General features: G+C 41.4%; 3 protein-coding genes across 3 annotated transcripts; all 3 read right to left on the bottom strand.

Annotated features, from left to right (window-relative positions):
• Window positions 1–73,490: 73,490 nt before the first annotated feature.
• LOC104139668 (17-beta-hydroxysteroid dehydrogenase type 3-like) lies at window positions 73,491–106,025 on the bottom strand. The gene is made up of 11 exons (XM_068925971.1): window positions 105,747–106,025; window positions 103,680–103,726; window positions 91,597–91,672; window positions 81,866–81,973; window positions 81,088–81,155; window positions 79,807–79,842; window positions 77,599–77,633; window positions 76,491–76,572; window positions 74,738–74,803; window positions 74,302–74,451; window positions 73,491–73,601 (listed from the first exon to the last, which is right to left on the bottom strand). The coding sequence occupies exons 1-11, from the start codon at window positions 105,898–105,900 to the stop codon at window positions 73,491–73,493; spliced, it is 933 nt and encodes a 310-aa protein (XP_068782072.1). The 5' UTR covers window positions 105,901–106,025.
• A 5,469-nt stretch (window positions 106,026–111,494) lies between these two features.
• On the bottom strand, window positions 111,495–134,003 carry LOC104139666 (nucleotide sugar transporter SLC35D2). The gene is given in 13 exon segments (XM_068925878.1): window positions 111,495–111,597; window positions 112,277–112,359; window positions 114,192–114,270; window positions 114,574–114,575; window positions 116,589–116,747; window positions 118,137–118,239; window positions 119,246–119,314; window positions 121,242–121,313; window positions 123,336–123,403; window positions 124,920–124,993; window positions 126,759–126,767; window positions 127,733–127,815; window positions 133,912–134,003. Coding segments are annotated over 13 exon segments (996 nt in total).
• Window positions 134,004–135,188: 1,185 nt separating this feature from the next.
• LOC104139665 (zinc finger protein 367) lies at window positions 135,189–143,456 on the bottom strand. The gene is made up of 5 exons (XM_068925949.1): window positions 142,657–143,456; window positions 141,300–141,450; window positions 138,709–138,828; window positions 138,129–138,267; window positions 135,189–137,697 (listed from the first exon to the last, which is right to left on the bottom strand). Exons 1-5 carry the CDS (start codon window positions 143,011–143,013, stop codon window positions 137,463–137,465), a joined length of 1,002 nt encoding a protein of 333 aa, XP_068782050.1. The 5' UTR covers window positions 143,014–143,456; the 3' UTR covers window positions 135,189–137,462.
• Between the last annotated feature and the right edge of the window lie 723 nt (window positions 143,457–144,179).

Raw genomic sequence — 144,179 nt, 5'->3', positions numbered from 1 at the left:
CTCACCATACTCTGAGCCAAACACAAGTGAACCCCAGGAAGATTTTTATGGGCAATGGAAGTTCTGGTGGTCTTCACTTTAAAGAATTAACTTTGCAACTTCATTGTGTATTTTTAGCTCTACATGTGTGCACCACACATGCAAAATGCTGCCAATCCTAATAGCCTTGCTTTTCAGGATCCTTATAGTCCTAACTGTAATTTGAGGTTCCTAAAATATTCTTTATATTCCTAGACTTCTCCTTCATTAGAAAAAATGTTTTTGGGTTTTCTAAATCATTTCATCTTTATATCTGTAAATCATAGAATAAGTATTTTTTTAATCCACAAACACACCCTTCCTCCCTCCAAAAATCAAGAGGAAAATCAAGAGCTTTGTATTCTATAGCACTGTCCTGTCTTTACCTCATTTGGTTCTCAGTTCTTTAAGCAGTCATTTACAGATCCAGCTGACAATTATTTATCATCCCCCTTGTTTTTTTTACCTTCCTCACTCCCTGCCCTATCCTTTTTCTTTCTGAGGCTGTTCTTTCTTGTATTTCAATTACATGATTTCTCTGTGTAATGCTGGCATTCACAGCTTTAGAAGACAGAAGAATTGCATCATACTATGCACAAAAATCTTACATTCTTTTCCTAATACACTATGGGATGTTTTCTCATCTGTTTTTGTAAGCGTTATTTAAAATTTAGGTATGCCTCACTTAAGGTTTATCATATACCACAGAGCTTTTTCTTCTACCAGTAAAGGAAAGCCCATAAATATTTAATGGCTATCATTCTGTATTTTCCTTACTTCAAAGGCACTCCTGTGATCTTACTGGAATTTCCCTTCTTGAAGATATATTCATCAAAACTGTCATTACATATAATCATCACTGGAAAAAGCAAAAGGTTGACTAGATACAATATACGTTTACAGTTACCATAAGGAAATGGCTGAAAGATCACTCTTATGGATATAAGCCTCTGGTATGTTTCCCTTCCAATCGCTATCTATATAACAAAAGGAATTTTGCAGTTTACTACTTTCACAGCCTGAGTCTTGTAGGACACTTCTATTCATCAGGCAGAAAATGGATTGATTTGTAATGAAGCCAACAAATATCTATCTCATGCATGCTCCTTATTTCATGTGCTATGCTTCTTTTTGCTCCTGCTCTCTAGTTCATAGAGACCAAATATGGTGTCCTTGAGTAAAACAGGAGACTAAGGGACTGCTGGGTTCTCCAGGATTTGCAACTTCCAGATGTTTTTACACAACTGTTTGAAATTGAGCTGTTGGTGAATGGCTTTCATTTTGTTTTTCTACAGCACTTTCTTGCTCCTGTGCCCCCCTTCCTTTGTGTGGTATTTGAGATGGTTTAAGGTAAAGGTATATATTGTCTATCCATTTTTATTGTGGCTCTGGATCCAATCAGTACTGCTAGCGGTTGAGTGAACATCTCTGTCTAGTAGCTTTTTACAAGCTTCTTTATGCTGTCTAAGTAGTTGTCTATTTCTTTGGCAAAATTGTTTGACACTGCTGGATTGAATGAAATAGAAATTGTCAAATTAATTTCTGAACTCTACTAATGAAAAGGAGTAACGTGAAAAAATAAATCATTACTTTGAAAAGACCCCCTATGTTGTGTCTCATAAAAGGGCCTTCAGATGTTCTTTAGTTTGATGAAATGTATTTATTTTTATTATTCTTCCTAATATCTAATAATGAAACCTTCTATTTATATCCGGTGCTTCATCTTCAAAGTGCCTTGAAACCATTTGTTATCTGAACATCTGCAGAATTGGATGTCCTTCCACCATTCAAAGTCTCTCCCACTACTGCACGAGGTAATCTGATGTCTTAAATGATTCCAGCACAACTTTACCAGATGCTAGACTCCTGAGGAGGATGATTTTACTTCAGCTTTAACCTCATCTCCTATTGGCTCAAAGGTTTACAGCGTATTTTTAAGCATTCTTGGCTGTAGATTCAAATGTGCTATAGCAAAATAATCTATTACTGTATGACACAAAAATGGAATTTTATTCTTTTGTAACTGGGGTTTTCTGAATGCATGTTACTTAGTACCCTTAATCTCAGAATCATGTAAAAATCAAGTGCAACAAAAAAAAATGTATATAAAGATACACCATCCCAGTTGGGCTTATTTACCACATTCTCCCTTTACTGTGATGTATTTGCATTTTTTCCCAGTGCTTTCATTGTGCCGTCACAATGTAATTGCAAGAATTTAATGCCTTTTCTATAGCGTGAGCTGGTCCTGTTCGTGTTCATCTATAGCAGTCAAACTATGCCAGTATGGATGTTGAGGAAGAGTTTCAAGCAAGTTAAGTGAGCACAACTGATTTACTCAATTGTAAAATGTAACCCTCTCATACACACACAGTTAGTATCTAAGGCTGCAGTGGAAGTCTTCAGTAGCTAACAGGGGTACAACCTGCCAGGCAGCTTTTTATGATTGCCCTATGTCAGAGACATAGCTCTGGAGGTAGAATGATAACAGAGTGCTCCCTACTTCCCTTCCAGCACAGTTGGCCATATGAACCTAGCAGTCACTTAGGGTGATTTACTGTGGTTTGCAATGCTGAGCAACTAAAGGGAGAATGTTATCCGGCAACAAAGCTCAAGAAGCCCACAGACTCCTCCATAGCTTATCCTTGTACAGCAGTGGAGCTCAGGGGTAACTTTCTGAATCGGTGAGATCACACCACTAAACAAAGGATTACTGAACTGGGAATCAAGTGACCAGTTTTGCTTTGGGCCTAAACATTCTTTGAGATCTCATATTAGTCTTACATGGGGTATGAGTCTATGTTGACTGACACAGAAACAAACTATTTACATAGAGTTTTAAAAGAAGAATATGAAAATTCAGCCAACTCAAATTTGGAGCTGAACTGTCACCTCCACCTCATGAATGACTGGGCCTATTTGCTCTGTTTGGAACTATTTAATTTTTCTTTTTTCACTTGGACCCTTGGACCTTTTGGGGATTGAGATTGGGAAAAGGCAGATGAGTGTGTTTTATGGGAAAATTTACAGGAAAGAGTTCACGTGCAACATGTTATCAATCATGTTTTGTAAATAAGATTACAGCATTTACACTGCATCACATCAAAAGCCAAATGTTATGTGCCATCTCCACCATCATAAACTTTAAAGAAGCTTTTTTAAAGTGTAATGATCCATCTCTGAAACTGGATGCCTGCTGTCAGCACTGAAAGCAGCAGTGCTCTGATCTTAAAGGGCTGGTAGTGGAGGGTGCAAATGCCAAGCTGTCAGTGGTGTGGCTACTTAGGGAAGAACTAGAGATTCACTGTCACTTGCTCCAGTTATATTGAGGAAGTTTGGCATCTCTCCAGCTGTGCCTGTGATGAAATCATTATGAGTGTCTCACTTCAGCACCTGGAGAGTCGTCTGTGTTTAACCACTGCCTCTCACTATCTTAGCGCTCTGGTTAATCTCCTCAGTGGATATTTTATTTATAGAATTTGAGCTGCTTTTACAGGATTTGACAGTGAGTGTGACTTTTGAATGTTTCTGTAAGGAGTCAGCCAAACTAAGTTTTTCACAGTTATTTCTGGGCAGATGGATCTGAACAGAAAGATGAGGTCTGAATTTTTGCTTGTGATTCAGACAGATCTGAGGGTGACCTATTTCTGGCTTTTGTTTTTACTTTCTGTCACCATGATCCATTGTGTACGTCTGGCCAGTAGCTTTTATGCAAGAAAAAACCGATGACTTTGAGGAACCCGGAGTGATTGAGCATGATTTAGTTTTTGCTCATTAGTCACCCATGAACTCTCCTGTCAAGGCTTCTGGGTAATGTAGTCCACCAGGCCTCTCCTTAGTGTAACCAGTACCAGATGGTTAATGTTAGTGTTATGAGAGATTTTGCTACAAAGAGCCTTAGGCACAAGGTCCTAATACAATGCAACTGTGCTCCAAATAGCGGGCTTTGTGTGTTGGGCTGTCTGCATCAGCTGTTTCTCAAGAGAAGCCTGTAAGACTCTCCGCAGCGGGACTTGTGGGGATGGGGAGGTGGAATGGGGACATGCACTGGAAAAGAAGTTTTGCCTCTGGATACTGGGATCTGGGACACGTGAACAATGGGAACAAAACTGGTTGGGAATTGGGATTTCTGTTCTAAAGGAAATTCCAATGGTTTGAAACAAAGCTTATTCCAAAACAGAACAAAACCCTAAAAAACTCCCATCAAACAAATGTCTGACAGGGCTTGATTACTATTGAAAAAAGTTTGTTTCAATATTAGTGTTTTATTTCCTTAGAATTTTCAATATTAGATTAACTTAGTCCATGTGATAGATAACACCTATAATAAATAACTATTTAACATAGTTAAATAACATAGTTATTATATAGTTATTTAACATAGATTGCAGTGTTATATAAACTTGGTATTTGTTATGATCTGAGCATCTAAAACTTAATCAAAATGATGAAATCTAAGTTACATATTCCAGCCACTTCCTGACTATAATCTTATAGAAGCCAACCCATTCGCATGAAATTCTGATGCTGATAAACTACATATTTTTAATGAGTCTAAGTGGGGACAGCAGCTGTCATGTTACAGTTGCGACCTACTGGATGTGGTGCCTTTACTACCATCTGTGGGAGGTAAAGTTTTGTCCTGATAGCCCCATCCAGCACTGGTGTACTATAAGCCCAGTTATTCAAGTTTATGGACCAGCAGTTATCATATTACCACTTTTTGTATGAACTTCTGTACAGTTTGGGAAGCCAAACTGCTGAAGTCTAGGCTGTTTCCATGGCACTGCTGCCGAAGCAGAAATTTCATGAGTGAGCCTATTTGTCTCATTGCTCAGCAGAGTGCAGTATCCTTTTCTGATCTGCTTGTTCCTAGGTACAACCAGTATCAGACTTGCTATAGGTAGCACTGACACATAAGAGAGGCTGGGAGTTATTATTGTAAAAACAAGTGTCACAAGCAAAGCTAATTTATCATAGCTTTTCATTTTTGAAATATCCCCAAAGTAACATTCTAGTTGTCCCTGATACGTTTAAAAATTTTGTTGTACAGCCCAAGATGAGAATTTCTTATAAGGCGCAGTTCTTTACTGATTTGCTCAGGTGAACTTTGCTGCATCACTTTGGAAACCAGCAGCTAGATTCATCAAATAAGAAAATGAAAACTATTGTTTTGTGCAGAGAAGTATTCAACATTTGAACCAAGATATTTATTCAGCCTTTTTAATTGGGGTTAGGCCATCATGCTCTGGCCCCATGACCTCAAGTAAATTGACTTGACATCCATAAATCCATGGGCCCTGATGGGATGCATCCACGAGTGCTGAGGGAGCTGGCGGATGTTATTGCTAGGCCACTCTCCATCATCTTTGAAAGGTCCTGGAGATCAGGAGAGGTGCCTGAGGACTGGAAGAAAGCCAATGTCACGCCAGTCTTCAAAAAGGGCAAGAAGGAGGAGCCAGGAAACTACAGGCCAGTCAGCCTCACCTCCATCCCTGGAAAGGTGATGGAACAGCTCCTCCTGGAGGTCCTCACTAAGCATGTGGAGGACAAGAAGGTGATCAGGAGTAGTCAGCATGGATTCACCAAAGGGAAATCATGCTTGACCAATCTGATAGCCTTCTATGATGGGATGACTGGCTGGGTAGATGAGGGGAGAGCAGTGAATGTTGTCTCCCTGGACTTCAGCAAGGCTTTTGACACTGTCTCCCATCACATCCTCACAGGTAAACTCAGGAAGTGTGGGTTGGATGAGTGGACAGTGAGGTGGATTGAGAACTGGCTGGATGGCCGAGCTCAGAGGGTTGTGGTCAGTGGTGCAGAGTCAAGTTGGAGGCCTGTAGCTAGCAGTGTCCCCCAGGGGTCTGTCCTGGGTCCAGTCTTGTTCAGCGTATTCATCAATGACCTGGAGGAAGGGACAGAGTGCACCCTCAGCAAGTTTGCTGATGATACTAAACTGGGGGGAGTGGCTGACACACCAGAGGGCTGTGCTGCCATTCAGAGGGACCTGGACAGGCTGGAGAGATGGGCGGAGAGGAACCTCATGAAGTTCAACAAAGGCAAGTGCAGGGTCCTGCACCTGGGGAGGAATAACCCCAGGCACCAGTACAGGCTGGGGGTTGACCTGCTGGAAAGCAGCTCTGCAGAGAGAGTCCTGGGAGTGCTGGTGGACAAGTTAAGCATGAGCCAGCAGTGTGCCCTTGTGGCCAAGAAGGCCAATGGGATCCTGGGGCTGCATTAGGCAGAGTGTTGCCAGCAGGTCGAGGGAGGTGATCCTGCCCCTCTACTCAGCCCTGGTGAGGCCTCACCTGGAGTCCTGTGTCCAGTGCTGGGCTCCCCAGTACAAGAGAGACATGGCACTACTGGAGAGAGTCCAGAGGAGGGCTACAAAGACGATTAGGGGCCTGGAGCATCTCTCCTATGAAGAAAGGCTGCGAGAGCTGGGCCTGTTCAGCCTGGAGAAGAGAAGATTGAGAGGGGATCTCATCAATGTGTACAAGTATCTGAAGGGGGAGTGTCAAGAGGATGAGGCCAGACTCTTCTCCGTGGTGCCCAGCAACAGGACAAGAGGCAATGGGCAGAAACTGAACCACAGGAAGTTCCACCTAAACCTGAGAAAAAACTTCTTCACTGTGAGGGTGACAGAGCATTGGAACAGGTTGCCCAGAGAGGTAGTGGAGTCTCTCTCCCTGGAGATATTCAAAACCCGTCTGGATGTGATCCTGGGCAATATGCTCTAGAGGTCCCTGCTTGAGCAGGGAGGTTGGACTAGATGATCTCCAGAGGTCCCTTCCAACCTAAACGATTCTGTGATTCTGTGACTGTTTTGCATCTTGGATGAGCAAGATCAAGAGATCAGCATATCCTTATTAATCTTTGGTTTGAACTATATAGAAAGGGCATAGACCTGGATAAACCACCTGAAACATCTCGAAGTGCTGTTTCTATGTCTCTAAACAAGATGATAACCCGGGACAACAAGCACTTCACCAACCAGGTGTAAATATTCTGTTCCGTCAGTAAAAAGAAGACAACCTGGATCTGGAACTGGAGCTCATGTCTTCACTGGTGATTGCATAGTTAATGCTAGCTTTAAAAGGAACATGTGCTATAAATGGCTTTGCTTTCCCACTAGAAGTCATGAGCTATCACTGAAATCTGTACATCTCAAAAATTTATCCAGCGTGTCTTTCTTGGTAGAATTAAATAATCTGCATTTGGATGTATCCACCACCATGAACTTAGCCCCTTATGTGCAGATTTCAGACTAAGACATCTAATTAAATCAGCAGTAACCATGGCTACCTCTTGCCATCAAGAGGGGTAAATGTCCATTATTCCACAAGTAAACTCAGTCCACTCTGTTGGACTGATAGCTGTGTACAATTGTGCCTCTGTGAAGAAGTAACAACAAGCAGCATTGGCGGGGGGAGCTTTGACCAGAGGTGAGCAACTTCTCTCCTGCCAAAAATCACTCAGTTGCCAAAGTCCTCCACAGGATGTCTTATCACATGTCCAGCTCAGTGTCTGTCTAGCACCCATCAGAAACAGTCAGGCATCACCACCACTCAGGTCAGTCAGTACACCTCCGGGAACTTGTATCCCTTTCATCACTAAACTATTCTAGCAACCAACAAAGACCAACAAAATGAGGTAAATTGGCTGGCTACATCCAGACCAGAGCACGCCTGACATGGTGGTGATGGGGAAAGAGAGCCTTTCGAACAACTCAGCAACTCCAGCTGCTGGTAGATAAGCAAGGTATTTTATAGTTTGAGAATTTATCTAGATTTGTCACTTTCATGTTAATCAGGAAGCAATGGCTGAGGTAAAATATAGTTTCAGTTGCATATATTGATGTATTTTTTGTTTTACCCTTCTCTTGCTTCTCATTGACACTATGGGAATGATTCAGTTGCTTAAACATAGATGTCTAGTGACATTTTAGGTGGTATGGGATATCACACCTTACCTCTAGCTGCTGTCCCAGATGGCTGCAGGGCTCTCACAAGTCCTTTACAAGGGTTTCAGGTTTCTGAAGGTGTCTCGAATCACAGTAGGCTCCTGTGTCAAAGCAACTGAATCTAGCCCTTTATCTCCCTTGTTGGACTATGTCTCCCATGAAGTATCTTAGCTATACCACTACTATGGCACAGCGAATAGCTCTGGTAAAGTGGATTTTTACCACTCTTAAGCATTTATTAAGAATCACAGAATCACAGAATGGTTGAGGTTGGAAGGGACCTCTGGAGATCATCTAGTCCAACCCCTCTGATCAAGCAGGGTCATCTAGAGCACGTTGCCCAGGATTGTGTCCAGATGGCTTTTGAATATCTCCAAGGAGACTCCACAACCTCTCTGGGCAACCTGTTCCAGGGCTCAGTCACCCTCACAGCAAAGAAGTTTTCCCTCATGTTCAGATGGGACTGCCTGTGTTTCAGTTTGTGCCCATTGCCTCTTGCCCTGTCACTGGGCACCACGGAGAAGAGTCTGGCCCCATCCTCTTGACACCCTCCCTTCAGATACTTGTACACATTGATCAGATCCCCTCTCAGTCTTCTCTCCTCCAGGCTGAACAGCCCCAGCTCTCCCAGCCTTTCTTCATAGGAGAGATGCTCCAGTCCCTTCATCATTCCTCTCTTGAACTATTGTCCTGTGTCATGTCTTCTGTTTGTCATGCCTGATTTAGTGTTTAAATTCCTTGGGACAGGGGAAATATTATCTGTACTTGTAAAATGTCCTGTAAATTTATGATTCTGTATAATTTACGATTGTAAGTGCAAGACATATTTCAATTTGACGTTCCTACTTATATTTTCAAAGCCATAAATAAAGTATTTATGCGCAAGATCTTGAACACTATTTTTAACATGTTATACTTGAATGTTTATTTCAAGGATGGATAAATATTAAAATAATGTGAGCAGAACACAGTCCTCACTTTCTCCTTCTTCAGGCAATATTGAGAGATCAATGCCCTCTTTACTGTCAGAAAAGGGATATTTTGCTCTGCTTATGAGGATCCAGCATACTGTGTGTCACTGGGGAAGAGTGAGCAATGATGACTCCAGCTAAAAATGGCTTCAGAAAGGACAAACAATGACTCTCTTTCAAAAGCGCTTGTGAACTAAGCTGATATACAGAAATGTTATTTTGATATAGCACAGAGTGAATATGAATGTTCATCTCTTAAGAAAATATTTGAGTGCAGCTGTTGCTCTCTTGTCCCATATGGTTATGCTTTTAAGCATGGCTTGAACTTGAAGCATTTTCCATTTATGAAAAAAAATCTTTAGCAAAATTCTTTTTCCAATAATAATATTCACATGTGTGACTTTGCTTCTGATATTTTTCTAATTAGTTAATATCTTGATGCATAGTTCCCTTGTCCCCTTGCTCTGTTTTATGTGCATTTTATACCCACAGCTCTGAAATCTTAACCGGTTCAAGAGTGTGGAAAGGTTAGGCTGCCTTGGTTTTGCTCCAAAGGATCTTAACTTACACCATTATGACAGTGTGTAAAGTCTCACAGACCAGGTGTGCTGCCTCTTCATTGCAGGCTCAAACCAATCCTCCTGTTTTAATGTACTCACTGACAGTTTCCTGTTATATTTGTCTCTGTGAGACTGTTCTAAACACAACCCTCAGCATGGGCAGATGCTTTATTAATGTATCACGTACATCGTTTAAAAAAAAAAGAAACATCCCTTTAAACATGGGAACGTGTTCGTGCAATGTACTCCGGGCCACCTGGCAATGTAGTTGAGATTATACGTTAGGAGTTGGGCTCATATCTATACTGACAGTGAAGCATAGCTGTAGATAGGTCATTTTCTTTTAAAGGTAATGTTCTGCATGGGATATTAAACAGATGCCCTTTCCAGTAGCCAGTCAAATGGAAGCAAAAATTGCACTGAGCCTCCCAAAGATAGATTGGTAGAATTTAAATCCCACTGGCAAGGCAATAGCATGAAATGTTTGCTGCTTATCAAATGGCTTTCAGGAATGTCCTGTTTGAGCAGTGTATTATTTTAGTGAAATTCATATAAATAAAACCAGTTTATTTCCCCATATGTAGTCTATTACTGGCTAAGCAAAAAATCATGCAAACTGTTGCTGTATCTACTTCTGTAGTATATCTATATAAAGGGGATGAGAATGGAGCCCTTTATGTTACTGGGAAATGCTGAAATGGCTCTGATATATGATTGATAAACAAGAATAATATCTGAATTTGCTAATTTCTGCTGTGCAAACAAGGTATCTATTTTGACACTAGATACCAGACTATATTTTCCCCTGTGGATGCTGTATAAATAGTCTGTGACAGTTTAATATACCCAATTTAATACATCAGTAACTCTCCACTATCAGCTGCTCCTAACCTTTTTATTCCATGTACAGCATTAGGCTCTGATGGCACTCAATGCTCATCATAACATTTCTCCATTACAGACTTACAGTATAAAATGGCTTGTGGTGGTCAGGCAGCTCCTGGACCTTATTACATTCCCGCATCATTTTTTTTTCTTCTCTTTTTGCAAGGGTTCCCTGCATTGGTTAACATTGTACTCTGAAACAGATGTATTTTGATGCTCCACTTTTTCACAACTGGTTAATACCTATAGCTTCTGCCACTTACATGATAGCACTAGGAGGTCAGCAGACAGGGCCCTACAGTGGTAAGTGCCCAGTTTGACAGCAACCTTTAGAAGATGTGAAGAAAGATATTTAATTTTTGCAGAAAGGACACTAAGCATGATGATTAGAGTCAGTAGTTAAGGAACACTATAGTATTATTACTAGTATTGCTGAGGACTAGAGATAAAAGAAGTTTAGAGAAGGAATGACAGTTTTTGCCAGCTTCAAGTATTAAATGATAATGGATCAGGCCTCAAAAAATCATGAGACTGCCTTAAATCCATGATTAAAGAAAATATAATAATGAAGGTTGTGTTCTTTGTATTTATCTTCTGTTGTTTGAGGCTTATCGCTGCACTGGATTAGATTTTCAAACTTTAGTCAGAGTGTCTAGACACTAGTCACAAAAAACCTTGATTCAGCAGTTTAGGTGCTTGAGGCTTGAAGAAAGAGGATCCAAATGTCCTGAGGATCTGGATAAAATTGTGTATCAGCAACTCTAAAAAGATAAAATCAGACTTCCAAAGTACCTGAAAATGCATCAGTGCCCAACTGATTAGATAAAAATTATGCAGCCTCTGCATAACTGTAAAAGAAAATTGAGGTCTCTGTTCTTCCTAATATTTATGCTTGATTCAAAGCCTGCTGAAATGGTAAAACAATGGAATGACTTCCGTCAGCCTTGGAGCAGGATTTGAATAAAGGCTTAGGTAAAGGCTTAAGAAAGGAAGACAGGAAAACTAGAGCTGCAGTTAGGGAAGCAGGAGAACATGAGGAACTACAGCTCTTTCAGGGAGATTTCTGTGTATGTTTTTCCTTCCTATTCACCGTGCAATTGCTGCACAGATGATGTTCAGCTATAGAAATGAGTTCTGGTTCCAAATTTTGGACCATTTAGAACTAGCACTTCCATTGTTAGTTATTTGGAGGGAGGGTAAATATTCAAAGGATTTAGGATTACCTTGCCTTTGAATTCCCAGTACAAAATAAGGGCATGTAAAATGCATCAATAGCTGAAGAACTGTATCCTGTGAGACTGAAAATGAATATGACCAAGATTTAAAATGTGGCACTGAAGAGTCAGAAACAGTATACGACTGTAAAAATAAAATCATCTGGAACGTGAAGATCCAGTATCTGTTTCTATGATATGATAAAATCCCAGTGATAGAGTTTAATTTTAGAAAATCCACTCATTGATTAACAGAGGACTTTAATGCATACTTTAAACTCCCAAGTAGCTCCTTTAACAGGTGTTAAAGTTTCTGCATATGCATAAGAATTTTGCTGAGTTTATACCCTACAACCTTGCTGCCCACTACTGACACACTGAATAGGGCACTATTTATGTGTGTAAATGCTGCTCACTGTGCAGATGTCAAGTTTCTGCCTCTTGCCTCTATATAATTTTTTGTTTGAATGACTGATAACAATTACCTATAGAGGTCAAGCAACATCCAGAGTGTTCAGCTTGTTGCAGATGGGGCTACTCAAGGACATGGTGGTTTGGTCTGACTAGGCAGTTTTCTTCTCACAGCATGCCTTGGGGAAGCAAAACTTATAACAACAATGCTCAGCTCCTCTCTGGTTTTGAGAATTCTAAATTTCTGAAATTCACAGGAAACATGCAATAAAATCCTAAGGACATTTATCACCATTTCCAGAGGAAGGACCACATAATTGTGGTCTTACTGACTCTATAAAGTTCCTTCAGCTTTCTAGATTCAGTGGTCTGAATTTATTTTTCAGTAGAGCTTCCCGTTAATCCTAATTTTGATCAATGTTGGGGAATAGTCATTGCATTCACCCTTCAAATCCATGTAATAGCAGGTAACAATTAGATTACTTATTTAAAATCCTGGCTGTCGTTTTTCCTCTCTCTCCTTCTCTTTTTTTCTGCTCTCTTCTTTGCTCCCTAATTGTGCAAATACAATAGCTGTACATAAATGTATGTTTAGGTGCCTAGTAAAAGACCAATTCACATCATCAGGAGTGATAAGTGCATTTGTAAACAAGTATTATTTAATCTTCTAATACATGTTGATGCACAAACTTTTCTTAATTCAAAATTTCTGCATCTGGGCCTTTATAATCTGTGTAAGAATTAGAACTGTGAAACTAACAGAGAGATTTTTTTTTCTCTGTTTGATTCCAACTGAATTTAATTATAAATGTCTGTGAACCTTTGATGTTTGCTGTCTGCAAATACTGACTGTTCAAACTTAAATAGAGCAACATCTTACCCCTCATGAGAGGGAGGGAAAGAATTTTAACTGAGCACTTGAATGCTTATGGAATAAAAAGTTTTTTATGTACTTGGCTGTAATATGTGCAACTCAGAATTCACTCTCACCATCATCATCAGAACTGCATTTTAGATTTAAATATGAAGGCTTGGATTAGCCTCCGTGTGAAAATGCTGTACAAACCAGCTGCAATCCCAAGCAATGGCGTAATGGGGAGAAGAGCACCACCACTTTTTTGTGCCTCCCCAGAGAATCTGTATCACTTGTTTCTTTTCTGGAAGGAACCCACATGAGCCCTGATTATTCAGGCATTAGGACTTCCCATAGAAGGCAATAATTAACTGAGCTTTACATGGGAAAATGTACAACAGTCCATGTCATCTTGCTAACACTCTAAGCTGATTCATATTGGCATTGAACAGAAAGAGCAATGGTACCTCCAGAGGAGAGAGCACTCTCTGGGTAAAGAGGTGCCCAGGTTTTCCACTGGAGTGTCCCACTGTCACCTGCTGATGGTTGTATGTCCTTTTCCTATAATGTGACCAATTCTGTTCCCATCAAGGAATCAGGCACATATGCCCCTCCATTTTCTTCTACATGTACACATCTAACCCTAACCAGCATCCACCTGTGTTTATTTCATCTGAGCTACTACCCATAAACTTGTTTCCAACTGACATGCACTGGTGTATTCAAGGGACCCTTGGAAAAAAGGACAAGAAGGGGATTACTGGGCAGGTTGTGCTGGCACGCTGTGTCTGATCTGCAGCCTGTAGTTCAGCCCCTTGCAGAATAGAAGCTGTCCTGAGCTCTGCAAGTTATCATGAGGTAAGGAAGGCATCCCTAAAGGATTACTTCATCGCCTATAAGGAGATAGCAAACATACCACCAGCACTATTTCAAAATCTTAGAAGGGGGCTGAGTGGTTAAGAGACGCTATATACCATAAGATACACCATTCTAGTTCCCTACAAGATCACCAGGCAAGAAATCATGAGCTGGATGATAATTTTGTCTGTTTTGTGCTTATGATTATTACAAATTCATGCTCTGTAGGAACGTGCTTCTCTAGTCATCGTTGTAATTACACCACTAAATAGTAAACTGCATGTGTACTCAAGCAATGGTATGCAAAGTGCAATTAAGGTCCTGCCTTAATTCAATCTTTGCTGTTAATACTGGAGAGAGAATTAATTCTCTTTTCACTTTAGTAGTTATTTTGAGTCTAACTTTTGATCAATAACAGAAAACAAATTTTTATTCTAAACCATTATGACTAAAATTGCTGAGACAGTAATCACAAAAAACAAATACAACTGGCCTACTCTGAGAAGCTACCAATGAATGTATTTTTATTATTATGCATCCTTTCTTCCATAAAGTCTTTTTAGCTCTCTAAGGTGCTGCAGCTCAAGATCAAAGCTGCTGTTCAGATGCTTCTATTTGCATTTGTCCCTTTTGCTTGTAAATTAGTGCAGACTGTTCCAATTCAAAGACAATTCTCTCACAAAGTTCTTTGCTCTTCTGTACTCAAATTTGACATTAGACTCTGAGGGTTTGACCAAGAATGGAGTCCCAGCTGCATGAATCTCTTTTCTAGGTAAGACTGCAATAATTTTTTTCAGAAATCCTCTTAGCTCAAGCTCAAATGTATTAGTAATGCATTTATTGGTATTTCCATGGAACAGCATGGAAATTTCCATATTTGAGCTAACTACTAATTCATAGGAATTTCCATATTTGTGCCAGCTACTATTCCATATACCAGGCAGATATCCTATCTCTGTCTGCAGTGTTTCTGAGGAAAAGATACTGCAGAGTCTACTTAAGCAACACCTTCCCCATCGCAGGTGTTTCTTGCTAGTCTCAGGCATTTAGTGACCGTCTTTCAATGAATGACTGTTGAGACAACTCAGTGGAGCTTTTATGAGGAAAATCCTGCTACTTCAGTGCACTGAGTACATCTGAGCTTGCTTCAAAGTCAACAGAAGTAAAGGGTATTCAATGCCTCAGTACTAAGCATAAAGAGGTTTGTGAATGAAGATGAATTCTGCCCTAAATTGGAATCATTTTGCTCTCCGTAAATGTCAGTATTACAGCACTAGACTTGGATGTCCATAGGCAGTGAGCGTTCTGTATAAAGGCATTATACAAACACTTGCAGAACCAAGAAAAATAGGCAAAGCCATCAGTGAGCTCCCTCTGTTGTGACCCCAGCTCTCTGTGTTTCTTAGTGATTCCTTGTCAGCCTTCCAGGTACGATGACAACCATAAAAAATTAGGTCTCTTAAGTGAAAGGAAAGATCACAGGCCTGGATCCTTTCTTGATCTTGTCCAACAATAGCCATTGTCTGATTTACCATCACAGAGCAATAAGTAACTCAGATCAGAAAGCTAGCCGTATTTATTGTCCTTTCACACAAATGCAGACTAAGAAAGAGCTATTTATGGACCACTGCTAAATCCTAGGGCTAAAGCAATACAAAGATAATGTAATGTAACATTAGAAAGAAACTGTCAGAAATTCCATTCTCAGGAAAGGCTATTATTGTATGCATAGTTCAAAGTCCAGGAACACTAATGTATTTCAGCAGCTAATAAAATTACTCTTTGAGATTTTTTTAAATTTGCAATCCACTGTGCTTATACATTCCAGGGATAAAAAGGAAAAATACTTCAATGCTTTGAAGAAATGCTGCCTAAGATGGAGTCATTCCATCTGAAAACAAATCAACTGTAATATTATAAATACCTAGCTGTGGTACACTAGACCTTGAAGCGTTTTACAAAGGAGTCATTGTACAGGTGGGAAAATTGTAACACAGTCTGGGGAAGTGGCTTGTGAAGATTATCCAGAGCGGAGCTGGTTTCAGAAGTGAACAGTGAGGAAGGTTGCCCAGCAACACATGCACTTCCTAGGTTAGTTTAGGTAAGCAAGTCTCCTTTCTTGCACAAGTAGAGAAAGGAAAGATGAACATGGAGCAACACCTGAGCCTCTAACCAGGCTTTCTAACACTGACTGTGCTGGGCCAATGAAAAATGTAAGACTAAAACCTAAGTCTCCTGAGCCTGTCAGATCCATCAGGGTATAATCCCCACTCCTATTCTCAGTCAGTAAATCCACTAATAATGTAGTAGAAAAGAGCATACTTTTTTATTTTGCAAGGAAAATGTGATTGAACTTTTGAGATACATTATGACCTTTTAGTGTGAAACTTTTGCTAAAATGGTAAAAGAATTTTGGCAGGCTAGGAAGAAAGCAGGAAGAGGCATATTAAAACTGAGGAAAGCAGAACACCAAAGTACTCTTCCCACACTAAAGGCCTTCTGAAAATATTAATGAATTTGTGCCACAGGAACTGCCCAAAGTACACAGATGGCAGTTTGTGTGATGCTGTTTGGTTCAGAGGGAGGTGGAAAGACCCTCTTGCTTCTCTGTTTCTTATTCCTTCTTGTGCGTCTCATTTGAGGTTTCTAGCTACTGTGGCTCAGGGACTTCGATAGCTCCTGTCCTACCTGTGAGGACTGTAGGAGTGACGGGTAGTCTGCAATTTCATTTCAACTGCTGTCTTCTCAGGAAGTTGGCCTCCTTTCTATACTTAACCTCTAGTTTGCCCCTGCAGAATATGGTTCTCTTTCACTCCTACATTTGTCCATGTTGGTGCATTATAGTATAAAATGTCAGAGATAGGTACTCACCTTACAGAAACTCTGCTTCACTCTCACACTTTATTGTTCCTGCAGCTGTTACTGCCTCTCCCTTCTGCTGTACTGAATAACAAATAACATGCACTAGGGAGTGGAAAGGGCCTTTTTACAGTTATGTATTTTGGTCACACTGTAATGAGATGACCAGGAGAAATGTCTGACTACTGACCACCCCAGGTGCTAGGCAGGAGGGTGACTGCTGTTGTTGCTCTTGGTGTTGCTACAGCTGTTGTTCCCCAACAGGGATACGCTGCCAATATTTTAACTCCATCAGTTGCACAAGTCTCGCTTCCTCTGCAAAATGTGTATACACATAAATATATAGATCTCATAGTTCCCCTTTCCTCTTGCCCCTCCTCAAATCCAGTGATCTTGCTATCAGTCTAACACCCAGACCAGAAGTTCCCCACTTCCCCCATTTCCTCTCCTCATTACCCAATCGAAGCTCGTTTTGTTGGTCCCCGACTTAGCAATAGCATTTGTGTGTGTGTGGGGGGGGGTGGTTCTGGCTAACTTGGGGTTGACTTTCCCCTTGGAGAGGCTTCCGTGTTCATTTAAGGAATAAAGAAAGTGGTCTTACTGGCTGCTTGCTTGGGGAGCTGGGAGCTAGACTTCCTTCCGTGCCCATTCTCTAGATTCCAGCGCTGATTCATCTGGGAAAAGGCGATCAAAATAGCTAAGACTAAAGTGAATGCTGAGCAGTTCAGGTTGCAGTTTTTATGTCTAGCTAACATGTGAAATATGACTGCGTGCAATGAAAACTGACTAAGAAAACATTCAGGTTCGAAAATTAGCATGGAGAGGTAGTGTGAAAGTAGCATAACCAAAGAATCAATCAAGGTGAAAGTATCATTTGCTGCATGCACACACGTAGCTTAGAGAGGAAAAGACATCACCAAAGTTTTCTTCACACACCAAATTGTGTCTTTTTATTTAATTACTTTGTCATTTACAATTTTTTGTAGAAAATTTTAATATGGGCTCTCTACATAAACCATTGTCAAAGTGAGAATAACTGCACTTTGGTGATTATTAAAAGATTGGTTGCAGCAGTGCATGCTTCTTTCTCTTTTTTTAACACAGCTTTGCCTAATAATATGCTTTTGTTTTTAATTTTTTGGTATGAATAGCAGCAAATATATTTGCCCCTGGCCAGCCTGGTGCAAGTTGTAATTTGCTAAGAAATTGAATGTAAAATAATTTTCAAATTAATAATAATCTCCCTCCCTTCAGCTCGCCTCTGCATGATCACTGGAATTTTGCTTTGACTGCAAACCAAAGTTTGATGAAAAAGTCTTCGCTTTTCATGTTTGCATCCTGCAAATGTTATGTCTTAAATCCCTCTTTTTTCCACAGACTTTGTGTGCTAGCAATTTGACTTAATGAGTAGCTACAATAAATGTACAGTATGGAAATATTGTTATAAGTCTGCTAGAACATTTCCATGCTTAAACAAAGTGTTGCATTGAAAGAGATGTAAAATATATAATTACACTGAGGCCTTGAACAAAATCCTGCTTCTTAGTTCATTCTTACCCTTTTTTGGACAATGTGAGTAGGCCTTGATTATGCTTTCTTTTTAAACAGCATTGCTGAACTCCTAAGCATCTGGGCTTTACTTTCCCTCTCATCATCTATGGATGCATCCAAACTATTAAAATGAATAGATTTTCTTGTGTGTTGTTTATTTTATTTGAAGCTCTGCCAGATTCCTTATGTAATGATGTCATTAAAAAAATCTTACATATGCCCATTGGTAATTTTGGGGGGAAATTTAATTTAGTGGAGGCAACAAACAAGCAGAGCCTAGATTTAAACACAGTGAGATTTCCTCTCCAGTGTATTTACATATATTAGACAAGTTAAATCTGCCTTCCCCTCTGCTTCAGTGCCGGCCTGCTCCCAGTTTGTTTTTCCTTGCCTGAAGGAGCAGAAGTCATTGCTGCTAATGTAGGTTCCACAGATGAGGACTGTGATTTTTTTTTTTTTTTGCTTCCCTTGCCACCCAAGACTTTCAAAGGCTAAGGAAGTAGGTTAGCACTAACTCATAACCTAAGCAGCTCTGGTCTGTCCTGTCCCCCTACTCCAGACTTCAGACAATGGCATGTCTTTTCAGGGGGTACCATGCGACCTTTTGCAGGGCTCTCCCTCCCACATCAACTGATGAGATGCTCTGTACTTATTTTGCATTTTCCATTGACCTGCCAGTGGTAGCAAAGAAGTGTCATCTAAGCACAGTCTGTCAGAGACAGACTCCCTCTGTGACCCACATCGCTCATCCTGTGCCCCAGCCTTCTTTCTTGCTGAGACACAAAGTGAACATTAAAAATCCCTAACTACAGTGCATCATGGGAGATGAAATCTGGCTGGGGAGCCTGGCCCCATGAGGGCCTGAGAAAACCAAACATCAGCTTCCATGCACTCAACAGAATTTCCAAACAGAAATACTGCCAGGTGACCCAGATGTTTTGGTTTGTCAGGCAGAGACTTTTATTATTTTTAATGGAAATTCAGCATTTTCAACAGGAAGCGGACATTTGTTGGTTGAAACTTTGTTTTTCCTCCAAGAGAGTTTTCAGCAGAAGTCCCCTAAGTTCTCACCTCCCTGCTCTCCCACACAGTTAGCTTTAGCACTGTTCTTGGGATTTGAACTATACCTCCACCTTTGTCCCTGAGCTTAGCAGCTCAGATGCTTTTATCTTAATGTGCTTCAGGAAAATGTCACCTTTCAATATTATTGTGCCCCATGTTGTAGAGAGGCCTGGGCAGACTGCAAAAGGCAGGATGGGACATTTTGAAGCAGCACCTGAAAACACTTAGCTAAACTGTGCTTGAACTAGACACTCCTGTTCATCCTCCAAAAATTATGATAACAGCCTTTCCCATGAAATGTCTTTCCTGTTCTGCTAGAACTACAAAGATGAGAAAGGGCTGAAAATCTAGCAAAAAAGGTTGGCAGGCCACAGTTTGATTCTGGTTGAGCTCACCATGAGGAATGGTATGCAGAATCATGTTAGGTCCTATTTCATTGAAGCCTTTTCTGAGAGGATATACGTTACTCTGAGGTTTCTTGCACTGCTTTACTTTACTCAGTTAGCATCGCTGACTCTCTCACTTGACCACCTTCTGGGAAAATTTTGAAAAACTTATTCAAAACTCTATATTTTAAGCAGTTTGTAGCACCAGCACAATAATAGCACTGTCATGCTGTTTTACAAGGGCATAATTTGGTTCCCTTGCTGGCATAAACCAGGAGAGTTTTAGTCTGGTAGTTTCTCTACTTGGTGACTGGCTTACTGCCTTGTAAAACAGCATGACAGGACTATTACTACTGAAGGAAGGGACAGGCATCAGGAGATCTGATTGGTTGACACCTCTTTTTCATTTGGCATAATATTTTTCTTCTTGGAAGTAGTGTATAAAACGTTTACAACTGTAACACCTCATAATTTACTTTTTCCCCACAATGTAAAATCAATTTTAATATAGTTTGCTTAATTTATAACCAACCTACTGATACTATTATTCATTGTTTATACAGCATGGTAAACAAGGGGAATGCAGCAGCCATGCAGATGGGGGAAGGATGAGGTGGCCATGCTGCCCGGCTGCAGCACGGGAGTGCTTTCATTGCACTGAGCTCCAACTAACGGGGGGGCTGCAGCCCCTTGGGTTCTTCCTGTAAGTCCACACCGGCTGGAAACACATGGGACATTTCATAACACTTATAGTGTTTTTCTAAGCACTCGCATGGCTCCTTCGGAAAAATGTATTCGCCCATACTTATGAGACTTCTCTGTGGTAGGGAAGTACTATCCTTGTTTTACTGTGCTCCAGTCAGTATGGGACAGTGTGACTGTCTGCACCAGTATGGACCCTGCAGCCCTGCCTATTGTGACTTGCCTTGTTCCACATCATAAAGTTCAGGATCAAACCTGTATTGTTCCCATCCCAGCCTAGCATGCAGGATCCCCTCTGAATGATCCTCAGTATGCTAGAGGAAATCCAGGATACTGCAAAAGGTACTGAGCATTAAGTGATTTGGTCGGTTATGGCCTAGGCAAACAGAGGAGTGCTGTTACCACTCTAGCTGGAATATTTTCACAGCATCAATGTATTCTTTGAGACTTCTGAAGGAGAGAAAGGAACTTCAAACGGCCTTCAAACTATTTTAAATCATTACAAGAGAGAAAATTGAGACTGTGCTGTGGAAAAGAAGCTCTTAAAAGAACATTTCCTGCTACAAGAGCAATTCAGCAATTCTCCCTTCTACTGAGGGCTAAACTAACTCAAATTGCCTTGCATTTGCTAGGAGCTGAGAATGTGTATGCACACTTACCAATGCTCAATTGATGCACAGCAACTTCTCATGTGTCTAAACTGATTCTACAGTAATATCCTCTTGCAATATATTTATTGGATAACATTACCTGATCATGGACTTGTTGTCTCCCTCTTGTGGCTTGCTGTAGTTAGATGTCCATCATTGTTGACATCTACTGTCTCAGAGATGAATGAGTAACTGAAATATAAAAATATATTTTGGGTCAACCCAAGAAAGAGAAAAAAGAAAAAAAGGTTTCCCTTGCCAAAAGAAAAGCTAAGTATACTTATTTTTCATTCATCTAAAATGTTTCATTTGGCCCAAAACAATGTCTCACTTTATTTTGAGGACCATTTCTCTTACTGCCTCTAAAACTAGGTATATTTTGTGATAAAATGCCATTTGAAAAAAAAAAACCAAACAAACAATCTTTTCAGAATCTCAGAACCAGTCTTTTGATGTGTATGAAATTTCTCATTCCTTTCTTCTGCTTTGGCACAGTTTAACACATTCAGTTTGCAGCAGTGAATTGTGAATCCAAAGCTGCATTATTTTTTTGGAAAAAGTCATCTCCCCATAAATAATGCCACCTAGGCTTAGTTCCTGGCTAACCTGGTCCTGGTTAGCTTTGGTTCTTAAACCATATAGGGACATGGTTTCTCATGCTAGATCTTCCTAGATTTGATCTCTGCAGAGGATATAAAGGATGGAACTGTTACAATTCTAACTTATGTGACTGCTGAAAATAGCGAGCAATGGACAAACACTTTGTTCAAATTACCACTTGTCAATTTTTCAATTTTTTTTTAAATTGTGTTTGCTTCAGGCCAAATTCTGAGACCATCTATCCAGCATGAGATATTGGTACTGCTACTACTGCTTCGACGGTGGGAGTCTTTTTCAAGATTTTTCCTGCAGACTTGGCTGGTGTGGAGAGAGCCCCTACAGACATAGAGGTTGTTTATTAAGGTTCACCTCCTTCTTTCCTGCATCCTCTGAAGCAGGAGACCTTCTGGGGATGTGTCAATAGTGCAGCAATGCCACAGCACACTCCAGCTATGCCTAGCTAACATGGGACCCTGATGACCACAGTCAGCTGTAGCAAAATAGAAAAGTCCTCAGGCTGCTCCAAACTTCACTAGGGCTTGACCAGGTAATTGAGCCAATTAGCACTTTTTTCATTCTCGACCTGGTCTTGTGCATTTAATAAACATTACTAAACATCATACAGCCAGCTGAACAGCATTTGCCCTCTCAACTATGCAATTGCACATCTCCTTGAAAACTTCTTCTAAATCTGTACTTGTTAGTCACATTTGCTCTCTGAACTGCTACCAAATGGTTGCTTTCAAGTTGTCTTACTTCAGAATGGCATTGAGCTGCCTAAGTGTTGCCTTGAAGCCAAGTTCAGTCCCATATGTAAAAACTTGTAATTCAAGTGGGACTGATCTTGTCAATTTGCTTTTCTGCATTTATAGTTCCAGTTTAAATTGCTCAGAGGTGCTGTTTTGCCAAGTGGCTACCATCACTGAGGCCAGACTCTCCACCACAGGTATCTGCTGGGCCCCAGCTCACACTCCCTGTCTGATTTCGCTGTGGCGGGTTACGGTCCAGCTGACAGCTCTGTCCCTCAGATGGCGGCTGCTAGTCTTACACTAAGGAACTGTGCAAACCACCACAGTTCACAGTCCAGCATGTCCCTGTGAACTCAATCAGCTTATTGCAGCTTATTGCACTAATAGCTGGACTGTGAACAACGACGGCTGAGAAGCAGGTGAGATCTTCCAGTCTGCCACCTTTGCTACAAGGTTGGTAACCTGTAGCTAGGAGTAGTAACCAGAGCTAATTCTGATATAAACTTGAGTCACATCTCTTTAGGGAACAGTGTGCTAATATATTTCAAGCAAACTGAGACAAATGTATCAGTAAAAGCCATATGTGTGCATTCAGTCTTGAAAATATCCTGGTAGCTATACAACACTAATTTAAATTCTTTTCAGACTCCATCAGTAAGTTTCCCTGGAGTGGTTGCACGTTGTGTAGGTAAACCTGGTTGGCTAAATGTTTCTTTGTTGCAAGTCTGCCGAAGACATATTAAGTACGATTAATACTGTGGATATTTTACAAAAGCCCCAGGACGGCCAAGAATGGCCTTAACATGGTCTAATTCCCCACTTTGCAATACTACATGGGGAGTTTGTGCACTGTTTTGCATGCGGGTCCACCTAGGTGGCTCTTTGTGGCAGTGACGGGCACGAGCCCGATGGTGCTGGCAGGCTCCAACAGCAGTGGTACCCAGCCCACCAGCCGCGCAGCTGCCATGCCACCGCGTGGACAAGGGGGAAGGCCAAGGGGGAACAAGTGGGAGGATTCTGGGATATGTTGTCAATGTCAATATTTTTACAAGAAAATTGAACTTTTTTATTTAAATTGTGTAATCTGTTTCTCCAAGGGGAAACATGGAAAAAATAACATAAGCTCACAGATCAAAATCTAACAAGTTTATTCAAATCTCAGATCACTTTTTGTTTTTTTTTTTTAATTGAAGAAAACATTCTGTACTAAAAGGAGAGCCTAGTTCCTGCTTGGTAACATTCCCAACACGCTGCCTGCTTTTTGGCTGTCTCTCAGACAGACTCTTCAGAGTGCTGCTGACAGGATTTAAAGCTCACCAGTGATGCTGGGCTAAGTTTAAAGCCCAAAGCCAGTAGCCGTGGGGGCTGTCTGTGTTTGCATGCATAGCTAATGAGACATTGATTATCATCTTCAGTGCAACAAATCCCAGTGGATCGCAATTTAATGAATACCTCCTTGGTCCTACAAAGAAAATGTTTCATAGTGCAGTCCAAATGAGCTTGCAGAAAATTGGCTTCTGCCTGCAAAGTGGGAATGTTTCTACTCCGGACATCAACACTTTAAACAGCTTCTTGCCTTTGTATAAATACTTGAAGGTGGGCCCTTCAATTTATCAACCCCCCCACCAAAAAAAACCCCACATTAGTTTATTCACTGCCAGTCTTTTATTTTTTTAGCTTAAAAATCTTCAATTAAAACCACAACTGATCATTTTATTGGCCCAGTGTTCCTGCTCTGAGAGATTGCACACCTGGATGTTTTTACAGGAGTTTAGTTTTGGTTTAATTACTATGGGTTTTTGTCCCCCTCTCTTAACAAGAATCAGAATAACTTACATTCCTGTACCATGCTTTTCCTCCCAAAGGATCCTAAAACCATTTACAAACTATAAAAGCTGCTTTTTCTGTAAACAGAAATCACTTTACCCATCAGAGAAGTGCAGCCACCTGGAGGGCAGAGAGCATGGAATGCAGCAGCTGTTTAAAAGCACACCGCATTGTTACATTTTAAGCTAGAAAGTGATAAGCACTGTATCCAGCTGAATGTATGGCTGGAATTTAAGAAGGTAGAATGTAATTTTTCAAACTGTAATTTGACCAAGACAACATCCCCAATTCTTGCCCCAAGTGCAAAGAGGCATTTAATTTTAGCATGCAATCAGGACACTAGCTTTATGACTTATCAGAAAAAAAACAGGACCTCTGACAGGAAATTATCCTAAAGCTATGTAGAAAGGAAGTAAAGAACCAAGTGGATAATCAGCTCCCAAGCAAAACTGTGTAATATTATTTTCAGGAAGGTCTAAGTGCTGTGCAGATCTCAGGCTGCTCTGTTTTTCAAAGCTTAGAAAATTACAGCCTGGGGGAAATGGCTGCAACAATTCTCTTGATAGCACTCACAAAAATCATCTTTCTCATCATGTTCAGAATATTAGAATAATAATACAAAAATAATTACTAGTGATGATACAAGTAAAACCAAGTTCATATGAACACACTGGAGGCTGTTTTTGTTTTCAAAGAGATTGCTTTTTGATGACTCAGAACAAATGCTAAGCTCTGTTATGGCAAGTTGTGTACTTGGCAAAATTGCAGTAAAAGAAAAATATAGCAAAATCAACACTAGTTTAAAGTTAAGATATGTGTATGCATCTTATCCAATTAGGAATGATGTGCCAAGGAAGAAACTTGTATGCCTTTTTAAACACTGCAGCACAAGTAAAGATTTGAAACTAAACCCCCCCTGAAATGGAGTTTCACATGAGATGCTAACAGCTACTGAGGCTGCAGTTGTTACATGCTCATCATAGCAACAATAATTACTGCTTATTTAGCACTCCTCATCCAAGGGTCACCCAACTATCCTGAGGGGCTGCAAGAGAGACAGAGAGGGCTGTTACACTGACTAAAATGATAAAAAGGTATCATTCAACTTTTAATTAATAAATTCAGATTTTTTTAAGTCAGAAGAGACCATTAAAGCACCTATGCTGTCTCCAGGATATCACCATTCAGGGAATTCCTGAGAGTCGTTCCATTGCTGAGCTTGGTGCTTGGACATGATCTAAAAAGAGGCCCTTCTTCCTTTGATGATGGGAGGCAAAAAAGCGTGCACCACTTTCCTTACTAACATTTTTCTACATGTTCCTAAAACGAAATGATATTAAAGCACTGCCATCCGGTGAACAAGATAACTAAAGGAAGGCATGAGCAGAGAGAGCTGAAAAAGAACTGAGTAGCCTAAGGTGGAATACCAGCAAAAGGGAGCAACCAGGGCCCAAAATGGCAAAACTGTACACATGCTATTCCCATGGCGTTTGTCCCCAGAGGTATCCAGACTCTGCATATGACTCCAGTGCTGATCTGCAGTCCCGTAAACATTTGACGTGCTTTGTCAGAGCCTCATATTGTGGGTGCAGAGACTCTAGGGTAGCTTTGGTACGGAGGCTACATGGTGGTAAAGTTCTGCATAACCTGCTCTCGCTGCCTTGGCAGGAGGCTACGCCATGCACCACTGGGATCCACAATGTCACCTGCCTTTCTCTTGTCTGCACTGTCTCCACTGCATCTTGTTGTAGTTTAACTTGCCATTAGCTTTTTAATTATTCAGGTTTCTCTTCTGTTTTTGGCTCTTACTTTCATTCGCTTGGGTAATAAAGAGGTGATGGTAGCTATAGTGCAAAGAGACCCATTGCCCTAAATCAGATTTGTGTCCTCCTCTAGAGTCTTCTACACCATTAATGAAAAATGCCAATGTTAATGCACTTTGACCTGGGTATTCATTACTGTTCTATAGTGTTCTTGGCAGGGTAAGAAGAAAGTAATACAGTAAAAAAATCAGAAGTTCACTAAAGGAGAAATGTTCACTGAAAAATAGAATAAATTCTTCCTGTCCTAAATTCTAAATATATCGTAGTTTGCAGAAATGAAAAGAATTTTAAAAATAGTAAATTCGCTGTGTAGTTGATTTATTTCATTTCTTTTCATCTGGCCAATGAAAACAATCCAGTTTCATTTATAGCGAATTCCATGCTGAGATTGGAGCAGTACCATTGCAATAGAATACTTATATACAAACATCAAGTAAAAAAGGTTTCTGTGCTTTGATTCTTCTTGTTCTTAATCTAGAGTTTGCAGCTCACTTAACATCTTCTCTATGAATTTACATTTTTATTCAAAATGAGATTAGAAAGCTTTTCCAACCAGGAGGACTTCTTCAAAAAAAGGTCTACGACATGGTCAAGTTAGAGTTAAAGCAGGTTTGTAAAACCCAAACTGCAGCAGTTGGTACATCTAATTTATTTTCTTTTATTAGCATTAATTGAAGATAACCCTTTTAATTTAATTTCCTTCCCACATGCTGTTTCCATGTTAGAAGGTCATTCACAAAGTATAAGTCATAGCTGGGTTCACTCTATGGAAAGACAGAGCATGTAAGTCTTGCAAGGAGATCAATCGATATTTCATCCCTCAGCAATAAGAGTCCCTAACAGGATGAAGATAACATCAGAGTCATTGAGGAAAAGAGTAACTATACCTGAAAAATACATCATGATCCAATCTGTAAAGTATGTGTGCAGGAAACCTTAGAAGGCCTCAATGTTTTTATCAACTCTATCTTATTTAAGTACTAAAGTGATATAAAAGCAGGGGGAAATGATTATAGAATTTCAGTTCCTTTACAGTATTTCCTTCAAGGCCAAGTAGAACTATACCAAAAATAACCTTGGCCAATTTTATTTGAAAAGTATAAATGCAACCAAAGCCATGGAGGGGCACACCATTTTTAAGTATGAAGTGTAAGTTCCTGGTCCAACAAACATTTACACACCGCCTTAACTTTACTTTGAGAGTATTCCATTAAGTCCAGTAAGACTAACATAGTGCATGATTTCAAGCACTGTTGACTATTTAAAGATATTCTTTGTCTCTCCTACAGCTTTGTTCAGCAGCGGGTATATAAATAGAAGCCAGTTATGCTTTGAGAAGCCTACCTAAAAGTTGTGTTAGTTTCTGTAACGGACATAAGAGAATTTGTACCTTGGACATATGAATGAAATAGATATATAAAGGTTTGCTCTAATATGAGGAGGATCATATTCTTGTTAACGGAGGAATAAAATCAATTAGTCCTTTAATGCATATATGTACTAGCTTGAAATTTTTGTAAACTAGATAAACATTTGAGCAGTTAGTGTCTTTATAATGTGAAGCCAGGCTGTGTGCTGAATATATTTGAAAAATTACTTTTTGACAACCATATAACCTTGATTAAATTATAATTTTAGCATAGATAATGCTGGCATAGATAAAGTATGGCAATTGATAGAGTTTATAGATGTGTATCTAGATATTGTAGCTTGCGGGTAAAAACAGAGGTAAGGAGAACTGTTTTCCTAGGAAGAGATCTCTGGCATCTGTCATTTATTTTTTTCTTGCTAAATCAGAAAGAAAGATGATTGATATTAGAACTGAGAAGGCTTTGGCTTTGTTAGAAAGCTTACTCAAAGATTAATAATAAAGAGTATTTAACTTATACTTTGTGTAAGTAGTATTTATTGTGGAAGTATATAATATCTTCTGTAATAACTTTAATACGTCCATGCGATTGTTCAGTAGGATGTACCTAATGAAAGGGGTATTTAATAGGCCTATTTTTATCACTGCCTCTACCTCACAACCTACTACATACGTGTACCATGTGGAAGATATGGGGCTCAAATAAGCAGACTTAGAGTAGGTTCAGGACAATATTTTAGGTGAAATCAGAGCTTGGATTCAGAGGTAGATCCAAGGTCATCCTGAAATCACTGCTCTTGTAGAATTTCACCTCAGTGAGGCCAGCAGAAATCATGAGAAAACTGTTCTTGCAAATTATTCATATCGGAAGCCTCATTTGTTAACAGTTGTCCTTATGAGTGTCCACTGCTTGCCCCCAAAACTTCAGAAGTAAATCTATCTTCATTAAATTTTATTTGCATCCCTGTCCCATGCAGAAAAACAGGCCCTTTCACATTTTAGATGTGATCCAAACCTGTGGAGGAGTTTCTGATCTAAGAAACCATCCAACCCTTCAACCTAATCCCCCATGATGGAAATAATCTGTTGTGCTGAGTAGGACCTGGGCTCTGTAGCAACGTGAGATGATTATACAGAAAGGGTTGATATCCTTTCATAAGTTTCCTGAACTCTCCTGTTCTGTAACAAGGATATAATCCCCTATTACTAGAGGATTATTAAGAAAGCCTCTATTACTTTTTATGGGAGCTTTCCATGAGGATGGGATCTCTCCCCTCCTTACCCCCACAGAAATGACATATGACTCCAGATTAAGTCCACCCCTAATAGTATGCAAACTTTTAAAACTGATCTGGGTGAGTCACATGACCTGAAGTAGTCCATGGTACCTTCATTTAAATCTGACCCAGAATGGGAGCCAGACATTTCCCAAAATGCAACCTTTCCACATAACTGTGGAAACCACTTTTAAATGGCTTAAATCCATGTCACAGGAGACTAATGCCCCCTTTAGCACTAACTGGCTCCCTTTTTTATTCAGGTAGATGTAGACTCTCAGGACTGCATAAGACCAAAAGTCTACTTCTAGAAGTGAGTCTTCCACGTTAAGTTTCAGGTAGTCACACTGATAAGGAAATGCCAACATTCATGCTGTATCTATCAGCTCCTATTGCTATTTGTAAGTTTAGCCCAATGTCAGGATAGCTGGTAAGACACTGTGAATTAGCATATCCACCAGAGACAGCAGAAGCAAAAGGAACTGGTGAGAAAGAAATGGAAGAATCGTTGAAAAATTGCATCTAGGGCTTACACTTTACTATCTGTCAGATGTCCAATCCTCACAGAAGGGGTAGGTTTCATTAGATTCATTTTAGAAATTGGAAAACTGACATCCAAAAAGGGTAGGTGACTTGCCCAAGATCACACAGCCTGTGTGATTCCTCATTCCCTGGTACCTTATTCATGGTAGATAAAGAGCTACCTAGAGCTGTTCCATCAGTGAACTAGCATGTCTGATTTGCACATAGGCAGAAAGAATAATTGGAATGGCAAATTAAAATGTTTAGCAGTGGGTCTCCTAGCTTGTAGTCTCATTCAAGGAACAAATCATAATTGATCTATCAATAGATCACAGATAATCTGTTGGGTTTTTTTTTTCGTTTTTCTATCATGTGAGCTGTCTGATTTAAATTTGATACTGTAGACACAATGTAGTTACTGAATTTTCCTAGCTGTCTTTAAATAATGGAACAAAGATGCTAGCTCCAGTGGAGCTCCATATTGTTTCTTTACCTAAAGAACTCAAGTATGTCTTTAGCCAAACCTGTTTTGTATTTCATGCTCTATTGGTGCTTTGCATCATTTTAAATACGTTTGAATTCACAGAATGCTGCTGAACTCTAAACCAGATTTTGTAATGATCAGTGGAAAGGTATCTATCTGGCCAATTCTCCCATAGACTGTGGTCATCATCAACCAGATCCAGACCTTGGAATGGAATATGCAGCCCCACGAAGATCACTAGAACATCAGCAAGGTTTTGAGGTGGTATCGAATCAGCTTGGGAGCTCTTGCAGGATTCTGCTTCCCTGCTGTCTGGAGCAAAAGAAAAAGGGCCAGATTAAAACTGTCCTTTATCAGCTTCTGGGTATGGTTTTAATTCCCTGGGGCTGAGAGCTGGAGTTGGCATTAGGTTGCTCTGACTAAGTGTAGGAAATCAGAACATAACTGAAACAGGAAAGGGATTGGGAGGATGAAAAAAAGGGAAGGGACATAGCCACAACCCCAAAACAGCTCCTACCACATGCAATTCAACCTGTGCCTATTGTGCTTAGCTCCCTTTTCCCATGCACTTGTTTTTCATCTACAGTGCATGCGATGGTGGTAACTACTAAAACCAAGGGAACATTTGCAAGCTATCAAAGGAGGTGGAGTCACTCAGGCAACTGAAAAGGGAAACTCTGATATTTCTCAGGATATTTATAGAAGGGTACCCCTGCTGCCATTTGTGCTTCAGGGAGGTCCTTCCCTTGATTACTGATAGTGTGTACTTTAGCCATGTGTGGTGCAGCAGATTGGGCTCAGCACTGAGCCACAGTTCCTCTTTCCCAGAGCTTCCTTTGAACTTTGCAGCCCTATGCAATAAAGTTATGTGTGGTGCTGGGCTGGCCCACCCAGAGAGCAAGATATTTCTTGGAAGCTGTCTTCCACTTCCCTATGGTAAGCTACTGTGAAAACGCTATGGTAGGATCTTTGTGTCAACACTGTTTTCCTTCCTCTCCTCACTCCAGCCTGCCCTCTGGAGGCAGACTTGGACTATCCCAGCTGGAGTGGCACCCTTTGCTCAGTATTGTGCCTGATTTGGGACCTTTCATTACTATCCCATTCAGCACGGATTGTCTGTAAAGCAGGATGTTCAGTCACAACATCATATTTGTCCAAAGCTATTGTTTCAGCTTTTATTTTTAATTACCGTGTCCTCAATAGCTGACCTTTTTTCCTTTTCTTTGATTATGATAGAAACAGGGCCATGTTCCATATGTTTCTTTAGTGACAATGGCTTTTAAATCTCTACCCCCCCTCCCCAGAAATAACAGACGGAAAATACCTGTCAGGTCCCACTCCCCTATAACAGCTGCTGCTTTTTCAAGGACGTAGGTTTAAGATGAGAGAAAAGGAGGGAAGACCAGAAGGGGTGAGCAAGACCATCAGCCCTCTTATCCAAACACATTGTCATTCCCATGATTGAAGGGATCCTTGGCCAAACTCTGGAAGGCTTTCAAATACACTGTCCTAGGGTGGTATGAGTTTCAGAGGGTCATTCTGGCAGGTGTGACTCTACACATATTAAGTGTTAGCTCCCCAAATAAGTACTTGCTCCAGGAAGATAGCAAGTATAATTTTCACAACTCACTAGCTTTGAGCAAAGTAAATTGTCTTAGAGCTGAAAAGATATTCAGGAAAGACTCTGAGAATTTTACAGTTCACTAGGCACTGGGCATTAAGGTAACTCATTTACTATTTTTGTCTACAAATATATGCTTCACACCCAACACTGTGAATATATGTTTTTATTTCATGGCTTTTAAAAAAATGAGCTATATATTTAAAGTAATATTTTAGTATGGTATGCAGGAAAATACCCTGTTAACTCAAAAATATCCTCAAGGAGTAACTTATCAGCAGGAAGAGGCATATGATATAGCCATCTTTTCACTGAGAAGAAAAATAACTAATTTCAAGTGGCTTTAAAAAAGTCTCAAACTTGAAGAATTGCAGCCTTATGTCCACTCTTGGTAAAAGACAAATATTTGGTACAATACAAAAATAAATGCAAATATGACTCAAATTAACAATTTCAAATGTGCTATATAAATGGCAAGGTCAGATAACTATATTCACCTTTTAAACTGAACTTTAAATTTTCATGTCCATCAATTAGAATGATGTGTTTTTCCAGTGTTTTCTTCAACTATAAACTGTCAATAAGTGTATGCATCAGCCTATAAAGGAACTACCTGGACACCTGTTTCAGTGCCAAACAAAAATACTTATTGCTGCTTCTAGAAAGCAAATCACCATCTTTTTCGTCTATAAATAATACTTTGCACATACAACACTTTCCATCTAAATTTCCAAAAGTGGACAAAGTCTCCCTATACTTTTGAGAGATGGAAAAGTGGGAAGTGAGAAATAGAGCTGTTTGTTAGGTTCTCAAAGACCCTGGGATAGTCAGAGCAGATGTAAAGAATCAATTCCAGTTCATCTCACCGCTAATGTGTTGCTGTAACTATTAAACCTTGTGCTTCTCATATTAACAGCAGTCATTCGGAAGAGAGTTACCCACCCCGCTAATGGATCTACTTGGGAATATGCTTTTGCTATGTTTTCCCAGGCCTCTCCAGAGAACAATAGGCTCATAGGTTTTCTTTGGAATTGGCACAGGTGGATTAAAAGAAGAAACCCCAAATACTGTGTGATATTCATGGGTCTACACGTTTGGTAGGGCTCTTGGTTTTGCCAACAGGCAGATGGGTAGAAATCAAAGATTATAGTCAGTCACTGTATGAGCTTTGTGGCTGTTTCCAGATTAAATACTCTGAGAATTTGCCTTTACACTGGAAAATGCTGGAATTAATTTTGCTCTTACAATTGCACTAACCGTGGTCAGTTCTTCATCCTCTGTCACCAAAGGGCAAGAGAAATTTTCTGCTGTGGATGAGTCAGATTTGTCATGTGCAAAAATCTTGCTCTGGGCAGATCTTCATAATCAAGCCCATTTCTCACTAACATGGATTGTTTGCTCTGCTTTGCCAGCTCCCTAGTATCCCTGCCTCTTTAAGAATCCCAGGTAACTTGTCGCAGGGGCCCAAACTCCTGCGTGTGTATAAGGCTGGAACATTTTAGCACTTTATAGGCTATGCAAATTGGATCATTGTGCATGTGCCCCCAGTCTACCCTGGCACATGAATCACCCTGTAAATAAGAACTCTTATTTGCCATTATACTGCTTTAATGGTATAAAGGCAACTAGATGTTTCGTATACAACTGGGTTCTGAATCCTGGCCTTGAGGATTTCATTCTGGTTTTAATTTCTTGAATACTTCTGTTTTGAATATAATGTCAATGATTGAGAGTGTATATGGAGTGGGAAGGGGAAAGAGAGCAGAAGAGTCACCACATTACATAGCTTGTGAAAGGTTGGAACAGGACGGCTGCTTTTGAACAATGCACATTAAAAAGGCACAGAGCCTGTGCTGGCAAGTTGAGGGAACTTTAAAATGATGTGGTTATAATACATCCTCAATGTGAGGCTGCATTGCTGTGCCAGTCTACTGCAATGGAATCAGTGAGTCAATGCAGAAAAGTCTCCAATATCTCACTGAACGTGGAAGCTACAAAAAACAGGCACAGAAGGTTTTTTTTTTGTTGCAAATACAGGATGGGCAGGGCTGATAAAGAGAGGGAATTATTCTCTTCCACCACCACCATGTATATGTTGACAGTGTAATCTCTATGATCCTTTTAGAGATAATGAAGAGATACAGGCACTCTGGCGGAAATATCAGACCTATTTTAGAATCTACTTTAAAATGGAATGAATCATTCCCTACTCCACAATGATTATATTGACTTGATAGCTATTGACTATAAAAAGAGGCTGGAGTGACTAGCTCATAGGCAGATGCCCATATTGTAGACCTTCTCTAGCTGGTCAAATAAAATCCCACTCAAAATAACTCAGAACTGCAAGGACATCTTTCAGCATTGCTTCATATATCCCTTGACCTCACCAAGCTTTCTCGGGGTGGGGGGGCCTTGATTTGACGCCAGCATGGTGTGACACACCACTAGAGGGGCAGCCGGGATTCTTTCGGATCCCGGGGTTAGCTGCACTGAACTCGAGAGAGCATCACTTGTCCAGTGTGAGAATTTGTTAGAGCTAAGCGGTTATAACGAAGCTAAAGGAATAGCAAAGCCAGAACTGTAACAGGACTGAAACTATATCTACATAGCAGAGCGCTACAGTTCAGTCACGGGTGCCCGGTACAGCGACCGCTCGCGCCCTTTCCTTGAGGGCCACCCCTCCGGGCTAGTTTTCCCCGGCTTCTCCTCACCACGCCGTTGGCATCAGGGGCGTCCCGCTGACGGGCGGGCGCTCGGGTCCGCAGGCCAGCTGACGGTGGGGCCGAGCGCACGCAAACGTATGCGGCTTGCTCCCTTTTATAGCCGGTCAGAACCATGCCAGCCCCCAGCTATGCCAAAGCCGTACGGCTCTAGGCAATAGCAGTGCGCGCATCCCCAGGTGACCTCGTGCTCAGCCCGCAGCACTGCTCCGTTGGCAACGATGCGCCCATGAACGGGTCGTTCTGCGGGGAATGGCTCCACAGCGCCGAGATGTTTGTGGTGTGGGTCTGCGGTGTCACTCCGCCTTCGTCTGGACTTGTCAATCACGGGGTCGTTGGAGGGTGCGCCCCCAGGCCGCAGCGACCCCGCAGTGTGGTGGCGCCAGCCGTGGCGTACCCGGCGTTCGTTAACGCCTGGGGAGACCCCAGAGCGAGCCTCTCTTCGCTGGGCTGTGCCATCCTGGAGTCCCACCCTTGCCTGTGTGGTGCCTGTCGCATGGCAAAGGGTAACTCTTTTATTGCTTAGGTGTTTGAGTTGAGTTCCATGACCTTTCCATAGCTCCTCATGAGCAAAGAGTCAAGTAGCAGAGATTGAATAAAAAAATATATTCCTATACATATACATATACATACATATATATATATATATAAAATACACAAACACACATACGCATATATACAAATGTGTAGATGAAAAGTCAGATTTTGGTTCTCAACTTGAAAAAAGGGTTGTAAATGAGTAGTTTCTTGATTAGTAAGAGCTCATCTATCCCTTACAGGTCTTGTATGTCTTACTGGTGTCATTACAGCAGCAGAGATGGCACAGTGTTAGCATTGCATGATTACACATGGACCCACTATAAGACAGAGGTTACCAGAAGCAAGAACAGTAGATTCAGACTGAGTGTAATGTATGTAAAATTAATTTTTAAAAGTGCTGTTTCTTGTCACTTTACATACACGACTACAGAATTTCTCCTAATCTCATGCCGACCTGACCTCTTGTCCAGAGAGGTTTGCTGCCTGCCGGGGGCTCGAATAAGAGATGTCATGGAAAGACTGCCAAGGCTTGTCCACGCGTCGGACTACTACCCTCTGCTGATCTTCCATGTGGGTGCTAATGACACGAAAGGCAAATTGGAAACCATCAAACAGGACTTCAGAGCTCTGGGAATGGTGGTGAAGGGTCTGGGAGCCCAGGTCGTTTTCTCCTCAATCTTGCCTGTGAGGGGAAAGGACGGGAGGAGGAGTAGACGAGTTTTCCAAGTTAACAGCTGGCTGCGCCGCTGGTGTTGGCAACAGGGCTTTGGTTTCTACGACCATGGGACCCTGTTTGAAGATCAACAGCTGATGGGGAGAGATGGGATACACCTTACCAAGCGGGGCACGTGTGTCTTTGCCAGCAGATTGGCCAGCCTGGTAAGGAGGGCTTTAAACTAGGCAAGATGGGGGAAGGGGAGTGGTATAGTGGCAGGAGAGTCAGTAAAACACTGCTCAAGTCAGGATGCCTCCAGCGGGTACATACAGGCAGGGGAGACAGCATGGGACATGGCTATGGAGGATCCTCTTGCACCTCTCCTGGGAAGCTTGCATGCTTGACTGGCTCTCTGAAATGCCTGTACACCAATGCGCGCAGCATGGGGAATAAACAGGAAGAGTTAGAGATCTGTGTGCGGTCACAGGGCCATGATCTCATTGCAGTTACAGAGACATGGTGGGATAGTTCACATGACTGGAATGCTGTCATGGATGGCTATGTGCTTTTTAGGAAAGAGAGGCCAGGAAGGCGAGGTGGTGGAGTTGTTCTTTATGTGAGGGACCAACTGGAATGTATGGAGCTCTGCCTCGGGGTGGCTGAAGAGCAAGTTGAGAGCCTATGGGTAAGGATTAAAGGGCAGGCTAACATGGGTGACACTGTTGTGGGGGTTTACTACAGGCCACCTGATCAGGAAGAGGAAGTCAGTGAGGCCTTCTACCGACAGCTGGAAGTAGCCTCACAATCACAGGCCCTAGTTCTCATGGGGGAGGAGGATCAGGTTAGAGATCTTTTGTCCAAACTTGACATCCACAAATCCATGGGCCCCGATGGGATGCACCCACGAGTGCTGAGGGAGCTGGCAGATGTTATTACTAGGCCACTCCCCATCATCTCTGAAAGGTCCTGGAGATCAGGAGAGGTGCCTGAGGACTGGAAGAAAGCCAATGTCACCCCAGCCTTCAAAAAGGGTAAGAAGGAGGAGCCAGGAAACTACAGGCCAGTCAGCCTCACCTCCATCCCTGGAAAGGTGATGGAACAGCTCCTCCTGGAGGTCATCGCTAAGCATGTGGAGGACAAGAAGGTGATCAGGAGTAGTCAGCCTGGATTCACCAAAGGGAAATCATGCTTGACCAATCTGATAGCTTTCTATGACGGAATGACTGGCTGGGTAGATGAGGGCAGAGCAGTGGATGTTGTCTCCCTGGACTTCAGCAAGGCTTTTGACAATGTCTCCCATCACATCCTCCTAGGTAAGCTCAGGAAGTGTGGGCTGGATGAGTGGACAGTGAGGTGGATCAAGAACTGGCTGGATGGCCGAGCTCAGAGGGTTGTGGTCAGTGGTGCAGAGTCTAGTTGGAGGCCTGTAGCTAGTGGTGTCCCCCAGGGGTCAGTACTGGGTCCAGTCTTGTTCAATGTATTCCTCAGTGACCTGGATGAAGGGACAGAGTGCACCCTCAGCAAGTCTGCTGATGATATTAAACTGGGGGGAGAGGCTAACACACCAGAAGGCTGTGCTGCCCTTCAGAGGGACCTGGACAGGCTGGAGAGCTGGGCGGAGAGGAAATTCATGAAATACATGAAATTCACCTCATGAAATTCAACAAAGGCAAGTGCAGGGTCCTGCACCTGGGGAGGAATAACCCCAGGCACCAGTACAGGCTGGGGGTTGACCTGCTGGAAAGCAGCTCTGCCGAGAAGGACCTGTGAGTCCTGGTGGACAACAAGTTAAGCACGAGCCAGCAATGTGCCCTTGTGGCCAAGAAGGCCAATGGGATCCTGGGGCTGCATTAGGCGGAGTGTTGCCAGCAGGTCGAGGGAGGTGATCCTGCCCCTCTACTCAGCCCTGGGGAGGCCTCACCTGGAGTCCTGTGTCCAGTTCTGGGCTCCCCAGTACAAGAGAGACATGGCACTACTGGAGAGAGTCCAGCGGAGGGCTACAAAGATGATGAGGGGACTGGAGCACCTCTCCTATGAAGAAAGGCTGAGAGAGCTGGGCCTGTTCAGCCTGGAGAAGAGAAGATTGAGAGGGGATCTCATCAATGTGTACAAGTATCTGAAGGGGGAGTGTCAAGAGGATGAGGCCAGCCTCTTCTCCATGGTGCCCAGCAACAGGACAAGAGGCAACGGGCAGAAACTGAACCACAGGAAGTTCCATCTAAACCTGAGAAAAAACTTCTTTCTTGTGAGGGTGACTGAGCCCTGGAACAGATTGCCCAGAGAGTTAGTGGAGTCTCCTTCCCTGGAGATATTCAAAACCCGTCTGGATGTGATCCTGGGCAATATGCTCTAGAGGACCCTGCTTGAGCAGGGAGGTTGGACTAGATGAGCTCCAGAGGTCCCTTCCAACCTAAACGATTCTGTGATTCTGTGATTCTGTGATTCCTTACTTGTGGCATAATCCTTTCTGACATTGAATATTGTCTGGTCACAAATTACCAATCTAGAGTTCATAATTCTGTATTTTAGGCATTTGTTGATTTACTGTAATGTTTTAATTATGTTTTACTCTTGCAAAAAATCAATACAGAAATGTGCAAATTTTAATGATTAGATCTGAAAAATCAATTAAGTGGTAGCAGCATTGTGGATATTTTCTTCCTTGCAGGGCAGTTGGCTGATAGATTGGATTGCTATGAAGGCCATTCTCAAATATTGATTTTGATCTGTGGCAGAAATCCAAACTAAACTTACATGTGTTTCTAGTAGTGCAGTAGTGCAGCAATTACTAATATAAGTGAAATATGTTACCCAAACTTGTTATACACTCCAAAGTTGAACTGAAGCCTACAGAAGACGATGGGGGTCAAGCCTCTATTAATTTCCTTCCCCACTCAGTTTCCCTTTCTTCATCAGTCCAGGCTCTAGGTATATTAGAAGTGTGTGGGTTTTTTTTAATATATAAAAGGGGATTTTATATTAGAGTTCTTATTCACCTAAGTGAAGGTGGTAGGGGAAATATGGCAAATAGTTTCTGAAGAGGAAATCCTGCAGAGAATCAGCCTTAGAAATAGTGGAGTTAGATGGAGAAGCATTTGCCAAGGTTCCTGTAATAGCCCAAAATATCTGAGCCTCAGATAAAGGTGCAAGGAGGAAATATACAGAGGAAGGAAAACATGTAAGCAGGGGAAATAAGCTGTTTGGAAGGTTATTATTTTTAAATGGCCTCAATATTCTGCTTCAAAGAACAATTCAATGTTACAATTAAGAGAAAAGAATGGAAACAGACAAAAAGTGAGAAATTAGTGTCAGAATAGTTTCTCCCTGCTCTTATTTCTCTGTCTCGTATAATTCTATGAAAATACCTACTTTCTGGTTTATTTAAATATGAATGCCTGCCCTGAAAAGCACTTAACAATTACTTTGCTCTTAGGCAGAGAATTTAAAAGAGGTTAATAATTTATGTGGTTTTAGTGAAAGCTGTGATTCTTTAGATCCCATATAAATAAAAAGCATTGCTATCACCTGTCATAATACCCTATATTGTTGTAGGTCAAGATAAAAGTTCCTTAGAGTGATTGGCTGACTCACTGCAAGAATTCAAAGGCTGTTTATCACAATTAAAGACCTGTAATTACAGCAGTTTGACCTCGAGGAACGTAATTACTCCACAAAAGCTCTCTACAGGAAACCAGACATTAGCCTTGGCTAATTAGCCTAACATTCACAAGCTGCCAATATCAGAATGCAGATGGTTTGGCAATACCAGCATGCAAACAGCATCTACAAATGCTGCAGGAGCTACCCAGAGAAAAGCAACTGCCAGTCAATGATGGCTAAGAGTGAAATGATTTTCTTGACGGCTTTTATAACTTGCTTTAAGAAAAATCCCTTTCCCAGAGACAGCTTCCCATGGAGAAGGATGGAAGAAGTGGATGGCAGCCTGGGAGACTGACTCAATTTATTATGGGAAAAAGTGGATGAGGCTGGTTCTGTAAACTTTTCTGTTATTCCTTGTCCTTCTGGCAGTGATTAGTCTGCTCATGCTTATTGGCACATTCTTCAATCCTTCCTCATTTCAGTGCATATAGGGTTTATATTTAGGATGCAGTAGGCTCCCTACATATGGTCCAAATACATCCCAGCAACAGCCAAAGAAAAAAATAGCATTGTGCTAAAAGTTGCATCCTTTGCACACAGAATAAAACTGGGTTTTGGTTTGGATTTACAGTTCTGACATCCATAGACATATAAATAATGATTCAATTAGTCCTGTAGAGATCTTTTAATGTATACTCAGCATGTAGCTCAAAATAAGCTCTGAGCAAGCAGTTTAGGTTTTTCTTTTAAGAAAAGAGAATTTAGTGTTTATTCACATCAGTGTACCTCCCCAAATGACAGCCAAATTTTGACCTATCATCTTTGAATGCCTTCTCCAACACTGTTTCATTACCTATGTTACCAGGTTATAGATTTGGCATCATTTTGGTGAGCATGGTATGATGAAAGAAAAAAACTGTCATTTGGCAGCATGGTGATGCATGGTGGGCCTAGATACTGAATGCTAAACTTGTTTGTATTTCTCTAGCAGTGGCTACAGAGCAAGGGTTTTATCTGCTACAAACAAGTGTTTCAGCAAACAATCTGCCTATGAATTTGGGCGGTAGCCCAGTAACCCACAGCAGCCAGCCAAAATGGCTTGGCCCTGCTCTGAAGGCATGACCTTGAGAGATGAGAGAGTTGCTCATGCGTCTGCATATTCAATCCCTCACCACACTGCTGAGATGTCCAGCTGGGGTGGTAGCAAATCCTGCCAGTTGTGATGTGGACTCAGTAGAGATTGGACTGGCACAACCTCTCACCAAGAAGGGCTGGCGTGAACCAGGCAGTTTGCCACATCTCTGACCAAGTGACGGACACTGATATGCATCTGGACCATGCATCAGATTTGCCTAGAACTTGCTGAGGTCCCAGACACGTGAGGTCTCTTTCATATTTCGAACCATTCTCCTAATGTCTTTGGGAAACAAACCTCACCTTCACAGATCCCTAATCTGAACGTGGCATGTAATGTGTGCATGGTCTAGTGGAAATGGAGCCACCACGCTGCTTCCTGCTGGCATCAGGTAAAATTACCTGCTGAATCTCAGAATTAAAAATACTTGGGAAGCCCTAAACTTTAAGTTGCCATAAACCAACCATTCTTTCTTGTAGTTTCACTGGAAGGCACCTATCTTGCATGTATAGATGGTACTAGGACCAATTAATATGTCAAAATTCTCATAGATGTTACCAGTGAAAGAGGGGACCTTTGGAGAATTCATTTGGCTACTTATGGTTAACCCTCATAAGACTTAAGAATTATTTTTCTGCTTAAAAAAATATATTAAAATAAAAAAGTTTGAGAACATTGCCAGTAAAAATGTAGACCAAAAAACCTAAACCATGATAAGACATATTCCTACAGCATGCCTAAAATTTAGAATATGGTAAGTATCCTGGTCAGAAGCAAAATAATTGGTACATATCACTAATAGAGATACACCTGCTTTTCCTTTTTCATTGATTGCATTAAAAAAGTTTTATTCAATGTCAGAATGTTTTACTATCTCAAATGCAATTTTAAAAGCAAAACACTAAAATGTATTATAACATTTTTTCCTCCTGCCATAAATATTTGTTATGAAAGAAGACATGCTTTGTAAATGAAGAAAGGATCTGCGAGGAAGATGGTCATAAAATCGAGATGAGACAATAAAGTGCTGGTAAATGAATATTCAATGGGTGTTGCTGAGGAATATTCCCTCCTGCTTCTTCCATCTGTGTCTGAACATTACAGTGTTTAGTTTTCCATCAGCTAAACCACTTTTGCTATGCCTTCTGCAATTGTCCATAAATTTTTAATAAAGGACTAGATTATCTTGCTACTTTTATGAGATACAGATGAAGTAGAGAATGGAGAAGAAATTCCCCCTGTGGAGTTGAATATTTTCTGTAGTCCTTTCTTTTAATTAACTTTTTTCCCCTTTGCAGGATGTGAGATGGATGAAGAATGATGGAATAAATATTAACAAATGTACTTCTCCTATGTTTATTTGTCATTCACTTATTTTCCAGTCTCGGCACAAGCAGTGTTTTATTGCTCAACTAACAGGGTAATATTTAAATTTGTTAAATGTTGTTTGAACCTCCTTAGAAGTAAAATATAGAAGAAAATATATATACAAGGGAAATTTGTGTTGCACTGAAAAACGTCAGCTAGCCATGCAGAGGAATGCGCTTAACCAAAGAAAGTTTGCCAACCTGTAGGGAATCATTTGGTGGACAAAATGAATGTTCTTCATCTCACTGTTTCCCATACCTACTCTCACCCCAGATTTGCCTCTCTTTGTTACATTAAGGAGGAGTCTTCAGAACTATCATGAAAATGTCTGTTATATTCACAGACATTCATACCATGTCTTGAATTTAACACTTTTGCTGGCAGGCCCAGAGTCTTAAGAGATACATTTACATTGCTTCATGGAAGTCTGTGGGAACAGAGGCAAAAACCTGGTCCTTGCCTGGGGCATCTGTAGTTTTCTGCTAAAACGGTTTAGCGTCACTGACCACGATGCTTCTTGTGTTACACTGTCAGCGGTATCAGAGCTAGCTCATCTAAAACTGACTCAGATGTGTCTCATGATCATCAGTTTCTGTCCTGGCTATAGCACAGACCAATTTCAAAGAAAATACAAGGGTTGTAAGCTGGCTGAATTTTGACCAAAAAACCAGTAATCCTCTTTAACCTCCCCCAACAGACATTTCTGGTCTGTTGGTCTGTCAGAAATACCTCTTTCCAAGGCCACGCACTCAGGGTCTCTGCTGAGGAATATACAAGGTAAGTACATCAGTGCAGCCACAGGGTACTTCCTTAGTGTAGAGGGAGAATGAAGCCCTACACTATTCACAAAAAAAACATGTGAAGCACAGCAAAATAATTCCCCTTTCTCTGCCCCAGATGTATGCCTTAACTATGACTCATGTTAACCCACCTCAATGTGAGAATATCCTGAAAAGTAAATGCTCCTATTCCTGCCTGAGATTTTGGGGGAGGCTGGGGAAAGCCAAGGGGAAAGGTTGTTGTGGCCAATCATGTGCCAAGTGGTGAATTCCACCCAACGTGAAGCATTTTGGGAAAGAAAATGGGTAACAAAAGCTACAGTGGCTCAGGACTACAAAAAGGGACCTTGTGTGGATTCCTGACCTTCTTGTTAGTATTACCACCTCTCATGGTCTCATAATCTGCCCCCCCCCCAAAAATCTCATGCTTCATGACATATCCAGCACTCTCTCCCTGCACATACACAGACATCAATCTGGTCTTCCTGCCTGGCACTGAAAATCCACACAGCGGGACCTACAAATTGCAGTGTGCCCCAAATCAGAAATGAATATGCTGACAAAGATGTATGTAATTTTAGTGCCTCTTCCAATTTCCCAGTCCCTTTCCATGTGTTTCACAGGGCTGAGCACCATTTGAGCTGTCTCTAGGACCTGAGGGGCAGTACTATAGTGAAGTGAAAACAGGATATGTATCTACTTTCCCATTCCACACAGCCATGGAGTTTAAGCCTATCTGCTTTCTAGATGCCCCAGCCCATGTAAAAAGGGAGGAGCAAGCAGCTGCTGTTTTCCAGATCCATTCAATCCTCAATCTTGACAGTCTTTGCCAACAAGGCTATGAAATCTAGTGGTGGCATTTGGGGGTGCTTTTTGTTGGCGGGGAGGGGGAGACAGTTATGGCTATCTTTCCTTCAGGAAAGAGGCTAAATCCTAACAAGGATCCACTGGAACAAAACTGTTGACCCTGAGTGTGACACCTCCCAAGTCTGTTTTTGGAAAGGTAGCTTGTTATGTGTATGGGATGAAAAACTGTATCCTAGAAAAACACAGAAAGTAAATATTTAAAGAAAAAGAAACACAATGAAACAAAATGCTTTGTGTTTATATTTCCATGGGCCACTGCCAAGTATCTCTCAGCCTGTTACCCATCTAATGTTTAGTGTACCATATGTTTTTTAAACTAGTGGATTAAACTCCTCCATGGTTGTGAAAAACATCAGTGCATTTGTTCTGGACTTCCTCTCCCTGCATTTGTTGTTAATTTTCAAGTTTCTCACATCCCTCTGACAATTTCTGTCTGTCTGTCTACATGTTTTAGATTTTTGATGGAATGTATATATTGCTCTTACCACCACCCAGGATCTGTTGCCCATTATTCCCAGGAACATTGGATGTCGCTCAGCTATATTTCAGTGGACATTTGAAAACACAGGCCAGGAGTATGTGTGATATCTTTTGAGCCCCAAGCTCCTCAATGCCTGCCTTTTAATGCTCAGAGCACCATCTCCCTTCAAAGAAAGGAACAGTATCAAGTCTCAACCTCTGTTCAAAGCTCATGGAAAATCTGATCCAAATCTTTTTTTAAGTGAGAAAGAATGAGGATCAGATGCTCCTAATTCTAACTTGGTCTCTAACACAGCTATGCCAGTCACACACTGTACTTTGCAATGTGCAGTGGTCAAGCATCACTTCAGAAGCCAGCTAGGGAGCTGGGTTTTTGCATATCTCTGCATAACCAAAGATACGCACATCCTCTCAACCTCAGAAGCTCAGTCCTTGAAGACAGAGCCATCAGTGCCACCCATTTTCCAGCTCTCTGATTTGCAACATGGAGAAAGGGGTCCCATTGACTGCCACTCATATGGGTCTATGAATTATATGGCAACATTAATATAATGCACAGCTTTAAAACACTTTAATGTTATTGATATCTGTGCTGAGGCTTAGAAAATTTGGTTGGAACAGAAACATTCTCCTATGCGGCTTCTAATTTCCCTGGAAGCAGAAAATATGAAACGTAAACAGAACTGGGGTAAAGACTGCCAAAGCTGCTACCCTCCTTTGTAATTTATAAACAATTGGCAGCACATTTATAATGACTTGCAGTAAATATTCTGGATAATGAGTTTGTTAGTGAAAACTTAATTGGAGCAACAAGTATTGACAAATCCAAATTTTAATTTTTAAATGCAAATGTAGGAATCACCTTGTTAGAGGGACAATAACCCTCACTAGAGACATATGGGTTTTCCTGAGGGCTGTGCAATATCCTTGTCAAACATTATAAAATATTTGGTTTTCAGCTCCAGCATGGGGGAAAGTGGCTTAAGAGCAGTCCCTACCACCCCTGAACGAACAGCCTCCCCCACACATTTCCTGCGCAGTGCCAGGTACAGTGCTTGGATGGATATTTGCTCTCCTCCCTTCTTCAATATGGCTGGACAGCTCACTTCAATACAGAGCCCAAGCCAGGCCGTGGGCTGCCGGGAACTTGCTTATTTGCAGTGGGAAAGAGGATAAGGCTGTCACTTTAAGCTGTGAAAGAAATCTTTTTCTACCGTTACATTGTGGGCGAGAACTCAGTTCTGATGTCAGGGTGAGCAGTAAGCTGCATCTAAATATTGTGAAAATGCATTTGTTTACTTGAAAGGAAAAGCTCTAACTTGGCTTATGCAATGGGATAAATATTTGATTGTTGCATTATCTAACCTGGAAAAGTCTGCACCTCTTGCTGAGAACCAAGGCAATGAGAAAAATGTCAAAAATATTTATTGTTTCAAGTAGAAAAACAAAGTTAAAACTGTCTAATCGAGATTGTGGCTGGGAAGAATACTAACTGGTGCTCAGCTGCTCATAAGTGCTTAGTACCAAATTCCCATTGATTTCAATGACATGACTGGTTTCTTTGGGAATTCAACTCTTGAATTTTCTTGAAGAGCTGACCTATCTTTTTTGTAGCCTGAGCCTTTGACAGAAGATTAAGCACCAAAAACTGTTTTGACATAGTCACTTTTGTTTGGCTCTTTTGCTGCTACTCCCAGCAAGTCCTGGGAGTATTCCCACAACGGTTAGTAGAAATCCAGAGCTGAGACTGCTTGACAAATCTCAAAGATACTTCAGTGCCTAGTCACCATTGCTTTCATGGGCAGGTAGGAGCCTGCTCTGCCTCTGCTGACCTGCCCTGCTTAGCTAGGGCCGTCGCCTTTCATCAAGAGGATGAGAACTGCAGAGGAATCTGTCTCATTCAGACTACATTGCTCCCAAAACCTGCTACTGTCTGTTTTAGGCTTTCCTAGTTTCCCTTTGACTCTAACCCTGCATTTTTTTGTGTGCCTCCTATCAATAAATGGTATAGCAACACTGCTCCCTTTTTAGAAGACAATCTTAATGTAAAACCGAACATTACATTGAATTCTAGAGTGGCAAAAATATTCTTGCATGATCACTGGATACAATGATTACAGAGCAGACACAGAGCTGCAGCATTTAGTAGGGCAATATTCCCATCCAATGTTACATCTTTCCTTTAAATAAACTACTCTCAATGTCCAAGATAGGACACAACTAGGCATAAATTGTAGCAAGAGAGATTCATATCTGGTTTTAAGAAAGCATTTCTAATGGTAGGGCTGGTGAAGTCCCCGGAGCTGCAGGGTTTTAAAAATAGGTTAGACAAATGTCAGTCAGGAATAACATAGTTCTGTGAGATATTTGACACTTACCAAACTTCTCTGCCTACTATTGAGCTTTTTAAAAAGTAAGCCAGGTGAAAGTCTCCTTTACTCTATACAACTAGGAAGGGAATAGGATTTGGGGAAAAAATAGTAACCTCTAATCACTTCACAACAAATCTGGTCAGCTGTATGCCAGCTTCTGGCATCATCAGAGCCCAGGTGGGCAGGCCCTGCCTTTACCTCACTCCCAGCATTGCCAAAGCAGATGGAGAAGCAAGACTGCTGCAATTTATGCAGAGCACACAGGGAAATCAACCCTTCACATTGCCCACATGCATCTGCAGTGCCATTGCCAGAGCTCTCACAGGAGCGAACTCTAATGATGTCCCCATAGTTATCATTATGCACATAAGCACATGGAAGAAACCGAAAGGCCACCCCAGGCCATGCCTCTGAGGTATTCCCTCACCATCCCTCAGGTCTAGACAGTCCCCACACCTTCCTAACACCCTTCTCCTCACCTGTGTCCAGCCGTGCTCCCACCATGGACAGGGCAAGATGCATGGGGAGCCTGTGGATTCATATTCTCAGTCCAAACACATGTATGCCAACATGCTCAAGGGAAGTTTGCAGCTGGGATATTGGACTATCCTTGTCTCTATGGCTATCTTATCGGTCCTCTGGGCAGGAAAATTGCTGTGAGGTTGCAGGTGGAGTGTATTTGTGTGGTATGGCGGGAAGGGAATGTGCACTGTGCATGTCCACATTGAGTTACAGACTATGTCCTGAGAACAAAACAGCCACAGGAATATAAAAGTTGTTTAAAAACTAGATAGGAAACATCTGGTCAAAGTGATGTCCAGAGAAATGACAGGTGTTTGTTCTCGCGGGCCCTCTTCATGTCACAGCTCGTCTGAATATTAAAAGGGATCATTTGTGTGTGAAGGGGTAAAGAAGGGTCAGGATCACATTGTTCTTTGCTTTCTTTGTTCTGTTAGAACAAAGCAAAGAGTCAAACTTGAATCCACAGAGCAGAGGGCAGCCAAACTGCGTGCTTGGGAACCTGTTTGCATTTGTAACTACTGTAGTGTTAATTAAACTGAAATGGATTCACAGACATACTTTCTGTGCTGGTTTGTTTTTCTATAAAACTTTGTTTTGGGCAATGTAAAGGGAAGAGGAGAGACATTCCGTGTGTGTGTGTGTGTGTGTGTGTGACAATTTAAGCACAGCTACTGAACACTCAAGCTTCCTCTGCATGCATGGTGCAAATCACAAAAAGGTCATTCACAGTCCAGAATATTATTATACTTCTTACAGTAGCATACAGTGTAGCTTTGCTTTTTCATCAGAAACTGTACAAGGAATAAGATATTTGCAGTATGAATACAGCTTGGGGTTTAACTAAATGAAAATGTAGGATTCCTATGAGTGACAACCCCAAAATTCAGCTGGGAGTAAACTACATGTTATCTCATCAGTATTCACCATCATTACTACTGCCTTCAATTGTAGCTCTGCCCTAAAAAGTGACTGTGTGAACACAGCATTGAACAGGCTCTGTGTTTCTAAATCAATCCATATCAGGTTTGGTATACACAGGACAGGCTTTCTGGCTGCCTGCTCTGCTACTGGTCTGTGCTTGCAAAGCCAGGGGACATACTCAGCACACTGGACTTGAATCTGCGAGACACGTGATGCACACAGTTCCATTTTTAAGTCTTTCTCCAAAGCAGAACTGAACCTGATAAAAAAGCACTACGGAATGGGCAGGGCAGGAAAGAAGGAAGGAAGGAAGAGAAAGAAAGGGAAAGAAAAAGACAGACAGATAGACAGACAAAGAAATATGTTGCTCAAGTAGGGAGAAAGATCGCATTTAGATAGGCCGCAACATGGCTAGCACTCATCAGCTGGGGCAGACGAGCTGCCAGGTTGCTCTATAGCTCCTGCTGCACCCTGAGGCCAGATCGAGCTGGGAGATGCTGCAGGTTCTGGCCTCTGGAAAGGGTCAAGGGCTTCTGCCTCCTGCTGAGCCTTAAAATCAGGTGGAGGGAAGAGATGTTTCTGTGCTTGCTTGGGAGAGGAAATCCCCAGCTCCATCAAGACAGGAACTTGGCAGGGAACAGGGACCAGAAGCCCTCGCCATTTCCATAGTGAGGACGTGGCCTCTGCGAACAGCAGGGTCTCCCCACTCCGAAGGGGCTCAGGAATGAGTGGATGAACAATCAGCTGTGCTCCCAGCACCCTACCATTCCCAGAGTGACTGCCAGATGAAGCTTAGTACAAAATTCAAAATATAAACTGGTGGCAGAACTTGGCATGCTTGATCTGAGATGGCATTTCACTCAACCACTTACAGACACATTTATGTACACATGGTCTCTTTCTAAAGACACTGAGCATTCAGAGTTTGATAAATGACATATATGGAGAATTTCTTAAAAGGAAGGACTATGGCTACCTTGAAACCAAATCAAGTGGTTGACTCTTCCAATGGGAGGGATATTTAATCCAGTTATTTGTAATAACAGTTGTGAAAGCCTAACTCCCATAGCCAGTGTTATTCCAAAAGACTTTAAAGTACTTTGGGCCATATTATTTGGTATGCTCTCACTTATTTACACTCATTTAATTATGCCAGTAGTGGCTTAACCTACCACCTGAGGATTTTTTCTGCATGAGGGAATCTGAACACTGAGATTTGCTTTGTGCCTTTATTAAAGTTGGGAAGTTGTGCTGGCAGTTTGGGACATTAAATTAAACCTTTTTCTGTGGATCCTTTTTTGCTTTGATTTTTTGTTTCAGTCAAGGTCAATGCAACTGAAATATTAAACTTTGCTTGATTTGAAGGGAATCAGGAAGGAGAAATGTGATCTCATGAAACCACTTTATTTCTCCCTGAGAGCAACAGGCCTTTCCTTCCTGTGATTTCAAAGCTTGCCTAAGATTTACTGGAATCATTAGCAAATGCAGGATGTGCTTTGGTTTCATAATGAAATATACAACTCGGATCTTGCAAAGTTCAAAGCAGGCCCTCAGGAACACCATTAAAGATGCTGCTATTGAGCACTTGTGACTCTGCTGTCACTCTCTGTGCTTTCCCATGGTGTGTCCTAAATTTGACATTAAACTGATTTTCTTTTATATTGCCTATTTGCAGAAGTGAAAAACACCTCAGTGGTGGCAAAACCTTTGTTGAAAAATGTGGGAAAGTAAAGAAGTTGAATGGAAGGGTAGAAGCAGGTCTTATACATAAGGGTAGTTGATTTTTTTTTTATTTGTAAGAGTTTCAGCTGCAAACTGATGGAGTTCATATGGTGTCAAACATGGCTGAACTCAGGTGAAACTCAGGTATGAGTTTCTGTCTCTGAATTTTGAATCTTTGGCCTTTTAGGAACAGGAGAGGAAAGTGGTATGATGAGGCACAGCGTGATTTGCATGGGCCTGGGGTCCAGAGAGGAGATTTCCAGGAACCTGTGTTTGCCACTGGCTCTCTTGACATATTCCAGGTGTTGAGCCCCCCCCCCCCCCCCCAGCCTCTGGGCTTACCCTGATTGCCCTGCTTGTCTTTTTGAGAGAGATGCTGCTAACCACGAGAAGTGTCTTTTTCAGATTATTTATGAACAATTGTATTAAGAGACTTGGAAAATCATGGGGCCAAATTAACCACCTTCCTCACTGTGGCTAACTGAGGATTTATGACATCTTCACTGAATCAAGCACTTCTGGGAGCCACTTATGCTAGGCACCCTGCAAAAAAATTCAACTTAGCCATGGTCCTTATCTGCAGGATGCAGTGACAGAGTTCATCTATAACTTATCTCCCATTGTGACTGAGTTTCATCAATCCACTCTCAAAATAGGTGGATATGTTTGGGGAGGGGAGAAGAACAAATAGAGCAAAACCTTTTCTCTGTCACCTTGTGGTATTTTTCCCTTAATGAACTGTGCTTGAGCAATGAATAGCAGCAATTTCACCAGACGCGGTGTTTCAGCTAGAGACTCTGTCCTCAGGTAGCAGATGGGCACAAGGATTAATGTGGGAAGAAGTCATTCATTTTGTTAAAACGCTGGCACTTGTAGACTCAGCTAACTTTCCTAGGCTCCCAGTATAGGCAGTGGAGAGGGGGAGAGAGAAAGGAGAGAGAGAGAGAGGAGAGAAAGAGAGAGAAAATCATGCAGATGGTGATTTCAAAGAGGAGATACTGAAAGTATTTTGAATAGCCCTGTAGATTATTTTTTTCTCACTGACTACATATGGAGCTGAAGGTGGCTAGGCAGCTGATTTAGTTAATCAGGTATCTAAATTTGGGTGATGTGAATACCTGTGGATTCCTCAACACATGTATGAATAACTATGTCTGATCTGCCCTGCTAGCCAATGTGAAAAGTTCCTGTTAACTCTGGAGAGAATCTCTATTGTAACAGATATCTGTTCTCCCTGCTGTAGATTGACATGGAAATAGGAAAAAGAGGAAGTGAGGAGGCAGTAAAATACAAATTAAACTGGTCTGCAGTCTTGTGCACCTTGACAAAACAGGTGTAGATTCAAGGTTTTGCATCTCCCTTCTACACCAAATACAGCCTCTAGTCTAGAAAGGGGGCAGGCTGGCAATGGGACAGCAAACAATATTCCTTCAGTATTGCTGAAGCTGAGCACTGACTTGGAACGTGAAAGGTTCATTTGGAAGAAACAAGGAAAAACAAAGTATCCTGTGACAGCAGTTTCCCAGAATCTTCTTTTTGAAAGAGACAGGAAAGATAGTTTCAAAATCACCTCCATGATAGACTTCTCATTGAAAGTCAAGTGCTGACAGGATGCTGGGGCCTCTAATGACACCATTTGGTCACTGATTATTTGTAGGTTGGGGCTTAGTGGGTGGCATTGGAGTTCTCTGTGAACTTCATCTTGTTGTTGCTTTTGGCTGTTTTGTTTTTTTCCTGTTCCTTGGAGTGGCCAGGAAAGGGTGGTGGTGGGAGGACACAGCATTCACAGCTAGCCTGAAACACCAGACAGTTTATTTACAAACATCCAGTGTGCCATGAGTGCAGTGACAGAGGGCAGTTCCTGAATGGGATGAGACAGTATGTCTTCTAAGGCGCCCACCCATGTCAACTGAAAGGGTTTAGCAGTGCTGACTCCTTGTGAGGAAATGACAGCTTGTGTGTTCAGAAATGTCACAGACTAACCAACAATGTGTGTGATGTGAGGATCTCACAAGCTGTTTGCAAATGGCCAGAGGCAAAACTCTGCTCGGTTTTCCCTTTATTTCCTTTGCCCCTCTGCTCCCCCAGCCCCCCTTCTGGGGGCTGTCATTCTTCTCACCATCCTGCGTGCAGCTGACACTAAGCAGCAGAGCTCATTCTCCATCAGATGGAGGGAGAAGGGGGTTATATAAACAAACAGAACAACAAGAACATTTCTAGGAGCAACATCAAACCTGACCTTTTGTTTTATGGCAAAAAGTAACAAAGATGTTCTTGGGAAAACAGCTTAACTGAGAGGGGAATAAACACAAACCCTTGAACTGTTGTGCCTGTGTGGAGCTGACCAAGCAGTGCTTTGCTTTCTTACCAGGGCTCTGAACTCTGCTGGACTATAAAAATGTACATTGTCGTTGTCATTCTGTAAAGGCTGGTAACCTCAGAACCCAGCTGAAATGAAGCAAAACAAACTTTTTAGTATCTGTTGTTTGTCTAGCGAGCCTTTACTTGGATTTCTGCTGACAGCTCCTCAGCATGGCAACATGAGACACCAGTGCTCTGTGATCTCTGCTGCTCGCCTGCTGCTTTTCCAGATTGAAGCGAAGGTGTTGGTTTTGACCTACGCAGCCCTAAATGGCTTGGGACTTTCCTACTTGAAAGCTTTTCTCCTTCTGCTAGCTGTGACCAGCAGAGGTGCTCCAGATGCTAAGTTTATAAGAAGAGAGCAGTGGGAACGCTTTCTTGTTAAGGACCCCTTATGGGTGGCATAAGCTCCTCCAGACCCAGGCCAAAATATTCTTCTGACCCCTGAGCATGCTGCGAAAGAGCATGCCATTTTTTCTGGGTCCTATCACATGCCTGATGCACCCTCAAAAGAGGACAGAGATCAGGGAACCATGGAGATGCTTCAGGTAATTCCTGGGTAACCTCCTACAGAATGTTTCCTGTGAAACACAGTCATAGGTTAAAGCTGAATATTCCTGACAGAAAACACTGGGTCATGAGTCAGCCACTTCTCCAGTGAAAGCGCCCCAAAGCACATGGGAACAGGAGGTAGAAAATCCGTCTTTCTTGCCAGCAAGAGCTGACACAAGCCCTGGGTCTTCCTCCTTCCTGGGAGAAATTTTTGTGACCTATCTAGACATCTGCAATAAAATGAGATGAGCCATGCCCTAGAACTTCCTTTTTCTCTTCACTGACCAAAGAAAGTGTCAGTCAATATTCAGATGCCTCTGCAATGCAGTTATCTAAATAAATTTGAACAGATGAATCTCAGACAGGGGATCACATCAAAATGGTCTTTTTACCTTTCTCTTTTAACTGAAATACCTTTCTCTGGTTCTTCTTCTGTCCCAAAATGTTTATCCTTGCTTGCTAACACTGCTCTTTTCATCCTCAACTGCTAGGTTGAAATCAATAGCAATGGTTAGTTGGCTTATGCCCATGGGGCACCTAGATAGCTCTGGGGATCTGAGCTCTACTGCCTTATGCATGGTCTAAGTCACTCTTGCCTGGTTAGCCTTGACATTATAGCAAACCATATGCAAAGATCCCCTTCTGTTCTTTATTCTTGTGAGAAGTAGAAAAACTAAAGCTCATTCTCAAAGTAGACATTCTTGGGAGGTACTGAAATGCAACTAGAACAGAACCAGCCCCCACTTGCACCCTGCATTTTCTAGGGGATCAGTGAAAGCAAATTTTGAATGTGGCATCAGAGCAGAGCTCACCAGCATTCCCTGAGAAGGGTACTTCTCACTCTGCCTTTCCCACAAAACAGTGCAGCAAGATAGTAAATACTTGGTACCTCTGCAGTGCTCTAGAGCTTCACAGATTATTCATGTAATGCTCACATCCTCACTTTCACAGTTTAATAGGGGGATCCTAAACTACAGAGAATGATGTATTTGGAGCAAGGAAGGCATTGATTTCTATGCATGTAAATGCACCTGTAATTGTGCACATATTTCTTTACATATGAGTACCACAACTCTAAATTAAATGAATGGGACCATTTGAATGAATGGGAAAGATAAGTGCCAGAACTGGGGACAGAAAGAGCTAATTCTCTGCACTCCACCCAGGCCATGAAATCGTATAGCCATGTGTTATATGTGTTATATTATAAAATAGGCCTATCTACTTCATAAACATTACTGTCTGTCTGACAACAGTTCACTTCTACTGTTTTACAGCATCAGGCAGAAGATGAATCCATATGGATCCTTCCCAGACTCTGTGAGGACTCCCTTCTCCATAGGGTGCCACAGCACAATGAGGGCTCAGCTGAGCTGACACCTCTATAAACTAATCTATAAACTAATAAATGTTAAAGGTATACAAATACCTACACACACACACACAGATTAACCACACATTCACAAAAGTATACCTGTTGCATGAAGTTGATCAAAATGCAGTATTCTACTATTTCTTGCATCTTGCTCTTCCAGAATTAGCCTCAAAATAAAGTGTCTTTCCATTCCACGTGGACCATAAAGATAGCTTGCCTCTTTTGTCAGAACTGAGATTTATCAGCAGACAATCACATGGTTCTAACGCAAGGGAAGCTGAGGATGCATCGGGAAAAGCCCACCGCATCAGCGCATGATGGATCATCACTAAAACCAGACATTTGTATCTCTTCTAAGTGTATAGATCTGACCCTATTCTATCTTGATAAGGTGTGTAATAAGAATAATAAAGTCCACTGTAAATGTAAATGTTGTGCTAACCAAAGACAATGTATGTGGTTGTTGTTTACCCAAGCAGGCGAAGGAAGAACCCATATGAGTACGTGCAACCCCTGAGTGTTCTTGCCGATGTCCCTTAAATCCTGTGAATTCAAAGTATGTTCCATCGTTACTTGTTCTAATACGTTCATATGTTTACCTGCTACCCACTTTTGTGACCGTAGTCACAGGGTGGAGTGTCATGGAAGGTTTGGTTTAGGGGAAAAGTTAGGAAAATGGGTTTTATTGAACAATGGGTATAAGGCACCAATCACCCTGTCCTTTTTGTGACCCCGGTTAGCCTGCAGAAATCTCCCACTGCCACAATCTAAGATCATTAGCAGAGGGCTAACATGTAACCTAGCAGCCCGTACTGGTCAGTCAAGCAGAATATTCCAGAAGGAAGGTGAGTCTACACGGCTGTCTGCAAACAGGTCCACATTATAATTAGGGATGAAAACCAGACCACTCAGAGCAGTGGTCTAGACAGATTTGACCAATCGCTTGCCTGTGGTCCCAAAGTGGGCTAGGGATAAAAGGGGCACATGCGAGCCCAGCACTGGCTTTTGCAGTAGCAGCAGAGAGAAGAGAGCTGAAATCACTGAAGAAGTGGCAGCAGCAAAGAAGAAGCTGGGGAAGAAGAAGCCTCAGTGGCCTTTCTCAAGGCTCCAAGATGCCAGGCAGCCTTTTCCAAGGATTTCCCCTGCTGCTGAGGGAAGCTCTCTGCCCCGGCAGGCTGTGGGCAGCTAGTGCTGCCGTGCCCCCTGATCCAGGACGCTGGGTCAGGCAGCTAGGGATCCCCCACCGCTACTAACACGGGTGGCACGTGAGTACTCCCCTTCCCTCGGGGAGCAGTAACCGAAGCGGCACACCGGCTCGGCTGTGGCCTGCTTACTTGCAGAGCGCGCATGGCGGCAGCGGCGCACTGCGCCCGGTGTGGCCTGCTTAGGAATCCTCGGGCTCGAAGCGGCACCCCCCACCCCGGGCGTGGCCTGCTTGTCCCTTCCTCCTCCTCCCCCCTGCCCCGCGCCTTCCGGCGTAACCGCCAGGTACCCTCACCCTTACCGGTTTGAGCTCGTGTTTGTAATGACTGTAATTGAACTCCCCACGCAACACAGGACAGGAACAATGTGTGGTTACTGACTGATTAATGGTGTATTGCTACTATTGTTGTTGCTAGCTTTTAATTGTTATTGTTACCAGTGATACATCTTAAACTTTGTTATTTGTTTCTGGCTGTTAATTGTGACCCCATTCATAAGTGACAGGGACATCTATACCGCCACCCGAACTTCTCCTGTAGCATGGAGCGCTGCGGGGACCAGAGCGTGAGGATGCTCTGTGGTGGGCTCAGCTGCCCCTCCTGGGCCTCCCACAACACCACACATTCACAAAAGTATACTTGTTGCATGAAGCTGATCAGAATGCAGTATTCTATTTCTTGCATCTGGGTCTTCCAGAATTAGCCTCAAAATAAACAGTGTCTTTCCATTCCATGTGGACCATAAAGATAGCTTGCCTCTTTTGTCAGAACTGAGATTTATCAGCAGACACAGTTTCTCTTGACCACCTTGGCTGAACACCATTTGCTTGTTACCTTCTGTCCTATAGTTGACAACTGGTGCCTGGTTTTGCCATCAACAAACTTTCCTATTCTGTAGTCTCCAGGCTGATCATATGCATAACTGAAGTGTCTGCCTGAGAGACATAACCCTGCATCCATCCCTGCAGGTAGGGTATAATGCTACACAGAGAGATGAAACCTCTACTAATAGAGCACTTGGGGTATCATGCTGTTACTCCAATTTCTCTTTCTTCAGTTGCTATTTGCTGTGCTATGGATAACAACTCACACAGCATCACTGAAGCACCAAGCTACTGCTAAATGCTTTCTCAGAAAAGGGGCAAAGGGCATTTATAATCACTTCTACCTTGCTTTGGGCCCCGGAAAACATTTGCTCTGAACTTTACACCATTACACTTAAGTGGTCAGGTACTTGAACTACAGCAAATAAGCACTTCTAGGTTTCATTAATAAAACATAGCACAATCATTCTCCAGTAAAATTTTAATCAGAGTATCAGATTATCCCTGGGTAATGGAGACAGAGAAGCTAATCCAGATTTTTAAACAGACATTTCTACTGCATTTCTACTGAGGAGACTGACTGTCTCCTTAAAGAGAAAACACTCATGTTATTTGACAAGTAATGACTGAATCTGAACAATTCCCCAGCACGTTCCCCAGTGGCTGCTGGAGGTGCTGCGTCGGCTGTGTCTGAGGCTTCAACCCAGACAGACCCTCAGACAGCAGATGCAACTCTACAGGTGTCAGGCTGCAGGGAGTGCCTGGGGCCTCTCTGTGAGGCCTGGGCTGACAGTCAGCTCTCCTGTGTGAGGTGTGCTGTGGTTGACCAGTTGTATCGCCAGGTAAAGGAGTTGCGGGAGGAAGTCAGTAGGCTGCATAGCATCCGAGAGGATGAGCAAGAGATTGACAGGGTATTCTCAGAGACTGTGCAGCTCCAGGAGTCCCCTGCCCCCACTGCAGCGGAGTTGTCAGAGGGCTCAGCACCGAGTGTAAAGGTGCATCATAACACTGTTGAAGAGGGCTGGAAGCTGGTGACCTCTCGTAGAAGGAGAAAGATCTCTTGCTCCTCCTCAAGATTTACCCTTGAAGAACAAGTTTAGCGCCCTCCAAGCTGAGGAGGAGCTGGGCATGGCTCCAAGGGAGGCAAATGGCCTGGCAGAACCTGTGCCGTGCAGGAACACCTGGAAGAAGTGGCGAGTGATTGTTGTGGGTGACTCCCTGCTGCAGGGGACAGAGGCACCTATCTGCCGACCTGACCTCTTGTCCAGAGAGGTTTGCTGCCTGCCGGGGGCTCGAATAAGAGATGTCACAGAAAGACTGCCAAGGCTTGTCCATGCATCAGACTACTACCCTCTGCTGATCTTACATATGGGTGCTAATGACACGAAAGGCAAATTGGAAGCCATCAAACAGGACTTCAGAGCTCTGGGAATGGTGGTGAAGAGTCTGGGAGCCCAGGTCGTTTTCTCCTCAATCTTGCCTGTGAGGGGAAAGGACAGGAGGAGGAGTAGACGAGTTTTCCAAGTTAACAGTTGGCTGCGCCGCTGGTGTTGGCAACAGGGCTTTGGTTTCTACGACCATGGGACCCTGTTTGAAGATCAACAGCTGATGGGGAGTGATGGGATCCACCTTACCAAGCGGGGCACGCGTGTCTTTGCCAACAGATTGGCCAGCCTGGTAAGGAGGGCTTTAAACTAGGCAAGATGGGGGAAGGGGAGTGGTATAGTGGCAGGAGAGTCAGTAAAACACCGCTCAAGTCAGGATGCCTCCAGCAAGTGCATACAGCCAGGGGAGACAGCATGGGACATGGCTATGGAGGATCCTCTTGCACCTCTCCTGGGAAGCTTGCATGCTTGACTGGCTCTCTGAAATGCCTGTATACCAATGCACGCAGCATGGGGAATAAACAGGAAGAGTTAGAGATCTGTGTGCGGTCACAGGGCCATGATCTCATTGCAGTTACAGAGACATGGTGGGATAGTTCACATGACTGGGATGCTGTCATGGATGGCTATGTGCTTTTTAGGAAAGAGAGGCCAGGAAGGTGAGGTGGTGGAGTTGCTCTTTATGTGAGGGAGCAACTAGAATGTCTGGAGCTCTGCCTCGGGGTGGCTGAAGAGCAAGTTGAGAGCCTATGGGTAAGGATTAAAGGGCAGGGTAACATGGGTGACACTGTTGTGGGGGTTTACTACAGGCCACCTGACCAGGAGGAAGTCACCGATGAGGCCTTCTACAGACAGCTGGAAGTAGCCTCACAATCACAGGCCCTGGTTCTCATGGGAGACTTGAACCACCCTGACATCTGCTGGGAAGAGAGCACAGCTAGGCACAAACAGTCAAAGAGGTTCCTGCAAAGCATTGAGGATAATTTCTTGACACAGGTGGTGGAGACGCCAACGAGGAGAGGTGCATTGCTAGACCTTGTACTAACAAACAAAGAAGGTCTAGTTGGAGATGTGAAGGTTGGGGGCAGCCTTGGCTGCAGTGACCATGAGATGGTGGAGTTGAGGATCCTGTGAGGAGGGAGCAGGGCAATAAGTAGGATTGCAACGCTGGACTTGAGGAGAGCTGACTTTGGCCTCTTCAGGGACCTGCTTGGAGGAATCTCATGGGGTAGGGCCCTAGAAGGAAGAGGGGTCCAAGAAAGCTGGTTAATATTCAAGCATCACTTCCTCCAGGCTCAAGATGGGTGCATCCCTCTGAGTAAGAAATCCAGCAAAGTGGGCAGGAGACCTGCATGGATGAGCAAGGAACTCCTGGCCAAACTCCAGCAGAAGAAGGAAGTGTACAGAATGTGGAAAAGGGGACAGGCCACTTGGGAGGAATACAGGGACGCTGTCAGAGCGTGCAGGGATGCGACAAGGAAGGCTAAGGCCCATTTGGAATTAAATCTGGCAAGGGATGTCAAGGACAACAAGAAGGGCTTCTTCAAATACATCAATAGCAAAAGGAAGACTAGGGAAAACGTGGGCCTGCTGCTGAATGGGGCGCTTGCCCTGGTGAGGAAGGACGCAGAGAAGGCAGAGTTATTGAATGCTGCCTTTGCTTCAGTCTTCACTGCTAAGGCCAGTCCTGAGGAATTCCAGACCTTGGAGACAAGAGAGGAAGGCTGGAGAAAGGAAGACTCTCCCTTGGTGGAGGAGGATCAGGTTAGGGATCTTTTGTCCAAACTTGACATCCATAAATCCATGGGCCCTGACGGGATGCACCCACGAGTGCTGAGGGAGCTGGCGGATGTTATCGCTAGGCCACTCTCCATCATCTCTGAAAGGTCATGGAGATCAGGAGAGGTGCCTGAGGACTGGAAGAAAGCCAATGTCACCCCAGCCTTCAAAAAGGGTAAGAAGGAGGAGCCAGGAAACTACAGGCCAGTCAGCCTCACCTCCATCCCTGGAAAGGTGATGGAACAGCTCCTCCTGGAGGTCCTCACTAAGCATGTGGAGGACAAGAAGGTGATCAGGAGTAGTCAGCCTGGATTCACCAAAGGGAAATCATGCTTGACCAACCTGATAGCCTTCTATGACGGAATGACTGGCTGGGTAGATGAGGGCAGAGCAGTGGATGTTGTCTCCCTGGACTTCAGCAAGGCTTTTGACACTGTCTCCCATCACATCCTCCTAGGTAAGCTCAGGAAGTGTGGGCTAGACGAGTGGACAGTGAGGTGGATTGAGAACTGGCTGGATGGCTGAGCTCAGAGGGTTGTGGTGAATGGCGCAGAGTCAAGTTGGAGGCCTGTAGCTAGTGGTGTCCCCCAGGGGTCAGTCCTGGGTCCAGTCTTGTTCAACATATTCCTCAGTGACCTGGATGAAGGCACAGAGTGCACCCTCAGCAAGTTTGCTGATGATACTAAACTGGGAGGAGAGGCTGACACACCAGAAGACTGTGCTGCCATTCAGAGGGACCTGGACAGGCGGGCAGAGAGGAACCTCATGAAGTTCCACAAAGGCAAGTGCAGGGTCCTGCACCTGGGGAGGAATGACCCCAGGCACCAGTACAGGCTGGGGGTTGACCTGCTGGAAAGCAGCTCTGCAGAGAAGGACCTGGGAGTGCTGGTGGACAACAAGTTGACCATGAGGCAGCAGTGTGCCCTTGTGGCCAAGAAGGCCAATGGTCTCCTGGGGCTGCATTAGGCAGAGTGTTGCCAGCAGGTCGAGCGAGGTGATCCTGCCCCTCTACTCAGCCCTGGTGAGGCCTCACCTGGAGTCCTGTGTCCAGTGCTGGGCTCCCCAGTACAAGAGAGACATGGCACTACTGGAGAGTCTCCAGCGGAGGGCTACAAAGATGATGAGGGGACTGGAGCACCTCTCCTATGAAGAAAGACTGCAAGAGCTGGGCCTGTTCAGCCTGGAGAAGAGAAGATTGAGAGGGGATCTCATCAACGTGTACAAGTATCTGAAGGGGGAGTGTCAAGAGGATGAGGCCAGCCTCTTCTCCGTGGTGCCCAGCAACAGGACAAGAGGCAATGGGCACAAACTGAACCACAGGAAGTTCCACCTAAATCTGAGAAAAAACTTCTTTGCTGTGAGGGTGACAGAGCATTGGAACAGGTTGCCCAGAGAGGTAGTGGAGTCTCCTTCCCTGGAGATATTGAAAACCTGTCTGGATGTGATCCTGGGCAATATGCTCTAGGTGACCCTGCTTGAGCAGGGAGGTTGGACTAGATGATCTCCAGAGGTCCCTTCCAACCTAAACGATTCTGTGATTCTGTGAATTGTCAACTGGCACATGTCTTAGTTGGTAAATTTTGGCCCATTTCCAAGTGATCATATGAGAAACAGTAAGAATCCTGTTGTTCACAAACCTCAAGTGAATAACAAACCTCTAAGTTAACATAGCCAGTGTCACATTTCACTTGTGCCTAGAGCCCTTTATCAACATCTATCCTCAAGGAAGAAAGAGGTAGGCAACCAATGCTCAGAATTCGTTTGCACTCCAATAAACTATTGTCTTCTACCTACAACAATCCCATATTGCTAGGAGTGACAGACCATCATGGAAAGTGTGATCTGGAGACAAGTGCTGGCCTCCAAAATATCACTGCTCACTTCCCAGCGCAGATCCATCAGTGGACCTCTGTAGACAGTCTCCTGGTGTTTTGGCTTCTCAAAAATGTGTTAGATAGTATGCCAGCCAAAGTATCTAACCCTGATAACTTGTTCTGTAGCTAGAGTGGAAAATCTGACTAAAAAACAGTAGAGCAGATACAGGCATAGATGATGAAGAGCTCTCCCACATAATAAGAAGATCCTTAATGCCTTAATCCCAAAATATTTAGAACAAAATGAAGCTACATCATGTTAATACACAAACTGCCCCTCAAGCACAAGAATATGTGATTGTAAAAATGAGCTGTCAGCTCTCACTCTGAAGATTTTAATGTGGTGGAAAGTCTGCTGAAATCTATGTGGAATGCACATAAATTCAAACTGTCCAAGTAGCTCCAGAACAATCCAAGAGTCATAATTTCAAATAAAAACAAATTCCACATGAATTTTAGAACTGAAGGATGTCTGACATCTGGGTAATCTGAAATTTGGTTACGTTAAATCTCAATCATTTGAGCTCACCAGTGTTATACTACCAATATCTCTATTATAGATTTACAGTGTTAGCAAATGTGTACAATTTTTTCAGGCTCTTGCAGTCAGAGATACAGTCCACTCACCCCAGCTATCAGAAAGCAGCTTATTTGCTAAGCTATGCACATCTATTTTGACATTCTGGATTGCAAATTTTTGGCAGAGACTGGGCATCATCAAATTCACCAAAATTCTCATAGCAATTCTATGCATATAAAAATTTTCCAAATACAGAAACAGAGTATTGGAAGTGATGCAGGATTCTTTCCAAGGAATTATATGGCCTCAGTTACATAGAAGGTCAAAATAAATGATAATAACAGTCCCTCTGGGCCTTAAAATCCATTAAACCTAAATTAATCTAGAAATAAGTGTACTTAGAGAGAGAGGATGAACCACATTTTTGGTGAAGTTCTTTTTTGCTGATGTTTACTTTGTAACAAGGAAGCTGGAATTCATTATGTTCATCAAGCTGTTTTAGCCACACAGAGAAAAGCCAGAAGTCCCTTTATATGTTCTAAATCTAAATTCTAGAAGTTAATTTTGTCATTTTGGAGAGATATTCTATTTAGAAATTTATCCAGCTTTAATTCAAAAATATATATATCTTTGCAATGAAAGATGTAAATGAAACTTTGTTTTGGGGATTAAACAAAATGCCTTGTCCTTCCTCCTCAACAATGCCTTTCCAACTTCTCAGTTCACCTGGGACTTGAAAACTCAATTGCTCCTATAGCTGGACTATAGGACGATGCAGATTTTTCATGAAAGCTCTTGAAATGACAAGAACAAATCCTGCCAGAACACATCAGTACTTTAGGAAAGAAAACTGCATGCAGATGAATGTCCAACTACACTCTTAGCAAGAGACAGCAAGGATGTATGGTACCCAATGCACCATACATGTGCTTTCTATTTGAGAAAGCAAGGCTTGGACTGTATGAAATGGGAATACATTTCATCTCCACTGTATTTCTGCTTCATTGACCCTCTGGTAAGGGAGAATAGGACTGAGACTGTGAGCCATTATATTCTTTTTCTTTGTGTTGAAAGAAATTCAAGAGCAGCAGCTTCTGCAAAAAATCTTGAGATACATTTTTTGAATTCATCATAGGTGTTCATTAGATAAATAAGTACAACTGACCTAAATAGTCATATGGGACTGCAAATCACTTGCCTGCTTCATGGAGCTCAGATAGTCCTTTTTTAAATCACCACCCTACTGAAAGACCCTTTCCAGCCTTAGTAACTGGGAGTCCCATTTATATAACTATGAAAAAAAAAAGGGAGATGTAGGTAATGCCCCCCCGCAAACTATTTAAAAATCGATCTCTTCTGTGTCACATCTAATAGCCACAATAACGAAAGTCTGTGAAAAACATGACAAAATTGCACACAGACAGACAGACAGACCCACAACAGAGCATGCTGAACAACTGTTAAACCTATAGAAGCCAGTGTTTCCTGCACTGATTGATTGTTTGAGGAGCTGAGCTTATTGAAGCCAGGGTGATTTGGAACAACTTAGAAGTGAACTATTGACTGAAGAGCCCTTTTTTGTATGGAAAGCCATTGTTCGGCAAAATTTTATGATTTCACAGCTTTTTAACAAGAGGAATTTTAACAAGGAAAGTTTCCTTCGAGGTTTCTTTATGAAGTGGGTGAGCTGAGTTGCCCATTTCTCCACAGATTAAGCTATGTTCTAAGAAGCTTTCTCGTCTTTTATCTACTGGAAAAACAAAAGACACAGCCTGGGTTTAGCAGTGCAACCCCCTCATCGCAAATCGATCCCCCCCAAAAGAGGAAGAAGAATTTTTCAGTTTAATTATTATTAATGTTGCAATGGGTTTTAGAGGAGCTGCTGGTGATGACCAGGGCATCTTCTTCTCTGGCTAATAGTTACGTTACCAGGAAACCCCTCCGTGTTGGCCTGGACATTTGCCAGCAAGAAAGGCGTCAAGTTGCTCCTCACCCCTGTGCCATTGCAATAGCAGTACCAACAGCAGTGGGAGGGCAGTAGGGACAACTAATGCTTTCACCACTGTGTCACCTGGGGGTCTTATCCTGAATAGCATTAAATGATCCGGAGGTAGGGGATCTCTCATCAGATGCAAAAAAGTGAGAAGACTTTGCTGACCAAAATACACTGTCAAATATTCTCTGGATATGTATGCTCCCTTCACTCATTCCCTTGCTGCGAGGAGGCTATACTCTGTTTGGGGCAGGGCTGCCTTCAGCGGTTTTTAGCAGTGAGACATGAGTCCTGTGTTTGAACGGAATTTTGGAATAGCAGCAAAAAAATTATGCTTGGGGGAAGTTCTACTTAACCCTGACCACTACTGTGGGCTGTGAAAATACCTTTCTAGCTGGACTGTCTGTAGCTAACTCATATTTAAAGGAAAAGACTAGGAAACCACTGTCTATATAGTGCAGCCATTAATGACCCTATAGAATCTTTGTCAGAGAAAAACAGTGCAAACCAGCAATCCTCTGTACTTTTGCTTTCATTTCTGTTCCTTTCCTAACCATTTTCAAAAAGAAATTCAAGATGGCAAAAGATGTCAGATAGCATCCGTGGAGACTGAGATCTCCCATCTACCTGACAGAAACAGCACAGGCAGAAAATCACCAACTTCTCCCCAAGGCAACACTCTCGTGCACTTCTGAAAGAGTAACTGGAGTAGTGATTTCTCTGCCATGCCTCCCTTGAAACATCTTTTCAATAGCTTGTCACAGAATCACAGAATTGTTTAGGTTGGAAGGGACCTCTGGAGATCATCTAGTCCAACCTCCCTGCTCAAGCAGGGTCCTCTAGAGCATATTGCCCAGGATCACATCCAGACGGGTTTTCAATATCTCCAGGGAAGGAGACTCCACTACCTCTCTGGGCAACCTGTTCCAATGCTCTGTCACCCTCACAGTGAAGAAGTTTTTCCTCAGGTTCAGATGGAACTTCCTGTGGTTCAGTTTCTGCCCATTGCCTCTTGTCCTGTTGCTGGGCACCACGGAGAAGAGATTGGCCTCATCCTCTTGACGCCCTCCCTTCAGATACTTATACACGTTGATGAGATCGCCTCTCAATCTTCTCTTCTCCAGGCTGAACAGGCCCAGCTCTTGCAGTCTTTCTTCATAGGAGAGGTGCTCCAGTCCCCTCATCATCTTTGTAGCCCTCCGCTGGACTCTCTCCAGTAGTGCCATGTCTCTCTTGTACTGGGGAGCCCAGAACTGGACACAGGACTCCAGGTGAGGCCTCCCCAGGGCTGAGTAGAGGGGCAGGATCACCTCCCTCGACCTGCTGGCAACACTCTGCCTAATGCAGCCCCAGGAGACCATTGGCCTTCTTGGCCACAAGGGCACATTGCTGGCTCATGCTTAACTTGTTGTCCACCAGGACTCCCAGGTCCTTCTCTGCAGAGCTGCTTTCCAGCAGGTCAACCCCCAGCCTGTACTGGTGCATGGGATTATTCCTCCCCAGGTGCAGGACCTTGCACTTGCCTTTGTGGAACTTCATGAGGTTCCTCTCCGCCCACCTCTCCAGCCTGTCCAGGTCCCTCTGAATGGCAGCACAGCCCTCTGGTGTGTCAGCCTCTCCTCCCAGTTTAGTATCATCAGCAAACTTGCTGAGGGTGCACTCTGTCCCTTCATCCAGGTCACTGAGGAATACATTGAACAAGACTGGACCCAGGACTGACCCCTGGGGGACACCACTAGCTACAGGCCTCCAACTTGACTCTGCGCCATTCACCACAACCCTCTGAGCTCGGCCATCCAGCCAGTTCTCAATCCACCTCACTGTCCACTCATCTAGCCCTCACTTCCTGAGTTTACCTAAGAGGATGTGATGGGAGACAGTGTCAAAAGCCTTGCTGAAGTCCAGGGAGACAACATCCACTGCTCTCCCCTCATCTACCCAGCCAGTCATTCCATCATAGAAGGCTATCAGGTTGGTCAAGCATGATTTCCCTTTGGTGAATCCAGGCTGACTACTCCTGATCACCTTCTTGTCCTCCACATGCTTAGTGAGGACCTCCGGGAGGAGCTGTTCCATCACCTTTCCAGGGATGGAGGTGAGGCTGACAGGCCTGTAGTTTCCTGGCTCCTCCTTCTTACCCTTTTTGAAGGCTGGGGTGACATTGGCTTTCTTCCAGTCCTCAGGCACCTCTCCTGATCTCCAGGACCTTTCAGAGATGATGGAGAGTGGCCTAGCGATAACATCCGCCAGCTCCCTCAGCACTTGTGGGTGCATCCCGTCAGGCCCCATGGATCTCTGGATGTCAAGTTTGGACAAAAGATCTCTAACCTGATCCTCCTCCACCAAGGGAGAGTCTTCCTTTCTCCAGCCTTCCTCTCTTGTCCCCAGGGTCTTGAATTCCTGAGGGCTGGCCTTAGCAGTGAAGACTGAAGCAAAGAAGGCATCCAGCAACTCTGCCTTCTCTGTATCCTTTGTCACCAGGGCACCCGCCCCATTCAGCAGCGGGCCCACGTTTTCCCTAGTCTTCCTTTTGCTACTGATGTATTTGAAGAAGCCCTTCTTGTTGTCCTTGACATCCCTTGCCAGATTTAATTCCAAATGGGCCTTAGCCTTCCTTGTCGCATCCCTGCACACTCTGACAGCGTCCCTGTATTCCTCCCAAGTGGCCTGTCCCCTTTTCCACATTCTGTACACTTCCTTCTTCTGCTGGAGTTTTTGCCAGGAGTTCCTTGCTCATCCATGCAGGTCTCCTGCCCGCTTTGCTCGACTTCTTACTCAGAAGGATGCACCCATCTTGAACCTGGAGGAAGTGATGCTTGAATATTAACCAGCTCTCTTGGACCCCTCTTCCTTCTAGGGCCCTACCCCATGAGATTCCTCCAAGCAGGTCCCTGAAGAGGCCAAAGTTAGCTCTCCTGAAGTCCAGGGTTGCGATCCTACTTATTGCCCTGCTCCCTCCTCGCAGGATCCTCAACTCCACCATCTCATGGTCACTGCAGCCAAGGCTGCCCCCCAACCTTCACATCTCCAACCAGACCTTCTTTGTTTGTTAGTACAAGGTCCAGCAGCACATCTCTCTTCACTGGCTTCTCCATCACCTGTGTCAGAAAGTTATCATCAGTGCTTTCCAGGAATCTCCTGGATTGTTTGTGCCTTGCTGTGTTGTTCCTCCAGCAGATGTCAGGGTGGTTGATGTCTCCCATGAGAACCAGGGCCTGTGATTGTGAGGCTACTTCCAGCTGTCTGTAGAAGGCCTCATCGGTGACTTCCTCCTGGTCAGGTGGCCTGTAGCAAACCCCCACCACTGTGTCACCCATGTTAGCCTGCCCTTTAGTCCTTACCCATAAGCTCTTGACCCGCTCATTATCCACCCCTAGGCAGAGCTCCATACATTCCAGGTGCTCTCTCACATAAAGGGCAATTGCCCTTGGGCATTAACATTGATGCAAATGAATGAAGCTATTTCTCATCTTCATGTCTATTATTTCTTTTCCTCTCTTTATCTCTTTGTTCTAGCCCCTCAGCTGTGACACATTCCCCATCTTTCTGTCCACTGCCCTCAACCTTAGGTTATCCCACCTTAGGCTGTGTCCACAGCTCTCACCTTCCATGCATCTTTCCAAGACTCTTTTGCACCCAGGTCCACTCCTTATCCCTCTCCTACTTTAATTCTCTCATCCCTCTCCCCAACCACCTCTTGCCTCCAGATTCCCTCCCTCCACTGGATGCCTTCCTACCATGCCAAAGACCCCTTATCCAGACAACCAAGACATTTAGCTGTTGGAAAATACAGGAGAGAAGAAAGAAACTAACTAAAGACAGGACCTCAATTAAAGGTAAGAAGTGTTGGGCTCATGTTAGGAAAAAAGATTTAATTTAACTTCATCTCAAAGGGGCTTAAATTTTCCCAGATATTGGACCCATCCAAGGACCAAGACAAATTATGGAAGTCAAGAAGCCATTTCCCAGAATGATCCACTCCAGTTCAAGGAAGCACAAGAGAAGAAGCAGGCATAGCCCTAGCTGCAGCAAACCTTCCCTGCCTCTAGGTCCATTGGTGATGGGATCCTAAAGTTGGATAAGCTGACTTGTATGCTTTAAACCAAAATACTAGGGAAGCAGGTCTTACATGTTTAAAACAGATTTTATGCCCTCAAATGACTTAAACCAACTCAAGTTACAAGCTTTGCTTGTCTTGCAACTCTCACAGGGACTCAGAACTCCATTTACATTTTTAGAAAGTCAGCCCTGGACTTTTCAATTCAAGGTTATTTAGGATCAAGTGCTTTAAAACTGATGCTGAGAGGTCTGTGTGTGACTGTTGGGCTTTGCTGGTGAGGGCAGCATGAAACCTTGCTCCAAGGCCTTTGCTGCCCTGCCTTTGCCTAGAAAAGCCTCCAGGCAAATTTGTAGCTGCTGGTGTGCCTGGGGAACTCCACTCTCCCTCTGGCTGCTTATGCAAAGTTCAATTTCTTTTTCAACCTACTTCTTGTCTCTACTTCTCTTTCTCCCACTCTCCCACGCACACTCGGGTTCCTCTGGTGCTGTCCCCCTGTGCAGGAGGATGAATGCCATTCTGATAGCATCTGAGGGATTTCTATCCTGTTTCAAGTGAAATGTTTAATATAATCTGAAATCACCAGTGTTGCTCCACTGATATCCATAGGCTGGTGGGTAGGGGATGGAATGGATTAGGAAGGAGATGCAGGTGAAACCCCAGACTAGAATAAAAAGGGAGAGTAAACACTCAGTTAGTTACACTTTCACACTAAACCTTACTGGTCAAAGCAGAAATTATATATAGCCAGACAAAATAGGAAATTTGAGAGACAGATTAAAGCAGCCTTACATGCTGTAAATATTAGATGAATACAACAATAACTCTGTATCTGTAACAAAAAGGGCAATGTAACCACCTTTGATCAGCAAGACAGTATACAACATTCTTTCATGCTCTTCAAAGGCAAAAAGATATTTTATTTACCTAACATCACTTATACCAGTTTGCTCTCCCAAAGCAATATCTAGAAGTATTTCTGCTTGTGTGGAGCATAGTGAAAGATAAGAGCCCATAAAACAGTCAGATGAACTGTTTCCTAGCCATATGTTAGCCTGCAGATAGGAACAGAACAACACAGGGGATTTGGACCAAATTCTGCAAGCAGAGCAGACATAAACCAGAACCAGGCGTGCCCCTATGGGCTGATCTCCTGTAATGTTGATCCTTCTTCAATATTGTGTTGACATCAGCAGGCTTTTTGTGTGAGCATGCCCAGTTGGCTCTTTCGGAAGTTATTAATGTGGACAGCATGCTGTTGAGGGGTGTATGAAAGGCAGGACTTTCTGCTGGATTTTTGGACTTTCCAGCTCAGCATGGAGCTGAAATTTGCTGTGTTCTGTATACATCTGGGTTCAGAACAAAGATCACAAACTGATATCCTTACCTGGGCTTAATTCAGCTCTTGCCCAAGCAAAACACTCAGGATTTGGTTTTGTGTTTCGCTTTTTTTTTAATAAACTGTATTTACTCTTGGGGAGATAAGTTAAATGAATGTATGAAGCTTACTATGACATAACAGGATGATAGCATAAAAAAGATAAAATAACAGGGAAATCTGGCAGGGATTTATTTTGAGGACATAGTGCTCCCCTGAGGTAGAGTGTGTTCAGATGTCTGCCTGGCTCACCATAACTTTTAAACAATTTTATTTATACAGTAGTGCACATAAAACCTAAAGATCTAGCTTGTCCTCCTAACCCTGACTTGTTCTGCTTTTTGTGCGATTAAGTCAGGTTTTCAATGTGCTCCTTAATAACTTTAGTTTCTGCGGATTTTAAAAAGAATTCAATTTGTATTTTCCGTACACAAGCTGCAGTTATGTTGCTGCATGTGTTTCAGTTACATGCTCTTGTAGCACCCCTTAGTGGTGAAATCACCTCTTGATTTATGGCTGCACAAGAGGGATTTTCAGTCACCAGTCGCTATTTCTATTTTTCAGTATGACACAAGAAAAAGGAGCACACCTTGAGACACCTGCACAAAGACATCTCTGTAGCACTCACCAGCTTCACCTGCTCAATCCCCCACAGAACACATCCCTGCCATGCTTGGGTCTGTCCCAAGGGGGAGGCCAATCTACACCTCGCTCCCAGAAAATGGATTAGCAGCTCTGGCCTACATTAGCATTTAAGATTTGATGTTTTGTTCTCTTAGTTTCAGTAACAGTAGTTCAATATACAGCGAGAAACATCAATTGGTCTGATTAATGCTTTCATTCACTTCCCTACCAGAAATTTGTGCTATCTATCTCAAATACCCTATTAACACTGAGTAACCTGGATTATCATGCTATACTTTTGCTTGAAATCCAACAGCCAGATTTGGCAAAATATGTCTCTTTTTCTGCAGAGTCATTCTGTTTCACTATGGATTGAGCCAAAGCCCACCAAGGTCAATGGGAATCTTTCCCCTGTCTTGCTTTCCATGCTGATAGTTCACTACTTTCTAGAGCACACTAGCAGAAGTCAGATTAGCTTGCTCAGGGAAACTGAAGTAGTTATAATACTACTTTATGCTGCATCTTTCTTTTTCAAGCAATTATTTTAGGCTGTACATCCTTGAGGGCAAGAATTAAATTTTCCAGCACTTGCAGTGCTACCATATTCTAAGTTACTCAGTAGTGATAATACTAACCAGCATTCTCTACATTTGTGTTAATAAGTCATCCAGGAAAGAGGCTTCACATCTTAGTATCTCTGATGTAGGGTGAATATTCTTATCTGTACAGATGGACACAGAGCCCCAGAGACCTACATGATCACTGCTGACCACATAATGAATCTGCTTCGCAGAATTGCATGAATATGCTTTTACTGCTGTTTCTTTCCACAAAATCCCCAGACCACTCGTTTGTTCGAAGATAGTGAACAGAGCACTGACATCCATTTATTTGGTTTTCATGTAGCTATTCACTGACGACATTTCCCCAGCACGAGCTCACGCTGTGCTCACAATGTTGCAAGGTTTTGAATCAGGAAAATATCTCCTTCTAGGTCACAGCAACATTTCAGCAAAGTCTCTGTTTGCACTGAAATAGGTCTGCCCTTATCATCTCTGACAATAGAAAGAGTCATTATTGGGCACCACAGAATTTTGCCATCCTCAACATTCAGAAAGGCTCTCTGGGAAAGCCCAATAGATCTTTAATAGATTCACAGGGAGTAAAAACCCTAGTTCCCTTGGTATTTCAGGGAGGTACAAACTGCACTAGGTCTACCTCCACTAGATTTTACACTCTCCCCTTCACAGAATCACAGAATCACAGAATCACAGAATGGTTGAGGTTGGAAGGGACCTCTGGACATCATCTAGTCCAACCTCCCTGCTCAAGCAGGGTCCTTTAGAGCACATTGCACAGGATCACATCCAGGCGGGTTTTGAATATCTCCAGGGAAGGGGACTCCACAACCTCTCTGGGCAACCTGTTCCAATGCTCAGTCACCCTCACAGTAAAGAAGTTTTTCCTCATGTTCAGATGGGACTGCCTGTGGTTCAGTTTGTGCCCGTTGCCTCTTGGCCTTCTTGGCTACAAGGGCACATTGCTGGCTCATGCTTAACCTGTCCAGAGGGACCTGGACAAGCTGGAGAGTGGGGTGGAGAGGAACCTCATGAAGTCCAACAAGTGCAGGGTCCTGCACCTAGGCAGGAATAACCCCAGGCACCAGTACAGGCTGGGGGTTGACCTGCTGGAAAGCAGCTCTGCAGAGAAGGACCTGGGAGTGCTGGTGGACAACAAGTTAAACATGAGCCAGCAGTGTGCCCTTGTGGCCAAGAAGGCCAATGGGATCCTGGGGCTGCATTAGGCAGAGTGTTGCCAGCAGGTCGAGGGAGGTGATCCTGCCCCTCTACTCAGCCCTGGTGAAGCCTCACCTGGAGTCCTGTGCCCAGTGATGGGCTCCCCAGTACAGGAGAGACATGGCACTCCTGGAGAGAGTCCAGTGGAGGGCTACAAAGATGATGAGGGGACTGGAGCACCTCTCCTATGAAGAAAGACTGCAAGAGCTGGGCCTGTTCAGCCTGGAGAAGAGAAGATTGAGAGGGGATCTCATCAATGTGTACAAGTATCTGAAGGGAGGGTGTCGAGAGGATGAGGCCAATCTCTTCTCCGTGGTGCCCAGCAACAGGACAAGAGGCAATGGGCAGAAACTGAACCACAGGAAGTTCCATCTGAACCTGAGAAAAAACTTCTTCACTGTGAGGGTGACAGAGCCCTGGAACAGGTTGCCCAGAGAGGTAGTGGAGTCTCCTTCCCTGGAGATATTCAAAACCTGCCTGGATGTGATCCTGGGAAATATGCTCTAGGTGACCCTGCTTGAGCAGGGAGGTTGGACTAGATGATCTCCAGAGATCCCTTCCAACCTCAACCATTCTGTGATTCTGTGATTCTGTAATAATCAGTATTAGTTTTATTTTAAAAATTATTTTATGTAAGGCTACGAAATACAAGCAACATGTAGAGGCCATTTAATTAAAAAGTCTGTGAGATGCAGTGTGCATATAGCATAAGAGGAGTTTTTCAGATATTTTTACAGTTATAGAAAGAAATGGCTTCCTGTTCCAAAGAAGTGGAGAATGTGATGATTTTATGACTAGACACAACCTAAGAGAAATGAATTAGACAACATTTTGAAAGGACTGAACTGATTTCATACTCTAAGAGTCAATGACACTTTTGCTCCTGAACCACAGAACTGTTTTTAAAGAACTTTACCTACTGCTTTTATTTCTAATGATGATTAAGAACACCCAAGAGAAATATCTTCCTTGCTTCTTCTTTAAAAACCAGCAGAATGATCTTGAAATACACACTTCCATATGCACAAAGTGGACATTAAAACTTCCACTTACAGACTGTTAAAAATATTAGGCAAAATTTCTTCTGGGTGTCAGAAGTGACATTTATTAAGCTTTATCTCCTGCAGATATAATTGCAGCTATTTAATCTCAGAGGAATTTTGAAGAAAGGGTCCTAACAGGGCTGTCCTCCCAAGTGCATGCTGCTAGTGCTGCACTACAGTGCTCCCACATCTCAATGCTTTCGCTACTGTCCTTCAGGGGTCTGGCTCCAATATTATTTTTATTCAAAGACAGCATTTCATTTTTAGCACAGTCAAAAGGCACATATAAAATTCCATCTTGAGAGAGAAGTGATAATGCTGCAGCTGACATAATTTTACCAAGATCCATATTTGTTTGTGTTTTCCTTAAAGCACCAAATTCTAGAATCATGTCATTATGTAAGAATTGGAGTTTATGCTGTTAAATATTTATAAAATAAATGCTAAATTTTTGTGGCCATAGAGAAAGCATTGAACATGTAAATTTCAAAGGTTCAAAAAACAAACAAAATGTCCTTATCATATATTAAAATCTTATGATTTTAGGGGTGAGGCAGGCCTTTTTAATGCTGAGGTTTAGCAATATTTGCCCATAAGTGACCTTTCTCCCTTCATCCCCAATTCTGACATGAATAAATATAAGTGTATGAGCAGCCTCACTGCATTCAATGGAAGGACTTGGTGACCAATGTGATTAAGGTGATTTTTTTGTGATTGTTTGCAGACCTGGACCAAATCTGCTTGTATAATAGGAAAAGTACATATTATTTTACATATTATCAATTTTATGATTATAGTTCTGACATCTCAGCACAGTCCTTAATTGTTCCTTGTGGGAATTACAGCAATAAGTATAAGAGGCATCTGGGGAAAGTTGGGACCTATGATCCTATGTTATAAGTCTATGTGGTGTTACCTATTATTTGTCACTAGATTCAATGCAGCACACAGGAATTTCTGGAGTCAGTAGACTATATTTAGTGATTCCCATCCATCCCATGTAGCAAATATTACAAAGACTTTGCCAGGTCACATCTGGCCAACAAACACCAATATATACTTTTTTGAATAAGGCCTTTGCTATCTTCATGCAGCTTTACAAAAAAGCTTTTTGGAATGTGAAAATAAAATAAGCCTGCAAAATGGGAAGATACATTAAAATTCCTAATTTGTAACAAACCAAAGTACAGCTGAATAAATAGCTATCTACAGTTGCCTTCTGGTTTCATCCAGGAACACAGAATTACTGCCTATCTTTTGCTGATTCTCCTGCCTCCTCCAGCTCATATCAAATATTGCAGAGGAAGAAGGCAATCATAGGATCTTGACAGTAATACATTTTTTATGGCTGTAGACTTCCAAAACCCCGGTGTATACATTCCCCCCTGAAAGCTTCCTATTTTTTTTTCTTCTTTTAAATCTCCTTGTCTTTTCAGAAGAAACCAAAGACACAAAATACTTTCTGAAAACAAAAATACACTATGAACAAGTTTGGAAATAAAGCAAATGGTTGTTTTATTTGTGAACATCAAATAAGTGCAGGTATCTGTGGCCTCCAAACTTATGTTAGAATAGCAACAGCAGCAGCAGCATTTCTTAGAACCTATCTAAAACCCATAGAAGTCATTGGAACATCTCTTGCAAATTTTATGGTCTTTGGAGAGGGACACTAATGAATGTGCTCAGTTCACTGGATCAAATTATCCTTGGTAAGTGATCTGGACAGAGTTATGCCTCAAACTGATTTGATTCCTTACACACACACACGCATTGCAAAATGCATCCCACTGGGGTTGTCAATTGCACGTCTTCCCAAAAAATGACTCTCTTAGGGGTTCCTCCACCTCTTCTTCAAATACCTGGTAAATACATGCAGGACTGTTTCTTGAAGTCTGTCACTGTGGAATACCGGTAAAGGGATGAGCTGCAGGATGCACGCCTTCAAAACAATCAAGCAAAAACAATACAAAGACAAAAGGTTACAGAAGCCTCTTGAAAGAAATTAACTGAGTGTTCACAAAGGTCATAGAAAATAGTAAATGCAAAAGCTTCTACTTTATACTTTTAGTATGAATGTTTCCCTTAGAGGGAAATGTTCATTTTCCTCAGTTTTCAGTAGATTTGTTCTCTTCACAATACTTTTATTTAGTGCTCATCATTACAGCTGTCATATATAAATATTTATTCTATTTTCTTAGCTTGGTTTCCTTAGAAAATGAAGTTCATGTGATAGCACAGCCTGTTTTTTTGTCCTTTCCTTTCCCCACTAACTTTCCCTCACTAATAACTTGAATCTGCTGGCCAATTTCTGTAAAGGATTAGGGGTCTCAAATGTATTTCCTAACAGGGTCATGAAAACAGGCAGCTGGAGAAAGGAGAAAGACTAACCAGAGACCAGACTGAGCTCAGCTCAAGATACAAAAGCATAGAAAGCTACACTTTGCTGAGGGCCACTGCATGTTACTTCCATCTTCCTCCCTTCATAGTTTACTGGTGCCATATTAGCCTTAACAATTTATTCACCATTTCTCATTTGAAGCCTAATCTTAAGGTCTTTGAAGTCAGTGAAAAGACCCCTGCTGCCAGTCAGCCTTAGTCCAGCCTTTGGGACCCATTTACAAACTATCAAATTCAATTACCAATATTTCATGGGCTAAACATCCAAAAATCTCATCTCCAAAGGTGACATAAACCAGTGATTCACTAACAAACTCTTCCGCCATCTTTGTGATAAGATTAGGTTTTTGGTACATTATCATTGGAGTAGAAACACCATAAGGAGCCACTACCTAAAATAAGAAATCAATAGTTTAATGTGATCAAACATTTTCATAAAGGCTTTCACTGTGCAGAATCCCACAGCATCTGACAAATTATAACAGGTACTTGCAGTGAAATGGTACTGAAGTAGAATAAGGAAAAAAGGCTATAGTTCCACACAGGGAGAAGAGAGAGCTTTGGCAGGGGCACCCACCACTTCACCAAGGATGGCTATACTCTACAGGTTTGAGCATCCCAGACCATACTTCAAGGATTCATTAAAATGAAGGCAAATATGGTAAGATATAGTATCACCTGTATGATAATTCCCTTTTCCTTATATTCTGCTTGCAGTGCTTTGGAGAAAGTGCATATAAAAGCCTAGAACAAAAAAAAACCAAACCAAAACAAAACAAAACAAACAAAACATTAGCACAGGAACCTGTAAGAACTTGCACATATAGTCACAAGTATGTGCATACACAGTCCTTACCAAAAATGACCAAGCATCATACAACCTAAGTCACAGTGCAGTGGTGAAAAACCTATAAATGATCTTTTCAAGACACATCTCTGCTGTCCTGCATTAGCAATGGCAGGATTGACTCTTTATCTGCACTAGAAAAGATGTAGCCTGACGCTAGCCCAAGCTAGGCATAAAACAAGTACTACTGTAGGCTGTACTGAAAACTTTGTCTCATTTTATGAAAGTGCAGAACTATAAACACCTGAGTCCCCTTTATACTAGCTCTTGGCACTGTTGCATGTAGCACTCTGGCTGACACATACCCTCCCAATCCAAGGATCATGCTGCTGTTTTCTCTTGCAGTAAAAAAGGGAGTGAAATCCAACTCATGCCTTAAATGTATACCTATTAGCATAGCCTACAAATAAGATTTTTAAAGTAATTTATTTGGGGATTTTGTTTGCTTTCTGCAGCTTCAGCCTTTAGGGTTCATGTTTCCAAGTTTTTTCTCCACACCATGAAGAGTACACATATACATTTTTTTTTGTGTAAAAGTTGAGTTTCTGATATAATGAGTGATTTTAGAAGCTAGACCCTTGAGAAATATTCAGAAACTTGACATTGAATCAAACCTCAGTAATCAGATATACAGAAGCCATATTAAGGAGAAAATCTGATGGCATTTCATAGTCATCATTTGTCAGGTCTTACAATTTTAAACACCAATAGTCTCATGATATGACATGAAACAATAATATGCTGACAAGTTAAATAGCTTCCTTTCAGGGCATTGTAAAAAGAAGTACATTTAAAAAGTGCTTAGACACAAAGTAAACAGCTACCCAAGAAAGAGAAAAAAGTCAGAAGATGATAACCAATATACCATATCACTTTGAAATAATGTTAACTAAGCTTTTTTAAGAAACTAAAATCATGTGGTTTGAATATAGTTTTGAGTACTACGAGAAACTTATTTTAAAAAGAGAAAAAGGAAATGGAAAACTACAATTGTTAGCCTTTTTTTTTTTAAACCAAGCTGAGTTCTAGCTATGTTCAAGCAAGTATCATTAAGAGTTTTTCACTTGAAGCAAATCTGAGCTGAGCAGAACATTTTAGGAGTTTCAGTGAAAGGCAGTAACTCCTTATTTTGATAAGCTCTTGGGTTTTAATTCAGAGTAGTATCTCAAAATAAAATCTATGAAGTCAGGCAACTCACCACGCATCAAACAGTTATTTTACTCTTCATTGCATAACTAAAATTTATCAACAGTATTGGTGCATCTACAGTTTTGAGTAAAACAGATAAGCCAGCCCAGTAAAAGTGATCACTGCCCTGAATGAGGACATATTACAAGCATTGGTATAATACTGTTAAATTACAGGCAAAAATCTTCTCATTATGAGCCATACCTTCATCTGGATGTCAGTGGCATAGCTTCACTGATTCCTGGTCCTCAGCTAGTGTAAATTCACATTGCTCCATTATTTCAGTGGAGCTACACTGATTCATGCCATCTGAGAACCTGTCCCTATGCTGCTGATATAAACATTTTAGTGAACACTTGATTGACACTTTTTTATAAAGCAATGTCAAAGACTTACCTTAGAAGCTGAGTACATTGTATATAATGGACAAGGGAAAGTACTCAGACCAGAGGACAGATTCAGAATAAGACCTTTCTGTCTGAAATTAAATTTAAATATAGTTACATTCAATTTACATTTGATGGCATTACAGTAAAAACCTGCACAAGTTGAAAACAACTTTTTCCCCCAGAAGACAGAGCTCTCCTATTATATAGTAGAATACATTCTCAAAAGACCTAATCTTTATAGTTTAGTTAAGTGCAATTAAGTCCAAAACAGCTTGGAATAATGTCATAAGTGAAATTTAAATGCCTAGTGCAGCCAGAACCATGGGAACATTGTATATGCTACTGTACATCTAACAGAGCAAAAGCTGCCATCAGAGGAAAGATTTTATGCTCCTAAGTAATTGGTAGGTCCCTTTTGCTCATTAACCAGCACATTCTTTTTCCTACTTCATGCATCTGTTGCTTTAGTTTCCCTATTCACAACTCCCCGTATAAATCAGTAAAAACAAGTCATTCAGCAACAACCAGGAAAAAAAACAAACAGTAAAAGCTTATTTTGTTGCTCAGACAAAAAGCATATACTGTCCTCTAACATGCAGTAGTAACAGTGTTTTCTAGAAACTCCATCTGAAGACCTTAACTTCTGGTTTAACAACCCCCCACGTCTAAAATACACATTGTATTAAACGGATAAAAGAAATCCTTATTTACATAGCTGAACTAATCTCTCTGAGGAAGTACAGATATCTCCAGTGCTTGAACAGTATTATTCTGAGCACAGCTACCACAAAATATTACAATATTTTCAAATGCTTGCCTAATTAGGCCCATCACATGCAATTTTATTTCTGCAACACATGCATGTTTTTCCTGGAAACAGACTCTGGTATTTTATATTTTCTGTCTTGTTCTACAGTTGACTGACAGTTTGTGGCAGTTCCTATCATTCATTCACACAACACTAACATCAACAGAAATAAATCTTACCAAGTGACATACCATAAAGTGGAGAAGTTAATCATGAAAAAGCATAGCTACCACTGAACAAAACAAAGGTAGCAGCTAAAATCTATTGAAAGTTATTAAAAAAAACAAAAAACAAAAAAGATTTTTACCTTGGCTCCATTTGTTTCAAAATTATTTGTATCATCTGTAAGACAAGTTAGTTAAGAATTATATCCAATCTCCCTGTTTCTGACTGTATTTTTTGACCCATCATGTTTTTTCACAAGATTTTCCATTTGCTCAAGTCCTAGCCATATGTATGCAACTCAAACGACTAAAATATGGCACCTTGAAACTTTTGGGAAAGATTAAGAAATGTTCATGGCTTGCCAATCAGCTGAATCATCAAAAAATTCCAAAGGTTAGTCTGCTAAGCAGTGAAAATCTCATGCTTATCCAAAAACTTTTCAACAGTATCTGAATTTCCTGAATCTTCAGTATTTGATCAGAAACCTAATGAGAAAGTAGGTTTCACAGCGCTTTTGTGTTTTCACTTCTGGCTCTACCTGGATCAGAAATAGCAGAAAATCATGAAAAGACAACCTTTTTTTTTCTGCTAGCAAAATAGCTTTAGGATCATATTTATGCTAATTATTTAATCATCCATTCTTATTTTGACAATGGACTTAATCATGTTTATAATTTTTAGAGCATAATTAAATCCATTTTTAGGTAAGAAGTCTGCTGCTGGTTGTTGTACTTGAAGAGTATTCCTGACATTAAGCCTAAGCCCTTTGGGAATTCATACTCAGACTATTGACTTGTTATAAACACACATAGTGTATAAATCTCTGCAGAATAAGAGCATGACCTAAATTGTAAAGGGTGGTAATGAAAAGCAGTGCAAATGAATGATGCAGCTTAATTCAACCCTTGTTAATTCCCTGGGTTTTTTAGTAGTGTCATTGTGTGCAAGGGATGAGTAGGAGCAGGGTGGGGTTCACAAGCTTCATTTTCAGAAAGGATGTTAAAAAAAGAGAGGATGGAGGTGGGTCATGCCAGCTTCGGTGAAGGGAAATTTCCAAGTATGGTGAAAAACATGGAGAAAGGTCCTGCCTCTGCTAACCAAAATGCTGAAAATCCCACCGACTTCTGTGGGAGCCAAAAATACCTGGAGCTCGGGCATCCAACTGGAGCAGGGAGCAGTGGGCAGGATCCTACCAGGAATCAAGCCAGGAACAGGAAGCCAACAAAAAATGTCAAGATAATTTGGACCTAGTCATTAAAAATGCTGACTAGGAGCATGATTTCATCTCAGTATTTTGGAGTAAAGTGACTATTGTGAAAGGCCAAAAAAGAAGTGGTTGTAATAGCAAGGGAAAGGAAGCCCCAGATCCCAGTGAAGTGGAAGGAGCTGATTTTGCGGCATGTGTAAAGTCTGAAATGACAAAGGGAGAATCCTTTTATATCCAGACTGTGTCGGTACAAAGTGTTTGTTACGAGCCTGTTTGTGTGGGATATGTATGTTTAGTACTCAGGTATTGCAAATGTTTCTGTTCTTTTGATATATAAATAGAATAAAACCTGGGGGCAGAAAGTTCACCAAAACACTATAAAAGAATGTGTTTTAATTGACTGATATTCCATGATTTATTATCTGAAGTCACTAAGCAGCAGTACAAATTTGGGAGGTAAAGTTTGCTAGCCAAGGAAAGAAGAACATCTGTTGATAATTTTCATGCCATGTTTAGAAAGACGTTAGCCAAGGTTGAGATGAACTATAAAGTGCTCTGCTCTTGTTCACATTAACATGCTGCTTGCAAACAGTAAAGCAATACAAATCTTAATCAGAGGTGGAAAACATGAAACATTAACTGTTCTTGTAAGGGAAATAGCCAACCAAAATGAACACTGAGGGGTGACAATACAGAATTGGGATTCAACTCCTTAAAAGTTTCTGTCCTGCATTGATGCAAAAACATTTTTGCAGAACAGAATTGCATCAAAAAACGCTCTTCCAGTACAAAAAGACAGATGGAGTATCTTCTAATCCTGTAGATTTTGATTCTGTAACAAATCTTCCTGTTTACTGAAATCAACATGTTTTTGCAAAATGTTTCAGCCGCAGTGTAACAATGTGTCTTAACAAAGCAACTGTGTTAAAAAGTTTCCAGTCAGTTCTGATCAAAATGTTTCACAGGCAGTAGAACCAAACCTACTAACTAAGTCTCTAAAATAATGCTGACATTCCTGCCATAAATGACTATCTGTGAATAAATGAAATGAAAATACACAGAAAAGCTAATCGGACACTCTTGCATGGAGCTACATTTTTTCCAGTAAAAATGTTATATATTAGATGTATGTGTGGCACATACCTTTGTAACAGAAATAATGTTGCAGCTGATGAGGTTCTGCAGGAAGCAAGAAAATACACAGTACATAGTTAACTTCAGAGTGTGTAGCTTATCTAGATAATATACATAGAAATTCCAACTGAAAAACTGTATCTAGCAAAGCAGTTGCTTTTTCAGCTGCTAAGTTTGCCTCAGATTTTCACTAACTGTGCCTAAAATTTGAGGTACTCAAAGGTAGGTTAGGATTCATTTTTTCTAGCCATGACATTCAAACCCCCCAATTTTATATTCCTCTAATTCTGTGCGCACAGTTTGGCCCAGCCAAGTCTTTGCACATGGCAAAACTTGGAGGCCTGGTGACCAAGTAGTGCCGGCAGCAGCGAATGAAGCCAGATGGCTACAGAGAACAAACTATAAAGTGCCTGGCTGACACTGTTTGGCTCCCAGTGATGGAGGCTGCACCATTTTTTATAGCCTGTCGATGCAGCATAAGCTGCCGTGTAGATACCCTCCTAAGACCAGCAAGCGAACCCAAGTCCTAGTGGCAGCATAGCTGCCATCATATGGCACTGTACCTACGGCAATTAGTCTGGGCAGAGCCCCTCTCTCACATGATTATGTTGCTTCTGGGACCGCAGCTCTGAACGAAGCAGCCTGCTCGGGGATCTCTAATTTGTACCAGATTATGATGTATAGATGCAATAGATCCTGCGACAGGTGCCAGCAAGAAAGACGCTCAGAAAATCTGTTTTTTCCACAACTAATATTGTATAGGTAAACAACAATAAGGCAAAGAGAAACTTGATCAGGTCCTTAATCCTCTAAAACTATTCTACATGTATAATCTACTTCCCAAAAAAGTACACTTCGTTTAAACTGGGCTTATTTTTTTGGTTTTCCACATACTTAAGCAATGGTGTTTCAAAGAAAGGAAGTTCTAATAATATTAATAAGAACCCAACACTTCAGTTGTGGCTGTGACCAGGCTGGACCCCATTACATTACATATGATCAGTGAGCCAGAAAGGCTGCTCTCTCTGCTACATCAGGGCCAATTGCACTCTCTGATCTTTTACTAAGCATCTGCACCAATTTAGCTGAAATCTACCACTCTTTTTCTCTTGCAAGCTATTCTGAACATTAAAAACGAAACAAAACAAACTACGCTCCTTCAGGCCCAGTTCCCACTCAACTGAAAAGTTAAATATGCGCTGATAGTAGTAGGGGCAGAATCTGTCCCTTAAGTGGAATTACAGTTCCTGATTGTTATAGTGCAAGTAGAAAACCACAGAGTAATCCTACCTCATCCATGTCTGGTCCATTAAGGAAACGGCAGGGAAAAGGATTATGAAGCATTCCAACATTGTTAACTAATCAAAGGAAACATAATGATAAGAACCACATCTAGACAAAGTACATAGCTCAGCTGGTTAAACAAACAGGTTCTCCTTAAGACTCAAAAGTTTTTAAGCTGCATGTGAAGAGAAATGCCATCTAGCACTGAGTCTTGTTCTTACTGAAGTCATCTGTACTGACTTCAGGGAATGGAAAAACAGTCTGTTTCTACAGTTTGGATTTGAGTTTTTTTGTTTGATTGGGATTTTGTTGTTTGTTTCACCATTGAAAGGATGGTTTTCTTTACCAACAACAACAACAACAAGTTTTCATTGTTCCTATGTGGCTCATACCTATTAGGGTTAGCCACAGGCTCATTTCAGATGATTGAATATAAGAATTGCACACAGCTGTAAAACAATCAATAGTGAAAATGAATTTCCTGAGGCCAGACAGGGGAAGAAGTCACCCCACAAACTGGATGTTGCTTATAAAGTGGCAAAGGAGCTTTCACAGGAAAGAAATCACTGTAGAGGGCAGAAAAATGGGAAGCCCTTGCAGAATCTTAATTCACTTTTAAAACTTGTTCATAACAACTAATGCTCAAATGCACTAGGCATGCTTGGTTTTAGCAGTGTCTGCTAACTATAACAAGTTGTTATGACATGCATCATTTTATACAGTTCTCTGTATAATACGCTGCAGCCACAAAACACCCTTCAGTTAACAGGCTTTAGTGACTCACCCAAAACACCAATTTCCAGGCCTTCAAGACTTTCTTCAATATTCTCATATACTGAATCTTTAGTGAAATCAGCTTGTATAATCTTTACCTTTTGATCTGTGGCCTGCTCTGTAATTAAGAAAAAAGAGAAAATCCCTTTGCATCTACACAGAGGGAGGGAGAACTGCAACTGAGTAATGAGTGAAATAATCAGATATACCATGTAATAATGCCCACTGTAGAATAAGTAACTGTTTCAACTTTCTGGCTTTGAGAAGGATCACAACACAAGTAAAATACTCTCACTGTAACCAGTTGTTTTCAGGGAAATGGCCTGACAAATATGGGATCAATTTATGCCCTGAAATCAATGGAAATTCCCTCACAAAATCTGAACATTTGGTCCTCAAGTAAGAAAAAACAGAAATAAACAATTCAGAACAACTTCACTCGATTATCATAATATTTACAAAAGAGCACTGTCAGCATATGCTAAGACAAGTGAATGTGGGTGCCAGATCTTCTACATAAGCTCAGTTTTGCAGAATTGTTTCAAAGTGTTTTCCTGTACAAGATGATCATTTTAATAAGCAGAGCTTATCTTTTCATGTAGGAGGAAGGGAAAACAGGTGTTGTGATGCAGTATTTTCTGCCTCCTTTTCAAACTACTCCTCTCCTGTTTTTACATTTGCAGTCCTGTAGACTGGACCTTCCCTAGGATTCTGCAGGACTAAAAGGCATTTAAGGGAGGATATAACTTAAATTTTACAAGGTAATTTACACAGAAGGGAAAGGGGAACATGTATGATTTTTCCACTGTCATTGCTATGCCCAGCTGTACATTACCATTTTTATCAGCAGTCAGTTTACTGCTATTCATATTTTCAATGAGGTTTCATGAGAAAAAGTGGAAGAGACTCTTATTTATTCATTTATAAAGGTGAGGCTCTCCTTTAAAGGGGCCCAATGAGGTCTCCTCTAACTAGAGGTTCACACTGTAAATTCTTGCTACTAAACCTGCTTTCAAGTTTTATGGGCAACCTGAAATTCAGATGAAGTTTGCTGAAAAAGCGACAAAGGGAAGCTTGGAAATGTCAATAGACGATCTGAATGCAAACTGGCTGCAAGTGGCAGGAGTTCAGGCGTACACAGATGGCAGAAAGTCTGCCTTTGAGTCCCTCTTGGGAAACTGGCTCTATTTGTTCAGACCTTGATTTTATAGCTAACTTCATACAGGCAGGAAAGCACATTGCCCCAGATGTGAATCAGACACACTGATTTCTATCCAGAAATCTTGCCTCATGTCTCGCTGTGTACATTCAGATTTAGGAAGAGGCCAGTTATTCCTTGTGTCAGCTCCTGCAGGACAGCGAGGCTGGCAGGAAGCCAGCTGTGGCTTCCGGGTCCAGCAGGCCAGTTTGCACCAAAACAGGGCCCGCATTGGAAGATGAGAGGGGCAGATCTCCAAGCTGTTCCCTCCTTGCCGCACAACACGCTGCGAATCTCCACCACCTCATGCTACTCAAGTAACACAAGCAGCCTGAGGAACGGCAGACTCTCTGACTCCAGGTCTGAAAAGTGGGTTGCATCTTATGTGCAATTTTAGAGGACATCTGTCTCCATGACAGGGGCGAGGGGGAAGAAGTTGTGTGTATGAAAGGGATGAAAGGTACCCTTTAAAGCTTCAACCTATAAAAGCAACTCTAGTGGTAAATGATCCCCTAGTGATCCCAGAATGAGAGAATGGTATGACTACAAAGAATAAGGACATTGTGAGCATAAATGCAGGGAAGGAAAAGAACAGAGAAACAGCTGGAGCAGACACCTACAGTGACCTTTGGATTCGAAGAGCTCTATACACAAAATGAGATGGTCTTAAAAAGCGTAGTGATGTTGTGGCCATCTTTCTTGCGGGCAATCAGAAGGGCAGCCAAGACTACAGTAACATAAAAATTAGGATCAAACAAACCATTTGGTCTTCCTCTGTGTCCCCTTGTCTGCACAGAACTGTACTGCTGCAACCAGTGCTGTCAGCCAACAAACAACTACTCCAGATGGCTTTACTCTGTCTCATTTAAGAATGAAACAATACATTAAAAAACAATAAAACTATCATGGTGATAAATGAATTATCCAGGGATAGCTCTTTAGAAAATGATAATAATTCCATAAAGGAGAGAGCCAAAAAAAAACCCTTTCCAATGTTTCTTATGTCTCTCCCTCTCTGTGACATAGATTTATCACAGCCTTTGAAGACACAAGCCATTCCAACCTTTTAAAAAAGTCCTAAGTGTGCCAAAAGCAAAGGGCCTAGGTTTTCAAACATGAGCACAGGTTATACACTTCTTTTTAGTGAAGGGAAGATTAATCTAATGAAAATTTAAAACTGGAATTGAGGTGTTTAATCTGATGTGTTATAAAATGCATCATTAAGAAGGATACATCTAACTCCTGACCTCAGACCACTTGGGAATCTTGCTTGTCAGATAGGATAATATGCTGCCTTTTGAAATTTACCAAGAAGAAAATAAATCAGGCTGAAGCACGAAGTTGGTTAGAATATACACTCTGCCAGAAACTCTCCCTTTAGGCTTAGAGAGTTATGAAGATCATCTGAAAACTTGAGGTAGCAAAATAATGAATGCCTGAGTGGCACAAGAACTGATCTTTGTAGGAATAAGAGACCCTTTTGAAGTAACTATAGCAGAATTTGAATATGAAGAGAAAAGCACTCAGACTAAGATGGCATTCATATTCAGAGGAAATTTGCAGAGAGCAGAGCAAAATAAGAAGCTAAGTTATTTTAACAACAAAAAGGTAAAACAAGATTTAAGATTGCAGATACATGCAAAAAGTTCTATGATATTATAAAGCACAAGTTCTGGCTATACTTTGAAAAGCTTTTTGAGAACTATATCCCCTTATAAATATAGAGTAAAAACATTTCAGAAACGACAGGAAAATAGAGAAGAACTAAAAGAAAGAGGGTAAAAACATAAAAAGATGATAGAAAATGCCAGATAACACAAACTCAGTGAGAAAAAAACACAGGAAATACTATTAATCACTAGAGCACTCACAAACATTGGTCAAGGCACTAAACCACTTCGTTCTGTAGTTGTGCATATTGGAAAAACAGCCCTGAGCAATAATGCCTCACTGACAGGCATCAGCAATACATGATAGGTACAATTTAACAATAGGTAATTTAAAAACCTTTGAGGGAGAAGTGTTAGAGAAGGACTGTTCCACAACATACATGAGGTTACAGGACAGGGGGAACGATGCCTCAGTAAGCCACTATTGTTGACGATTGGAAACAAAGGTGTGTGGGGAAGATTTGTATTAGCTGAGGGCTCCCCGTGTGTCTATTAAGAAAGAGATCTCCTGCAAGCCTTAGATGTAGAACTACACCTATCCCCCGAGGGAATGGATTTGACCATCATGGGGGTAAGTGTAGTTATTGAAAGTCTGGATACTGAATTAGAGATACCAGAAGCATTAAAATCCGTGCCAGAAAAATTGTGGAGCAGAACTAGTACTGATGTGGGACTGCTAGTCTCGGCTCAATCAGTGAATATAAAAACAAAGGGAGGAACTCCTCCAGCCATGAAGCAATATCCAATTCCCCAAGAGGCCGATAAAAGTATGCAAAAACAGATAGATCGATACTTAGCTCAAGGGATTTTAAAATCATGTATATCCCCATGTAACACCCCCATACTCCCTGTAAAGAAAAATAGGCTTGATCAGGATGGGGATTCAGAATATCATTTTGTACAAGATTTGAGAGCGATTAATCAGCATGTCATTGCTCCACACTCAGTAGTACCTGACCCTTCCACTATACTTCTGCAGATACCCCATTGGGCAAAATGTTTTACTGTGATTGATTCAACTGCAGCATTCTTCAGCATTCCAATAGATGAGGAAAGTCGACCTTTGCTTGCTTTTACATGGAAGGGACAGCAAATGACATGGACACGTCTCCTGCAGGGGTTTACAGGGTCCTCAATCATCTTTTCATGAATATTAAAGGAAGACCTGAAAGATATAGAATTACCAGGTGGATCGGCTCTAATACAATATGTAGATGAACTCCTGATAGCAAGTAAAGATGAGAATACTTGCTTGAAAGATACTGTACATTTATGTATTGCTTTAGCAGAGAAAGGTCACCAAGCTTCTCCATCCAAACTCCAGCTGTGTCAAAAAGGAGGTAAAATATTTGGGTTTTATTTTGAAAAAGGGGCAGCGGGAGATAGACCCAGGGAGAGTAGAAGCTGTAGTGAAGCTCCCTCGCCCTGTTATGAAGAAACAGTTATGGGGGTTTCTAGGCGCAGTAGGGTTTTGTCGACTGTGGATAACGGGATTAGGAGAATTAACCAAACCTCTAAAGGAAGCTACGAAAAATGAAGAGGTGGCGCCCATTGCACGGGGCCCTGAGTGAGAGAAAGCTTTCAGAGCGATAAAAGGAGCCGTAGTCTCTGCTCCAGCTCTTGGACTCCCAGACTATACAAAGCCTTTTAATTTGTATGTACACGAACGGAAGGAAGTAGCTAGTGGAGTATTAATGCAGAAATTAGGTCCCCACCAAAGGCCAGTAGCATACTATTCTGCACAGTTAGATCCAGTTGCAGCAGGAGCACCTGCATGCATTAAGTCGATAACAACAGCCGCAATGATACTAAAGAAAAGTCATCCCCTTATACTAGGGCATCCTGTTACAATCCATGTGCCACATGAAGTAGAAATACTGTTGAGACAGTATGCAACTCAAACATTATCCCCACAGCAGGCACATAGGTATGAACTAATTCTCTTAACAGCAGATAATGTACTCCTAAAAAGGTGCAATACTTTGACTCCTGCAACTTTGCTACCATTACCTGATGACAGGGAAGAGCACCACCAGTGCAAACAGGGGATGCATACTTCAAGCAAGCCCCGAGTGGATTTAACTGATGTTCCCTTACAGAATCCAGACTTGATCCTGTTTGTAGATGGTTCATCCTGTTACCTACATGGACGACGGCAGACTGGGTATGCCGTGGTCAGCCAAGGGCAAGTAATAGAAGCTGAATCGCTTCTGGTAAGGATGAGTGCACAAGGGGCTGAATTAATAGCCTTGACACGCGCAGCTTGCCTAGCGAAAGGAAAGCGAGTTAACATCTATACGGACTCTCGATATGCCTTTGGAATATGTCACGCAGTAGGAATGCTGTGGAAGGAACGAGGATTCCTCACATCATCAGAAAAAGTGTGTTGAACAGGGGAGAGAGAACATGATTTATTATCCTCAGGACAGGTAGAAAGGATGAATAGGACTTTGAAAGAGAAATTAGCAAAAATCTGTGTACATACGGGGCCAAAATGGCCAGAAGCCCTAAACTTAGCTCTATGGGATATTCAGAATATTCTGAAACAGCCTATAGGGTTAACACCTGCAGAAATTCTTTTTGGGAGACATTTAATTATACCGGGAACTTATATTCCCACCAAGACCAGCCTATTGGATGGAGATGAGCGGTTGACTCGGGATGTACTAGCTATGCAAAAAAGATTTGAAACCTTTAGAAAACAAGCCCGGTGGTACCAACTCACTCCACCAAAAATATGGGTGCATGATATATTACCTGGAGACAAGGTTTTGATTTAAGTGTTTTCACGAAAGTCTAAATTAGAACCAAAGCAGGAGGGACCATATACTGTTTTATTATGTTCTTACTTTGCTGTTTCAGGGAAGAAAACTGGATACACCATTCGCATGTCAAGTGGGTCGCGAACAACTATCCACCAGATAAGTAATCCATCCCATGAGATGGCTGGGCATATGCTTACGTGCTGATGATGTTACTTACCTTAACCCATTATAGAGAATCAACAAATTTTTACTTATGACCCTATCAGTAATAAAGCCGCAGCTTTTGTCCTAACAATACGCAATGCTTCTGTATATACTATATACCCTATCATTGCGCCGGGATTGAATCACAATGGACCTATACTCTATCCGATAGAACATAGAGTGTAGGCCCTAAATAATGGAAACAAATGGCAAACGGTCGATGTTAGCGCATGCGTCATGCGAGAGCAACAGGGATTTCTCTGTGAGAGTAATACTATCAAGGCCCAGGACATTTGTCTTGATACTGAACAAAATGTCTGTCATTTTGAAATACCTCCCGATGAAACTCCTGAAACTGTACTTGTATATCTTGGAAAAGGATGTGTTTGTATGAGAACCCGTTGTGATTTTGTATCTGTAGATAATATTAATATAAGTGCAAGTAATCACTCGAATATTTGCATCTGTAACTTTACTGAAATCCTAGGATGTGATTTTAATTACTCAGCTCCTGTTATATCTCAGCAGCTGTTGCAGTCCAATTACACACTAATTCAAAATCTATTGCCTACCCCTATCGGGATGAATCTCACTTTAGTGAGAGAATTGCTGCAACATGACAATTTGTATCAATTGCTGAAACGCATCCAAGATAACGGAAAAAAAAAACTTTAACTACTGTTTATCACGATACAGAAGAACTACACCAGGTTTTAGAAAGAGTAAGGAAGGATGGAGACCATCAATGGTGGGAAACCCTTCTGGGATGGTCACCAACAGCGACAGGAATTTTTAATCGCATACTCCATCCAGTCATAATCTTACTAGCCCTAACACTGCTGCGCTTGTTACTTGTCGTCATCTTATATGTAAGATTATGACACCTGATAAAACAATTAATTGAAGTAGAAGTGTTTAAATCATATAAATTGATACGCTAGATCACTGCCTGATTAGCAGAAGCATATAAAACATTATATATAGATTATTGATTTTTGCATAACTTAAAAGGCTTTATCATAACTTAGTATATATAAATACTGTGCTTCAGTTAAATCATTCATGCATGTATCTAGCAGGAATGCTCATAAAAACAAAGGGAGGACTGTTAGAGAAGGGAATTGTAGCCAACCTAGCTTCAGCTTAGCATAAGTCTGACTCTTGCTTAGCATAAGTGCCTAAAGTAGGTGAAGCCTGCAGGCCGCGGGACTGAACTGCAACCCAAAGAACATTGCTGACGACGCGACTGCAAAATCAGCTAGAACCAGCCCTCGAGGATACAGAACAGAGTGACCAGAATGAACAGAGGTAACGGCTGACCTTCGGATAAGATAAGGTACTGTGGAGCAGGAACATAGCAACCGTCTAGCAACCAGCCCGGGATGTAGACATGAACCAATCAGAGGGAAAGAGACCACCGACTCTGTAAAGAAGATTGGAAGAGACTGTCACTGGCAGGCAGGGAAATAAGACTGTAAGGAGCATAATTACTTAAGAATTCTTTTGTTCTGGGTCCCTCCCCGGAGGCACCCAGCTCGAGCTGTTACTTTGGCCTACCGTCATTTAATTAAATAATGAACTCTGCTGTTATATGTGCATGAGACTCTGCTCCTCAGAAACCTAGGCTCAAACTGTTTCCACAACAGAAGGAAGGATGTGTCAAGTGTTTTAAGTTATGCAATCCTCTCAGCTTATGACCTGCTCAGCTCTTAGAGCTAGCTCTTGTGGGAGGACAGAGTTAGGGATAATGATAACTGCTCGGGCTGAGACACTGCTTCTTTAAGCAGTTTAGAAATAAAAAAAAATCAATAAGAGTTTAAAAATTACAAAAACAGTAAAATCATTCTGGTTAAATTTCTGAATCAGCTTTGATTTCCATTGTTTATTTACTCACATAAAATCACAGTAAGTTTAACCTTTCTCCTTTTCTGATGACTGCCTAGCTTAACTACAACAAAGTCTGAGTCTGCAAGCTGAAATCAGTGGAACATTTCTAAAGCTTTAACATAAGCACACATTTAAAAGCCTGATCCAGTGCTCCCTGCTGATTTTAGTGGCCTCCAGATCATACACTCTGTGCTTTCCTTCACTATATCTTCCTCTCCTTCCTTTTGTTTGTGCCATCTACTTGTTATGTACTCATTTCCAACCTGACACAATAACATGAGTCACTCTGGGCTTCAGCCAAAACCCACTGAAAACAATTGATAGAGCTCACTGGGATTTGCCACCAATTTCAGCAGGCTTTGGGAAAATTTCTTTGTGCCCACAACCCACCTGAACATAGTGCAGACACCTAATCAGCATAGCCTGAGCTCCTGGGGTCAAACCGTCCACCTCCCTGAACCAGGGATTACATGAATAACGCTGCTGAAGTCAACAAGGTTTCCTCATGTGCAAAAAGTCATGGGCCACTCTTGCAGGACATGCAGGAGTGTTTGCAGGCTAGACCATTTGAGTGATACCTTTCAGGACAGGGCCAGGCTCTTATGTGTTTCTACAGAACTCAGCACAGGAGGGCCTCAATTAGGAAGGGGGCCAGTGGATGGCCTTAAATAAATCATAGTACAGGGGAATTTACAGTATGTTATCTTTCCAGCCCTCCACCACTTCTTCTCTTTACTTAGCTATGTTAGCCTCATGAATCTTCTTGTTTTCATTCTTTGGTTCTGACTATAATTTACAACACAAAGAAACTATAAAAACTCCTTAACCTTTTTTTTAAGGATTCTGTTATTTTAATTTTTTAATATTTAGCTGCAAAAAAAATGCAACAATGACAGTAGAGCTGGCCTAATTCCCATGGAAGTTAATTTTTTATGACTGTTTACTTAAGAGGGGCTAATGTAGGCTATAGTCACATTGGCCTCATGGATATGGCTGCTTATAGAGACTGTTCACAGGGAGCTGGTGCTTTCCTCCACTGAAACTCCTTGCTTCCGGAGGGAAAACAGGTCTATCCCTAGCCCTGAGGGAGGGAAACGGGCAGAAAATTTAAGAGCTTGATCCTTGACTTCAGTAGCTGCAGGTTCAGAAGTTACAGATTTCTTCACCCACTTCAAGTCTGTCATATCCTTGAGAGATGCACTGCTCTCTCTGCAGATAAATATCCTTGACCTGATATTCTGTTGGAGCCAGCTGTCAAGCCTATTTCAAGGAAAGTCTTTCTGACAGAAGTATGATCTTGGAGTGACACACACGTAACACAGGAACTTGTAAATCAAACTCTCTGCATGGATAGAAAGCATGGAGAGAAAGAGAGACAGTGGGAAGAATAACCATGATTACAGCAATCTTTAAAGTCAATGGAGGATATAAACTCTTTTGACTACTATAAGAATCCCAACCATGGATCTTAATGTATTTAAACAAGCCACTCCCTAGGTTAATTTCCTTTGAAGAAAAGAAAGGGAATGTTAATTCTGAAGACACACTATTTAACTGCTTTACCAAAAGCCAACTGTAACTTGTAAACCTTACAGAGAAAAAGCTAACAAGTACATTCATTTGCTTTTTATTCCTACTTTGTTATTTTCCATTTACATTTATTTTCTTAGGTGAGTTACTTGTTTTTAGATTAAAAGAACTAGCCTAAAGGTAACCTTTCTTTCCCAGTCGCAAACTGATTAGTAGATTCTTCAGAAAAAATAAGTATTACATCTCATTTACCTGCATTTACAGTTTTTAAGTCAGTAGAGAACCTGCATCTATTTTTGCATCTAACCCATTCTACTCTTCGAACTACAGCATGTATTTTCAAAGCTATCCATGACTAGTTTGGAAGGATTCAAGCAAGGGAGTATTACCACAAATAATTTGTAGCCTTGTAGCCATATCTGGAAATGGACTCCAGGTCCCTGTAAAGCCAGCCTGCTAAACCTGAAGATAAGTTTGAGACAAACACCAACTTCAGTGGCTACTCTCTGAAGTTTTTCAAGAGTTCTGCTTATCATAACTATATTTAGTCCATGTTTTGCCAGCTACAAGAGAGGAATATGAAAGTTGTTAGAGAAAACAATGAGGTGACAAGAATCTTTATAAATTTTCTCAGTTTTGCAATAAAAACAATTATGGATTTTTTTTTAATTACATTCGTTCACCCATCACCTGCCTAATGGGCAAACAACAAATGTTAAAACGAGGCCAAACATTAATCAGACTTCTTACAGTCTGCCTAAACATCTCCTTCACTATATAATCTTGGACCTTTACAAGAAAAATATACTGGACTGTTGTCCAAAACCCCCAAAATATGACCCAAAATAAATAATCTGAACCATTTTCAAATGAATGAATGTCCACAGGGAGTGAAGACAATGTGACATTTCCCATAAAATGAATCTTTATTTTTACTTGGAAAGGGAAGGCCAAATATGCTGATGACTTTTACAAGTCCTTTTACAAGACTGCCCTCCACCCTCTTTTTTTTCCCCTCTCTGAGAGGTAGATTAAACACATTGAACTGAAAGCTCAAAAGAGTTTGAAAGGATTTGGAGTTTACTCATGTGTTTTATAGAAATAAAATCTCATGCAGGTCAGATAGCTAAATTTTAAGTGTTTGTTTCATTAGATGCAAAGTAAAAAAAAAAGAAGGAAAAAAGATGAAGAAGTCCATGCATAAAAATTCAAAATACAGTTACACAAAGATACATCCACAAAGATGTTGGCAAGAGTTGCAGTTTACAACTGTGAACACTATTTAACACAACAGTCCATTTGTAGTCAGTTCGGTATTACCATGTGCAGAACAAACGCAGAACAAATAGAGAAGGGTATTAGTCTCCCTTTTTCCTTGGGCCTTCCATTCCCATCGGTTCAAGTTTTAGGCAGAGCTTGAGAGAGAAATATGCCCCTAACTTGTGAAACTAGGTTATTAACAAGCAGCAGCTGAACTGAGTTGTGCACACAAAGAAAAGAAAGATAGAGCTGAAACTAGAAAAATGCCCATGGGAGCAAAGAGAAAGAGAGTTAAAATTAGTTAGCACAAAAAAGCCAACTTCATCTGAAAGTACCAGGTTTGCTTAGAACAAGAAAGGAACTGGAGAAGCCCACACACTGAACGCCCATTGATTGCTGTTGCTGACTCCCTGCAACGCTTTCTCCTTAAACCTATTTGAGGAAAACAGTTTGTCCTATTGAGCTCTTCTGAAACAATGAAAAGAATGTTAAGAAAATGAGGACCTTTTTTAAAAAATTCGCTCCGTTGAGAGTATGAGGGGTAGATTGTCTATTAAATGTATCAGCCACAACCATTTGCATTTTCAGCACAAAGAGCATGCTCACAATTCTCTGCTTTTGCTCCAAAGATGTTGTCCCAAAGAAGGGTTCTTTCACCCGGTGTGCAATGAGCCGAAAAACACACAGGGTCGAGATATTTGTTTAATTCATATCTGCGCAGAGATGGGTGCTAGGTGGTACTTCCACAAAGCTAGCACACCCTGGTTACTGCACAGCCGACACTTCATACAGTTTGAGCAACCGTTATCAGTACATTTTACAACTGCATTAAGTCACCCTCGTTCCCATTGGTTCCTGCTAGGTCTCGTCTTCGTTTAAAGTCAAAATATCCTCTTTCTCTACTACGCATGCTCTATGGGGAAGGGGCTTTGGTGGGTAGGGGGCTTTCCTGCTCGTGGGTGGGTTTTTTACTATACTAGTTAGGATAGTTCATCCGTAGTTCAAGTAGTTCTCTTTGGTTTATCAGATGTTTTTGTTCTCTTCGGGCTTATTTGGGTACTTCCTTATCTGGCTGACTTTTGGTGTAATCTTGCTCCTTTCTTCAAGGCCTTGTTTTGTTAACTATCTGTGAAAGACTGAGTAATGCCCTATTCTCCTTTCCCCCCCCATGCCTCCAACAGTTCCCCCCTTTGAGACTTAGATTAATAATTCATTATTTCAAATAAGTCTCATTTAGTGTCTTTTAGTTGGAAATCTCTATCTTTATGAGGCTTTTTAAAAAAATTGCTTGATGGTTTCTTCCCATTGGCGTATATCTTGTTGGAATTCTTCTCTATTTTTTATAGGGAGGCTTTTAGGGTGGGTTGTGATTATCATTACAGGTGAGGATCCTGACGTGGCAGCTCAGATGATTATACCCTTGATACATCCAAAGATTGTGCAAACTACTATAATCAGTATTACAAGTATAATCAAGGTTTGAAGTAAACTCTGTAGCCATCCTGTTAAAGAGATTCCCATCCCGTGAAGTATTTTATTTAACCACCCACTTTCCATACCGCTCCTCAGATCACAACTAGTTTTTGCCACTCGTTTCATTCGATCAACTTGTTTATCCAGATTTTCGGTGATGTTAGGGATATGGACACAGCAGCTGTCATTTTTAAAGTCTAAATAGCCACAGACTCCGTGTTCATGTAATAAAAGTAAATCTAAGACCAAGTGATTTTGTAAAGCCATCTTGGAGGTGGCCTGTAACTGAGAATTTAGTTCCTCCATCCCAATTCGTGTCCACTTCAGAATATATTTCCCTTCTTTGTTACACCATGTTATGGTACTATTGGGTACATTTTTCCACATATGTTCCCACATTGATGTTAAGTTAGTTGTGAGTATTCCCCAAGGTACTAGTGACTCAGCAGACTTTGGAGTCGGCAAACAAACAGTGATCTGAGTTACATCATGGATTTTCCCAAAAGATTGTATAAGTTGTAAGATCAGATTAGTATTACTAATAGGTGAACATAGTAAGATTAAGAGTGTTCTCATCCATAGTCCTCTAGACATTGTGGTTTAGTTTGAAAAGATCAGTATTCTTATAAACAAATCTTGTGACTATAGGCAGTAATATTGCCAACCCACAACCAGACACTCTAACTCAGTGTATGCACATTCAGAATTCCAAGTGCAATTCATTAACCTGTAGAGTTCTTAGAGAGTCTTAACTTTAGCACTCCCATTTGTGTAGATGTCCATTGTCCTTCTGGAGGAGCTTTATTCACTCTCGTGTAGTGGATCCAGGAGCCGATCCCTTCCACCTTCACCACAGTGTATGTAGTTAGGAGCACAAGATAAGGTCCTTTCCACTTCTCTTTTAATGGTTCATCCTTCCAGGTCCGGATATAAACCAGGTCTCCGGGCTTGAAATTATGTACTGGAGAGTCTAAAGGAAGTAGAGCTCGCTGGTTGAGATACCTGTGTAAAGAGGATAACATCTGTGAAAACGATAGATAGTAAATAGTCTTTCAGGATTTCCTCACCTTTGATATGCATTTGATCACTCTGATTTCCTATCTCATTAACAGGATACGGTTTTCTGTACAATATTTCAAAGTGACTTACCCCTTTCCTTGCCTGTGGAGTGATCCTAATTCTCATCAAAGCAATTGGTAGAATATCTACCCATTTAAGTTGGGTTTCTTGACACAATTTAGAGATTTGTCTTTTAAGGGTTTGATTCATTTTTTCCACCTTTCCACTAGACTGCAGTCTCCAAGGGGTATGCAGGTCCCATTGTATTTGGAGGAATTTAGATACTCCCTGAACTATTTCTGAAACAAAGTGAGGCCCTTTGTCTGAGGATATGCCCTCATGGGATTATTTCCTTCAATAAGATCCTAATTACTTCCCTAGCCCTATTGTTGTGACAGGGGAAAGCCTCAGGCCATCTAGAAAATGTATCCACTAACACAAGTAAATATTTATATTGTCCACATTTTGGCAATTCAGAGAAATCTATTTGCCAGTATTCTCCAGGGGTTATCCCCTTTCTTACTTCACCCATTGGTGGTTTCTTCTGAAATTTAGGATTGTTTGCACAGCAAGTTTGGCTTTTTTTTACTGTTATATCTGCACTTGTTTGCATTTTCGGTCCTATGGTGTATCTCTTGATACTGCTCACCATAGCATCTGATCCCATATGTGTTTCTTCATGCAACTTTTTAAGGAGAACTTCCATTATCCTAGATGTGGTTGACACTTGTTGGTTTGGAGTTACCCACCATCCTTCTTCACTCTTTGTACACCTTAATCTTTCTGCCAATTGATTTTCTTTTCTTAAAATCTCTTGTCCATATTTTATTCTGCTCCCCTGGGAGTTCAACAGCCCACATTCCTTCCAGATAGCTCCATGAGCATGTGCAACTCCGAAGGCATATTTAGAGTCAGTATAAATATTAACCCTCTGACCCTTTCCAATCTCAAGGGCTCTAGTAAGAGCAATGATTTCTGCTTTTTGGGCTGATGTATTTCAGGGTAAGGGTTTAGCTTCTATTTCCTCCCAGAGGGCTACCACTGTGTATCCAGCCTTCCTTTCCCCATTTTGCATAGAACTGCTACCATCTGTAAATAGTTCCAAATCTGCATTTTTCAATGGCTCGTCTTTCAAATCTGGCCTGCTGGCATATACCTGTTCAATAGTTGCTAAACAACATGTTGTAAAGGTTCTTGCTCTGCCATTGGTAACAAAGTGGCAGTGTTAAGAGTTGATACCACGCTTAGGGTAACGTCTTCTTGATCTATCAGTGTGGCTTGGTATTTGGCTAGTCGGTTTGGGGAAATCCAATGGTGTCCCTTTTGATTTAAAATAGCCACCACTGCGTGTGGGACTAATACTGTTATTGGTTGTCCCAAAGTGAGCTTCCGAGCCTCTTGAATTAATAAAGCAGTAGCAGCTACAGCTTGGAGACAGGCCGGCCATCCTTTGCTTACTTCATCCAATTGTTTTGAAAAATAAGCTACTGGCCTTTTCCAGCTTCCAAGCGTCTGAATCATTACCCTAGAAGCTACCTGTTGTTTCTCATGTACATATAACTGGAAAGGTTTTGCTAAATCAGGGAGGCCTAAGGCTGGGGCCTCTATCAATTTCTTTTTAATTTCATCAAAGCTTTTTCAGCGTTCTGGAGTCCATTTCAGCAGCTCCCTTGGGCCCTTGATGGCTGCATATAAGGGTTTGGCTATAAGTCCAAAATTGGGAATCCATATCTGGCAGAACCCGGCCATTCCCAGAAACCCTCTTAGCTGCTTTTGGTTTTTGGTACTGCTATTCAGCATATAGCTTCCTTCCTTTCCCCCACCAGTGCCCATTGTCCTTTTGATATATCAAACCCGAGATACCAGACTTTCTCTCTTGCAATTTGGACCCAGTATCTGGCCAGTCCCAGAAAGTTTAGCAGGCTTATTGTTGCTTCCATACAAGCTTGTTCAGTATCAGCTCCAATTAAGATCTCATCTACATACTGCAAAAGAGTTACACCATCTCTGTCATTTTGCCACTGTTCTAATTCTTTGGCCAATATCTCACCAAACAAAGTAGGACTATTTTTAAATCCCTGAGGAAGAACAGTCCAGCACAACTGTCCTTTCCTTCCAGTGGTCGGATCCTCCCATTCAAAGGCAAAAAGAGTTTGACTTTGCTCATCTACTGGAATGCAGAAGAAGGCGTCCTTTAAGTCTAATACTGTGAAATAGGCATTACTCTCAGGTATAGATGCTAATAGGGTGTAAGGGTTAGACACCATGGGATGTATATCTTTGGCTATTCGATTTATAGCCCTCAAATCCTGCGCTAATCGATATTCCTGGGAATGGGGCTTTTTTACTGGCAAAGTCGGTGTATTATATTCAGATTAACATTCTCTAAGCAGTCCATACTGTATGAAGGTATTTATCAGGGGTTCAAGGCCTTTACAAGCTTCCAGCCTAATGGGGTACTGATGCACCCTTACCAATTTCGCCCCTTCTTTTAGTTCTATTTTAATCGGACTTTTTTTTTTTTTTCGGTTTTTTGCTCTTCCTGGTTTCTTAGAAGCCCACACCAGTGGAATTACCGCATCTAGTACAATGTTCAGGATATTTTCCTCAGGTTCTTGCGGCGTCCTGTCTGTCAGCAAGTAGATCTGGGCCTTCCAGGCAGCTTCAGGTGGGATGTGGAGCTGCACAGCATTCTCAGAGAAAGTTACTTGTGCATTTAATTTGCATAGTAAGTCTCGTCCCAACAGAGGTAGGGGGCATTCTGGCATATATAGAAACTCATGAATTAATTTGGTGTCCCCAATTGTACATTCCATTGGTTGTAAAAATGGCCTTAATGTTCTTTTTTCCATTGCCCCAACAATAGGTATAGTTACTTTACTTAGAGGTCCTCTGCAACTAGTGACTACTGAATGAGTGGCCCCACTGTCAATTAGAAAATCTATGGTTTCGTTCCCCAGCTTAACTGGAACCAGGGGATCAGCTGGGGAGACCTTAATATTTTCCCCCAGTCCCCTTCAGTCATTGTCTGAATCTTCTAACATAATGTTAGCCTCTTCTACATGATCTTACTCTTTTACCCTCTTTCGATTCAGGCATTCATTCTTCCAGTGTCCCTCCTGTTTACAGACCGCACATTGATTTGGCCCCAATGGAGTTCGACTTTGTGAGTCTCTTCCCCTCATCATTCCACCTTGTCCCCCTCTCCCCCTGCCTCTTCTCCTATCTCTCCCTCTAATATTATTCCCATTTATTGCTGCTGCTAACAGAGATGCTTGCAACTTTATTCTATTCTGTTTCTCTTTTCTTTCTTTCTCATCCCTGTTGTTATACACTTTATATGCTATTTCTATCAGTTGAGAAATTGACACTCCTCCTGCTCCATCAACTTTCTGTAACTTTTTTCTTATGTCCTGGGCCGACTGCCCAATAAACAACATATTGAACATCCTCTGGTTTGCCTCGTCGTCCGGATTCAAATCAGTCAATTTTCTAGCTACTTCACATAACCTTCCATAAAAGGCTGATGGATTTTCCTCCAAGCCCTGGCTCACTTCATAAAGTTTAGACACGTTCTTTGGTTTAGGCACTCCATGTTGAACCTCATCTAGTATCAATTGCTGATATTGCTTCAATTGAGCTCTTTCTCCTCCTACATTAGGATCCCACTCCGGGTCCTTTTTAGTGGGCAGAAAAGTCTCAGAGTCATCCTGCCTATTATTCCTCCTCCCCCCCCCTTCTTTGGCTTTTTCAACAACCATTCTTTTTTCCTCTGCCGTGAAAAATGTGTTTAACAAAGCTTGTACATCTCCCCAATTGGGATTATGTGTTAGCATTATAGTTTCTAACAACTGGTGCATTCCTTCAGGGTTTCCCCTGTATGATCCAGCAGATCTCCAACAAAGAGATATGCAAACACTTGGACACTCTGGAGTTTTGAAAGCTCATTTTAAGGGCTGCATTTGAAGTACTCAGGAAGAGAACTCTAATTGTCTACATACTGGCAAATTTCCCTTTGTCCACAATGAGCTTGACTCAAGCTGTTTCCAATCAATTTGGAAAGCAATGGAGACATGGTCTCTGTTTCCATGGTCACTTATTTCTATTTGTAATTTAGGGATGTTTGGATAGGGATTATTTTAATTTTTTAGCATGTAAACCCAAGACCAAATATCAGCCATGTCAAAAAACAAAACAAAAGCAATGATTTATTTTTCTGGGCTTCTCAATATCATCTCAATTATATTTTTTGTGTCATTTGGTAGAAAAATCCCCTTCTAAAAAACTAAGTAAATGATTCCTATTGCTAAGACCTGATGAGTTGTATCTTAGCTTAAGACAAATGCTTGTGGCAATTTTATAAAATTGTTAATTGTCAGATGAGAGAAGCAGACTCTCCTTTGCTGCTGTTTATCAGACTAACCAGAACTATAAGGTTGTAGCAGCCATTTCTTAAGGCAAAAGAAGCTACACTTGACTACTCTTTTGCTTGCTCACTCACATAGAAAACATGCATCCTTTTCAGAAACAGATTTCACAGGACATTTTAACTACCATGAGATTCAAATGCAACTTCACAGCAAGCAAAAAGCATTGTGCTTAGAAAATGATTTCCTGGCCATCCACACTAATGGTTAAATCGGCTTTAACACTACTGCATTCTAGATAAATATAACTTTTAGTGGAAATGTCTTTAGCACAAAGCATTTTGCTAACACACAAAGGCTTTGACGTTAGAGGATGGAATTTCCCATCACAGATAAGAGTAAGCACTGGCTCCCAGCACTGTGCAGTATGAACCTGTATATATTAGGAAATCCTGACTCCCAGTGGTGAAGGATTAAAATGCTTCTGAACTACTGAGACTATTAAAATGTAAGATTATTACTGCCTCCAGTCATAACAAATAATGATAACTTAGCATTTAGAAACTGGGTTAATAAAAAAGAAAGGTCGAGCAAGATCTGCTTTCCAGAATCTTGCAAAGCCACTGTTTAAAAGCTAAAATCCACATTAAACTAATGAAAAAAAAATCACTGTGCAGCTTCTAGTGCATTTTTGCAGCTCAGCCTGAGACAAATTTTCAAACAACAGAAGTTACATGCAAGGCAAGACACAAATTTTTTTGATTCAAACCGTGCATGTAACTACTGCAGTTTCACTCACAAATTGCTGATACTCTACCCAGACAGAAACACAGATTTAATAATTTAAACCCCCTAATAATGTTTTATGGAAGCCATAGTTTTACATTTCTACCTATCGTGAGACTTTTCTCTCTTCCTCGAAATTGCACTGATATCGTCTCAGTGCTTCTTTCATTTTCTTTCCCTGGGGTTCAGACCTGTAGGGTCTCTGTGATTCAAATCTCTCAAATCTTTCTGGTCCAGCAGACCAGGACTGAGACTGCAGGGGGGCAGTAGGATTCTGCACGCTTTGTGCTAGCCCTGCACCTGCGCAACAGAACTAGGATAGCAGTATCTGCAGGAAAAAATCCAGGATCAAGTGAATAAATTATAATATGGATGCAACTGGAGCAGGATAACTCAAATCATATTTAGCTTGCATTAGACTGCTGGTAATACTGCACACAATTTCAGGAAATGAGACAAAAAGATTTGAGATTTGAGAAAATGTTGTATTAATAAATGAATGCAGTGCCTGTCTCAAAATGGTCTGCTGAAACATTGATTTTAACATAAGCAGCAGCCTGATTTGTAAGAAAGTTATGCACTATTAATAATAACAAAAATATTCATTAAACCAGCCAGCTAGGTGAGGATGTGAGCGACCAATGTCCTGCTTGTGTCCTCACATCAAATGAAAAGTCTGCAGATGATAAATCTCAGAGTATGGTATGGCCTCTTCCATAACCCACTAAATTTGAGGTGCTAAACCAGTGACAGTCACTAAAGTAGATCTGTGGTTATTATCTCAGAAAAAACAGAACTATCAAGACTGTACCAGTACTGTGAAATGCCAACAGTTGAGTAGAGATGTCAAAGAGCTCTGAGACGTGACAGCCTAGCAGCACATTCACAGATGACATTTTTTCCCTTGTTATAAGTCTGGTGAGTCTAAATCCCATCAATCCAAGAACTAATGGACCAAATCTAATAGAAACCTGGCTTTTGAAATAAGTATAGCAAATTAGAGCCAATATCCCAGTACCCTGATGTCACAGTAGCCAGTTTAAGGAACTGAGTCTATATGCTCAAGAAGGCCAGGCCTTTAAAATCACCCTGATGTGCTAGAAATACTGACAGTGCCTTCATGGAAACCTGGACTTTCATTTAGAAGAGAACAAGCTCAAGGTGTTTGTGTGCTTGCCTGTCAACAGAAGCTCAGGAAACTAAAAGGACAATAATTTGCTCTGAAAAATCTGTCCTGAAAGCAACAAAGTAGTGTATATATATTGACCTGAAGACCTCAGAGCTATCTGGCTCTTCACACAAGTCCAGCCAGCTATTGAGCTTGATATGCTTTGCAGAGACCTGTATTAGCTATAAACCTTGGAAAGAAGGGTACTGAATCAGTAAATATTGTAATGTTCTTTGCCTGGACCTCTGCCAACTGGGCTGTACCTAATGAGCCACCTACTGAGATTTCCACATAAAACATTGAACAGGGAAAGCCACATCGCACTGGCCTTCCAAAACCCAAGAACTGCTCTCCCTAGTCTCAAGTCCTGTATACTACCAAGAAGTGTGGAGCCCCCACATTAGTTTGTGACTTGTTATCAGCCCCTTTCTGAGCTCAGGACGTCACAGAAATCCATCACTTGGTGTCAGAGCACAAACTCTAGAGGAACTGGCATTACCTGCGGCCCTGTGGCCAACAGACAAGACCTGTGGGGAAGATGCACATCACAAGGGCTGCCTTCACATCAGCCCCTGACACGAGAGGGACCTACGCCAGAAGAACATCAGATCGTTTTGTGCCCTGACATCAGACCAGCAAGACAGCAGAGCTGAGCCAGAAACTCCAAAGGCACACAGACATTAAAACAGTAGGGTCAGATTTATTTATCCACGAGCCACACACAAGTGTGTGCTTTGACCTCCGCCAGCAAGATGAAGGTGCCAAGCTATGAACTCATGTGGTGTGGACTTGAGATCTGCCCCACAGAGCAGTAGCTGAGCAAAGCTTAAATCAAAGAGACCACCTGGGGAGAAAGGTATGTCTCAGCATGGATAAAGGATGGCTCTCCATCATCCCGCAAAGCCAAAAATAATTAACACATGTTCCACAAAAACTTGCCAGTTCCAGCCAAGTTTTTCAAGAAAACACAGTAGTTGTTTTACTCTTTCTCGTGGTGTAAAGCAGCCATCCTGCAATAACTGGCTTTTAATGGGACTTACTGTTGCATCACCTAAATAGCATGAAGGAAGCAGAACAATGACAGAGATTCTGATTTAGACATTCACAGGTGCCTGCAAACTTCACCTGGATAAAATATCACCAGGTGCTCACTTAAGAAATTAGTTCAGCAAGCTGCATGTGCAGGTGGCTACACCCAGAGGTGTGGTTTTAAAGATACAATTAAGCACTTATACTAAATCCTTCTCTCACCCATCCCATCCTTCCCCAACCTATTCATTCCTCTAGCCCTTTCCATTAACAGAAGGCAACATTTTCCCTTTTCTCCCACAGAAGAGCTTGTGATCTTTATCACAACTATGATGAATGTTGAATGTTAAACTTGGCATTTGTCCTTGTGCTTCCTACATTCAATGCCCTTCCAAAAGTACTTATTATATTGCCACTCGCAGGAATCAAAATCATGAGGTAGGTGCTTAAAGTAAATAATGCATATGCTTAAAAAGATTGGCTTAGAAAGTCCTGTCAATTAATTCAAAAGCAAACTCATTTTCCTTTCCTCTGAGATATATTTTATATATAATTTATGATCAGAAGGGATCACATCTAATCTAAATACTGACATATTAGAGGCTGCTAATTTTCACCTGGTCATCTCAGCACTGGAGGCAGTAACTCATGTATCATTGATATGCAGCTTCTAGAAAAAAGAACCTTTGAATGAAGACCTCAAAGAAAATCTACCACTTGGTCACTATCACTAGCAGCAAAGATGATCTGAGAGGCCACCCTGCCCTGGATAGGCAGGGGGGTATAGAATGGGGCTGCCCTAGTGACTCTGCACAGCAGCAGCAATGGGTTACCATGGAGCCGATGGCAGCTCTCAGCTTCACCGTTCCTCCCTTCACTCTCCTCCTACTCTTAGAGCTACTGATTCTTCCTTATGCTTTTAGATTTTGTTATAATTTTCATAACTTATAGTTGTTCATTTACGTAGATTTCTCATTTATTTGTGGTTTCACATATATCTGTCAAGCTTTTCTCTGCAACTGTGAGGGCTACAAAATGACTCTACATTTTGTATGTTTAATGCTAGACAACCCCATTGAAAGACACACAACAGATCAACTGCAAAACTGGGAAAAAAAGCCAACCCAGGAGACTTCCTGCTCTGGATAGACAACACAAAATCTTTTAGACTACTCAGCGTTTCCATTTGATTTTCTTGGTCCAACGCGAGTGTTGGGGCATGAATGATTTTCCTCTGAAATGCAATACCGCTTTCCTTTCAGAAGTTGATTAGTGTTACTCTGCACATGCAGAGGAGAAGGATTAGTACCATGTTTGTCATACTGGCTCTTAATCCTAGAATAACCTTAGTAACTTTCAGAGTTTGGTGGAAGGGTAGCACTTGCCATTTAGTTAAAATAAAATTAAAGGGTAAGTAATCTATCTTACCTCAAAGGAATATGCTTTTCCAAGCCCATCTCCTGCTCCTGTGACCACTGGAGAAAGTAAAAAAGAAAAAAAAGAGAGATTACATTTGTTACTCTGCTTTAGCTTATTCTTTCCTGGATTCTTTAATCTTCATCTTCTGAGTTTCTTGACCATTACTACCTAAATGGTACTCTCCTAAAGCACAGAATCAACCTTTTCTTAAGATTTATTTCCTTGTGACTTTTTTGTCTAACAATTTTTGTCATATAATTCAGCACTTTTGCTCTTCAAATCATTTTACTAATATTAGAAAATCCCTCTCCACTGTAACCCAGCTGGTATAGTAGGTAGTTATTTTTCTCATTTTCAATAGGGAGACACACAGCAATAAATCAATTGTCTACGGGGTGGTAGAAATTTCTTCCATATGCATATTTTTACAAGTTTTGCTTTGCAAGTTTTTTACTTATATGTTGGTGCCAGAACGGCAGGAGATAAGGACTAATTGGTCCCTGAAGCTGATGTAACGTCTTTCCTTCACAATAAATCTGTCTGTAAGGAAACATCACAGCAAATTTACCACCATCTATGAAGTGCTCTTCTTCCAGAGTTTTCCTGCTCACAGTCTACCTTTGGATTTAGTATCACTGGGAAAGTAACTAAGTATTGGCATATGTAAAGTACCCTGAACTTTAGAAGTTATGCAAACAAATACCAAAGAGGAAATACAGAAAGAAAGCATTATTTATCACCATAAGGAAGAAATACAGTAGGAAAACACTAAGACAATTCCAAGGTAAACCTGGTAAGTTTTCAGAGCAAAATGGAATATTAGTCAATATCTGAAAAATGCTTCTGCACTGCAGGTATTTTTTTACATTCCTAGTAGACTAGCAGATACAAAGCAAATGTCTGTTGGGAAACAAGTTTCCACCTGCCAACTTTAATTCTCATGATTCTCAGGATCTCATGTGCCATGTGATACAGCAAATCATTCAAACCTATGAATTTCACTGCATCCAGAAGATTATACATTTTTAAAAGGACAGAGCATAAAAGGTGATTCCACTGAAGGAAGCAACAGTCTCTCAAACTTCAATGGAAACAAGATTTTTGTATAGAAACTTCCACTCCGTGACCCTCTCCCTCATGCACAGATCTGAGGCCCATGCCTCACTTAAATCAAAATACGGCCTACATGTTATTTCAGAAATACCTGGTCTTTAGGCAGGTCTTCTGCAAAGGAATGGATTTCACTCTTCATTATTCCACTGTTAAATGTGCTTATTAAATGCTTATTAAATCCAGTGAGTTCAAGGCTCTAATGTGGAGGCAAGAAGGAAGTACAAGAGTACTGATAGGGGTTCCTTGTTAGCAAGATGCCACCATTGATTACATCTGTAGCCTAGGAACTCAGAAAATGCAGTAACTTTTCATTCCTACTTCATCCCAATAATCTAACAAGCCTAAGAAAAATATCAACATTCAGTGGAAAGGTGGTGTTTGTTAAACATTTCTGTTATTTTTATGAGAACCTGTAATAGCTCTAAAATAGAACTGCCAAGTAGCAGCCTCTGAAGTTTTTAGGCAGAAGTAGATTTGTCTCATTAATGATACCATTAAGGAGAGGCAACCAATTCAGGAAAAACAGACTGGAGCAAAGTCACCAGGAACAAAGAAAAGTTGCTTTGAAGAGTGGAGGCCATATGCTAGACATAAACTAGTTGCTTTACATAACAGGAAACTGAGGATATAGGCAATGTTATTAAAACTAAAGCATTTCCAGTAGAGAAAAAACATCAGAAGTAGGCATGAGGAAGGAATTCACATCTATTCACCAGGTATGTGAGCTTTTATCAGTTTGGTTATTTTCCTACTTTCCTCAAGTGTGCAGAACCTTCTGGTTCTTAAACCAAAGTTACTAAGAGGAAAAAAAAAAAAGAAAGAAATGAAGCAAACCACACTTAGTGGAAGGCGTGTTTTGTTCTGAAGGGACAGGGTAAGGGAACACAAGGAAAACCTCTCCTGATTAGTAACATAACAGTTCATCGCTCAGTTACAAGAAAAACATGAGGAAATTTCCTTTACCTGCCCATTCTCCCAGTGACCGAAAGAAAGCCTGAGGCAAAGCATTCCAAGTATGTGGGAAAATATATTTCAGAAATCGGATGCATTTTACCAGAGTACAGAAACAGATCAGAGCCCCAATAACAGTGAGCAGCTGATGCTGGAACTCCTCCATAGCGAAGGCAGGGAGGTGGGATAAAACAGTCCCTATCTCCCTGAGAAATGCCTCTTAGCACACTGCTAGTCTCTGAGCGCTGGCCCAGAAGCGAGGCGTCTAATCAAATCACGTGATTTTCTTTTTCCAAGGAGTGTCCAGAGTTTAGATTAGAATAACATCTCTACACTACACCCAGATTTGTAAACTACTGAAAAAAATCCAAACTAAACAATGATTTCTGGTGCTTGCTTTAGAGGCAAGGTTTCACTCCTTTTCTGGAAACTATCCAAGAACAAAAAGAAGAAAAATATTTTTATTGTCATTGTTTAAGATTCAGAGAGACTAAAGACAGGTCTAAACCAAAACCCCCACATAAGAATATTCCAAACCTTGGGGATAATACACATCAGCACAACTTCTTACAGTGTTGAGGAGTTAGTTAAACTCCCTAGTCTAGATACTTCCAGGGCAAGTTCACACTGAACTTGTGCTAAGGCCAAAAAATTGGATTTTTCTTCAAATTTCAAGGGTAATAACAATACCTAATTCTTTCTATACAGAGAAAGCAATATCACATAACTTTTCAAAGAGCTTTCTGAAAAGAGATTAATACCATTATACCCATTTTACAAATGGGGAAATTATGGCATGAAGAGGTACAGTAATATATTTAAGAAGGAATAGGACTTTCAGCTCTTCTGAAAAAGTCTGTTTGAACTAGTATTAAAGTTGAGGACAGGTATCAAAATCCTAAGAGGAAAAAACATTTACAAGAATGCTTACTGCAAGAAAAATAGTCTGAAATCAATGAAACTCAGAAAAAAGTGAAAAAAAACCAAAAACCATTAACATATAGAAATTCTCAGGGCACACATTAGTGTCACATTAGTGACACCTTCAGCCAGAAAACTACAATATGCAGATGCACTGCAGAGAAAATGTGATGACTGAGTCACAAGGAATGTAGCACTAAGTCTGTCTGTAACAAGAAATAAAAATCAATACTATTTAACCTAACAAGAACTCAGTTCTTTACACATAAGATTTCAGTATACTTACAATTTTTATAGCATAGCAGCTCTTGTTTTACTCCATAAGTAAGGCTAGTCAGAACATAAAAAGATCTGAATATTAAATTTCCCAAAGTATTTACAATCACAAATTCTCTAGAGAATCATTCACTATTCAAGGAATATTTTAAATTTGGATAAAATGCACCATATTTTTCACATGCAACAAGGATGCTGAATACCTCCTTTAAGAAAAAAAAAATCCCTTCTGTTTGACTATGGAGCCAAAACCCAAACTTCCATAACTGTCAGCTTCCTCTGCTGCACTTCTAGCTCTGCCCGTGCTCCCAAACCACCCTGTCCATCTTCTTTTCCAGAGACTTTGGTCACGAGTCTGAGATATGCTTCCAATACATCATGGGCCTAATATTCTTAAAACAGGCTGAGATAGCAAGAGAAAAAACAGTAAATTCTTATGAACGTGAAGTATTATTTGTCGAGCCCAGTCTAAGTTTCCCCCAGAGGTATTGCTTCTCTAACTTTCACAGGAATCATTTCAAGAACTTTACACATTGCATGGCTAGAAAGCTGCTTGTGATAGCTGCTGCATTTTTTTTCTCTTAATCTCCTCCCATTACTGCTAGTCTGCTGCTAAGCAATCCCTATAATATTACAGTTTGCACAGATTATTGTACAGATTAATATTTCTTTCCAAACCAATTACTGTTTAACTGGAACCTGTTTTCAGGGTTTTTTTTAAAGCTTCTTATGTTCCCTTACATAAGATACCCATTGCCACCTGTAGGACTTTTGAAGTTTTAAAAGCATTAGACTGAATTATGAAAATCAAGTTCTTTGGCTAGCAACGTGTATCTACATGACACTTATGTAAGGGAACATGATTTTCAGAAGTCAATCCAATATTTTTTTAAAAGTAAGCCACTTATTAATGCTTAAATATGTATTTTGAAGGCTAATGTTTCTTTGTAACCATTTTTTCCTCTGTTCAAAAAGAAAAGAAAATGAAGCTTCACACAGCAACTAAGTCATGCAATTTTGCAATTAATTTAGTATTTGATTAAGCTAACATGAAATCTGTAGAAAACTATGATCAGGACTATCTACAGATGTATACTAAGAGGAATCAGTTTAAATTTACTACTTTATTTGCTGAAAGACATAATTACTCAACTAGAGGTTCTGAACAAAGTGGACATTTCAGTCATTGCTTAAATTCTAACATGAGAATTGTGTCAGAATGAGCCCATATAATCAGAGTTTCAACCAGCTAATTCAGAGGAATCAATATGCTCTCTGTAGAGACAGAGGAAGAATACTAAGGGATTGAAGTCAAGTTCCTCTTTGAAAGGACGTACAGGAACTTTTTCTTCTTCCTTGGCCCATTTTGACACCCAACATTAAGTTCACTTGAAAGCTCTTTTAGTTAGTATCTATTTTTGGTTATTTCTAAATTATCTTTTAAACCATTCTGAGTAATATTATCATAAAAACTGTAAGAATGAAGTCTGTATTTTAGCTAAGAAGTCCAAGCCAGAAGGACTTCAGAAGCATGATATGGACTATGAATTAAATTAAATCACTTCCACTACAATACAGAATGAACTAACCAAACTACTTCAACTATAGTAGAGAAGTTGATTGTACACAAATATTTATGCTATACAGGTGTGCTTGAAAGCATTTTTACTTGTCCATCCCCACAAAAATAAAAAGTTAAAAGAATATACTTTGTATCTCTTTATTTATAAAAGGTACAGCAAAATATTAATCAATTAAAATACATTTGGTAGCTGCTCCTTTGTAGGAACTACATCTTTCTTATTTAGTAGGTGCCATTAGGTTGTTCATTAGTATTGCAGTCAAACTGCTCTGATAATCTTTTAGTAATTGATAAAAACTTTCCTATTGCCTTGTCCCACTACTGAGAGTTGAGGCTCAATTTACAGACCCCTCCCATCCCCCTAATAGTTAAAAAAAAAAAAAAAGAAAGTCACATCTCTTATCCAGCTCTGGGCAACTGGAAAATCCAGACTTTTGTTTCCATTTCTAGTATCTTCCACTTCTAATATCTGCAATCACTCCTCCTTTTGCCATTCAAATCCATGGGCAGCTCAGCAGTTCACCAGAACCCAGTCCTTCCTTTGAGGTTGGTCAGAGCTCTGACTTCTAGCGGCAGGAAGCAGAAGCAACTCCAAAATCTTCTTTTCCCTTAAGGAATGCAGCTTGTACAAATAGTAAAGTACCAGGATGTGGTTATAGAGACATCAGGATATTGCTGTTACCGGGCCGGATCCAGATCCATCCAAATCAGTGCAAGCATCCACTAACACTGATTAATGTCAATTCTACTTAGAAACTGATGATCGATGGCTTAAATGAACATCACAAACAAGTAACCTGGTTTGAGGTTTTTAAAATTTCATTATATAATGTAGTGAGCAGATCTGAGCTTGAACACCACACCTAGTCTTTAGGAGGGCTCTTGAAATCCAAACCTGGATTGCAAACAGCTTCCATTGTTCTCGTTCTGGGCTGAAATGATTACATCATCTCCCAGAGTCTAAGATTTCAGCATTCAGTTCCAAAAGAGGGATTGTTTCTAAAAGCATGAGGCAAATGGGGTGTTTGAGCATCATAATGGTGCAACTGTACCTATTTTTCCAAGGAGCTTTTATTGGTTTGTAGCAGGGAATGGATGGAAGCCACGTATTGATTTCTGCATTAGGTCTTGGCAATATGAAGACGTTTACTTCAGTAGATGTATGCCTATAAAATTATTCCAGTATAGCTATGCTGTGAAGTATCCTATTTAAAGAAGGCCCTCAGGTAGCTCCTAGAACTTTTCAAAACACAGTGGTTTCTTTTTAAAAAGTTTTACAATCTATGCAGATTTTAGAAAGGAGATTAATAGAAGGAGATATGAAATAATGGTACGAAGTAGATCAGGAGCTTCTGTCCTTTCTCAATAACAACAGAAGAAAGCAGTGCTGTAAGAATGCTAAAAAATAGAAGAAAATGCAGCATCACTACATGAAATCTTTTTGCATACGTGATTGTACTGTGAAATCATTGCCACAGGAGGCCATGAAACCAAGAACTTAAGTCTGCAGGAAACTGGTTATTCCACTGAAGCTTCTGGTATGAACTACTCACATGCTCCTTAGATTTAATCCAGTCTGGCCATCCATGCATTACACATAGAGTAACACTTTTCAGCTTTTGCTGTATTTTAACTCAAACTCAGACAAAAAAATTCATGACACCTGCCCAGTTCCATGTCAAAGTCTTCCAAAATCTCATTCTTTTAATTTGATTATTAAAAAAAAAAAATCTTAGCTCATGCCTGTCTGGAATTGAAAACTTCAGCAAGATGAATTATTCTGCTGTCCTCCAGCAATGCAATGTTTCTAAGGTGCTTTCAAAGACTAATGCTTTATACTCAGGGAAGCAGATATTTATCAATCAATCATCAGCTGTATTTGCAGTGAAGGAAATGAAGATACAAAGCAGTGCCACTACTGTCCCCCAAAATAACCCAGCCCACCAGATTCCAGGTCTAGTTTTTTAAACCACCAGACTAGCCTTGTGCACTGTAGGAACCCCTTGGGCTTGTCATGACTCCTTGTTCTGAATTTAGAGCATAAAATAGTACCAGATCAGCTTTCACTGCATATGTAAGACACAACAGGACACTGACCCTTTTTCCTCAACTAAACACAAGTCAGTCTTCCATACATCAGTCAGTTCCCCTCTTGTAATTTGTACATCGTAGTGTCACTTCTATGCAGCTTTAAAAAGTAATTATAGACAAAACGTCAGAGGAGGGGACTGATATCAAAATATGAATGTACCTGAACAGAAATAGATCTACCTTTTATCTCCCCTAACTACCCATATGGTACTGGCTCAGACAAAAAAAATCTTTTTAAAACATTAAAATGCCTCTCAGTCTCTTTCTTCCTTTGATCCCGCAGCAGTTATAAGGATCCACTTGTAACAACAGTGACAATTGCAGCAGAAGATCATGTTGTTACTGAGGATAAAAGGGTTGAGAGAATAACTACCCAATGGATATAAAACACACCAGGCATTCTACAGTCACTTACACAAGGGCAAATGTGTATGTGAAATCATTCTGAGTCGCTAGTGTCTTTCATCTCTTCACTGATATCTAAGACCACATATGGTATAAGGCAATGACGAATCAAGCCTCATGATCTTTATAGAGAGCTTTGCCTTAGAGAGTACTGACAGAAACTGAAACAGAACTATTTTGTTGAGTATAAATAGCTCAAAAGTCTAGAAGAATAAAGAAATTCACAACCTGAGAATTGCTCATGGCATTTCTTCCTGTAAATTAGCTTGTGGTATAAAACCAGCTAAAATGAAACTTGTCCACATATAAAAAAAAAACACAGCATGTAAGAATATTTCTGAACTGATGAGATGTGTTCACATCTATGGCAACTGAGGTAGATTTTTTTTTCTTGCTTCAAATATGTTCCAGCATACACTTGTTTAAGTTCTCAGCAGCACTAAATAAACTTGCATCTTCAGTCTTTTTCAAGGCAGGCATTTTTGCTAACTCTTTGACTCAAGAAGTGCATTCTCTTCATCTCCAGGTTGCTTAGGCTTGCTGTTTCCTCTTAAGGTTAAAAATGAGTATATCAATCCTCCTGCCATACTAAAGAAAAGAGAATGAACACAGATGTCAGATACAGCTGATATGGTGGTATATCCATGGTAATTTTATGGGTACATTTTATGGATCCAAAGGATCAAGGAATGCCAGCTGGCATAAATTAGAGCATCTTAGAGCTGTGTAGATGCAAGCCATCTGAGAAACTAGCCCTGAGTGCACGAGGATCAATAATCAGTTGCTCCAATGGATTCATACAAGTAGGTGCAACAGTTCATCCAAACACAAAATGTAACAGTTCAGAAATAAAAACTCATATGGAAGAGCATAATTCATTGAATCAGTGTTCTCGCTTCCCACATCACTTGGCTTTGCCTTGGAAGTCTCTGAGCTCAGAACTAATCAGGTCCAACACTGCTAATAAAAAAAATTAAAAAAAAATAATAAAAAAGGATGAACTTACAACCCCAAACAGTAAATCTGCAGGCATATTTCCATAGTTAAGATCCTACCATGATAACACTCAATATACGTAAACAGACATGATAAGACATAACTAATTGTAATGAATTTTAGATCCTGAGGCAGTACATAGTGCTTTCTCAGGCTAGTAGTTTCAAAATTGCATCAGCCAAACGGGCCAAATCAAACAAAAGATAAAACTATATCTCACTGAGAAATCTTCAGCTTTAACAAATAAAGGCCAAGTTCAAGTTACACTCACCAAATATTAAGCCCTATAAAGTTTAACATGGAGAATATGTAATCTCCACCAACCAACATTCCAATGTAAGCAATGGATATATTCTGAAAAGGAAGCAAAAGTCATGCAGTTAAAGTCAGTTTTCATCTCCAAGAATATAAATGATACCAATTAATTCACTTTTCTAAGCAAATAGCTATGCTCGGTTGTTGGCCTCTCTAAAATTAATGTTTGAATTAATTTAATGGCATGTCAACTTTACAGGTAACGCAACAGCAAAATAAAATCAATATGTTTTCTAAACATGAGCAATGCACTGAGAGTTACTTTTTGAAGAAACAAAGAAGAAAATTAGCTATTTGGCATTAGGCACAAACAGAACTAAGGCCACCTTCTGAAAATGTATTTCTTTTCAAGACTTTGGAAGACTCATTTCAAATCCCATTTCCTAAAAGCAGGCTTTGGTTTCTCCAAGCATAAAAGAGTATGTTGTAAAGTTACAATAAAAGCTCTTTATTATTGCTCTAAAAGCGTTACCTCCTTGCTTTGCCACCTAAAAGTGCAGTGAAAGCACTTGGCTCAAGTTCGATGCAGGCACAGTTTTGAGTCAAAGGGTTTTTTTTTTTGTTTGGTTGGGTTTTTTTTCCTTTTTTCTCCCCCTGCAATCAAGTTTCAGAAAATGAAAATTGCCCCCTATAGACAGAAAGCAAGCCATAGAATTGTGTGCTCATTTTACCAACACTTTGTTGGCTTCAAATGTTTTAACAGCTAGCATGGTCAATGACATAATTTATTTGGAGTCATAAAGTGCTTCTCAGCTTTAAAGCAATCCAAAACTTCTCAGAAAGTAATTATTGTTCAGAAAATAGAAATAGCATTGCTCTATCTTAATGGTTCAATGCAGACATACAAAATTTAAAAGAACACCTTCAGGGCCACAGAAGAAAGGCTACTACATCAATCTTGCCAGCTTGCAAAAAGACAACTGTGAAAAGAGAACTGCTATCTTACTTTTGCAGATTTTGCCATGTTGGAGGTATTGTTTTCCTGTCATCTGTGCAAGGGAACACCCTGAGGACTCTTATTCCTGTACCTGAGCTAGTTTGGATGACAATTGTGTCACCCACAGCAGCAAAAGGTATATCTTTTAGTAAAACTCTTCCAGCTTACAACTCTATGCTTCTCCCCAGACTGGCCTACAAAAAGGTGCTTGTGCAGTCAGTGATCCTCCCAGCTCAGAAACTCTGGCCTCATCAACACAAAGGAAGTTGCGCTGGTTTTATTTTAAGTTGGGCTACAGAAAACAGACTGTGAGGGCAACAGTTTCAATTTTTAAGAGGCATGTTTTTGTATTCATCAAATTGACCAAAATTCATATAAATGAAAATGAAATAGTCCATTCAGCTAGAACGCAAGTTCCCACACAGAGGCAGAAGCAAGTTACCACAAAGCAATCAACTTGCTACTACAGTTTAGCCATTATTTTGTATCAATGAATGACCTCTTAATCAGCAGCAAAGGAAATCAGTTTAGTCCACAGCGAAAGAGGATTAATCTGCATCAGTTTGCCATGCGTTTGCCTAGGCTAACTCAGCTAACTGACAGTAACTTGTTAAAGAACAATACCAGGTGACAGTACAATAGGGATAAATGTGGTTGAATGTACAACTTTAATTAAACTGGTATGAGTGTTGGGGGGGGAATCAACAGTCACATTCCTTTCTAGAGTACAGCTGAGTTTCAATGAGAAGAAAACAAAGTCATTTTGTAGTGTGGATCTCTATAATGCAAAATGCAACTATGGCATGAGCAGTGTCACAGGATCAGCCCTCATTTTGAGTTTCCAGCTCAAAACATAATCAGGATGCTTGCTGAGGCAATGCTTTTTCCTGTCCATTTCAGTGTTCTCTTCTCCTTCTTCTGCTCCATAATTTACCTTGATGGCACCAACCACTGTTGTTGTAAGTGCAGAATTGTAATGACTGCATAGGACAGTAGAATACATCAGGAGAAACCTAAAGTAAAGCAATAATTTTTTTAAGTTCCTCCCACAGGAGCTAATAAGTTTAGCAGCACTTTGAAATAATCAACCCATATTTTACTGGGATCTTCAATCCTACCTGTTTCAAACCCTAAAAAAGCTATTGTGGATCTGTATTTCGAGTCAATGATGTGCATGTACAGATTATTCAAAATACAGCTTAAAAAGGAAGTCTTTCTGTATGCTTCTAAAGGTTTAGCAGAAATGTATCTGTGTTGTCTGTGCTTCTTTAATCACTACTAGTAATAGAAACATCCATATTTGAAGTTAGTTTGACCCCTTGGTCGATGACGTGAAAGAGAATGGAATAAGAACCAACTCACTTTTCTGTTCTTCTTTTGGCACTGCAGTGCCAACAGGAACAAAGCATTATTTCATTACTTATGTCTCCCACACTATTCCAGGTACTTTAAAGAACAAATACATTGAAACAGTTCCAACAGTTCCAAAGCCTTATGCTCTTTTAACTGCAAAGAAAGTCAGATAATCAGAAGAGACAGCTAGCAGAGACAGACATACTGAGTACAGAAGGTGAAAAGCTAAATGTCATGTTGTTGACCACTGTACTTGTGAGGACAACAACACAGATAGTATTGGAACAGTTACTTATATTACTAGAAATCATTAAAAGACAAGACAGAAGCCTGGGAGAGAAATATATTTTCTTTGAATTCCCACACAACTTGTCAGTAAGAAGACCATCTCTAAGACCATCTCTAAGACCACCTCTTCTTTCCTGTTTTTTGGGGTAAGACACAGAGTGATCAAGTTTCAATGGTCATATTTCAAATCTGAAAGAGACTAGAGAGAGACTAGAGACATATTCTGGGGCTTCATTTCTCTTCCATTACATCATGCTTTCCCATCCTCCTACCCAGCCAGCTGGCAAAGGACAAGTAAATAACTGGGATGCTCACAACTGCAGTCTTTACAAGATGTAGTAGCTACTGCTCCAGAACTAGCTAGAGGAGCAGACACAATCTTCCCATCACATAGACAGGATACAAATATTTTTTGACTGGTACATGCTGTGCATTATCTGTGATGGATTTAAGGCAAAAAGCTCTCCTAGGCTAGAAGCAAGCCAACTTCTATAGCCTGAAAATCTGCTAAACACAGGTGTTATCTAAAATTATTTGTTTACTATTCATCAGCATTTTTCTATTTTCTCCCTTTTTTCTGTGATTGAATTAATATACGTCACATCAACACTAGTCATCCATATCATGTAATGGGACTTCTCAATATTAAGTGAGCAAGCCAATACATGTACACAATAGGCACTACGCATTTCTTTGATATTTATTTATTCTTTCTTTTCAAGTAATTGAGCATTAAATTGCTTGTGCCAAATCAACAGGTGGGCACAATGCAATCTATTTATTTCCCACAGAATAAACCTAGCAACAAAGTAAATTTCCTTGTCCAGTCCTCCCAAAATGCCTCCAGTCCTGTTTGGTGGGAGAGCAGCCAAATCCTTACAACCATGTAAACTTGGCCCACACTGAGTCTGCCAACAAGGGCATCAGCTGCATTGTCCTAAGCTGGCACAAGGTCATACTGGACTGATGTCACAGGAAGGCATTTCCAATACATAATAGAGCTAAATCATATCTTTTTTTTTTTTCAGGGAGTAACAATTTTTCCAGGTAAAATAAACTTTTAAGAACACAACAACAAAGTATCATGTGAATTCAGGGCATGACAACATACAACAAAGGACACTGGAATGATTTATGACACCCACAAGCTCTGTAGTGATTTTCAGCAGCAAATATCAAGTATTTCAAAGGAGGAATAAGAAAAAGGTGACTCAGCAAGTCTGTGAGGGGCCAGCAAAAGAACACAAATCTCCTGATCTGATACTTTATCTGCCAGAATATGCTACTTACAGTATTATACTGTATTATGATTACCTATGGAGGGTCATGTGGTAGTTCTATGAGGACATGAAATGTAGGTTACAAAACTAGATTGACACTAAGTAGGAATCTCTTTTGTATATCAGAATGAGAGAAGGACTGGAAATTGCCTGTTTTTGGTATTTGTAGCCTCATTTTAGAGCATGTGGCAAATCACATGGTGCAGCTGGATTTTCAACCATTCGTTCTAGCTGAGAGTCCCCACTCATTTGTTAATTCTAAACAAAGACTGATATAAGGGCTATCACACAGCTTCAGCTTCTCCTTAGAGTGAACGATTACAGATTCTTCCCTGTGAAGGGAAAGTCCAAGTCACATAATTCCAAATAGTAGCCTCTAACATGGAGGTAGAATTGCCTCTTAAAAAAACAAACAAACAAACAAAACCTCAACAAAATACCACTATCAATCTGAGATATGGAATATTGCTCCTTACCTGTTGAAAGTCTCCAGTAGAAAAACTAATAATAACAGTTGGAACCACCATAAAACAAGCATTATAGACAAGGATGCCATATTTTCCCAACTCCTGTAAATAATGAAAGAGTGTTTGGAAATATGAACCATCCGAGAGCAACAAACTAAACACTGCTCTGGCAATCCTTCTGACATTCTTGTCAATGAGCAGGCAAAACATAATGCACTATAATTTAAAAGACAAGCTTGCAACAATTGGGTTCAGTGTTTAATACTGAGCTGAGCTTCCATTTCAGTCACTCTGTCTGCATGCTCAGCAAATTATTACTGCTCTGCTATACTTTCAAAAATTTCTATACAACACCAGCTAGTCAGAAACTTCCCAAGGCACAAGTCCAGAACTGCTTTGTTTTAGACTGCAGCATAGCCTGGCCAAGGGATTACCTGTTCCAGATACCTCATATCCACCCCAAAAGCCAGGGGGAGAGCAGGGAGATGCTCCCTGGGACCACTGTAACAGGAAAATGAATGCAGCCCAGCTCCTAAATGGAGCATCTGGTATCACCAGTAACTGATGCCACTTTGAGCAGTTTGAAGGACTCTACACCCAGTTGCTTGATGCAAAGGCAGAAGAGGATTAGGGGAATGCAAACGCAGCCTTCCCTTTCTCCAGATTCAGCCATGCTACTTAGCAAATCTCTGGGGCTTAGCTTTTCCTTTAAAATGAAAACCTGTATTTTCCAGAAACTTATAGGGCCATTAAGTATTGCTCATAAAACAAAATACAGAGTCTGAATTCAGTGTGACTTGAGATTATTAAAAGATCTATATTTTTACTGTACAGACTGACCCTCTAAAGTCAGTGACAAAAACCTCAATCCAAGACTGCTCTTTGCAACGGCTTGCTATGTTTTCTTGGCACTGTATTTGAAGAGCAGCCTGTTCAACATTTATTTAAATTATAATGGATCAAGGTAACATCTATTTCTTTGGCATACCAGTGTATGGTGTAGATTTGCTTTTAGATAGCCAACAAAGGTATCAGTTGTTGTGGTTGCAATAGTATTAATACTTGTTGACTCAAACTGGAGAGGTCACCATTCCTCCCCTGGAGTTTATTTTACATAAACCTCACAAGTTAAAGTATTTCTGGTCAAAAAGTTGTATTTCTCAGATATATGTCATGCTTAGAGGTAAATAATTTGCTTTTGTTTTGGAGATATATTTTTTAAACAAAAGCAACAATTTAAAGCCACTATAAACTCTGCCTAAAAGACTCAGGAGAAAGCAAAATACACTGTTAGCTAAGCCTAGCCTGAGATACTCATAAGAAGTTTTCCCCAGACTGTTCCATATTAATGATGCATATATCAAGTGAAATATGAAAATAAATTAAACTATTTGTTAGGTCATAGCAGTACATTCTTAAAGTCATAAAATAGGTAACCGTTGTTACCATATTTTCATAATGCTAAATTCAACCCAATCACCCCACAGTTACCTTTGGATCAATTTTCTGCTTTGTATAACAACCATTTGCTGCTGTGAAGATATCATTTAGCAATACAAAGGTGTAGCCCTCCAGATTAAAAGCTAGATCAGACCTTGAAAATAAATAATATACTGTAAATAAACAGTATACAGTACATTGCACTACCTTGTTTACCTACAGAAGTATCATAGATGAGGAAAAGCATATCCTGAGAAATCCAGCAAGTTACAGGCTTTGCCTGAAGTCTTCTTTGTATGTCAAGATACTTCACATTTCTCCAATCATGTCAAAATCACAAGTCATCAGAGAGTTCCCAGAACTCAGTACAGTGACAAGAAATGTTTGATTCTCATTTGGTGAAAAATTTCATATCTGTCTCAATCCTGACAACTTGTCAAATTATTACTGAATATATTTATTTCTTTTAACACAAAAAGTAACTAGGGAATAAAAATCTAACTACTTTTTTTCATAGTCAGACCAGACATATTGTCATCTTTTCTGTTTTGACTAGTTACCTCATGGACATAGGGTAATTTATTTAATAGGAAGTGACTCTATCCAAGTCACATCACATGGAAATTATTTACCTTTGTACATAGCAAAGCCAAAAATATAAAAATAACATTACATTTCCATTTAAGTAAAGGAATTCTCAAATAGAAAAAACAGAAGAGACTAACAGATGAGTATTTTGTGAACTTATCTCATATTTGAACTTGTTCAAAGTTATAAAGTAGACATTGCCTAACTCAAAGCAGTATCTGACAACTAAAAGATCACTCTTTCTACCCAGAACAAGAATATATTTTTCTAAGATTATTAAAATATACTGATACTATGAAAGGAAAGCAGTAGTTCTCACAGTTTTAACTTGCTTTATTTATATCTCTGCAAACATGGAATGTCTAGGGAGAAAAAAAGAAGCCCCAAAATATTTCCAGCTGGAGTTTGATTTTTCCCTTTGTGTACCTGCATCTCCCAGTGATGTCAGTAGAGAGATTTTTCCAAATCAACTTCACCCAGAGTAATTGAACTCAATTTAGGGCCACTTGGCCCTTAGCAAGGAAAAAAACCCTCCTGTCATCATACTTAGTATAAACAAATGAAAGCCTTACCCAGCTGCTATGAAGGCCCCGAGAATGATGGCAAATACACTGACTATAATACTTAGTGGATATTGTTTCCTGTATACAAAAATTGGACAGTTCACATTTTTGTTATTAAAAGAAAAGATTAAATGGCGGTCTGCTTAAAAAGTTTCAATGCAATCAGTAATCACAGAACATTTAATGGAAGGACACAGCCTTGATAGCCTTACAGAAGTGACATTATTGACTAAGGGAAGTTCTGTCTCTGTCACACTGTCAGACTTTGGCCCTCAACAGAGGTTGATAAAGCATCACAAACATTCTGCTACGAGATAATTTTCAGAATGAAGATTAAAGGTTTAAAGTATGAGTGCTGGGACAAATTGTCATCTACCCTATATTAGTACTCATAACAGACACATTTCAGTGTATTCCAGTAATTCAGTAAAGGAAAACCACTACACATCTCTTGGGTAGTTGGTCATCTCATCCTTTCCTGAGGAAGATGCTATATAGCACAGCATCTGGGGTGTTTCTAAAATATATACTTATTTTGAAGTCAAATTGAAACCCTGCACTTGGGTTGGAAAGCATTGACACTTATGATGCTCTTCAGTATGTCTACATTAGCCCTGCTGCAAAGTAGAGCAAAGCATATCTTAAAACTATACTGCTTCTTATACCTACACTGCTTTATTTAGAAATGTCATAAGTATTTGTATACCATACTGCAATGGTCCACACAGGCATTCCCCTAGTTTCTTAACAAGTTTATTCAATAGCTCTGGGCTGGTCTGAGAGAAAAAAAATCCATCAAAAACAACTGTTTACTGTTCTTGGAGAAATCCTGTGTGTCAAAGGAGGACAGCTGTGGACCACTGTCTCAACAACAAAGCTGTATGCAGTCTTCAAACATGTTAGGCTCTGATCATAATGAACCTTGAAGGTAACAACCCAAACCGTGACTGTTTTTGAAATCCTGAGGTAAGCCAGTATAGACTCTCCAGTGTCCTCTCGTTTCCAGCTCTGAGGAAATATACTGCGGCATTCTGCATGAGCACAGCATCCTGCTCTTAAACCTCCCTTAGGTTAGGAGGTTGCCTGCACTCATACACCATGTTGCTGCAGTCCAGCAGCCTCACTAAGAGACATTTTCCTCCCTCGCTAGGGTGTCCTCAGGCCAACAGGAGGAGATGGCAACTTCTACTTTCTCTATGAGAATTTATACTCGGCAAAGAATCCAGGAGCACCACGAAACATGAATCAAATTGACCATTTGCTGCTTCAAGCAAAAGGAGATGGCAATCTAATTGGGAGCATTTCAGAAAGCCTTTTCTCTGACCATCGCTCTCATCTTGCTTGGGTTCAGCTTCAGCAAGCTATTTTTCCCCTTGTGACCTATTTTTATTCAAGCACAAGCCATCTGGATAGAACTATGCTGGTAACAAAGTTTTAAGTACAACTGAAACTAATGATCCCAATTTGCAATATTTTAACATTTTAATTTCTCATAAAAAATAAACTGATGTATTTATAATTAAAGAGTTTTCTGAAGAAACCTAAGCATGCTGTTAGATACCATTTTGCTTCATTAAACTGGCATGTGTTAAGACTTAACCCAGAAAGCTGCTCTGCATAAGCAGACTGCCATACTATCATTATTGGTTTGAGACATAAGGATCTGGCTGCTTGAACCAGTTTGCAGCACAGGGGCCTCCAAGACTTAAAACAGCAAACCACAACCCCTAAAAAACAACCATCAGAGTCATGTTCTGCTTACCTTATTCCTGTGCAACAGTCAAGAGACTGATTTGTGTAAATGAGAGCGAGCAGAATTTTTTTTCCTGTATTTGCTAAAGTACATGCATCTGTGCCTTCAAGAAAAAGCTATATAAAACCACTTTCTTTGCTTCTCTCTATTTGACAGTAAAAGTCAGTCATCCAATAACCTGATGAGATGCCACAAGTACACAATTTGATATGATCTAAAATAAAGGTATCTTAAAATGGAAAAAAAGATCACCCAAGTATGATGATTTCCAGCAGTAATATAAGTGGAATGGTAAACTTCCTGAGCGCTGTAAACATCGGCAAACTATCAAAAAAAAACAAACCTCAAACAAATAAAAACAAAAAAACCCCTCCAAGCACAGGATCAGATTAATAGCATTTGTATGTTCTAATTCTTATCTAATTTTACTAAGCAGAGAATGAAACCATTAGTCTAGCAATAAGCAACCAAAAAAAATTCCCAACCTCTTACCATACATAAAAACGTCAGTCTGACACTAGAGGCAAATTAGATAACCAGTTTTTAAAACAACCATAACTGGCTACCTCCTAAAAAGTCCCTTTATATCAGAAAAAGGGAATACAAAGGCTATTTTCTGCCTATCACAGCCCCAGTGAAATAATTCTTTCTGCAGAAATCCTGGGCAGAGTAAGTAATGAGGATCTCTATTATAAACTTAAAGGACAAGCAATAAACCTGTCTCTGAAAACAAATAAAATAAATAAAATACAAAGCAAATACACTTAGCAAACAAGTTGTACTTTAGAAAACGTAAAATAAATCCACAAGAAGAAAATAAAGAACGTACTAAAAACATGAAAGGTGAGACCAACCGCAATGATCAAACAAATGGCTACGTTTGAACAACATATTGTTGGTCTGCACAAAGTGATGTAGTTGGAAACCTTTTGGATTAATTTGAGAAAACACTTGCATCTGATACTTTGGAAATCTGACAGCATGGCCAGCTGGAAAAATTAATCCTATGTTTTAAGATAACTATTAGTAACTGCATTAATATATGATATAAATCATAACACTGAATTTAATTATCTTACAACAAATTGACATTTTGAACTAACACAGAGATAATCTACAGCTTGTAGACACTTCAAACAAGGTGGAAAATTCCATAATGTAAACAGTCATCACATAATGTAACAAAATGTTAAATGCTATAAACCCTGCAGCCATTCTTATTTTTTGTTATGAAAATCAGTTATGAATAGTAAATCTAAAACAATTATATCAGCTGTAGGAGGAGATTCAGCATTTATATTTAAAATAACCTAATTTTTTATTTTAAAATTACAGTTAGGGGAGAGGGGGGAAAAGAATCCATAAATTAAGAAGAACCCATAAATTATACTTTTATGGGATTGAAAAATATTTCCATATTCATATTGGCTAAAATGCTATTTGGAACACTACTGCTGAACTCCTTTTATCTGCTTAAAAAGTCATTTCAGTGCAGTGATTTGTGAATGTGTAAGACAAAGATATGCAGAACCAGGTGCCTCATGTTGCTAGTCAGAGAAAATTCATTTGTTAGATAAAAAGCAACGTATTTTCTCTTCCAGTCTCTCAAAGTTATGAAGTATTGAAAACCTACACAATTCCCAGTTTTGATTTAGTTTACTATCAAATCCTTAGGAGCCTGTAATAATGCATAAGAAATTGGCCCAACGGTATTGCTGTAACCTCAGATACTACTACAGCTGTCATGCTTCTGTACTCCTCTTCCATGGAGAATTTGGTCATTCAATCAATTATAGCAGGTCCTCTACAAAATGTGTACATTTACAGCACATTTACAGTGTGAGAGTAGCTTTCAGGGAGGAGCCCACGAGCCCATCAGCAGTCTCTTTGCGCCAGGTAGGGCTATGTCACTGCCACCACCCTACTATGCAGGACTTCTTCCATCACTCGGACTGTCCTCAATAACTTGTGCCAATATCACAGCATGAATCTTTTACATATTCTTCTCCCAAAATAAAAAAAAAAGAGTCTTTCTTACAGCTTTCATCCCTCTGGTTAGGTCACCCAGGAAAAGTGGGGCACTTGGATAAGAGGGGAAAAGAAGTCGAAAAAAATGGAAAGCGCTTCCATTGTTGCAGAATGTTGATTTTCTCTCAGTACAGGCCATGCTCAGATCAAATATCTGGGTAAGAGTTTCATAGCATCAGGGGTTTAGACATCATCCATTGAAATGAATATGCATTTAAGTCCCTATGCAATGCTTCTTTTTAGTGTTTATTTTGTACTCTCCCTCCCCCCAAAAAGGTGAAAGCCAAACAGTCTACTTATAACTTCCATTTACTGTACCCAAGTCTGCTGGTATTTGATAATCCACTTATGTGTTTTCCAACATAAATCAGAGGCAGAGGAAACAACTGTGATAAAATTAAAAGCACAACTCAGATTAGATCTATGTTTTGAAGCACTACTGAGAAAATTTATTTGATATCTGTAATATAAGATGTACTTTTAGCAAGAAGGGGGGGGTGTTTAAAAGATTAAAAAATAACTATGCTGCAAACTGATCTGCAGCCCTTGTTCATGGGGCCATTTATGACCCTAGCTTCACTGATTTCAGTGGAAAAACAGTGATTTACCTCTAATGAGACACAGGGTCTATTTAGAATAAATTATACACATTTTATTTTAATTACAATAACTCTCAGATTAATACCCTTTCTAATGTTTGGATTTAGAGTGAAAAGTAATATTAATAACAGTAATAAAATAAGGAAGAGAACAGGAAGAATAAAAGAATGAATAAGCTGCACATATGCTATGCTTCTCTGGGTACTCCACATATATTAGTATGCCTGGAAGAGGTATAATTCCAAATCAGGCCACCTAGGTTGTGACTTGCTCATAGTAAAACTCATACTGATAGTAAAAAAAAGATTCTGCAGTGAAGATTCTGGCCTGAAATGCTGAGAGACCTGAGCTCTGCAGCAGAGCTGGGAACTAACTCCCTCCATATCCTGGAGCAAAACACTGGCCAATATCCTGCAACAAGATATACATATGCAGGCTTATGCACCACAGCAAAGCTTCAGCAACATTGCACAGGGATGCAAAAATCTACTTACATGCAGGATCAGTGCTGCAGTCAATTCAGACCTGTCCCCAGTCTGAGAAACTAAAAGATCCTCTCTTGTACTCTCTCAGTCCTGCCTATTTAGACCGTACACGCTTAGCAACAAGGGTTGTTTCTTCCTATATGCAATACAAAGCATCTAACATACTAGAATCCTGATTTTGGTTTGGATGTTCTTGCATACAGTAATATTCACATAGTATACATGTTTCTGACTATAAAACACAGCTAGCCCCTACCTACAGTGTTTCCAGTGGATATCATTTTAGCCCCTTCTATGGAGCTGAACCTTTGGATTCAAGTGCTGCTTGGGATTTTGGTCAATGATATATTCTTTTTCTATTGCTTTTTCACAAGTCCCATTCAAATTTCTAAGCAGCACTTCTCTCTTCATCCTACATATCAGACCAAAATTCTCTCTTAAACACAAATCTCACATCAACCCCACAGGGAGCTGTACACATGCAGAACAATACTTCAGCCATCTGAAAAAGTTCATCCTGCTATCTGAAAATACAGTCTTTAAAGCATCTTTTCCCATGTACTACATAAGCGAATAACACTGGATTTCTCTGCAGACAAAAGGCAAGAATATTACAGTGAAATTAAAATGATTCAATCCAATATGGAAATGAAACAAAGATACAGACAATCACATTTGATAAACAAGCTCAAAATTATTTTCTGTTTTTCTTTTATATCCTATCTCCATTAGAAAACATTTTTGAAGGCTCGCAGAAAGAACACCATCATAAGGGTTAAAATTTTCTTATTAATATGAAGACCTAAGTAATCCTTACCTTCACAGGTATACTTTTGTCAAAATTAGGGAAATGAATAATCTTATTTAATGTTGACACATACAAGATGTCGGCTGTCATCTAAACAAGAAGAAAAAGAACTAATGTATACATGAAAGAACTGCTTCAAAGACAAAATCATTATATGTGTCTGACAAAGGCTAGATATTACACATTTCATTCAAAGAATGACACAGCATGCAATGAATAAACTGGGATAATCTTTTCATCTTACCAGTTTTGCCTGTTATTTAAAAGTGCAATATAAATATGATATGCTTTACTGGCTTGAGAAAATAAGTGGCACCTTGTGAAACAACACAGGCTCATTAAGCAGCTGAGAAAATGAAACAGGACACAACCCCAGAATAATCTTGCTATTTTCATGCAGAGTGTTGTTAAGTCTGTGGAATCACTCCTGCAGCTTTTTTGGTAATGTGAGAGGGGGTCAGGCATGGATCAGTCTGTTGGCAAAGTGTAGGGGGGGAAATCAATAAACATACAATCAGAATGAAGGAGAGTATCTGAGCAAACACATGCCACCACAGTTTAACGATGGCCACGGAGAGGAAAAAATTGTTATGTTTTCCTTATATAAAAATATAATAATTGTAAATCTGCAAGGAGGGGGTAGAATAGTGCTCTAAAGATTATATCTAGAGATTAAATAATCTCATATGCTCTTTTCAAAGTGTTTAGGGAAATCTGGGAAGGATCAGTGAACAAAATATGGAAATGCCATTGAGTCTTAGGTTCTACAAAGAAACAAGGCCATATCATTGCCCTCGATATGAAGTATTATCATATTTTTGACTCTGCCTTCCACCGAAACATGGGCTCCCCAAGGACGTGTGGTTCTCCGAGTCATCCTAAAGTACACCCTGATGTACCAAACCCTCTTTACCTTTCACAGCAAAGCTATGACATTTTACTCCCTTCAACACCATACAGCAGAGATATCAGAATTGCAGTAGCCTGTTTTCTCCTCTTCCTCCCTACTCATTACCTTGTCCCCATGACAGAAAATAAATCCTTTCTTTTACATGTATTTGTCTAAACAATATTTGCTTCAAGGCTCCAACTTTCCCAGCCATCCCTTTGCAGAGTAACCCATTCATTTTTTTATGGGCCACCTGCACAAATGTTTGGACTTGGTTTTACAATGATGGCTATCAACAAAAATCTTACTTCTGTTGCAGCACTGTAAATTGCCTACAGGCAAATAAGGCAACAAAGAACCAAAACTGTGTGGCAGTCCTAATGGAAAACTGCAACGGAATGGAGAAGATTTATGAGAAAAATATATAGGCAATTTGTCCATATACAGAGGCAGTGCCTCTTCATATATTTCACAAAAGCTCAAGGACTCTCCCAGGACCTGTGCACTTCCTGGGAAGCTTGACAGTTTTGAAGGCCAGATTCAGCAAGGCTTTTAACACTGTCTCCCATCACATCCTTGTAGGTAAACTCAGGAAGTGTGGGCTGGATGAGTGGACGGTGAGGTGGATTGAGAACTGGCTGGATGGCAGAGCTCAGAGGGTTGTGGTCAGTGGTGCGGAGTCTAGTTGGAGGCCTGTAGCTAGAGGTGTCCCCCAGGGGTCAGTCCTGGGTCCAGTCTTGTTCAACGTATTCATCGATGACCTGGATGAAGGCACAGAGTGCACTCTCAGCAAGTTTGCTGATGATACTAAAGTGGGGGGAGTGGCTGACACACCAGAAGACTGTGCTGCCATTCAGAGGGACCTGGACAGGCTGGAGAGCTGGGTGGAGAGGAACCTCATGAAGTTCAACAAAGGCAAGTGCAGGGTCCTGCACCTGGGGAGGAATAACCCCAGGCACCAGTACAGGCTGGGGGCTGACCTGCTGGAAAGCAGCTCTGCAGAGAAGGACCTGGGAGTCCTGGTGGACCACAAGTTAAGCATAAGCCAGCAGTGTGCCCTTGTGGCCAAGAAGGCCAATGGGATCCTGGGGTGCATTAGGCAGAGTGTTGCCAGCAGGTCGAGGGAGGTGATCCTGCCCCTCTACTCAGCCCTGGGGAGGCCTCACCTGGAGTCCTGTGTCCAGTTCTGGGCTCCCCAGTACAAGAGAGACATGGCACTACTGGAGAGAGTCCAGAGGAGGGCTACAAAGATGATGAGGGGACTGGAGCATCTCTCCTATGAGGAAAGGCTGACAGAGCTGGGCCTGTTCAGACTGGAGAAGGGAAGACTGAGAGGGGATCTGATCAATGCGTACAAGTATCTGAAGGGAGGGTGTCGAGAGGATGAGGCCAGCCTCTTCTCCGTGGTGCCCAGCGACAGGACAAGAGGCAATGGGCAGAAACTGAACCACAGGAAGTTCCATCTGAACCTGAGAAAAAACTTCTTCACTGTGAGGGTGACAGAGCATTGGAACAGGTTGCCCAGAGAGGTAGTGCAGTCCCCTTCCCTGGAGATATTCAAAACCCATCTGGATGTGATCCTGGGAAATATGCTCTAGAGGTCCCTGCTTGAGCAGGGAGATTGGACTAGATGATCTCCAGAGGTCCCTTCCAACCTAAACGATTCTGTGATTCTGTGATTTCTTAATTATTGAATTCTACAAGGGAAGATTAATGGCATTTCCAGTCCATTACGTGACTTTTCCTAGGCTTCAACTTGAACTGAAGTTTCCTCCATCTCACTAAAACAAATCACTCTTCATTATAGTGTGATTAATTCAGAAGAGTAGCAGTGCACTATAACAGGGATTTATCCTTCTAAAATATATTGCTATGCTAACATGAATTTAATTTACAACATAATCAATAAACTTAGTATGCTTTATTTGTGAACATATCTGTCCAATTCCAAAAAATATTGGTGATGGGAAGCTGAAAAATACAAACAGACATTTAATACAGAGGAAAAAAAGACAAGTTCAAAATTAGTACTGAAGTGAGCATCCAGACATGTGGATGACTGTCCAGAATCTCAGTAAAGCTGAGGGACTGCAATACTTACTGGAGTCCTAGTATTTTACTGTTGCAGCAAGATACAAGCCACATCAAAAATTTTAAGGAGTCAATTGTTTTTGGTATATTTATAAGTGAAGGTTTCATACTTGAAGAACTATAACAAAGCATAATTTTTGAGAGGCCTCACATATACAAAATATCCTAAGACTGCATGGTCAGTTAGATCTCTCGCACTTGTCTTCACTTGGAAGCTTATCTTCACAGCCAAACCAGGTTAACAGTATGTTTTCATAAAAGGAAAGTACCTATGCAAATGTTGTAGAAACACTTACTGGCTTCTAAAAAGGCTAAACCCCTACCATACCCTTTCAGTTAGCTTCAGCCGTAAGTATGGATGCTTGAATATTAAGAAAGCAGGAGCTTTAGCAGGACACTGGAAGAACCCAAGAGCCTCCAGGATGTTTTTTTTTTCTTAAATACACATCAAGTTAAAACAACAATAAAGCTGTGGCAGTAAGTGTTAATTCTCTGTGTGCATACTGAGATATAAGCAAAGAAATTATTTTGTATGGATAACCAGTAGAGTTTAGAACCTCTCTGACCAAAAGCTTTAGGTGTCGAGGAGCTCCCTAAATGTAACAGTCGCTACCTCCCAGGAATCATGCAGCATTTTGCTGAACTGCATTCTCATGAATGGTCACATATGAACTTGCATGTAGGGAATCTGAAATAAAAACCCATTTTATTCTCCTGACATGCCTGTAAAAAGAAATGCCTTAAGAAGTACCTGCCTTCTTGAAAAATTCTGTAATTTTCCATTACCACAAACTCCTTGAGGCTGTGGCTATGTATTGCAGACGCCACCAAGAACTGCTAAAATGCTACTTGGTGTGCTGAGAACTGCACTTCTGAAGTGAGTGACACTGGGATGGGAACATAGTATTAGCAAATGAAAGAAACACACTGAACCACGGCAGGAAGGTCATAAGGACACTGGAGCCATAACAGATAAGGGGTTAGGAAAGGCTATTCCAGGAAATAAAGTCATTAGGAAAAAGAAGAGCAGAAGAAGCGAACCTTCCATTTATAATCATGTTACACCTAACCTGCGTTTTAGCTTGTACTTATACTGACACCACATAAATACGGAGTTTTTATTCACCTATACTAGACAGTTGTTTCCACACTTTTTTGATTTGCAGATCCCTAAAAATTCCCAACAATGTTGTAGGCTCTTTATATAAATTTTAGGCTTACTGATGGTCTTGCTTTCCTCGATTGTCTTTTATGGACATGGTAGAAGTATGCCAGGGACTTATAGAGATCTGCAGACCATAAGATGAAAACCACTATAAAACAAAAACAAAACTCATCTCATATATCATATTTAGGAGACAGGTGACATAGAGCACTTATTTGTTCAAATAGCATTGAATATTAGAAAAGAACAGCAAAGTTTGCTTTTGTTTGCTTTTTTTCCCCCTCTTTTTGTTAAGTACTAGGAACTCATAATGAGCTAAAATGTAGCAAAACATAGGAAACGTTAACTCAAGAATATAGTTTTAAAAATCCTGAGATCACAGCTACAGGACTATGAGGACTATCCTATGGAGGATCCTCTTGCACCTCTCCTGAGAAGCCTGCATGCTCGATTGGCTCTCTGAAATGCCTGTACACCAATGCACGCAGCATGGGGAATAAGCAGGAAGAACTAGAGATCTGTGTGCGGTCACAGGGCCATGATCTCATTGCAGTTACAGAGACATGGTGGGATAGTTCACATGACTGGGATGCTGTCATGGATGGCTATGTGCTTTTTAGGAAAGAGAGGCCAGGAAGGCGAGGTGGTGGAGTTGCTCTTTATGTGAGGGACCAACTGGAATGTGTGGAGCTCTGCCTCGGGGTGGATGATGAGCGGGTCAAGAGCTTATGGGTAAGGACTAAAGGGCAGGCTAACATGGGGTGACACGGTGGTGGGGGTTTACTACAGGCCACCTGATCAGGAAGAGGAAGTCAATGAGGCCTTCTACAGACAGCTGGAAGTAGCCTCACAATCACAGGCCCTGGTTCTCATGGGGGACTTGAACCACCCTGACATCTGCTGGGAAGACAGCACAGCTAGGCACAAACAGTCCAGGAGGTTCCTGCAGAGCACTGAGGATAACTTCTTGACACAGGTGGTGGAGACGCCAACAAGGAGAGGTGCGCTGCTGGACCTTGTACTAACAAACAAAGAAGGTCTGGTTGGAGATGTGAAGGTTGGGGGCAGCCTTGGCTGTAGTGACCATGAGATGGTGGAGTTCAGGATCCTGCGAGGAGGGAGCAGGGCAATAAGAAGGATCGCAACCCTGGACTTCAGGAGAGCTAACTTTGGCCTCTTCAGGGATCTGCTTGGAGGAATCTCATGGGGTAGGGCCCTAGAAGGAAGAGGGGTCGAGGAGAGCTGGTTAATATTCAAGCATCACCTCCTCCAGGCTCAAGATGGGTGCATCCCTCTGAGTAAGAAGTCGAGCAAAGCGGGCAGGAGGCCTGCATGGATGAGCAAGGAACTCCTGGCAAAAACTCCAGCAGAAGAAGGAAGTCTACAGAACGTGGAAAAGGGGACAGGCCACTTGGGAGGAATATAGGGACGTTGCCAGAGTCTGCAGGGATGCGATGAGGAAGGCTAAGGCCCATTTGGAATTAAATCTGGCAAGGGATGTCAAGGACAACAAGAAGGGCTTCTTCAAATACATCAGTAGCTAAAGGAAGACTAGGGAAAATGTGGGCCTGCTGCTGAATGGGGCGGGTGCCCTGGTGACAAAGGATACAGAGAAGGCAGAGTTGCTGGATGCCTTCTTTGCTTCAGTCTTCACTGCTAAGGCCAGTCCTCAGGAATTCCAGGCACTGGGGACAAGAGAGGAAGTCTGGAGAAAGGAAGACTCTCCCTTGGTTGAGGAGGATCGGGTTAGAGATCTTTTGTCCAAACTTGACATCCATAAATCCATGGGCCCTGATGGGATGCACCCACGAGTGCTGAGGGAGCTGGCGGATGTTATCGCTAGGCCACTCCCCATCATCTCTGAAAGGTCCTGGAGATCAGGAGAGGTGCCTGAGGACTGGAAGAAAGCCAATGTCACGCCAGTCTTCAAAAAGGGCAAGAAGGAGGAGCCAGGGAACTACAGGCCTGTCAGCCTCACCTCCATCCCTGGAAAGGTGATGGAACAGCTCATCCTGGAGGTCCTCACTAAGCATGTGGAGGACAAGAAGGTGATCAGGAGTAGTCAGCCTGGATTCACCAAAGGGAAATCATGCTTGACCAACCTGACAGCCTTCTATGATGGAATGACTGGCTGGGTAGAGGAGGGCAGAGCAGTGGATGTTGTCTCCCTGGACTTCAGCAAGGCTTTTGACACTGTCTCCCATCACATCCTCATAGGTAAACTCAGGAAGTGTGGGCTGGATGAGTGGACAGTGAGGTGGATTGAGAACTGGCTGGATGGCAGAGCTCAGAGGGTTGTGGTCAGTGGTGCAGAGTCTAGTTGGAGGCCTGCAGCTAGCAGTATCCCCCAGGGGTCAGTCCTGGGTCTTGTTCAACGTATTCCTCAGTGACCTGGAGGAAGGGACAGAGTGCACCCTCAGCAAGTTTGCTGATGATACTAAACTGGGGGGAGTGGCTGAGACACCAGAAAACTGTGCTGCCATTCAGAGGGACCTGGAGAGGCTGGAGAGCTGGGCAGAGAGGAACCTCATGAAGTTCAACAAAGGCAAGTGCAGGGTCCTGCACCTGGGGAGGAATGACCCCAGGCACCAGTACAGGCTGGGGGTTGACCTGCTGGAAAGCAGCTCTGCAGAGAAGGACCTGGGAGTCCTGGTGGACAACAAGTTGACCATGAGCCAGCAATGTGCCCTTGTGGCCAAGAAGGCCAATGGGATCCTGGGGCTGCATTAGGCAGAGTGTTGCCAGCAGGTCGAGGGAGGTGATCCTGCCCCTCTACTCAGCCCTGGTGAGGCCTCACCTGGAGTCCTGTGTCCAGTGCTGGGCTCCCCAGTACAAGAGAGACATGGCGCTACTGGAGAGAGTCCAGAGGAGGGCTACAAAGACGATTAGGGGACTGGAGCATCTCTCCTATGAGGAAAGGCTGAGGGAGCTGGGCCTGTTCAGCCTGGAGAAGAAAAGACTGAGAGGGGATCTCATCAATGCGTACGAGTATCTAAAGGGAGGGTGTCAAGAGGATGGGGCCAGACTCTTCTCCGTGGTGCCCAGCGACAGGACAAGAGGCAACAGACATAAACTGAAACACAGGCATTTCCGTCTGAACCTGAGGAAAAACTTCTTTCCTGTGAGGGTGACTGAGCCCTGGAACAGGTTGCCCAGAGAGGTTGTGGAGTCTCCTTCGCTGGCGTTATTCAAAACCCACCTGGACGAGATCCTGTGCAATGTGCTCTAGATGACCCTGCTTGAGCAGGGAGGTTGGACTAGATGATCTCCAGAGTTCCCTTCCAACCTTGGCCATTCTGTGATTCTGTGATTCCATATGGGACTCCACATCAAGTCAATGATGTAGCACCTTTAGTGTTTTTATGATTAGAGAGGTTTTCTCAGTTTCACTTTTCAGCTACCTTGAACAGAAAGGTTCCTGCAAGAAGATATCAAGGTTGTCAGCATCAGCAGCATGAGATGATACAATTAGAAATCGCCAGGCTAAATGCATGTCTACGCTGTTCAGTGGAGTAGACAGTGATCCTCAAGTTGCCATTGATTGACCTTGTGGAATTGGAAGCCATATAACACGACCGAGCCCAGGTTAATTATTTTAGAGTGCAGCAGCATGCTTAAAATTTGAATTTACTCCTTGGAATTTTGCACATAGTTGTGATCCATGATTGAAGAAAATTCCTATTATGCAAGTGACTGCCCATCCAGCCTATCAGTAAATATACATTAACTAGCTTTTAACAAATGCATAGCTATTAGGAAATAACTACTTTTACATCTGACTGAGCAGAGGTTTTACCCATGAGATCTGAAGGCTCTCTGAATCAAGGAACTAATCCTTCCTTTCCATATATAAGGAAAAAGGTAACAGCTGCAATGATCTTCCTGTGGTATTACTGGTGACAAGGTCACTACACTAATAAATACACTAACTTCATAGCACAGCCAAGGTTGGAAGGCACCTCTGGAGGTCACCCAGTCCAGCCCCTCTGCTCAAAGCAGGGTCAGCTAGAGCAGGTTGCTCAGGGCCATGTCCGAATTCACTCACTTTATATTATATTATTTTACTTAAATTAGACCTATTTACTTCCACGTTTGACCTTGCTTTCTAAATAAATCAGTATGCCTAGGGTCTATGTTACTGAGCTTCTGCCTAGGACTAGAACCTCCAGTATTGGCCTGGAATTACTGCACAGGGAGTCAGGAGAGTCCTACAGTCAAGAACATGGGCCAGAAGTCAGGGCATTAAGGGAAGTCGAGCTTCTCCACTGACAACAAATTCTCTCTTGAGACTTTAAGCACATTATTTTGTAAGGAATTATTAGAGGAACCTCCACTTCGCTAAAGGGATTTAAGTGTTTGGCCAGCAAAATATCGGTCTCAGCATTCAAAATAATAAAAGATCTCAGGGGAAAAGATTTACATAGTTCAAAAATATGGTGGCAAAGAACACTGCTATCAGCCTGTTTTTCAGAAGTAGTGTATATTAGACATAAATCAGATCTTAAATTGAATTTGTTAAATCTTAGTAGCAGAGTGGCACTAACACACCTCTCTGCATCTTACTGCCACGATTTTTACCTCATGCTTTGCCACATGCCCCACTTGAGTGTGAAGTGGCAGGCCTCCTCTGGCTACCCTGGGCCACGCAGAGGCTGGCGCTGGTGAACTGCTGACCACCCGGCAGTGGTCAACCTCAGGAGAAGTCAGCACCCCTGCCCAGGCAAAATGCCATCACCCCCTAACACACCCTCTGCATTATTAGCTGTATGTAATTTTTGTAGTCACCCAATACATTATACACAGGCACATATATATAAACACCCACACATGCCTGTGCTGAGCAGGGCCTTTTTGATGAGCATGTCCCATAGAAGAGGGCTGAGAGCACCTTGGGCAGCAGCAACAGCACTGCAGCTGCCAGCTCCCTCGCAGCCTGCCCAACACTCATGGCCAGCAGCCGCAGGACGACGGGCAGAGCCCCACCGCGAGCAGGACAAGTGCAGCTGGCCCAGGCAGCAGGAACGCACCCGCCCAGCAGCAGGGCAGGGCGGTGGCCCAGGGCTCCCCCAGCGGCGCTCCATGAAGGCATCGGTTCCGCTTCGCTGCGGCAGCGGCACCAGAGAAACCTCACAGGGTGTAAAAGCAGATTTTAAATGCTTTCTTACAGAGAGTGTTTTACCCGAGCTGCTGGGTCATTGTACAAAGCTTAAGAGTTACCGCACCCCTTTTTTCCTCTCCATCTCTGAACTTTTAATTTGTTATTTCAGGACACAGCCTCCCCTCTCCTGCTGCAGGGGCGCAGGGCTGGGTCTGCTTGGAGAACAAATGCCTGTACATATACATATAGGGCTTGGCCTTCTTTCTCTACAGGGGCGGTGGGCTGTTACAGAAAACCTTCCTGAGTTTTATACAGAGGAATATTCCAGAGGAAAGCAGGGAACATGAGCGGTAGTGATCTCAAACACAAGTGTTTGCTTTTTTAACCAATTTATTTTCCCTTTGTGAAGGAAAAAAAAAAAGCAAAATCCACAGTGAGAACTATCAAGATCTAATCCCTGCTGCCAAGCATTTCTCACAAACTCAGGTCCAGTTCCTTTGGGAAGGTTATGCACGATAAAAGTCTAGCATGACAAAATGCTGCTGATTCTGTATTTTTGAAGTGGGTAATACATGGCCTCACCTGGAAGATGAGCTATCTGTCAAAATAGTACCACATCTTCATTTATTTTCAAACCAGTCTCACCAGAAAAAAGCTCTCAACTATGAGTACATAGGAATTCCAGCATCTATAAGCACTTGCATTCTTGAAAAAATGTAGAAAAATAATAAAAAAAATGGTTGGTGAAATACTGCTGTCCATCTCTAGGTTAAAGAGACTTCAAGAAGTTCTAACCACTGCCTGCTTACTAGTTTCCGGCTGCTGCATCACATCAGACCTGTTTTTTTATTTCAAATAAATTTTCAACATTTTGTCAAAGAACTCAAAAGAATTGGCCTCTGAACATGCTTTAAAAGGTTAACCTGTAAGTGTGTCAAATTCCAGCAAACAGGAAAAATAAATACCTTTGTTATGTGTCAGATTGATAGGATTATAGAAATAAGAGTAGAAGAATTAAACACCACACACATATGCTAAACTTGAAAATTAAACCAACTTTTTATTCAAAGCGCCTATTAAAATGACAGCATATTTACTCTTCTGCTAAGCCATGCCAAACTACAACTTAATCTTATGAAGCATAGAACACTTCAAGATATGTAATCACTTTTTACTAAAACAAAAAGCAGTCTTCCACATCTCAATTCTTTTACTTGGTATTTTACACCAAACATGTCACTTAGACAAAACTGCTTGAGCTGTCTGAATTTTGTCTACAGCTAGGTAGCATTCAGTGTACTTGTCATACTAGATGACTATTCTGCAAGTTGTCCAAAGTATTACAGCTGATTGGGAAGATCAATTTATTGAAATATTACTCAGAAGCAATTCTGAGTTATGATTCAGAAGTACAACAGATTAATGCTCAGGGCTTATTTTAGGATCAGACTATTTGTATGTAGCCAGTTGAATGGTCAAAATAAAAGTTCTAAACTGACATCCATCAATTGCCAGGCAGTTTTATGTAGGCTAAGAAGCCCAGAATGATTAAAGTGTTTTGTTTCCTTAAGCCCAAAAGGCTTGAAAGAGAAACAAATAAGCCTGAGGTCAGCTAAATTTAGGAACTGAAAACAAGAATTAAACCGTATCATTGGTGCAGAACTAATTACATTTGATGAAGGTATTTTTAAAAAAATTATCTGATTACTCTCTAGTTAAGTGCATCAATACATGATTTTAAACAAACTGGGTTAATACAATTTTCTACCACAGCAGGTATCAATTATCAGAGAACATAATCCAACAGTTACAGTTTCTGCTGTAAAATTAGACTACATTTCTTAAACAGCTGTATGCATCTAGTCAGTCTAGATCAAGTAATTGAACAATTTTTTCCTCTTGATTAAGCAAGAGGGAAAGTGGCTTCCCTTCTCATCTGAATTTCCTGACCTTCAATGAGAGGGAGGAGTTAAGAGCAAGCAGGTCAGTAAATATGAATTATTAACATCCCTAAAGCAGTAGCTCAAATGAAAAAAAAATTGAAAACAAAATTTGTTAGCATATTTGGAATCTCTGGTTGCCTTCCAAACAAAATACAGAAAAAAAAATCACGTTGAGACAACAGTATTTAAAAGTACATAATATTCATGAGGTGACAAGATATCCTTTAAACATTTTCTATCTGCATCTGAGAGTACTAGGCAGTGTTCTGCAACTTCATTTATTTGGGAAATATATAAAATCACACAGTTAACACATTTGCAACTACCTTTGGAAGCCTATTTTCTAGTTGTATAGTGAATACTTTTCTGCAGTGTTTAATTGATAGCTGTGCTACAGTTAGTGAACACAAAATTGGCACGTTATCCTGAAGCAAAGCAGTAAAGTGGCTTTATGCACAGAAAGTATGGAGGCTTCTATTTGCTAATAATCATATAAAAGCAACTTAGTGTTTGCTAATAAGAGATCTAAAATAGTTTACTACAAATCAATACCACCCTGTAAATACCCCCTTTATTAACAAAAACAAGTGCCAAATCATTACAGGGTCCAAAAATATCTGAAAAAAATATTACCAATTGTTTACCTTTGCCTAGACTTTGCAAGACTAATCATTTTCAGATAAACTCAATGTGCAAAGGTTCCTAACATCATACGTTAGGAATAACAAGTGCTACTCAAACCAAGAGATTCTGCTGAGATCAAATCAAAAAAAAAAAAAAAAAACACATACCTTGAGTAGTCACAGTGAAGATCCTGAACTATCTTACAATTTCCTGCATGAAGCAGTTTCTTCCCCTCTACAAGTTGAGATATCTAAGCTTTGTCTTTCTGCCAAGTGTTACTAGGTAAAAATATACTGACATTAGAAAACATGGTTCCATCGCTGCTTACAGTATTTTCAGTTCTACCACTTAATATAATTTTACTTAAATAGTCAGATAAATACTTTTCCTTTTGTCAGCCTTCTTTGGCTGCACGTACCATTCTGCTAACCACAAACACCGTGTTCAGAAAGTGCTTCCTGTGAAAACTGCTTCAAATAAATGAGTTAACCTTGCAAAAATCTAACTTCCCACAACAGTCCCATATTTACAAAATACTTAAAAACTTTACATCTGTCTTTTACCTTACAAAAAGTGCAATTCTCTCACCCCATGTTATGAGGCAACAACATTCTTCATAAATTCTACAGAATAGCAGCCTATAATAAGCAAATAAGGTGCTTAGCTTATGCCCAGGATCTAACTGGTTAAGTACCACCAGGAAGTACATTTTGTATAGGCAGACTCCGTTCCTATGCTACTGTCACAGTGGTGCCACAGCTAGGTTTGCAAGCTCAATGAGAGCCAATGCACCATGCATGCGTTCACGCTGTTCCTGGAGGCGGCGGCGGCGAGCAGCTGAATGAGCGCTGTTTTTGTCTTCATCATCTTCTTCATCAGACTGAAGATATTCCATCGGGTCCTGCTGTTCCTGATCCGTTTTCTGGATTGCTTTACTTTTCAAAGCAGGAGCACGCTGTTCTCTGGTCTCCCAGTATCTACAAATCAAAGGTGGAGAACACTTTTAAATTATGTACAACTCATGCACCAACTATCATTCAAAGCTGGCACAAACCTCCCAAGTACTGTGAGTAGTCACTACATTTGGTTTTATCTTTCAACCCTTATATGGGGGTATTTAAGCTGTCAGAAGCCTCCTTTGCTCAGCATTTTTAGCAGGTTCTCTTCAAGCAAAGAGCAGTTAAGTGAAGAAGGAAAAACAGATGAGAAAAAGCCCCACAAGGAACTTTATCTTAACCAGGAGTCAGCACTTCTAAAAGAAAAGGCAAGGCTAAGCTGAACCATGCTAAGGAATAGCTAGTTTTGGTTTATTAGGGTTTTTTTGCCCCTAAAAATAAGCCACAGAGTGGCTTTCTAAGGCCACTCTGTTAAGACTTTAGAGAGAGATCACACCATAAGGGGAACTTACTTTGCTAGCCACTCAGCCACAGCTTTGTTGTCAGCCGTCTGTTTTTTACTCAGTCTGTCTGTGAGTTCTTCCCTCTTCAGCCGGGCATAGGGATGCTTGGGGCAGTGACGGTTTGCATGCGTGAATCTGCTTAAACAGCCTTAAAAAAAAAAAAAACCCAAAACACACCACACACACACACACAAAATACCAATGGACAACATATTAAGGAAAGCAGTCAAACAACATGCAAGTCTAATATCTGTGGGATGAAGATGCTGCTGAATAACCTTCCGCACTCCACAAAAACCTGGATTCAGTTGAGAACAGCATGCCCAACTTGCATGCCCATACCACGCCCAATCATTTTTTTACATTGGTATCAACTGAGGCAATTACTGACAACCTGCTTATGTAAAGTATGCAATTCTTACATATAAGTTTGTGTGACTATGCATGGCTCCTCCCTTCCTTAGGTGCTCCTCCAAAGTTAAGATCCAAAGCTTTTATGCAGAGTGCTGCCACATGAGCACACATACATACCCAGTACTAGACTGACCCTAACTCTGAATGTGGAAAAGGTTATTCCCCGATGGCTCACCATTCTCAGAGCAGACGAAAGGCTTTTCTCCTGTGTGAAGACGCTGGTGAGTTTTGAGCTGCCCGCTCTGAACAAAGGCTTTCCCGCAATCTGGGTAGTCACACAAATAAGGCCTCTCACCTTACAAATAATAACAGAACAGATTTGTGACAGCTGAATATGAAAGAAGAGTCATAGTATCCCGTGGTGGTCCTTGGCTTGAGACTTACACAAGCAAGCTCTCCTGTTACTCCCCTCGAACGCTTACATCTACTTTAAAAGCCTTAGTATACCAGACAGAGATCCACTTTTACCTCAAATGGATATTTATGTCAAAGTACATATTAAATGGTACTGGATTTTTCCTAGAGAAATAACAAAGTGTTTGCCTTATTATATTTTCCAATTTAAGCAGAACGCCTTGCACACCATTACCTAAGCTTTGTCCCATGAAACTAAGCACACGTAGAGCAAGAAATATATGAAGTGAAATGAGTAAACAGATGAAATCTCTAACTTCAGTACTAGATCTACACTCAAAGTCAGCTTCTGGTGGGTTGAAGTGGAAGATAACCCTAGAAGACATAAAAAGGATGGGCTGAAGGCAATGCAGAAAATGATAGGCCTCACTTTTTCCCCCCCTCTCTGAGAAGAATGGACTTTCCTCCATGTCACTATCAAGATTTTTTTTTTTTTGACTGCAGTAAAAATTTGGGTGAGGCAGAAAGAGCGCTACAACAACTGCAAATGAGATGTGCAATGGTTCTTTGTCAAGAAGCCATCCTTAGTTCTGTTTATTTGGACAGGGGATGCAGTGGCAAGTAATGCTACACACTGTTCTCTACCTTTGAAAACTTTAAGAAAACTTAATAGTGTACAGGTTTCCTGTAAGGCTGCAGAACTACAGTCATGGCAGCATCTCAGCATTTTTGGTATAACGAATTACAGTTTGAGAGAAGAGAAGAATTTGGTAATGCTTTTCCCTCTGAGCATTGCATCCTGCCCTTCAGAGAGTCTAAGCCCTCAATCTTTCATGATAGTAAGATTTTATTTTAAGAAGAACTTTTTTGATGTAAATCTTTCCTAAAGCATTGGGATAGCAACAAATAATAGTTATAAAACTTACGTAGAATGAAACATACACAGTATATCATATATGTAGCATCCTACAGTAGGACAGGTTATAGGTAGAACAAGATTACAACAAGTAATATAACTCAAGTTACAACCAGATACATTTTATCATTAATGTAAGTTGAACTAGGGCAATAACAGAGGTCAATAATACAGGAATGTAAAACATTTCAAAGAGTCCAATAAAATTCTCTAAGAAGATGCTTCACCAAAAAAAAAAAAATCCAACCAAAAAAAAACGCACCAACCAACCAAAAAAAAAAAAAAACGCACCAAGCAGGATAAACAGAGGTAGGAAGAGAAACTTATTCCAGACTCGAGCCAAGAGAGCTTTCTTGGGCCAACCATCAAGGAGGACTTCCCTATGCAAACTAACAACAGGAATGGGAAGAACAGAGAGAGCAGGTATCTCCTCCCTGTCTCTCAAGAAAGTATTATTGGGTGCATGCTTGCAAAGGTGTCCCATGCTACCACTCTTCAGGAAGGACAACTGAAAGAGGGTGACGCTAACTTACTAAGTTAGCAGAGTAACACCAGGGTGAATTCTGCTCAGTTAAGCAGTCCATGTTTCAACACATAATTCAAGCAAGTGAAATAAAAACATCTTTTGACTAGAAAGCATGAAGAAACTAGCCTTTAATATTAGTATCCACAGTCTTGTCTTATTTCAGTCAGAAAAAAGATCACAGGAAGCAAGCTTTTTGATTTTTTATGTCTATGATAGTTCACACTTTATTGCAAAATACAGTCTTGTTAGAATGTAAAGAAAAAAATATGTATTTGGTATAAAAAAAAATCTCCCTTTCAGTTCAAGCTCAACTGGACATTGAGTAAGTTGATACTGCATTTTAACTGAACTATGATTTGCTTTCTAGAGTTGCTTTATATTTACAGTTTGGTAAATTAAAGCAATCACCTCCAGCCCAGAAAATACATTCTAAATAAGGAAGTGGTAGACAACTGGACAGCGATTTTAAGCATTTGAAGTCTTTTCTCAACATTTAAGCTACACTTTTAAGGTATTACATTATCTTAAGTAGTAACTGGCAAACTTGGACATGTTCTCCTCTTACAGATACTCTTCAATTACTGTGAAAACTACACAAACATGCAGGAAACTGGCTCTCACTCACATGGAGCAGGCAGTCAGAACGAAAAATACTGTTGAGTGCAAAACACAAGCTTAGGAAAAATTTTTCCTCCTTCTAAGTAAATATCTGACAATAGCAGATAAAATATTTACACTTTGCCTTAGCCCAAATTGCTGCTACAGTTACCCAGTTGACAAAAGAAGTTACACAAAGACTTCATTCCCCCCCCCCCCCAAATTGCACTAACATGCCTTAGGAGAAGAGTATGATTAATTTAACAATTAAGCTAAAATATTAACTGGTTGAGGGTTCCCCCCCCCCTTCCCATGCTCTTTGTAAGTTTTTTATACCAGCTAGTCACATCTTCCTTTTAGCCTCTTCACTTACCAGTATGAGTTCGTTTGTGTGCCTGCAGCGATTTCTCTCGTGGAAACACCCTGTTGCAGATATTACAACGTATTCTGCTAGAAGAATGCTCTCCTTCATTTATTAGGTCACGAACTGTGTCTGCTCTTGGTCGGCCACGTCTTATCCCATCCTGTATTAAAATAATTAAGAAACTGAAGTATCATGCTTCTCCATGTAAGTAATTTAACAAAAAAAAATCTTTTATAGGCAGCAACAACTTTCCCTGCAGGAAGTAAGTTAACAATTCAACAGAAGAGTGGCATAAGAATTCTCCCAGTTTAGTTGTTAAACCTAGTTTATTAGACACCCAAACAATCACATATTTCTGAACAACTAGTCTATCACAGATAGAAAAAAGCAAGATTCAGAGTGCTACAACTTAAACGCAGTTTCTGAAAAACATAAAGCAATACAAATACTCTTACATAAGCTCAACAAAATTGAGGGGCCTGCTAAAATAACACACAGGAGACCACAAGCTTTTTTCATGGAAGACCTTGTCACAGGAATAACACATTTAGCATTATCCCAAAAATATTATTTTGCACAGCCATAACGTAGATTTGCCCCAAAGATCGGTAAAACAGCAGAGCTGTACAAACTTAAGTCTGAACTTCCCTAACAATAGAGCTTATGACTCAAAGGAATCACCAGATGGCAGTATTAGTTTAAGTTTTCTCCCCCCGACATGTGCCTTCGAAGGCAGTGCCTTCTTGTTGTGCTGTTTGGAGTTAACTCCCTGAGTTACTATAGTAACTTCTAGAGGCAGCAGAACAGCCCCGAGACAGTCGGGCGGAGGTGTCCGGGATATCAGCACTAAGGACAAGCCCTGCCCCAGCGCTGTCCAACTATGTTTCATGGACTGGTAAAAACAGCATGAACAGAACGAGTCACACAGCCCCGGCACCACTGCCTCCTCCTGGCACTGGCTACAAAAGGACGGACAGTATCACAACAAGACGGTTTCTCGCCCTTGGTTAGGTACACTGCTGTCCACCGAGGGAGCGCTGCCCGCGCCGACGGGCCCAGCCGCCCCCCCGGGCCGTGGCGGGTCGCCGCCCCCCCCGGCGCGCGCAAGCCGTTAGGGGCCGCTCGCCCCTCCCCCGCCCGGGCGCGCTCCGTCCCGCGGGTAGGGCCCAGCTCCCGCGCGTGGCGTCACCGGAGCGCGCGCGCGCGCCCCGCACCCGGAAGTGACTTCACATTAAACCTCCGGGAGAAGTTAGGCGCGGAGGGGAGGGGGAAGGGCGGGCGCGTGCGTCTCCCCCCCCCCCCCCCCCCCGGTTGCCGCGCTCGGGCGCCCCGTTCCCCCAGCCGCGCCCGGCCCCGCCGCGCTCACCTTCAGGTGGCCGCCGCTGCTGCTGCTACTATCCGGGCTGCCCACCTCCTCGTCCTCCCCGCCGGAGGCTCCGGCTGCGCCGACCCGGGGCGGCGGGGCGGGCGAGACGGCGGCGGCGACGACAGGGCCGTCGGGGCTGAGTGTCACATTGTGCGCGTTCTCGCCCCAGCGCCAGGGGTATACCATGAAGTCGCTGAAACCGGGGCTGATGGGAACGGGTGCGGCGGGCGCCGGCTCCTCGCCGCCCCCCCGAGAGGACGGCTTGATCGGAGTGGTTTTGATAACAGACACCAGGACACGCTTCGGGGAGTCCTGGCAAAAGATGACCGGGGGGCCTGGCGGCGGCCGCTCCGCCATCGCCGCCCCCTCGCAGGTGCTGGCACGGGGAAGGAGGAGGAAGCTCTGTAGCAGCTCAGCCCCGCTTTCCGCGTCCCGGGGAGGGAAGATGAGGCACGGGGATCCTGTCGCCCCCCAGGGCTGCTTCAGCTGCTCATCACCGGGAACAGCAGCTCCTCACGGGGTCTCGGTGCCTACCCCTCTCCCCAGCCACCACCGAGCCGATCCGCAGAGTCAACAGCGGCCACCAGCTACAGCGACGGCCGAGGCGAAGTAGCCACAACCACCTCGCAGCTTTCCGAAGCAGCGCCAGCTCCCACTTGCGGCCTACGGCAGCGCCCGAGAAGGGACTGCCACCGTCGCGGCCCCTCCGCGCCCACAGCCCAAGCCAAGCCAAGCCAAGCCCTGGCTTTTCCCGCGTTACATTTCGCGCCTGGGCGTTACCAATCACCGAACCCGGCACTGGCGTCACAGAACAGCAGTTTCCGCTAGCCAACCACGCGGGGAGAAAGGAGAGGCCACGCCCACGGGGGCGGGGCTCGGCTTCACTCCTGCCGCCCTATTGGCCAGGCGCCTGTCCGACCGGCGGAATTCGAAACTGACTGGGCTCGCGGGCTGCGGGTGGGTGCTCCGCCCGTCTCCCATTCGCTTCCTCTCAGGGGGCGCTGCCTGGCTGCTGATTGGCCCACCGTGGTGGGGGGTGGGGCCAGCCCGCCCGCTCGAGCTTGGCGTGTGCTGTTGTTGTTTCGCCTCCTGGGCCAATCGCGGTGGTGGGGGCTGCAGGCCCTGGCGCGCCCGGCTCGCGGCGCGGCGCGTCACGTGCGGGGTTTAAAGGGGCGGCTGCGGTGGGAGGAAGAGACCCTACATGTGGCGGGCCCCCATCCGCGGGTAGGGGCTGTGTCATTTCACAGAATCACTTTTAAAATCCTTTTAAAATCTGATTACTTGAAATAAAAAAAAATGCTTTGGCTTTATCAGATACAATGGTACTTCATTTATCTTATGCTGTGTTTGCATATTTTGTTAAACAGTAAAGCTCACTAATATAATGCAGGAGGGCATTTCTTTTGGCATTTGGTTCAGGCCTTTTAACATGAAGATAACTAGTAATAGTAAGCTAACATTGTACTTTTTGCCTCACCATCCTATCATCATAGCAATTTGTACTGAGTAGTTACAGATTATGA

The sequence above is a fragment of the Struthio camelus genome, chromosome W (genome assembly GCF_040807025.1).
Source record: "Struthio camelus isolate bStrCam1 chromosome W, bStrCam1.hap1, whole genome shotgun sequence".
In the NCBI taxonomy this organism is placed as follows: Eukaryota; Metazoa; Chordata; class Aves; order Struthioniformes; family Struthionidae; genus Struthio; species Struthio camelus.
Note: the sequence above shows the minus strand (reverse complement) of the source record. Positions and strands in the feature narration are given on the sequence as shown.

Excerpts from the sequence above, each read along its gene's own strand:
- LOC104139665 (XM_068925949.1), bottom strand. The coding sequence starts at position 143,013 with ATGGCGGAGCGGCCGCCGCCAGGCCCCCCGGTCATCTTTTGCCAGGAC. Across the intron at positions 138,829-141,299 it reads ACACAAACGAACTCATACTG|GTGAGAGGCCTTATTTGTGT; the intron begins GTAAGTGAAGAG and ends ATTATTTGTAAG. Across the intron at positions 138,268-138,708 it reads TTTCGTCTGCTCTGAGAATG|GCTGTTTAAGCAGATTCACG; the intron begins GTGAGCCATCGG and ends TTTTTTTTTAAG.
- LOC104139668 (XM_068925971.1), bottom strand. The coding sequence starts at position 105,900 with ATGGAGGAGTTCCAGCATCAGCTGCTCACTGTTATTGGGGCTCTGATC. Across the intron at positions 81,974-91,596 it reads GAGAGTAGCCACTGAAGTTG|AGCAGGCCACAGATCAAAAG; the intron begins GTGTTTGTCTCA and ends TCTTAATTACAG. Across the intron at positions 74,452-74,737 it reads AAAAGGGAATTATCATACAG|GTAGTGGCTCCTTATGGTGT; the intron begins GTGATACTATAT and ends TTCTTATTTTAG.